The sequence below is a fragment of the Sceloporus occidentalis genome, unplaced genomic scaffold (assembly GCF_023333645.1).
Source record: "Sceloporus occidentalis isolate IW3139 unplaced genomic scaffold, rSceOcc1.0.p SCAF_35, whole genome shotgun sequence".
Lineage (NCBI taxonomy): Eukaryota > Metazoa > Chordata > Lepidosauria > Squamata > Phrynosomatidae > Sceloporus > Sceloporus occidentalis.
The window spans coordinates 8778971-8923149 of NW_028317015.1; the positions used below are offsets into that span (position 1 = coordinate 8778971).

Sequence of the window (144179 nt, forward strand, 5' to 3'; positions counted from 1 at the left end):
TGTATACATATATTTCTTGGTCTGTGTATACATATAGAAAATAGTTTGTATATTTATAGAATTATTGGAGGTTTTCATTGGGGAACTGATGTATGCATTCAATCTTTGCATTGCTTTCTGTGGGGATAAATCTATCAAGAGATGTATTTTTCATTGTGTCCCATACTTGGGAACTATCTATGTTTCACCTGGAGACTCTGAATGAAGCGCAGATGTACTGTGTGGCCGGGATACTAGTGATGTCCAGTTCATGAACAAATGATTCTTTTTAACCGATTCTTTTCAATGAACCGGATGAATCAGTTCAATAGACTGAATGATTCATTTGTAACCATCCAGTCTGTGAATCATTAACTGCACTGGTAATATGATCCTAGAGTGAGTCATCTACACAGCACACAGACTCAGGGATTAGATTACAGCTCAGCTCATCAGTTCACTGACTCACTGAATAGTTCAGAGCAACTCTGATTCATCAGTTCACTGAATCAAACACAATTATACTTTTAAAAATAAATACAGGATTAATCTTCACTGCCCCCAGGATCTAGATTCCATTTAGTTTGCTCCCTTTACCTCTAACTTAACCTTATTAAATTAATTAACGCCTCAGTCCTCAACATTAAATTAAACCTAAAGACAGCGTTACGGAATTTGATGGTGCTATATAAAACCATAAATAATAATAATTAACCGTAACCGTCCCTTAAATTAACCCCCACCTCCCCTAACTTTCAGCACCCCAAATATTAATCTTATACTTACTCTAAGTGTAGTTGCTGAGAAGTGTGGGCACATGTTACGTTGATATAGAAGGTTGCTGGAAAAATGCGGGGCCAATCATCAGTGTGACTGCATGGAGTGACTTGGAAGCAGTAAATGCTGTGAGTCACACTGAGTGAACCGATTAATCAGATCATGAAACGGTTCATTTCAATGAATCACTCAAAATGAACCGATTCACTTTACTGATCTGAACTTCCCAGAATTACGGGTTACCACTGAGAAACTCTGTGTCACAGGAAGGGTTTTGGCATGCCCCCATCATCAAGGAGAGTTCTCAAAGGACAGGCCTAACTCGTATGCACTGTGAATATGAAAGAATGAAGAAATAAGAATGCTAAAAAATATGCTTAGCTTCACCATATTTATGAAGGAATACTACCTAATATGTCAAAAGGCATTACTCTTAGTTCATAGACTTATCAAACAATAAATTAGATACTTTATTTGTACCACTCAATCATCACCATACAAATTTATTTTGTATCTATGAAAAAAGTAATATCATTGCATTCATTTAATCTTACAATTAGTTGTACAGCAGTGCCATCTGCTGACTACACCTGGCAATTACGGGTGGACACGTTTTCTAGTGTACATAATAGTAATGTGCAGTTCAAAAAATTAAATCAGTATAAAAGACTATAGCTAGTCTATATAAAAGACATCTCAACTTTTTCGGAAGTTAATAGCAGCTCCATGAAGCCCGCAAACTATAAATGACATCCCAGAAACTGATTTTTTTTTGAGAGAAAGCATGAGAGGGAGTTCAATTATGACCATCACACTCTCTCTCGTGCTCGCTCTCAAAAAAAAAAAATCTGTACTCAGGTCCTCCTCTGTGGTCTCTTTTGTGCTAATTATTTAGCACAAGAGAGACCAGGACATGTACTGTGCCACTCACTCTTTCTGGTTCTCCAAAGCCCATCTACCACAGAGGACCAGGGCACAGGACAAGTGCTTGTTCATACATGTCTGGTGGCTGGGGGGCGGCTTGGCACAGTGGCCAGTGAAGCCACCTCCTTGAGTGTCATGGTCTGGGCCTGCATGAGTGGCCCTGGGAAGCTACAGTTTATTGAGGGAACCATGAATGCCAACATGTACTGTGACATACTGAAGCAGAGCATGATCCCCTCCCTTCAGAGACTGGGCCGCAGGGCAGCATTCCAACATGATAACGACCCCAAACTCACCTCCAAGACGACCACTGCCTTGCTAAAGAAGCTGAGGGTAAAGGTGATGGACTGGCCAAGCATGTCTCCAGACCTAAACCCTATTTTGAATCTGTGGGGCATCCTCAAACGGAAGGTGGGGTGCGCAAGGTCTCTAACATCCACCAGCTCCTTGATGTCCTCATGGAGGAACGGAAACTATTGATGCTCTGTAAACTCCATGCCCAAGAGGGTTAAGGCAGTGGTGGAAAATAATGGAGGCCACACAAAATATTGACACTTTGGGCCTAATTTTGACATTTTCACTTAGGGGTGTACTCACTTTTGTTGCCAAGGTTTAGACATTAATGGCTGTGCGTTGAGTTATTTTGACGGGGACAGCAAATTTACACTGTTATACAGACTGTACACTCACTACTTTATACTAATATATATATATATATATATACACACATTTGTGTGAAAAAGAAGGTATACACAGCCTCAGATAAACAACAACACATGGCATATTACACCGTGTCATGATTTATTCAACATAAATAAAGCCAAAATGGAGAAGCCATCTGTGAAAAACTAAGTACATGCTTACTGCTTCCATAGGGGTTAAACTGTTAAGTAGCAGCTACTAATCAAAAGCCCTTGATTAGTTGATCATCAGCAATTGTGACCACCTATAACACCCAAAGTTTTAGCAGTTCACTGGTCTGGAGCATTCAGAACACAATGCAAAGCACCCCAAACACTTTAACGGTAGTGTATGTTTATATACACTGCCCCACTTTATCTTGATCCGCCCCTTCCCATCACACAAATCAGCTTCAGCCACCTTGACCATCTCAAACATTCTCAAATGTACACTTCACACTGACACAAATGCACAGATGCATACATACAACTATCAGCAAGAACCGACACACTACTCGCATCAATAAAAAAATTAGCACTTTTAAACAGGCAGGCTGCTTCAGGGGCAGCGGTGGGACAGTGTAACGGTGAGATGAAAGGATCCCAAGGGACTGGCACAGATGAACACAGGAGAAAAGCTGGCTAAGTGAACCAGCAAACAATGGGTATGACAGGACAAAATCAGCAGGCAGAAAACAAAGTCAGGCAAGCCGGGTAGAAGAGCCGAGAATCAGATGTCCGTGGAGCCAAATCAGGAACAAAACACAGACGAAAGAGCAATTCAAATGTATACACTGTCACCAACCAAGGGTAAATGGCTAGGAACAGATGGGGTTTAAATAGTGGACTTCCGGGGTCAGCTGAGGTCAAAATCGGCAAGTACGGGCAGCCTCCTGGCCTCAGTGACTTCACCGAAGCGACCGCAAGCTCCCGAGGTGTGACTGTGCCCCGCAATCAGTATGTTTGGGCTCTCCAGCCGGGTAGAAGGCTGCCTGTTGGCGTGGGACGCAGCTGCTAGGCAGGCAGGCTACTTCAGAGGCAGCAGTGGAACAGGCAGGCAGGCTGCTTCAGGAGCAACGGTGGGACAAGTAGGCTGTTTCAGAGGCAGAGGTGGCACAAGCAGGCTGTTCAGGGGCAGAGGCCAACCACGTTAATGTCTGCCTTAGTGTATAGTGATGGAAGTAATGCTGTACCAGACCTGTTCAGTAAATGTTATTTATTTAAACATATTTAATTTACTTATGTTAATTTTATTTTTTCAGATTTAAATTTTTTCCTAGTTGACATAAAGTTTGTGAAATAAATATTCTTACAAACATCACTTTTTTTTATGTGTGTGTGGGGTGCCACATACAGGATCCGCCCCTGGTGCCAAATACTGCTTGCGCTAGTAATGCTTATGCTTAGTGGTTATTGAGGTGTAAATTGGGTCCTGTGTTTCCCAATCCAGTTTTTCCTAGTCAACATAATTTGCCTTCGCCATCTCTCCTTGTATATTTGATTTCCTCTTCGCTGGGCATCTCATTCCTAAATATTCTCCAGGTCCTTTCATTTTCCAGTTTTAGACTTTAGCTTTTTTCCTCTGTAGCAGCTTTAATAATGCAGTATGAAACAGCATTTATAATAACCTGTAGCTTTATTAGCCCTTGTCCATTCTGAGCAGAATGAGGGAGAAGCTAAAGACAGCTCAATTTTTATTACTTAGTTAAAGCATAGCCCTTAGAATTTGGGCGGCCTTTCATTTTCCAGTTTTAGACTTTATCTTTTTTCCTCCATAGCAGCTTTAATAATGCCGTAATCAAGTCATCTATATTATAATTACCTGTCTGGGGTGTGCTCTTTCTGGTGAAATAGTTAACCTGTTTCAGGACTTTGTGAATTAAAAAGGTCACCCAAGTACAACCTAAACATGTGTTGGAGATGATAAGACTCCTCCATTGTAAAACTGTCAGTTTAAATGAGCACATCAAAGCATGCAGCTTTCAGAAAAACTGATTAAACTGATGTTATTAATATGAGACCTGTCACAACAGTTCAGAGTTGCTACTCAGTATGCTAGCGGGGGCAGAATACTCCCCTCAAAGCACAAATTACCTAATTTTATGTTAAAATATCTTTAGTGGAAATCCTGTCCTCATTTTCTTGTGTGATGTATCAATGATGTGACACAAAATTCAGGACCCACATTTACAATGTTTGCTTAGGGGGTGTCCATGCTTTTACACATTCTAGCAATTAATTACATATGGACAGTAACCACCATGCTAAAGCATTCATAGTTAAAGAAAACCACTGACATATATGCATCTCACTGACTTCACTTTGTGTGTTCCAGCGGCCAATAGGGTGGATGCATGCGTTCCACCATCCAAGTTGGCGGATGTGGAAATCAATTAAAGGGGAACAGGCACCTGTGTCCAGGTATCGCCATATCCCATAGGATTCTTCCTCCTATCCCCCTGGCAACGAAGGCATGCCTTGGATACCAGGAAGTATAAAAACCATTTGCACCATGCCTTCAGTGCTAGGTTATTGAGCCATTGTGCGTAGATATCCCAGTGTTATTATACCCGTTGCAAGTTCCTGGTTCCTGCTCCTGTTCCCGTTCCTGATCCCAAATTGTTCTATATGGCTTACTCAGTACCTGACTTCAGCTATCCTTTTTGATCTTGCTACCTGCTGCCAGCCTCGACCTCGGTTCTGTCCTTGACTATGGCTTGTCTGCTCCTCCTGTTGTGACACTTTCTGAACTACCTGAACCTCTTTTGGCTCCTTGCCATCGGGTTCCATCCTCAAACACCGCAAGGTTATCCTCCAGATGTAACAGGCATGTTTTTGTTTACTTTTAAGGATGTTGTTCCACTTTGACAAATTGATAATTTACTCTTGGGTATGTTAAGCAAATATCTGCTTAATGTCATTTTATTCCTTTCCCTGAAGGTTTATTCGCATTAAAACAACACAAAAAACTCTTGAAAAGATTTTCCATCACATGACAAGGTAGAAATGGACTTTCTAATGCTGCATTTAGCCACTAATGTGTTAAATTATGCAGAACTACAAAACAGTATAGGGGATGGAGGGAGTAAGGGAGAAATGAGTGCCCATCATGGCTCACCAAAGGCCAAAACAATCTACACACCTCCCAGCCAACATGGAACATTTATTTCACTGCATTAAGAGAAAATGTTGTGTTTTCTTAGGTCACACGAACAGGATCCAATCAGAGCATCTTCAAAGGATGCTAGATGTTCTGTCCTGAGTGCCATAAAATCCTACAGTGGTTACACAGAGGATGTAGCAACTAGCATCCTCATGTTATGATTTGAGAAATATTGTCCTTTTTCCATAGTAGAATCATGACATGAAGATGGTCAGTGTGCTGTACAGTGTGACCTCCAGAATGATACGAAACATGGCAGGAGGTGGTTAAACTGGGCCTAAGCAATAACAGGTGAACTGGCTGACAGGTAATAGGGAATGTTTGGTGCTTGTATGTTTGTAGTACAAGGGAGAACGTGATCACCTCATAGTTATTAACGTACAGGGCACTGTAACAACAGCCTTACATATTCAAATATCGAAACTTTGATGTCAAGCAGCACTCGACAGTACAGGTGCTGCAGTTCGAATCCATCCAATCTAGATACAGAAATGTTTGAACTCAGCATCTTATTTTACCACAAGTAGCAATATTTTGGTCTTCAAAAGGATAAATAAAGGTTGATAAACGTCCTTTTGAGGACCAAAATGTTGTCACTTGTGGTGAAATTAGGCACTACTACACAGTGCTGAGTAAAAACATTTATTTTGAGTACAAACTATGCTGCCAGGCCTTACGCCATTAGGACTGCATCAAAATGCCTGGGCTACACACTTCCCTACCGTTGTGACTCATGTAAGAATCGGAATCTTTCTTTGATAAAGAAAAAATAATTTCCTTTTATTTTTGTACGAGGAACTGTAACATCAGGATATTCCCACAAATTATTTTACTTTTTAATTTGTGTGAGATTTCTGTGTTTTATCCTTGTTTATGTACTGTTTGGCATGTAGTTTGTATGTCTCTTATCATTATTTTTGTAAAAAAAAAAAAAAAAAGCATTTAGATTAGATTAGATATAAATTAACCAATTCTGTCTGTCTGTGCTCTAATTTTAAACTCATAGCTTTTGGGGATAGCTGGTGTTACCTAAATCTAAGTTTTACCTTTTTGACTACATTTTGTAGAGTTTGAGCAGTTTCGAAGGTTACCTAAGGCTCCTTGGGTATTTCTAAAACCTGACACAGAAACTGGTGGTGGCAGCATATAAAGTAGTGGGGTTTGGTGTAGACTCTCTACTCCCTGCGGAGACAGGGTGAGGTCTTTCCATTGTTTTTTCCATTTATCCTTTCGTGCCCATGTTCCTCCTTAATGTCACAGTGAGAGACGACGGGCAGGTGGTGGAACTTCTATGATGCAGAGAGGCCGGGCCTAGTACACCAGCACAGCTTGTACCCCCTGATAGCGGTCCTGAATGTATTTTACCTCTGATCTCAACTAGACAAAGCATAGGGTGTTGAGGGGGGTATAGATAGGCTCTGTGTGACTAGATTATCTTCATGTGTGTATTTAATTAGCAGGTTATCATTGTACAAGATCTAAGTAAAAACTTAAACACAGATTTACAGTGCTAGTGCTGAATTTTAGAAGTAGGTTGTGGAGTATGCATCTCCACATGTAGGTCATTGCTGACCATGCTTGTAGTTTACATCTGTATGCCAAAAATAATTCCACCTTGATGGCAGATTTGGTCTGTATGCTTATTCCATGCATGGTTATATGTTTTAGCCTCCTAAACTTCTGTTGGGAGTTTGATTTATCTACTACCCTCTGTGTAAAGTAAAACTATCCAACTCTTCACCTCCACACTATTGCTCATTCTTCTTTCCTTAGTTCATGTTCTCTCTGCACTTGACACAGCCAACAAATGTATTGCAAACGATTTTGCTACATTTGTGAAGTCAGAAAATTTGGATCTATCTTTTCGCATATTCAAACACACCACTCAAAAAGATAAATACTGTATTGCTTTTTGTTTATAATTTTGATGACTTACACTTTGACTAATCAAGACAACAGTATTACTTTCAAATTACTAACATTAGTAAATAAAGCCATCATTCTGCTTTTGGATGGCTATAACAAATTTTTGTGTTAGAACTTAGTACATATACAGAGGTGGACTGAAGCAATGTGCTAGCAAGGAGGATGGAAGTTTAATATGGCAATCCAAAGAGTTCATTGAAGGTGAGATATCACTAAATAATTAAAAAGGTTTAAGGGATGGACAATGCATATTTACTTAACGTGAAAATTGATTGAAATACCTGCTACATTACCCAGCGCAAGTACAGTGCCGAATCACTGTTCCTGAGTAGAGGGTACTAATATCATTCTTCCCTAAACGTTCCTAGCTCTGATCAGTCTAGCATATGCACTGTAGATGCAAAGGTACATACAGCAAACCTGGAACAGGAACAATGATTCCAAGTGTAGGCTAACAGAAGTAGCAAAAGTAGCCATTGTGTTGGCAGGCATAAAAAGGTGCTAAATAGGAAAAATTGCACTTTTCTTCATGCTTATACTGAATATTGAAGTTCATATACTGGCCTCAGTATTTAACACGTATGTGGTATAAATGGATTCTCTGGTGACCCCTCATAGTTTCCTCGCATTTAAAATTATACATAAAGATTTTGTTTGCTCGATTAAACATTTAAGGGGAATAATCTGTATATTGTAAGTATGTGTGGTTACAATAATGTGTTGTCAAAATATTTTAGTGTGCTTCACTGACACGTAGCATTGCGTTAATTGGTTTGGTCCATAAAATCTCATACAAGACTTTTTAAGATTGAACTTCAACAATACAGACAAGCTTGGACACAGCTTGAACAGCAGCAAAAGACAACGAGCTGTGCCCCCCTGGGTTTTTTTTTTTATTATTTCTTAAGAAAGGCTTAATATAAAATAATTTTTTAAACTGTGTCTGACCTTCAGGCTTCATTGTGAACTAGAACTGGTATCTAATTCTATACATATTATTGTAAGGTACTTTCTATTGGCAGGTTTGCATAGCTATTAAATACGTGTAATAAGTGTCAAGCTATGCAATTTACATTAAAATGACGTGCCGCTATGTGTTTTCTCTTTTATATTTTTTAAAATTTTAAATTTACACAGCCTTTATCTCTTTCTGTAGTATGTATTGTTTTTTATTTTTCAGATGTGTATTATTCACACTGCTTACATGAAGACCATTTTTCCTAAAGGTATTTTGTTGTCCATTGTGTCCAGTTTATCCTGTATTTTACTTGGTTTGTGGAATATATTAAACACCATGTACCTGCTCCAAAACCCAATTTTTGAATGAGTTTCTGCCAGAAACATGAACTTTTACATCTTGCATTCTTAGATTGTTGAAAAATCGACCTTGCTTAAAAAACATTGAAAATCTCCTTTGTAGACCCTGCATTTAATTGTTCACACAATATTTGAGAAATATTGTCTGAAAACTCCATTCAAAGCAAGCCGGTTTCTGGCAATTCACTGCCCTTTAAGTAAGATTTGTTGGAAGTTGGGCTATGAGGAAAGAATGTGAATAAGTTCAGGAGTTATACTGGACCACTATAAGGTGAGGGGGTTTGGCGTGCAGGATCCATCAAGTGAATGGCTTCACACATATTGCTCTTTGGGACACACATATGGTGCCCGTGAGCCAGCTGGGGGGTAGCAGAAAGTTGATTCTGGTGTTGGTCGAGTGAGGGAGTCCTGTAGGAAGAATGAAAGGGGCACATAGCCGGGGTGTAACTGATCCAGATAGACATCCTCATGGAGGCAGCGGCCACTTAGGAACTCTCGGCATTCAGGTAATTCCGGGCAATGGTCTCCAAACATCTAAAGAAGATAAGAAAAGATTCTTAATGTATGCTTTCCACTTTTCCATGTATATTTTTTATGTGAAATGACTAAAGACCCAGAGTCTTCAAATGATGCCAAAAATATAATTATGTAGACCATAAGTTTGCTACATTCTGCAATTAGACCTATCTTCTTTTATAGTATAAGCTGTAGAGCACTGTTTCAGTCCCCGAATTTCATGATCCACAGTCACCTTTGTTGCTTAAATTTGTAATACTTGACAAAATATATTAAATATAAAAATATATATAAAAAATTTAGTTTGAGACAAGAATTCCATGTTTCCCCAATGAGGACCACATATCTAATGTGTGTCTAATATATACATGGATTACATTGATCGGATTTGCTGAACTACAAACGATGTATGTGGATAGAATATTAGTAAATTTCAAGTATCTGATATTTATTCTTGTTTAATTTTCTATTACACGTGGTGCCAATGACACATGTACGACAGAAATACACAAATGTGGCATGCTCAAAAATCATTGCATATCGACACTCATGCAACAGTATGAAAAACATAGAATTACAGATGTTAACATTTACAGTAAAATGCATGATTAGAGGTATGCCAAATTTTCACGTACACAAGGTGAATGCAGATGTGCACGTTTTGTGCTTTTGTCAGCACCACTGTCTCTTGACAATGGGTTGCAAGAGAATAAGGGAGACAAGTTTTGATATTATACCGGTACTTTAAATTCTACATGTCTGGATGGTCAAGGAGCAGAAGATAGATTTGTGCAGATGGAATTACATTGTTACATTGTTAAGTAGTCAATGTGAAGCACCACCACCATACACAACAATAAAAGGGAGCCGAGAACAAATAACAATGGGAGGACAAAGTTTGTGGAATGTGTAACTGCCTACACATAGTTACACTGCTCCTTCATTTTTCCTGTAGTAGAATGAATATATGAAAATGTTATTAAAAGAAAACTTTAAAAAAAAAAATGTTAGTAGAGACAATAGCGTACTGTAATCCCTATTTCTGGTTTATGTTATACAAATTGATGCATATGCTTCTTTTATTATTTGAGTTAGAAAATGGTCTTCTGTCTTATTCCCCCCTTTCCCATTTACTTCCCCTGAAGTACACTGTAATTGTATATACTACATATATACTACATGTATACTAGTGGAAGTAAAGACTTCCCGATGTTTCAATAGAATCAGTTAAGGAAGAAGGGACATGAGACAGAACTGTAATTTGATCATTATGCCTATCTTGCCTGTTTATGATTCCAATTGATTTGGAACTTCATATAGTTAACATATTTTAATCACCAGGCTTGATTTACCTGAAGAGGTGAACCAGGGAAAACAACCCTTTTTCAAGTAATTCTATTGCAAGTCTTAATGAACACTTTTTTATTAAATTAGGAATGAGAGTGTATGATTAATTTAAATTATTAGCAACATATGTCATTCTGAGCTGCAAATTAGTTTGCCTTAGAAGGAATTCTGCTTTATTCCTGCAAATAGGAATTAACAAAATGTATTTCAATAAGGGCACTTTCAATTTAGAGGTATAACATTCCATCAGACATAGACACAAGTGCTAAAATCCTAATAACTGCCTATGAAAACATATGTTACCCACAATATTGAAGGTGAATTGTATCACAATTCTAAAAAAAATAAGAACCAGAAGAAGAATTTAAAAGTAATTAGAGGCACAAATGATGGCTGATGAAAAAAGAAGCAAACTGTAAACTTGTGTACATAAAGTTCTCTAGGCAGATCTCCATAAATAATTACTCAGCATTTGGAGATATCCAATGTCCATATGTATATTTCCAGGATTAAAAAACAACCCATCACAATGTAGGCTAGAATCTGTCTGAGACACTCTGCATATCTTACTTTGATTTCTGGCTCCATTGTAGAAGGCAGACACACACATTCAGATGCTTGGACATTTACTGTGAGCTGAGTAGAATGGTACTATTAGGAGGAACAGAGAACAATATAAGATGAGAAGCTTGTAGACATACAGAGCTTGGGTTGCATATTATTGTGCACTTCGAAGAGCATTGTCGCTTTCCTTAGACAATGAGGATGTCTTCATATGAGAATATTCCTTTAAACAAATTAATTATTTAGAGTAAATCATCCCACAACTATCCATCATTTAACATCTCATAATGTTATGAATTGCTTAGGAATTGATTATACAAGACTACGTACTAAACTATTATTCTCATAGGATGCAGTAAAAAGAAATATTTCCGGAAAATAGGTTTTAAATGTAATTTAGTGTCTTTGAAAGTTATATATATTTTTTTTCAAGATGTACATTTGACTAATACAGGAGTAAAGCAGAATGACCAAATCAGTAATTCAACAAAATATAACCAAATCTCTGTTACAGAATTGGTGATATCCCCATTCACTACTTCTTAAGAGGTGCAATGCAGAAACCTCAGTGTAAAAAAAAAATCAATTCCCATGTTGAACTTGAAACTATTTTCCAATAATTTTAATTGGTGCTGTATTGTTACTTGCTACTAGATACATTTCATTCATTTTGTTTTACACTGTAAGTTTGTAAGTTTTGAGCTACGTTTTCTTTTCCAATAATGTATATTCCTTTTGAATATTCCATTTTAAACTCTAAGCACTTTTCTGCTCTTCTGTTTAGGGTAGTTTTTAGACTTGTGCATTCGTCTTCGGGCGAACATGAAAACGAACACGAAGAGTGCGTTTTCGTGTTCGTTCCGAAGACACGCCGAAGAGAAGACAGCGGCGGTAAAACGTAGGCGAAGACGAAGACACACACCACGAAGATCTTCGTGATTGTCTTCGTCTACCACTCTCCCCGGTCCCTTCCCCTTCTAACTTACCTTGGCATCGCGGCAGTTCACGGAAGTGGAAATCCGCAGGTTCGCCGTCACGGGTTACAGGGCAGTGCGAATGAGCCTATTGGTCGCCTACAGGGACCTCCTCTGGCATCAACCAATTTAACTGACATTTAACTGATAGAACAGGGAGACCAATGGTATCTGCCGGACAAGTTACGGCACCAGGAGTTTAACAGTCTGTACGAGCAACCCTATTGGTCGGCAGCAGGGGGCTCGTCTACCATCAACCATTGGCAGACGAGCCCCCTGCTGACGACCAATAGAGTTGCTCATACGGACATTTAAACTCCTGGTGCTGTAACTTGTCCGGCAACAAGTGCACTCTGTTGGTCGCTCATTCAGACTTTTAAAACCCCAATGCTGCAACTTACCCAGCAGATGCCACTGGTCTCCCTGTTCTATCAGTTAAATGTCCGTACAAGCGACTTTATTGGTCGTTCGTACGGACATTTAACTGATAGAACAGGGAGACCAATGGTATCTGCCGGACAAGTTACGGCGCCAGGAGTTTAACAGTCTGTACGAGCGACCCTATTGGTCGCCAGCAGGGGGTTGTCTGCCATCAACCATTGGCAGACGAGCCCCCTGCTGACGACCAATAGAGTTGCTCATATGGACATTTAAACTCCTAGCGCCAGAGCTGCTGCGGTACGCGTTAACCCCGTATTAACCCCTTAACCGGAAAAAACGAAGAAAAACCGGACACGAAGAATGTCCACGAATATTCGCCCGAAGAGAAGACAGGAACAGGCGAACATTCGCAGAATACGAAGATTTTTTTTCCCCACGAAGACGAGCACGAAGAGCCCCCTGGTGCCCAAGTTCACCATGATGTTCAAATGATATTCCGGTGCGTTGGACCCATTGTTTTCTAAAACAAGCCTCACATGTGACTCAATATTAAATGATGTTCTAACATTTAACTAGACTACATTGATTACACTGCTGTGAGCTATAATCCTGTTGGTGTGGTTAAATGTGTCCTTCACAAGTCCATCTTGACTGGTACTAATACATGTGTTTATCATAATAGCAGCTAGTATGACATTCTGCATTAAAAAACCAAACATAGTTAGGATTTACAGTTTTAGTCACATTCAGGGAGATCTGACACTTTCTGATCTGGGAAGTATGTAAAGCCCAGTACACTCACCACCATAACACACAAACACACAGTCACTCGCTTGGAGTTTGAACCTGTCTTAAGAGCATCTTGCACATGGTGCAAACTGCTGCACTGTTACTGCAGGGTCACATAATGTTGTTACATGGCTCCACTGACCTCTGCCTCAGTGAGAATTAGGACCTGTCCAGGGTGCAATTTTTCCTTGGGCCAACCTACACATTTGCTTTCCGTTACAGCTAAAGTTTCATTGCATTACAAAAAGCAAGTTCTTTCCTTTCAGAATGTTATGTCTCAATCTTTTACAAGCTTAATTTAGAATATGATGCCTCAGAGGCAAAACATTTGATATATTTAATTAATAATGCCAAATGTATACCAGGGTTTATACTGGAGAATTAAAACGGCCCTGACAGTTTAAGGCAAGCAATTGTACCTGTCGCTTGGTAGACTTTTTGGTGCTTTACAAATAATTCAATGTTTTTAGGTAATATGATTGCCTTTTTTCAATATTTTGTTTGTGTTGTGTTCAAAATGTGAATCCCATTGGACTCTGACAGCACCTATGGGGCTTTCCCTTAAAGGTCTGGCTCTCCCATATAGGCAACAAGGGTGTCTATGGCCCTAAGCAGATAGAAGGGCTTTGCGAATGGATTCTCTAGCATGTTAGCAAGCACGTGCATGTAGGAGAGGGGCACCCTACATGGCTCCTGTTGATTTAGTGTCTGTTAAGTGTCAAATTAAAGGAATATGGGGGTAAACCATCACTAGTAATTCTTAATAATATAAAGACTGATAATGCTGCCTGAAAATGCAAATATCCTGTTGTATTTCAATGTTCCAACTTGTGGCTAATTTGCATTGGCTGTGATCTTTTTTATTTGCTTTCAAGAGGTATACAATATATTTTACCAACATGTTAAATGTTGTCTATTTTCTCTATTCAAGTCTTTCCTGTTTAAGAATTCTTCTCAATATATCTGTTACATAGATGCTTTAGGAAAGCATTAAGAAAATAAAGTAAGAAACCTTAAGAGATTTACAACATTTTAAAAGCATAGTAGATATTTATTACATCTAACCAATTGTTTAGAGGCTTATTTCCCTCTCCTTTATGGTCGCCTTAGGAATTAGACTACTTTTAATTTATCTATAGATAAAAAAATAAATCTGTGGTCTGTGTTTTTCTGTTTACGCAAGTTTTCATTAATACTGCTATGTTATTGCTCGGTTTACCTTTAAACGCTGCCATATATTTCTTTAACACCCATATACCATATATATATCGGCGTACATTGTACTGTAACCTGTTTACTTTTGTATTCTTTATAATTTGTTTGTGTTTTAAATTGCATCGAGCATTAATTTGAATTATATTGTACTGCTTTACTATAAAATAATGAGAAGCATTTTTATAATGGCATTTTGCACGCTTAAACTTCCTTACAGCATTTCAACTATGAAAAATTATTATTGGACCTTACCCATAAACTAATGGTTTTCAGAGATTAGGAAGCAGATCATGTGATCACAGATCACATGCTCATCAGGACGTTTACGCAGCCATTTGGAATTTACGTAGAAGTGGTTTGGGAGGCCAGTGCATTTAGTTATCAAACAAACATACTTCCATGATACATACATACATCATAGCTACACTTCATTAAATGGCATTCATATCTGGGTAGCATATCTCCCTCTAAAACATATACTTTATACAAAACAGTTTAATTATTAAATAAGGGGTGTGAACGTTTAATTTAATAGGCTGACATCTGACCCATCACATTTACAAAAGTTTCAAAATATGAAACTCCAAGCACTTGAAAAGTAATACAGGTTACAAAAACATATTGCTGTCACACAAACCCAAGACTGACGCACACATGTTCTTTTCCTAATGCTCATTGGTACATGGAATGGACAAATCCCATCTTCAATAACTGGCAAGACACCTGTTGACCCTTCTTGCACCCAGAACTGTAAGATTTTGTGTTGAAAGTATTCATGTTCAAGCAGGAATCCCCCTAACTTGTCAGGGCTTTTTGATAAGGGGATATGGAAACCACTTTTGTTCACAATTCTGTTGGCTACATGTCATGCAACTACTTAATATTTCTACAGCCATCAAAACATATGTTTCTATGCAGATGCCTATGTACTATACGTAAGCACTACAGCAATTTCAATGAAAACATTTTTTTAGGATGACAAGAGGAGACAACATTTATCTGGAAATGTGTATGCATAAATTCACTTGAAAGCTAAATGGGGCATGCAAAAAAGAGGGCCATGCATGTTGAATGGACTGTCCAGGACATGTCCAGGGAATAACGGAACATAACCAGGATTAGTGAGGAGGAATGAAGTGGCGTTGCACTATTGTGCTGCCCACAGGTATATTCAGCTAGGGGTTACAGGGAGCAGAGTACCTTGAGGCCAGGCTGAGGGGAAGGGCCTAGGTTGCATGCGTTAGCGTAAGTGAGGCTGGATAGTTGCGTACTCGACAAGGTCTCCGCTGGCGTGGATGGAGCTCCCGATGTCGGGAGGTGACGCCAGGGCAGACGTGTCCAGCTCAGCGTACTGAACGTCTAGGTCCGTGTGACCAGAACTCTGCAGATCAGAGCATTAGAGACTGTGAGAGAGAGACAGTGAGAAGGGAAGGCAAGGCAAGGTGGGGATGGGTTTTTGGTAAGCAGACAAGGAAGTAAGTACAAGAGGGAACAGACAAGGCAATAACAGAGAGAAAAAGTATTATACAGGAATAACGGGATTTGGAGCAAATGGGGAAAACAACGAGAAAAATCAATACAGGGCAAATAATACAAAATAAAATACATTCACTGTAATAAGCTGCTGAGGTGCAAGTGAGCTGTTTTGTAAGTCAGTGGCTGTAGTTGTATGTGATTTTTATGAAGTTCCATGGATTATATTTACAAAGCAATGTTAAACTGTAATCAACTATTGATACTGCACATAAGTACAACTAATTATTTTGCAATGAAAATGGAATGCTATTACACGGGAGGCTGTGTTGTGTTTGATATTGGATGTAAAAATACAAATTAGTGTACTGTTAGAGAAGGTTTTGACTAACTAGATAAATCAGCATGTAGTTGCAGATGATTAAAGTCACTTGTTACCATAAAGTTTAATAATGAAACAATATCAGGATTTTAATCAGTGATTAATGAAAATACTGCTTAGCTGACTCTAATAAAACTAAGTAATACTGTAAATGCGGTTGCAATCACTCTAGCTGATGTTTGAAGCTAACTAGAAGACCTAATACAGACAATTCCCCTAAAGGTCATTGAGGATCTAACAATAACGTACTTGAAATTGACAATATCACTTAAATCCAGAACCATGATTAGGTCTCTTGATGCCTTGCGCTAAAGGTTCTGGAGCCAGGTGGCTCCAGCACACCCCTCACCTTGTGGTGCCTGGGGGCAACTGCACCTCTTGTCTAGAGATTACATGAACATATGAATGCTGATGAGAGTGGTGATTACACATTCTACAGGTACATTATTTTATTTGGTTGAGCAGATGTTACCTCAAGCTGGGTGTTGTAAACATCTGCTCATTAACCTACAAAATGTGTAGCCCACCCTGCAGGGACACTTGTTAAAGTTGGGGTCTCCTGATTTTTCATAACTCTCCAAAACAACTATGAGGGTGATTCGAAAGTGGTCAATATCCTAACAGTTTTATTATTCTAAAATACACATTTTAAGAGAATTAATAATATTTTCTTAAGTGTAAATTTTGTTAAATATTTCATCATGAAGAAAATATCAGGACTTGCAATTACCAAGCATGGTTCTGTTTGGCCTATGTATTGGCTGACTGGAAATAATTGGATATTGCTAAAAAAAAATCAGTGTTTTAAATTAGGATAGATTCCTCTTGGTCTTTATGTTTTTTTATTTGAACATTCTCAAGGTTATGTACACTTAATTAAAGTCATTTTATACCGATGATATGATTTCCTAAATACATTTTAAAGCGTACCTTCTGAGAAATATGCAATCAGTTGTCTTAATTTATGTCCTAGGCCGATCTCATTTTAAAGCCTCAAGCTAATTATTCAGTCCCTTGTTGCAGAGTACATGGATACTTAAAGTATTTTTTATCAAAGTTGAAAGTAATCTAGTATATGAAACTACTAAATGTTGTTGCCTATATTTCCTACATAATGGGAACTCAGAGTTGCATGCATAAGTCAAGGGATTGCAGTCATTGACTGATGATATAACACAAATTCAATTGCTCGAGAAAGTCGGCAGATAATGTGCACAGAAGCAGGATACACTGGGTCAGTGTATAAAAGGTAGTTTTTAATCCTTCAGTAAAATCCTTGGTGTGCCAAATGGTTACACAATTAAAAATAACTGACCGGGACAGTTGTGTTTGATCATGACTTTCTGTAAAGAACTTATTTTGTGCTATATTTTCCAGGTTTGCCCAAAGACCTGTTTGTGGGTGGAATCTATATATATATAAAGTAAGTGGAAACATGAAAATCCACAAGGCCAAGAAACAAAAACACGTGTTTGTCTTATTTGCTTGTCTTCATCCAAAATCCAGAGCATCAAACTTTGCAAGTTTTGGATTTAAAGCAATTTTGTTTTTGGAGCATTTATATTTAATTTGTTTTTTTAAACACTGTATATTTCAGTTTCCCATTGATGATCATTTCTATCTTATATGCTTGGACTGCTTGCTAATTTGTATCTAAACATGCTGTTTTCAGTTTTTATTTCATAAGCAACTCCAAATGCATCTTTCTGTGTTAATGTAAAGGGCTCTGCTGCCAGTATTTATAAATATTATTTGTTTCCTTGACTTTATTAACCCCTTCAGTCCCAGGGGTTTTTGGTACCTCAAATCCCAGAGCAATTTTGCCATTTTTGCGGTATGTCGGTTCAGCGAATATTCTCTTTCCCTGTGAATAGTGTACCCATGTAAACTATATATATTGTTTTTTTCAAGGAGAGATAGAGCTTTCTTTTAATACCATAGTTAGATGATTAGCTGAAAATTTAGGATGAGAAATTTATTAAAAACTAGAAATAAATTAGAAAAAACATTTAACTTTGTATAAATCTTCCCTCTGAATCCTCACAAAATTAGGTAAAGTGATGGAAAATCCTGAATTATCAATTCAAGTGTCCTGATTTCAGAAATACCTAATTTATATAGATTTTCCATACTTTCCCACCACTTATAGGAAACATACTATAAGGTGTACATTATTCGTATAATTTTTATGCTTATGGTTTATCGGGTTTGGGGGTTGTGAATGGGGGCAGGAGGATTATATTGTTTAGATATTGTGTTAGGGCAATGGGATGTAAGGGTTTTTCTTAATTTTTGTATTGTTTTTGTATTTTTTTATATATTTTTTAATTTAATTTTTTGTATATATATATATATTTTTTAAATAAAAATGGTTAGAGGTCCTCTTAGGGACCTCTTGAACATGTTATTAATGCCAGTGATGTCACAATGACATCACTTAGCTCACTTTATTGTTTTATTATTATTATTTATTGTATTATTTTAGTGATTTTTTTTTTTTAAATCAGTAATCATTTTTTTTCTTAGTTTCATTTTTGAAAATTGCCCCTGCACTGATCACTTTAATATATATTGTAAATACAACTGGATTAAAAAAACATTGAAATAATACCGTCATGCATATATCATTCCTGTCATAAACATGAAATACTGTAGCGATAAAACATTTTCATCTTTTTTGTTGGCTGTCAGACACTACCTTAAGCATCCCAGTTTACCAAATGCATATTCATCCATGCTAGAGCATCAGTATTTGTTAGCATTTAGGTTTGTAAATCTGTTATCGGTGAAATTTCCTTGGTGACCTAACCTGCAGTGGCTGTTTTAACATTTCTGCAGTATTTGTGTTTAGCTGTAATTTTCTTCTTTCTCATTTATGGTACCCACACAAACTAGGGCTTTCTTTACACACTATTTTTATCATATCATATAATGTATTATACAAAAACAAATATGGTGGAAAATAAAAAAAACTTTTTCTGACTTTTATTCGAAAACTCTTCTACTCATCTACTAAAGCTAATGAACAAAACTGCAAAATTGTAATATTTGTTACATGTTTTGAAATACCCAATCTTTTCATATTTTCTGCAAGTAGTGTTTTGCTATTTTATAAGGGTTTAAAATGCACCTTTTTTATTATTTACGTACTTTTTTACATTTTCTTAAATAGTTTCCATTATGATATCATGGCTACATAATTGGAGTTTTTATCATTTTTAAATTACAATTTTATTTATTCTTATTATTTTACTTTAGGAAAGCCGAGATCCGTGGCAAAAGTAGCTTATCTTATTAATTTGTTCCCAAATGGTTCAGGTAACATTTGATTGATTAGACAATCAGCTTCCTAATAATAAGAGAGATACCAAGTACATAAAATGGATGATTAAACATATATATTGTTATTTTTTTAAATCCCTAAAGATAGATAGATATAGTATAATATACTGAGCAATGTAGGCTTTAAGCTGAGTTAGCCCCAGATATCAAAAAGTAGCATTACCTTCATCAATTTAAACACTTTCTAAGTTTGAATGCTCTTTTTCATAGATTATACTCACATAAGTAAAAAGTTAGTGTAATAGCTTATTAGGAAAAGAAAAGTTTATAGTTTCCATTGGTACCAAACTAATAATGATGAATACACTTTCATTGATAATCTCTTTCTTGTCATGAAACTAGCATTGCTAAAATTATTTTGTACTGGCAGTTCAAGCCTCATATGACACAGCTGAAGGTCAAGGAAGATGGACAGGCAATGGGCCAAATAACGTTCTGGAAGAATTTTTTTTCTTTTTAGTGAAAATCCACATATTAAATGTGCCACATTTGGGAAGACATCAAGAAAATTGCGCACAAATAAATGACACTCTGTGGGTAGGTCATGGTAAGGTCATTCATGATGAAATTGTTCTGTGTGTCTCAGCAGTTGTTAAGCCATAGAGGAAAAATTGTGGGGTCCAAATGGGCTTGATGTCTACCTGTCTCTGGCATTTCATAAACTGAGAAAGCCATCTAATGCACTTGCTTTCATGTTGTCTTTGTCCTTGCACTTATGCAGAGTTTTCTTAACTGGCAGTTGAGTATGACTTAATTGTGTCTGGGATTTGATTTGGCCTGGCTTGAGTCAGTCCACTTTTTTAATCACCCTCTACTTTTACACAGCATAACAGATGTGTATTGAACAAATGACTTGGCCACTGTGTTTTCACTTTTGTTTTGGAACTAAACTGCTGCATAAGGAAATCTGCTCTCAGATTATTATCATTATCATGGTTGACCAAATAATGAACAAGTTAGATCTTCATACCTAAATTGAGATTTTCTTCCCAAAAAAGCCTTGAATGTTATTTGGTGTGGAGCTGATAATAATAATCACATTTTGCTGTATGCATTACCAGTATTTTACGCTAGATTATTACAACTGGACGGATGTAATTGCTGATACTCTGTATTTTCATATGAAAAGATTTGTGAAATGCCTGCATAGCCATTTTTAACTGGATTGGATATGCCTAAAAGTTTCTTGGAACTGTTTTATCATATAGTTTCAGTATAAATATTTAGGTAGATTTTCTTTGTAACAAAAAGTTATTTACGCTAATGTAGCACTGTGTGTTTTCTGAAAAATAAGGTACTAGATCACCTTTGGGCTGTTGTCAGTTAAATGGGCTTACGTTCCATGCATGCGCCTTGATTCTCTATTCAAAGCGTTAATGAGCACATTGCTGGGTTGCAGACTTTCACTAACGGGTACTAAGTTCTCATCCTGGCAGGACACAGGTAGCTGTGTGAGCACACTGTGGCCAGACTTGTTATTATATTTATGTCACGCATTCCTTATGCATATTTTCTTTGTTTAAAGTGGCAGGCCCCCAATTTATGATAGTATATATGAGAGTATTCCAATCTGTGCCACGGCTCTCGCTTCTCTTGTTAAACATCAGAGGTTGAAATAACCAAATTTTATTAATGAAATCATGTAAACACTTTAATAAATTTTTTTTTTAAGGTGCACTTAATATCTATGCCAATACGTGAATATCCATGCCATTGTTCCGACCTGGTACCAGGAGACAGGAAGAAGGGGTCTTAGGGGCTGTACCGGGCCCCCTAGAGGCATGGGCCCAGTTGCAGCTGCGACCACTGTGACCCCTATAGTTACGCTAGTGATCATGGAGCATCATGTGCTAGTTTATTCACTAAATTAGACCAAAAATAGTTTTTATATTTAAATGTAATTTGCAAACATGTACTAACACATTAAAAGGCCGCAACTGGATGCTTATCATACCAGTAGGCTCACCCTGTTGTAGTAGATTCACATTTTTTCCAAGTACTGTAATAATACATTGATACCTGGCTTATTCATTGCTCTGCAGAGTATATCTGAGTAAAATTCCCTGCAAAGCGGTTTACCTTCCTTCTTCCAGATTGGGTAGTACATTGGTTGGTCTAGACGGTTAATGTACAAGGTGCAAGAATGGTTTGCAGTAAGGTTCCACAGTTGGTATAATATAATTTGTAGTGTCCTTGTGTTTAAGAAGCATTGTACAATGCCATGATAGTATTTACTAGGATGTGACCCTAAGGTAGTACAAGCACTACATCAAACTATTCTCTGTTTTCAGCAAATCTGCCCAGGTGGATTGTGAAACTGCATGAGTGGAAATCAGGACTGGTGTGTTTGTATATAAAGTCACCATACAATGTATTGATAAGTTCCAGGAATGATCAACATTTTGTCTTGCAATATGCTGGATGTGCTTAGCCCTCTTCGGAAGTTATAACTGAGACAATATTGTCCTTGTCCAATAGCAGATAAAAAGATGATTGCTTTAACACCCACACTGACATTAGAAGCATATTGAACAATTTTTAGAAATGTTATTGCCTTTGGGAATAAGCTCTTCTAAAGAAATGCTTCATAAACTGTGATGACAAATTACTTGAATAACATAAAGCTTTTATTGCATGGCAAAGATTTGTGAATTGTGATTTAGAAAGTGTTAATATTATAATGTGATGTTAAGTTTGGTTTTGTGAATTTAGTGTGTTTCAGTGCAAATAAATAATGTTTTATGTGTATGTTTCTTTTCAGTGTGTTGGCATGAAATTTCATGTCAAGTATGACTTGCTTTCACACGGCAGAAATATAATGTAATGGAAATGGACAATATGGATACTTGTTTGATTTGACTGATATATCAACCAATCAACAAGTGAATGATTATATATATATATATATATATATACATATACATATATATATATAAATAAATCATACACATATCTTACCCTTTGTTCACAGTAGGGGGCATTGTCTGATGCCGACATATCATAATACGGAGTCTGTTGTATAGGCAGCGTAATTATTTCCTCCTCTGCTTTAACAGGATCCAAATGCACAACCTGAGGAAGCATTGACATACCACATACACATATACATATATATATTTATGTTATTATATAGTTGGTATGAGCCTTTTATGAGAACCTTAACTATTGACGATGAGATTTTTTCAATATCTTTTAAAGCAATCAAATCTTATAGTTTAATATTTCAAATACAGTAATAAAAAAACTATTTATTTTGCTTGCTGTGAACGTTATGATCGAGGGCTTTTGTCAATATTCACCCATCATAAGCAAAATGATTAGCTAGATACCATTCAAGATTCACTTGCACGAGCCATAGTTGTTCCAATGCTGCACTGATGAGATTTAGCGAGAGTAAGATTTTGAACCTTCTCCTGAAATCTTCCAAAGTAATTCCCAAATTGTTTCTTTAATTCTTTTGTTTAGTAACCTAAGGAAGGGCTATCGGTCAGAATAAAACATTGTGTGGATATATGGTTGTTGAATAAACATTTCCCATTTATGTAACAGGGATATGCATGTTGTTCCATTTTCCATTTGTACTGCTAGACTTGTTTTAAAGTGTTTTTTATGATGGTAATTGTCTTGTCTCTGTGTTTCATGAAACTGAGTTTTAGATTTGCTCTTCCTGGAATCATGGATTGCACAATTAAACATTTGAAAAAGAAGGATGTTGGCATCCAAAATAATCCACAATCCATTTTCTATTCATTAATCCAATCAATGTATGGGCTACAGGAGTTGGTCATCCGTGAGGTAATAATTAAAAATCCACTTAATAATTGATTGTATTCTTTGAAAACCAGAGGCCAAGGAAAATGAGAGTTGCACATAAGTAACTTTCAAACTGAAGTTAGGCAGTTGGCAAATATATAAGGTTACTTCTTTTTCTTAATAAGTACAGACTGATTGACGAACATGGATATTTTTAATTAATGAAACCTTGAGGTGTCACGGGTGGCTAATTTCTGCAATTGATCCCAAGAATATCATTGACCTCAGACAACATGTTGGTAGGTGTCAAAGAATTCTAGATATTGATCCATTGTCTACCCTTAATGGCATTTTAGGTGATAATCTGATTTAAAAAAGGTTTCAGCAAATCAGTAACTTAGAGTTGGAATTTGATGTACCAACAAACTTCCTGGAAACAAAATGTTGACAAGCATGTAAGCGCTGTACTTATGGATAGAATAGACATAGGTCTCGTCCAAAATGTCAAGAAAAACCATTGGTGGTAACGCAATTACAATGTCCATTGAAAGGTCATCCATGAATAAATGCTGCCAAATCTTTGAAGTATGACATTTTAAGACTTAGTGTATGTTTTCAAAGAAAACCACCAGACACCTATGTTCTATTATTTCCTTGGATCTGGTATGCAGGAACAGATGACTGTGAACTCCATCTACATGTCTTTCTTTCCATTCCTTGAATATATTAACAATTTGAACACACTCCTTCGGTGAGGGGCCAAGGTTCATTGCACTGAACTAACAACTCAAAGATGTCCTTTGTTTCATACACCTGTACCTTATCAAAATGCCCAACAATGCTGCGACAATATGAGATTTATTTATAAAAAAGTGATCAAATACTTATATTGGTTTGTCTATTCTGAAAGAGGGAATGAATGCTTTGATAGGAACCTATGAGAGCAGCAGACCAAGAATACTGTGGCTTTTTCCCCAAAGTGAAGTGACCTCAGAGTTGGAAAAATGACTTTACAACTCTATTGCTGATAATTAGAGAAGGCAAATAAAAGTAGATAGTGTGCTCCTTAGTGGATCCAAAAACATGTATACTTTAAATTTATATTATACATTTTGTTATTCTGTTGACTTTATCAGAGGTACCAATTCAGCTCTGTAGGTTGTTGTACGAAAGCAGTAAGGAGGATTAGACAGAGACTTCTTGATTGCAGCCATCTGAAATGGATCCTGAAAGTTAATTAGATATCCACTGGATATCATTATTAGAAAAGTTCATAGAATACACTATAATGTATAATATAATGCAAAAAAAGACAACAGTCCAACGTCAAGCCAACAAAAATATCATAAAAAAGTCCAGGTAAACAGAAGTAATCTTGGACATGTACTACTTGCATGTATGCCCCATTTCATATAATTTATTTGAATATATATATATATATATATATAATATATTTCCACCAACAATTTAGGCAATACTGTGTAGTTGGGGTTGAGGAATGTAAATGCAAATATAAGACCCTAGGTCTGCTACATCCAAAAAATAAAAATATGGTATGTTTGAAATCCTGATAAAACGATATACAGTATACATAAATACCTAATAGTTTGGTTATTTAATTAAACATTGGTTATTTACAAGTAAATAACCAATATATATATATATATATATATATATATATATACACATCTTTTAACTTCATGCGGAATATATTCTTAAATATTATATTTCAGTTACAGAACAATGTGCCATAAATACAATGCACAATTCTGTAAATAAATTGAAGAATTTGCTCACTCCACGCTTGAAGCGCCTCAACTCCGCACATGTCCACTGATTAGCCATACTGCAGTATCTTACAAGAACCCTGGAGGTAGCTCTCTTCTTGTGAGCCTCTTCATCTGCAGATTTTCAGCTTTTCACATCAGTTATTGTTAGCATTCTTCAACAGAAGGTTTTGAAAGTAAGATAATAAAAAATGGATAGGGCAAGGATAGGATAAACTTTCAAATAATGTTTTTTTTCGAGCAGCACCCAAGAAATAAAAGTGTAAATAAAGGAAATGGTAAAACCTTTTATTCCTTTAGTTCTGAAATAGAGACCGTGGTCATCCATGCCTTGTCCAATATCATGCTTATTTTAGTGAAACTATGGTTATTTACGCATAAACACAACAAAATTTAAAATCTAGTAATCTTATCTAGTAAATAAGCAAAACATTTCCCATTGCTGATAACCCTACAAAAGGGATTTTATTTTTTACTTTTTTTCATTTCCCAGTTCTGTCCTGTTACCAGGACAAGAATGGTAGACTAATGAAGGGCTCCTGTTTCTTCGTAGTAACCAAATGGTTGCTACAATATGCTTTAAGAATTATACTCACCATACATCAATGGGAGACCAAACATGCACTGGTTAGAGGTATTTGATGTTTTGCACTGCACATATGTGAAAAAAAACCCTAAAAACCGTTTACACTTGTTACAGTGTATTGGTATTATGGAGAAGTACTAAAATCCTCAGTTTCACAATGTCTGTTTTATTACATTGTATATGAAATCTGATACCTGAATGTCATGAGCTGTAAGGTGTGTCTTCATCTCGGGCTTCTTTTTTGGTGGTGGAACAGGTTTATGGGAGGGAGGAAGGTCTGTCCTAAAAAAAAAAAAAGAAAATCGACATTCCAATGTTATTTGGCAAATTAGATAATAACACACAAAAAAGAACTACTCAACAGACATATATTCATCAAATGCACTATTCTGGGTAGTTAACAGTGACAATTAACAATAATCATAAAATAAATATGGATATGTCTCGGGTGTCCATCACTGTCATAATCAGGCAGAGTATTAGGATTTCTATAATTAACATTTTACTATGCACTCAGCATGTTGCACTACTGAGTAATGTAATTGGTCTCATCTGTTGTTACAGCCCATGAGGACAGAGCTGGGTACCCTTAAGGTGAATATTGTAGTTATACGTAATTAGCGAAATTAATGTAATATATAAAGGTTCTGATTCCAATTAGATATGATTAATTTAGCAGCACTGTACAATGGTTTATGCAGATAATTTCTAGACTTGGGCACCAGGGGGCTCTTCGTGTTAGTCTTTGTGCGCGTCTTCGGGGGGAAAAAAATCTTCGTATTCCACGAATATTAGCCTGTTCCTGTCTTCTCTTCGGGCGAATATTCGTGGACATTCTTCGTGTTCGTTTTTTCTGGTTAAGGGGTTAATACGGGGTTAACGCGTACCGCAGCAGCTCTGGCGCCAGGAGTTTAAATGTCCGTATGAGCAACTCTATTGGTCGTCAGCAGGGGGCTCGTCTGCCAATGGTTGATGACAGACAAGCCTCCTGCTGCCGACCAATAGGGTTGCTCGTACAGACTGTTAAACTCCTGGTGCCGTAACTTGTCCGGCAGATACCATTGGTCTCCCTGTTCTATCATTTATTAACTGATAGAACAGGGAGACCAGTGGGATCTGCCGGGTAAGTTGCTGCGTTCGGGTTTTAAAAGTCTGTACGAGCGACTCTGTTGGTCGCTCGTACAGACTTTTAGGCTCCTGGTGCACTTGTTGCACCTTAAGGGGTTAAGGGGCCGTGCGAGTGAGCCTATTGGTCGCTTGCACGGCCCTTTAACCTACGGATTTCTGCTCCCGTTATCTAACACTGCATCGAAGGGGTTAACGGGAGCAGAAATCCATAGGTTCGCTGTCAGGGGTTACAAAGACCGTGCGAGTGAGCCTATTGGTCACCTGCAGGGTCTTCCTCTGGCATCAACCAATTGGTTGATGCCAGAGGAGTGTAACTGCGGGGTACTTACCTTCCGTCTGCCCGAACCGCCGTTCTTCTGAAACCCCTCGATGCCTGTAGCCCTCTTATAGGCACTACCCTTGTGCGTTCCAAGCCTCCGTTTCAAGCAGGGCGGTTAATGCATTTGGGGTTAGTACCTTGTGCGTGTTGGCTGTGCTTATTAAATACCTTGTGATTTTAGCTTCTGACCTTGGCTTGATTTTGACGTCCCTGTCTATCTCCTGTGTTTGACCCGGCTTGTTTTGATTATCCTGTCCTTGCCTACTCCTGACTTCGGCTCCATGTAACGACTACTCTTTTGCCTGCTGCAACCAGTATACTGCTCTGCTCCGGTACCGGTGGATGATACCAAGTTCCTGCACTCAGGGGTGTAACTAGACGCCTCAGTGCCCAGGTGCGAGAATCTGTAAAGGAACTCTTTCCAGGAACATCTCCCCCTTCAGGTCGCACATATCCACTGTCAGGCCTTATCGATATATATTAAGGACTGTCTGGAAAAGGGGTTCATACGCCCTTCCTCCTCCCCGGCAGGTGCAGGGTTCTTCTTTGTTAAAAAGAAAGATGGATCCCTTAGACCTTGCATAGACTATAGGGGGCTGAATAAAGTAACCGTGAAGAATAAATACCCATTGCCCCTCATCACAGAATTTTATGACCTCCTAGGACGCTAAGATCTTCACTAAACTAGATCTTCGGGGTGCATACAATTTAATCAGGATCAGAGAGGGACATGAGTGGAAAACCGCTTTTAACACCCGATTCGGTCATTATGAGTATCTGGTGATGCCTTTTGGACTTTGTAATGCTCCCGCGATATTCCAAAATTTCATCAACAACATTTTTCGTTTTTTAGACGATATCCTGATTTTCTCTGCCACCCTAGAAGACCATAGGAGACATGTTCGGCAGGTGTTGCAACGTTTAAGAGAAAATTTCCTGTATGCCAAAGCTGAGAAATGTGAGTTTGAACGCAGTCATCAGGGGCGTCGCCAGGGGGGGCCAGAGGGGGCCATGGCCCCCCCTACATTATGCTGTGCCCCCCAGTGTGCCCCCCCAATTGAAACGCTATACCATTGACCCGGTGTGCCGGAACACTAAGCTCCAATTGCAGCCGATGCGGCTGACAGTTTCAAAGCGGCTGTAAAACCGCCTCCGCTGGCTGCTTAATGGATTGCCGGCATGCCAATCACTGACTGAGGCTCTTCGTCCCGCCCCTTTGAAGGGGACGGGCTCTTACGGAACAGTTGCTTGTCACTGCCTGACAGGGAGAAGAGCATGAGGGAGAAGAGCAGTCTGCTGTGTTACAGTGGAAGAATGAAGGCCAGCAAAAAAAGTATTTTATTTTAAATAAATAGTGGAGGTGACAGAAGGAGGGACATTAACAAGGGGGTGCTGCATTGGGAAAATTAAATAATACAAAAAGATGGTGGCTGGGGACATAATTACACATCAGGGTGGTTAGAAGGATGTCACATATATCAATACACAAACGGGGGGGTTAATACACATGGGTCATTATATTAACCAGTACAAGGGGTTGGTGCATCAATACACAAGGGAGGGGGGCTGGCTGGGGGCATCAAATAAATTAATACACAAGGGAGGGGGCTGGCTAGGGACATCAAATAAATCAATACACAAGGGTGTATTGCAAAAATGCACAAAGGGGGGTGGCTGGGGGGGGCACAAATACACAAGGGTCAATACACACAAACAGCAAAGCAATGTGGAAGGCATTTTATATGGTTATCCCATCCTGATGTGGGGGTCCATGTGGCAGCAGAGCCTGTCCTGGGGTATGTGTTTGGGTGTCAGTGTGGCAGAGCCTGTCCTGATATGTGTTTGGTCATCTGTTCCCTGGCACTTTACTTGCTGTAGAGGGTTAAATAGAACTTTGTAATTTTTATTTATCCAGATTTTGTGGTCACTTCAGAGGACAAAACTTTCTAGGCCTAGAAATCAGAGGAAAAGTAAAGGTTTTGTGTTATTTCAATCTGAATATATTATTAAAAGTTAGATGTTGGTTCAGAGTTTGTGAAACTCAATTCTTGATTACAGTATACAGGACGCTATTCCCCTTTGGTTTCACAGGCCTTCACAGACCAAGTGGTACTCAGCTTAGTTATATGCAGCTGTATGCATTGTGTTATCTGTGATGAGGTTGTTCATTTGGTGACGCAGCGCTAAGATGGTTGTGATGCATTAATGGCTAAAAGTTTTGTTGAAGTTTCCATTATGTCTAATCTCCTTAATTTATTTGGGCCTTTTAACTTTTTTGATTTCTGGGATTTTAATAATGTGATAAAAAAGAATGATTTATAGTTGTTTGGATGTCAAATAGTGTGTCAAATTCTGTTGATCTGTATCTGCTATGTTTCCATACATTATTTATGTATACCTGCAAATACAGGTTGTTATTTTTTATCTCATTCAGTTGCGTGTGCTGTTTCCATGTGTTGTTTATTTGATTTATACCTGAACTACAGGGTGTAAGTAAAAGAGCGGTATGGTTTAGTGAATGAGGGGACAAAGGGACTCTGGGGATGATTACAGGGGAGAGGACCTCTCAATGTCACGGTGCAGTCAGAAGGAGGGAAGACTGCACTGACTCTCACTGTCTTCCCCTGATCTGCAGTCAGTGTGGCAAATATATTGGCAGCAGGGTCTAATATTAATATATATTGGCTGCAGGGGCTAATATATATATATATCGGAAGCTGGGACTAATATTTATATATATCGGCAGCAGGGGCTAATATTAATATATATTGGCTGCAGGGCCTATTATCAATAAATATTGGCCGCAGGGGCTAATATTTATATATATTGGCTGCAGGGACTAATAATATATATCGGCAGTAGGGGCTAATATTAATATATGTTGGCAGCAGGGTATAATTTCTATGTATATCGGCAGCAGGGTATAATATAAGTATGTATCCGCAGCAGGGGCTAATATTAATATATATCCGCAGCAGGGGTTAATATTAATATATATCGGAAGCAGGGTGTAATATTTCTATATATCTGCAGCAGGGTCTAATATTTATATATATCGTCAGCAGGGGCTAATATTAAAGAATGAAAAATAACTGTCACTTTAGCTGTTATTTTGAAATCATTTTAATCACAGTCTTTACTTCAAAGAGATAAGTGCATATTATGTAGTTAAAAATGCACGTCTAACGTGTGTGTGTGTATATATAGTGTATATGTACCGTTTTATAATTGGCCCCCTACTTTGGTCCCTGGCCCCCCCATGTGCCCCCCCTAAATATGAAAGCTGGAGACGCCACTGGCAGTCATATCAAGTTTCTAGGATATATAATATCCGACACCGGATTAGAGATGGATCCGGAGAAGGTCACAGCCATCAAGGAGTGGAAGAGGCCCACTGATCTCAAAGGAATTACATTTTTTAGGTTTTGCCAATTATTATCGCCGCTTCATTCTTAATTTCTCTCGCATGGTGTCTCCCATTACCGCTTTAACCCGTAAGGGGGCCACTCCCAACAATTGGCCTACCGAGGCTGTTGTGGCTTTTGAAAAGCTAAAGAGGGTCTTCCTATCTGCTCCAGTTCTTCACAGACCTGACACTTCCTTGCCCTTTATTCTCGAAGTGGATGCGTCGGAGACAGGTGCCGGTGCTATTCTGTCTCAAAGAGACTGCAAGACCAACAGAATACATCCTTGTTCGTTTTTTTCTAAAAAATTCTCTGATGCAGAGACTAATTATGATGTGGGAAATAGGGAATTGTTGCCCATCAAGATGGCTCTAGAAGAGTGGAGACATTTCCTGGAAGGGACGGAGACACCGATCACTATAATTAGTGACCATAAAAATTTACTTTATCTGGAAAAGGCTAAAAGACTCAATCCTCGCCAAGCACGCTGGGCCTTATTCTTTACTCGCTTTAATTTTATAATTACCTATCGCCCTGGATCAAAGAATATCAAGGCTGATGCTTTATCTAGACAATTTGAGGGTCCTAATACTGTTGTAAAAGATGAGACCATCATTCCGTCCCATCGTATTGTTGCCAACATATCTCGACTGCCGTTCTCCAAAGCATCTCTCGCTCTCAACGCTACCGACCCAAAGATCTGGCAGTTCCTCCTGGTCGTCTGTACGTACCCCCTATACATCGCAGCAAAGTGTTGTCATGGGCCCACAATTCCCCTATAGCTGGGCATCGCGGAATCCGTAATGTGCATTTTCTCCCACAACCACGTTTTTGGTGGCCCTCTATGCTAACTGACATTGAGGAATTCGTACAGTCCTGTGACGTTTGTGCAAGATACAAAGTACCCAGAAAGAGGCCCGCTGGCCTTCTCCAACCATTGCCAACCCCCACTCAGCCTTGGACACAACTAGCTATGGACTTCGTTACTGATTTACCACCTTCCGAAGGAAAGACTACGATCCTAGTAGTTGTTGATCTGTTCTCTAAGCAAGCCCATTTTATCGCGCTAGCCAAGTTACCCACTGCTGCGGAACTAGCAACAATAATTTTAAAAGAGATCTTTCGACTTCATGGGATTCCTCAAAGCATCACCTCTGACAGAGGTTCGCAATTTATCTCCAGATTTTGGAGGGCCGTGTGTTCCCACCTGGGCATTCGTCTACAATTTTCATCTGCCTATCATCCTGAAACTAATGGGCAAGTCGAACGGACTAATCAAGTGTTAAAACAATACCTTCGTGTCTACTTCACTAAGGATCAGTCCAATTGGGCATCATTACTTCACCTGGCTGAACTGTCTTACAATTCCTCATACCATGAAGTCCTCAAGACCTCTCCCTTCTGTGCGACCATGGGATTTGAACCTAACTTATGGCAACCCAACAGTTTCCCTTCTGACGTTCCAGCTGCCGACTCCCATCACAGATCTCTACAACAACATTGGAAAGAAGTTTCGGAGGCTATCTCTAAAGCCAAGCTACTTCAAAAACGGGCTGCGGATAAACGTCGTTCCGTAGGACCGCCAATATCACCTGGGGACTCGGTCTGGCTTTCTACACAGCATTTACATCTCAAACAGAACACAAAGACCTTAGGTCCCAAGCACGTTGGTCCTTTCAAAGTCCTGGCTAAAATAAATGACGTCTCTTACGCCCTGGAACTTCCATCCAACATGCGAATACACAACGTCTTCCACGTATCGCTATTGAAACCTGTTGTCCGTAATCGATTCTCTCGACGATTGTCCACTCTGAAACCCGTTTTGGTCCAAGGTCCTGATGAGTATGAGCTGGAGGCTATCATCGATTCGAGAATATTCTACAGACTACAATATCTCGTCCACTGGTTGGGATACGGACCAGAAGAACGATCTTGGATTGATGCTGCAGATGTCCATGCACCCCGTCTGTTTCGTGCTTTTCATCGCCATCATCCTACCAAACCAGCTCCTGGTCGCCAGCATGTCTCCCTTTTAAGGGGGGGTAGTGTAACTGCGGGGTACTTACCTTCCGTCTGCCCAAACCGCCGTTCTTCTGAAACCCCTCGACGCCTGTAGCCGCTGGCAGGTTTCCTGAACACAGACTGCATGGACTCTGGCTCTGTGTACATGCGCGCCACCGTGTGGCCTCTTATAGGCACTACCCTTGTGCGTTCCAAGCCTCTGTTTCATGCGGGGCGGGAAATGCAATTAGTATGTCTATTTAAACCTGGCTGTTGCACTAGCTCATTGCCTGTGATAGTGCCTTGTGCGTGTTGGCTGTGCTTATTAAATACCTTGTGATTTTGGCTTCTGACCTTGGCTTGATTTTGACGTCCCTGTCTATCTCCTGTGTTGGACAAAATAAGAATTATTTTTGTTAAAGGTAGTATGGATTTAACCCATCATTGTAGGAGCCCATACCATTCATCTCAAGATTGTAAGCTTGCGAGCAGGGCTCTCTCCACCTAATGTAACGGTTTGTCTCAGTCAATTCTAGTCTTGTCATACTACTTGAATATACAGTTGTGATTAAAAGTTTGCATATTCATATTCAACTGTAGATTATAACATACTGGCACAATCATAAAACAAAACATGGCAACAAATAAAAAAGTCTGCATAAGTGATTGAACAGTACTGATTGGCATTTTCAAGGCTTTGGATATCTTTTTATATCGTTTTCCATCTTTATAAAGTTCCATTGCCTTGTTACTCAGGTCTTTTGACAGTTCTTTTCTGCTTCCCATGGTTCAGTATTTAGCTTGCTCAGTGCATCCACGTGAGAGCTAACAAACTTATTGCCTATTTATACACAGACACTAATTGCTATTTAAAAAGCCACAGGTGTGGGAAATTAGCCTTTAATTGACGTTTTAACCTGTGTGTATCACCTTGTGTGTCTGTAACAAGGCCAAACATTCAAGGGTATGTACATTTTTGATCAGGGCAATTTGCATACCTGGGAACTTCTCAGCTCCAGCTACCCGGAGCCTTCCCTTGCGGGACGCGGCCAGGACTGTACACTGACATTGGTGGGCAGTCCCACTGACGGGGGAGTTCCCACTGATGTCGGGGGCGTTCCTGCTGATGGCAGCAGGAAACATCCCCATTTAAAGGAAAAAATGGGCGGGGAGTGGGGCATGTCAAGCAGCGCTCACCCTGCAATCTCCGGGTCAAACCCGGAGAGTTCCCAGGTATGGCCATTTGGGTGATATCTGTTATCATTAACAGTTATCATTTGCTCATCAGGAGTAAAACAACTATGTGATAATACATGTCTTTATATGATCACTAGCCTTAAATAAAAGACAGGGTTTTTTTGCACATGTCATATTGTCAAAATCAATGCCAACATTTCACAATTTCTGCCAGGGTATGTAAACTTTTGAGCACAACTGTATGTATTGTAATAAGTGCTGCCTAAGTTGTTGGCACTTTACAAATAAAAGATAATAATAATAATCTGTTATACAAAGTAGAACATCATATTCTTCACCATAACCTGAATGTTTGTACATCAAATAAAAATTGTGTCAGTATTCTCGATTAACACTCGTTGGCAGGAAAAGATTTTGAGCCTTTCTTGATGTACACTGTGATTAATTTTACATCTCAGGAACCGTATGCCTGTTTTTGTTTGCATCTAATTTCCTACATCAAACCCTGAATTCCTATTTAAATGCTGAGACACGATTCAAGACATGAATTTAAACAAGTTTCCAAGCACCCACAGTTGATTGACAGCACATGTTACATCAGATTGTTGATTTAGTTTGTTCTTTTTATTCAAATCATTGATTGCAGTCAGGTTTGTTTTAATACAGGTTACTGTATGTTTCTGCTTAAAGGGGAACTGCTGCCAATACAGCTTTTAGGCATTAGTAAATTCATTTATTAAAACTACCTATAGTTGTAAATTTTGTTAATCCTTGTAATCCAGGGCCAGCATTATTTAATCAGTTTTCAGCCCTGAAGTTCTCTAATTTCTGCCTGGTCCAAGACAAATAGCAACTTAACAATCGGGCCAAGATACCCGATTGTAGACATAAAAAAATACTGAGCAGTGAAAGTCTTGTCCAAAGAATACCGTTCACACCCTAAGGGCCAAAGGGTTTGTAAATCAGATGTCCATAGGTCCATTGATGACCTCCAAGTTTATGTTGATACACAATAACTATAAACAGAGTTTAGTCCATAACTACATACAAAGGGAATAGATAGAAATATAACTATGCACAGATAAAATAACCAGCATTACAGGATCTATTCTATACTATCTGGTAGCAAAAGATATGGAAGTTAAAAAGGTGCCAAAGAACCTGATGAGTTAAAATGAATTATCCCACATTTTTTACTTTTTTAGCGTTTTTTTTTTTATATATCATGTATAGTTGGTTAAAATCAGAAAATCTGTCACCAGTAACATGACCAGTCTCATATGAAACCTAATTGTACAATTTTCACCTTTGTAACATAAAAATATAGAAAGTGATGGCAGATAAGAAACATTGCCCCAGCTAGTCTGCCAACCTCTGAATACTTTCCTTAGTCCCTGGTGTTATCGTATATCTATGCTTATCCCTTGCTTGCTTAAACTCCTTCACTGGATTAACCTCTACCACTTCTGCTGGAAGGCTATTGCATTGATCCACTATGCTCTCAGTAAATACATATTTTCTAATATTACTTTTAAACCTTTGCCCCTCTAGCTTAAGACAGAGCTGTTTTTATTTTTTGTGCTCTTATATAGTTATATAATGGTTTTTTATACCATTGTTTTGCTTTTTCAAAACCATTTAAAGAAAATTTGGTCATATTGCCCCTATGTCCTATTTGAGACATCTTTCAAACTGGTCAGTTCAATTTACCCCATCAAACCATTGATTGAAAACTAGATACACTGGGGTATTTGAAAAGCTAGTATTTATTATTATTATTTTAAATGCAATTATATTAACCATTAAACAGATAATAAATTATAACAGTAGACAAATAACACAATATCCAAGATTATAACATTTTGTTAGCTGTTTCATTGGTATGCCCAAAACCTAACGTTTAACCCCTTAAGGACCAGGCTGTTTTTTTATTTTTTGTACCCTTCGTGACCAAGGCTGTTTTAACACTTTTGTGGTGCTCGTGTTTAGCCGTAATTTTCTCATCTTCCATTAAGTGTACCCACACAAGTCATATATTGTTTTTTTCAGGGCAAGAGTGGCATTCTTTAGAATCAATTTCATTGATCATCTTATTTCCTATGAAAAATGAAATGCTGAAAAATAAAAAAAATGCACTTTCGAATTTTTATTTGAACTCATCTACAAAAGCTAATGAAAAAACCTGCCAAATAGAATCTACCTTTTGTCCTGAGTTTATAAATACCCAATGTTTTAAATTTTTTTTTGCAAGTTATAGGGCAATAAGTACAAGTAGTGTTTTAGTATTTCAAAGCCATTTTTTCTAAATCTGGTGCAAATGCAATTTATCCCTCTCAAACCAGATCTACCCCGAGGTATTTTTAATGCTGGTGTTTTAACCCTTTCCCTGCACTAATTCTGCTACCACCCTTTGTCAAACTTTGTGGTAGTAATTTATTTTGTATTTTTTCATACAAATTGTACTTCAGGTATGAATTTACCACTCCTGATATACATCACTGTCAAACACCCCAATATGTGTTCAGCAACATCTCTTGAGTACAGTGATACCACCCATGCATGGGTTTGTCTGGTTGTTTGGGGGCTAAAAGGCCATATTTGGGAAGTGCGCTTTTTTTCATTTGGTTAGCCAGTGCCTAAGCCCTATTTGGGATCTTTGAACCCCATCAAACAATTCATTTTTTTTTAAGTAGACACCCCTTGGGTAATTGAAATGCTAGTATATGTCAGGATTTTTGTGAAGATACAGCACTAATTTTAAAACTTGCTCATAAAAATAAGCTTTATTTATTTTTTATTAAAGATATTTTTGGACTTTTTAGTTTTACATTTAGTTGGAACTGGATGGTTCCCCTGATGGTGACATAACTGCATAATTATTATTTTCAATTAATTTAAATTTTCCCAATGTTTCCAGTTTAGTGGCAAATCATTGTGTCATCAGCAAAAAGACACACAAATATTAAATAGAATGGGTCCAAGTACAGATCCCTGAGGTACCCCTTTGGTAACAAGACCTTGCTCCGAATATACTCCATTGACTACAACCCTCTGTTGTCTGTCACTCAGCAACTCCCTAATCCAACAACAGATTTTACAGTTTATTGATAAGTATTCTATGTGGGACACAGTCAAAAGCCTTACTGAAATCTTGATACGTAATGTTCACGTCACCTCCTTAATCAATTATTTTAATCAGCCAATAAAAAAATACATAATCCAAAAATAATAAATAAGATTAGTTTAGCATAATATTCCCAAAGTAAACCTATGTTGTTTTTGATCTTGAAACCCATGTGACTTTAGATGCTCAACAATCCTAGCTTCCATTAATTTCCCCACTGCCCTTCTTGCTAAGTTCCAATCTTCTCAGACTACTCTTTTTAACAATTATTGGTTAAATAAATCCGTTAATGGTTTTTGTAGTACACCACCAAGCTTTTTTAATAACTTGACGTGTATCCCATCAGGCCCCATCGACGTATTTGTCTTTACCTTAGAGAGCTGAAACAGAAAATTTTTGCTCAATAAACTCATATGTATCCTTCATTTGCATCTGTAAACAAACATATTCATTGAGACAATCAGATAGTCCTCTATTTCTCATTTATGTATCTAAAAATGTTTTACCTCCCTTTTTACTAACTGGGTTATTCATTCTTCTGTGCTTTGGCAGCGCTTATAACTTGCTTTGCCTCTTTCTGCCTAATCTTATAGATTGATCTTTCTCACTTTGCTAACTTTTTACTATTCTGGCCACTTCTGCCAAGTACCACACTGGTTTCTTCAATTTTTTGCTCTTATTAACAATCCTAAATACAATTTTCAGTTGCCTTTAATAATTCAACTTTTAAATAATTCAATTTCTCCTGGACTCCATTTAAATGGCCCCAGTCTGATTTTTTTTTAGATTTCTAGTTTCTAGTTTTCAGTTTACAAATGAAATAAATATCCTTGCCAACATTAACTTTTTTATGGGTGTCTTTAAAATGGAGGGGGGTGTCACATACAGTATCTGCCCCGGTGCCAAATACTCCCTAGGGTATGCCCCTAAGCACATAAATTAGCTTAAATGGTAATTGAAAGATAAAGTCTGCTGAGGTCTTTAATACAGTTATATATCTTGTTACCTGAAGGTGGCATTATTGCTAAATAAATGTGTGGACCAATCATAAATATGAATATATAAATAGTTTTGTTTGAAAAAACTAAAACAGTCTAAAACAAAATACAAATCCAAGCGACATATGTGCTGTGCCATAACAAAAATCAAAACTAATTATAATACAAAACAAAAGATCTTCAGTAAAAAGAGCATTAAAATCAGTAACAAATTTATTGTCATTTGCAAATGATAGCCTCTCAAAGAAAACAAAACACTCCATAAATTAACAAAACCTAGTTTTCTGTAACTATACAAAGCCATGCAAACTAAAGTGGACAAATATTGTCTGAGACTGAATAATAGATTACCACTATAATGTGTAAGTGAATGCAAAATCAGACACTTTCTTATTTAAAAAATCAGTCTTAACGCTAAAACAGCATTATGCTGATATGTCCTAACCTATGGGTCAAACAACCAAATCTATACCCTATACGTTAGCGGTGTAAGTATGTGAAGACAAGGAAGGCACATGTTCCAAAATTTCTTCTTCACCCTCATCTCCTATGGGATGAGGGTGGCCAAGGGGTGGTATCAGATGTCTAGTAGAGGAACAAACAGAAATGTTAAATGTAGTACATGTAAGGCTGCTATAGAAGACTGCTACTCAAATCACTAGGATCCTGACCTATTCCTGTTATTACACTTGGGATCACAAGGTGGATAACCAGGGCCGGCCCAAGACATAATGCCGCCTTGGGCGAAGTTTAAAATGCCGCCCCCCCGCCGCGGCCAGGGGTCATTATGTACCCTTCCTCTCCCTCCCTATTATCTACCCTACCCCCCCCTTTGTACGTCACTTATCTTGCAGCAGTCCTGCGGCGAGTCTCCCTGCTCTGCCACGGTGCACGCTGCTTTACTGCTATTATGTCATCTTCCGGCGCTCAGCATTACAAGCCAGCACCGAGACCGAGCTAGAGGGCACGCAGAGCAGAGAGAGGGGCGCCGAGCGGGTACTGACAACTTGGTAAGCGAAAACCACTCGGCGCCCCTCTCTCTCTCTTCCGCGTGGGGCGGCAAAGTGCCGCCTCTTCAAAAGTGCTGCCTGGAGCAATTGCCCCACTCTGCTCCATGGTAAGGCCAGCCCTGTGTATAACTTTAATTGTGCTTTAGTGTAGAAGCAAGAAGAAAAGCTGCCTGTTCTCCAGAAGTCTATATATGCATGGTACATGTTTATGACATCAGTGCCTGGTACCCTGCATCTCTAGCAAAATAAGAAGATCTCAATCTCTGAGCTTGTTGGATGATGGCAACTTTAAGTTTGAGAACATGTGATGGACATAATGCCTGTCATGGAAACCATGTTGATGTCCTTGTCAGGTCCCCAGGTAAAATGCACATGTTCCAATTTCGACCCCTCAACATCTGAAAAAACATGACATACCCATGCATGTGGCATATTGAAGTACTTATGGTGATGTTGCTGAATACAAAAGTTCTTTTTGCACTTGCACATATATGGGAAAGAAATCTACTGAAACACTGATTTCAAAAGAAACACAGATAAGCCATAACATTATGACTGCAGCCCCCTCGCCTCCCGTGCTAGGCTTCCCCAGAAACGCTAGCCATTGCCACGCAGAAAACTGAAAATAGGTGCGTTAACACAATGACCAACACACTGAAACCAATAAATAACATAAATTAACAAATAATTAACATTAACCATTTAATGCAACAAAAACCACCCCAAGCTTACCAGGTACCACATAGGGAAGGACATACCGGGATGCCCAAACCCAGACCTGAGGTTCCCAGCTCCTCCTGCCAGGAAACCTCCCACCACAAGTACAACCAAATGCTCTCCCTGCAGAATTAACCCCCTAGATACCTGGTAAGCTTCAGCACAACCCTGACAAAAACACATAATCCATAACAAGAGGTAAGGTGACAACAAAATGGCGCCTAACCTAGTGGCACCCACCTTAAATAGCCCTCCATTAACCCCCCGCCTTTTAAAAAAAATGCTGCCAAGGCCTAGCCCTGCTTGGCACCCAGTCAAGGGCCCACTCTAACCCATTCTAAGCCCCGTGGGCTTCATGACCACCTGCCTAATATTGTGTAGGTCCCTTTTTTGCTACCAAAACAGCCCTGAACCATCAAGGTATGGACTCCACTAGAATGTGTGCTGTGGTATCTGGCACCAAGACTTTGGCAGCAGATCCTGTAAGTTGTGAGGTGGGGTCTCCATGGATGCACCCTGGAGCTATGTCTTCTTCAGGTAAGCAACGCACACACACACGGCTAGCCATATAATGTAAAAGAAAACATGATTCATCAGACCAGTCCACCTTCTTCCATGGCTCCGTGGTCCAGTTCCTATTCTCACGTTCCCATTGTATGCTCTTTCGGCAGTGGACAGCGGTCAACATGGGCACCCTGACTTTTCTGCGGATACGCACCCCCATATGCAACAAACTGTACTAATACAATATATAAAAAATACAGTTGTAGTTAAAAAGCTGATTAATATCCACAGGAATTCTTCAAAGTAAGTATATATACTGGTAACAGATGACCTAATGAATTTCGCCTTGCGGCTTCATCAGAGGTATGTGAGATAAAACCTTAGTGGTCCCTCTGTGAGTATTGTCTGACATAAGTAATTTGATGTATCTAAGTAATGTCCACCTAGCTGGGGATCTATTATTAATAGACTTGCAGAATGCCTGTTCAAAAATCACTGGTCTGTGTTAGCCTCTCTCATTCCTTCAATCAGGGGAGATGGTGTGCGCTGAGGCAGGAAGCACTACACCAGGCCAGAATAATGCAGACCCACCCACAGAATGAGAGAAGTGTAGAAATGCTTCTCTTTCTCAATGAATCCGTCTGTGTTACCTGGCCTGGTGTACAACTTCTGCAACAGTGTAGAGCCTTGACGCACAGGGGATAGGGCGTGCGGCGAGGCTCTGCTACACCAGGCCAGGATAACACTGCAGAGTGCAGGGTGCAGGAACATGCAGACCACTGAAGAAGGCTGAAGAAAGAAGACGGGTGAAACAGAGAACAAGAAGTGGAGACATGGAGAAGGTAGGGAGACATAAACAGAGAGTGTGTGAGAAAGAGTGAGAGTGTGTGTAAGAGGGGAAAAAAACTATGAAATGCAAACAGAAATTCAGAGCCTCTGATATGAATTCAAATTCACAAGTAAAAACACCTAAAATGGGAATTAACATAGACCGCACGGTTCAACCTCTATTTGCAGAGACCTTTATTAGCTTTTCCCACCAAATAAAGTAAACAATTACTAACAAGTAACTAACAAGCAATCCTTTATTAAGGTCTTGGGTCTTTCCAAATTAACCAATCAACAGAGGGACAAAAACAACCAATCATGGGAGATACCAATCATTATTGGACACCCTTGGGGAAGGGATAGGGTGGCTCATGGGAGTATTGTCTCCCATCTCCTGGGAAGAAGAGGACCATTAGTGTGCGGCTGCCCGATATCTATCCTGTAACACCTCTTCCCCTGCTGGGTAACAATACTCACACTTCCCCTATCCATGTAAGGTAAAAATATGGCGGAGTCCGGTATGCAAGCCAGGGTCAGGGTATCCAGAAGAACAGCAAAGTCCGTTTAAACAAGCAGGGTCAGGGTATCCAGAAGATCAGCAAAGTCCGTTAAACAAGCAGGGTCAGGGTATCCAGAAGATCAGAAAAGTCCGTTTTAAACAAGCAGGGTCAGGCCAAAATAATAGTTAAACAATAGGAACAACCAGAGAGAGAAATATACCAAGTGCAGGAGCTGCTGGGTTTTAAATGTTCCCGGGGCTGGTGACGTCATCGGGAGCGCGGCCCCCACCCTCCTGAAGCAGAGAAAAAGGAGGCGGGGATCGAACGCGTCAGCTAGGTGCGGCGTGAACGCGGTCGAGGATGGACCCGCGTCTGTGCTGGCTGGATGCGGCGTGGACCGAGCCGCGTCTCTGCCGGCTGCACGCGGCGTGGGTGCTGCGGAGGACCGACCCGCGGATATTCCGGTAAGTGGCTGCGGGTCGGTCGTCCGCATGTTTGCTGACAGTTCCCCCTCCTAAGGCGGGATCTCCGGACACGCAAAAGTTTAGGACGATCAGGACGTCTGAAGTGAAAAGCACGAACCAATGCAGGAGCATGCACATCTCTCGCCGGTTCCCATGACCTATCCACTGCTTCATAGCCTTTCCAATGAATGAGATATTGTAATTGTCCTTTATGAATTCTGGAATCCAATACCTCCTCCACTTCATATTCTTCTGCGCCATCTAAAATAACAGGTTCCGGGGCGGTAATTTGTCGTCCTGAAAATCGATTTTCAACCCATGGTTTTAATAAAGATACGTGGAATACTGGGTGGATTTTCATGGCGTGTGGGAGACGTAACTTGATGGCTAATGGAGAGATAATTTTGCATATGAGATAAGGGCCCACAAATCTTGGTCCTAGTTTCCGCGTAGGCCCGGACACCTTGAGATGGGGCTGGAGATCGATGGGTGTCCGCATATTGTTTATAGCGTTGCTGAGCTTGTTTCAGCGTGTTGCGAATCACCATGTAGGTTTGCGTAAGGTTTCGTACGTGTTCTGTGACAGATGGAACAGTGTTGAGGATGGGAGCCCCTGGAAGCATAGAGGGATTATAACCATAACTGGCAAAAAATTTAGACATCTTAATGGAACTGTGAATATGATTGTTATAAGGAAACTCTGCAAGAGGGAGGAATTGAGCCCAATCATCCTGTAAGTAAGTGGAAAAGCAGCATAGATATTGTTCCAAGGTTTGATTGGTGCGTTCGGTTTGACCATTGCTTTGTGGGTGGAAGGCTGTAGAGAGACAGCGTTGAATGTGAAGTTCTTGGCAAAATGCTTTCCAAAATTTTGAGGTGAATTGAGTACCTCTGTCAGATACAATATTCTCTGGTAATCCGTGAAGCCTGAATATCTCCCGAGTGAATAGGGTGGCCGTCTCGACAGCAGAAGGAAGCCCGGTATAAGGAATAAAGTGTGCCATCTTGGAGAAACGGTCCACTACAACCATCAGGGTGGTAAATTTTTGAGAGGGAGGTAGGTCGGTAACAAAGTCCATAGAAATATCTCCCCAAGGTCTCTCTGGAACTGGAAGTGGTTGAAGAAGACCCGAAGGTCTAGAATGGATGTCTTTTGCCCTAGCACATGTAACGCAGGAGGATACATATGATTGGACGTCTTGCTCCAGGTCAGGCCACCAGAAGGAACTCTTATAAGGTCTTGGTTGACCCGATTACATCCATGCCCGGCAGCCGGGATATCATGATGAAGTTGAAGAATCTGTAGACGGGCTTCAGGTGGAACATATATCTTTTGATGGTGGTAGTAAAGACCGTGGTGCCGGGATAGAGTTGGTCGTGTGGGTATGTTGGAGGGAGAGGAGTAGTTACGTAGCACGTCCCAGATGGATTGAGTGGACGCCAAGAAGTGATAAGGTTGGAGAATGGTGTCAACATCACTGGTGGTAGTTAGGACCTCAACTGACAGGCGTGATAATGCGTCGGCCTTGCCATTGCGGGACCCAGGGCGATAGGTGATGTGGAGCTGGAAACGTGAAAAGAAGAGTGCCCATCTGGCCTGCCGGGGTTGCAGACGTCTTGCAGAACGCAGATATTCCAGATTTTTATGATCTGTAAATACAATGATGGGGTGAGGTGCCCCTTCAAGGAGATGTCTCCACTCCTCCAAGGCCAACTTAATGGCCAGTAATTCTCGCTCTCCCACATCATAATTTCGTTCAGGTGGCGTCAGTGTCCGGGAGAAGAATGCCACCGGGTGTAATTGACCATCACTCTCTTGGCGCTGAGACAAAATAGCTCCAACCGCTGTATCAGAAGCATCAACCTCCAACGTGTAGGGTTTGGAAGGTTCCAGAAGCGAAAGGATAGGAGCTGTGGTAAATTTTTTCTTTAACGTCTCAAATGCAGATTGCGCCGCTGGCGTCCATTGAAAAGTAGAGTGTTTGGAGGTAAGTGCAGTAATAGGCTGGATAATCTTAGAAAAGTCCCTAATGAATCTTCAGTAGAAGTTCGCAAATCCTACAAAGCGTTGGACCCCCTTGCGGTCAGAGGGTGGAGTCCATCGTAAAACAGCTGTCACCTTTTTAGGATCCATCTTGATACAATTAGGGGATAGTATAAACCCCAAAAATTGTACAGTAGAGGTCTCGAAGACGCATTTCTCTGCTTTGGCGTAGAACTGGTGTTGCCTGAGACGATTCAGCACCATCTTGACGTGTTCACGGTGAGCGGTAAGTGAGGAGGAATAAATGAGAATGTCGTCTAGGTAGATAATGATGAATTTATCCAAGATGTCCCGAAAAATATCATTTATGAAATATTGAAATGTAGCAGGGGCATTACATAGTCCGAATGGCATGACCAAATATTCAAAATGACCGTATCTGGATCGGAAGGCCGTTTTCCATTCATCCCCGCTGCGTATTCGTACGAGATTATAGGCCCCCCGTAGATCAAGTTTTGTGAATACCTGGGCCGTGCGGGCATGATTCATGAGTTCGGAGATTAATGGAAGAGGGTAGCGATTTTTAACAGTTATGTTATTTAACCCTCTGTAGTCGATGCACGGGCGTAATTCTCCATCCTTCTTTTTGACAAAAAAGATGCCAGCACCAGCAGGGGAGGTAGAAGGCCGGATAAAGCCTTTGGCCAAATTCTCGTCAATATAGTCTTTGAGGGTGGCAAGTTCTGGTTCTGAGAGAGGAAATATTCTTCCAAAAGGAATGGACGCACCAGGGAGGAGCTCAATGGGACAATCATATGAGCGATGCGGGGGCAACCTCTCAGCTTTTTATTTTCAAATACATCCAAAAATTGATGATACGCCGGAGGAATGGCGGCGGCCAAGGAATAATCAGTGCTCAGCTACAATGCTGAAGGTAATAAACATTTATTGGTGCAAAATGATGATGAAAAGGTCAATGTCCCGGTCTCCCAATTAATAACAGGATTGTGACTTCGGAGCCAAGGGAGGCCCAGGATGATAGGAAAAGTGGGGGCTGGAACGATGTCAAATTGGAGCAGTACGTGATGCTTGTCACCGATGGAAACGATTAATGGGATATTCTCTTGCGTAATCGGTCCCGACTTGAGGGGGCTGCCGTCGACCAGCTGGATATAAATAGGGCTTGATCTCCGTTGTGTAGGAATTGCCCAGGACTTAGCTAGCTCCACGTCCAAGAAGCATCCACTTGCTCCGGAATCAATCATTGCAGAGAGGAGGATAGGCTTTTTAGTCCACTGCAAGGAAAGAGAGATTGATAAATGCGGTGTGCAAACGTGGGGTGAAATAAGTCTTTTCTGTGTGAGAATATTCTTACCATCATAGTGACGGTGGTGGTTACTGCAGTTGTTAACCTTATGTCCCGGTTTACCGCAATACAGGCACAAATTATGTGATCTGCGTCTGGATTTCTCTTCAGGTGTCAAACGGCCTTTCACAAGCCCAATCTGCATAGGTTCCTCGGTAGGAGTGGGTGCTCGTAAAGGCGGATACGGTACTGGGAAGCGGTTGAAACCTGAAGTAAAGGACGTGGGACCCCGTTCTGCTTTTCTTTCCCTCAGGCGGCGGTCAATTTGGGTCGCCAAGTGGGTAAGGTCGTCCAAGGAGTTGGGAATACCGACTCGTGCCAGCTCATCTTTAAGGGCGTCCGATAAGCCCAGACGAAATTGATCGAGTAATGCCGATTCGTTCCACGTGGTCTCTAGAGAAATGCGGCGGAATTCCGTGATATATTCTTCTACCGGGCGGCGCCCTTGTTTGAGGGCCCGTAGATTAGTGGTAGCGGTGGAGACTCTAAACGGATCTTCGTACATAGAATCCAGTGCATGACGAAACGTGGCCCAAGAATCCAGGACTGGACTCTGGGTATGCAGTAAATGGTGAGCACATAGTTGGGGTTCTTCCTGGAGGAGAGAAATGACCGTATGAATCCTGACGTAATCAGAGACGTATGTACGTGGTTTCAGGTTGAACAGTATCTGGCAGGATGTAATAAAGGTACGGTATCTTTTCCTGTCTCCTGCAAACTTGTCCGGGAGGACCACTTGAGGTTCTAACGCCGTGGCCCCTTCCTGGGATAATGAAAGAGGCGGAGGGGCCACAATAGGTGGACTCCCTGAAGCTGCAGGCGTTGTCTGAAGCTGTTGGAGCTGTTGATGAAGCTGGATATGGCTCGACTGAAGGTCTTGGACAGACTGAGTTAATGAAGACACCTGCTGGGTGAGAGTGGACATGGCGTCCACTAAGCTTGCGGGCTCCATGTGTGACTTGGTATAATGTAAGGTAAAAATATGGCGGAGTCCGGTATGCAAGCCAGGGTCAGGGTATCCAGAAGAACAGCAAAGTCCGTTTAAACAAGCAGGGTCAGGGTATCCAGAAGATCAGCAAAGTCCGTTAAACAAGCAGGGTCAGGGTATCCAGAAGATCAGCAAAGTCAGTTTAAACAAGCAGGGTCAGGCCAAAATAATAGTTAAACAATAGGAACAACCAGAGAGAGAAATATACCAGGAGCTGCTGGGTTTTAAATGTTCCCGGGCTGGTGACGTCATCGGGAGCACGCGTGACCCCCACCCTCCTGAAGCAGAGAAAAAGGAGGCGGGGATCGCGCGCGTCGGCTAGGTGCGGCGTGAATGCGGTCGATGATGGACCCGCGTCTGTGCCGGCTGGATGCGGCGTGGGCCGAGCCGCGTCTCTGCCGGCTGGACGCGGCGTGGGTGCTGCGGAGGACCGACCCGCGGACATTCCGGTGAGTGGCTGCGGGTCGGTCGTCCGCATGGTTGCTGACAATCCATCACAATGCCCAATGTACAGCAGCCAGATCTTCACAACCTTGGAAGGGATCTAATAATGTTGTAAATAATGCTTTACATCCATATTCAAAATGCCTGTGACGTCAAATGTTGCAATTATTATTATTATCTTTTATTTATATAGCACCAACTATTTATGCTTCTTACAATACATATATTCAAGCGGTTTCACAAAACTAGAATTGACAAAGACAAACCCATATATATATACCGTATTTGCAAGATTATAAAACGACCCTGATTATAAGACGACCCCCCAAAATCTGAATATTAATTTAGGAAAAAAAGAAAAAGTCTGATTATAAAACGACCCTATAGGAAAAAAGTTTTACTAGTAAATAATAATTCATGTCTATTTTTTTGTTTGTTTTTAATTTCCTTTTATTTACCAACCTGCCCCCAGTTATGCTCATCTGCCGCCAGTTATGCACATCTGCCCCCAGGCATGCCTTATACCCTCCTATATGCCTCGAGCAAATACGGTATATATATATATATTAGGTGGAGAGGGCCCTGCTCTCAAGCTTACAATTGTGAGGGAATAGGGTGAGGACAAACATAAGGCACAGAGAAAAGGTAAAAGGTAGTGTGGGGCTTGTATCAGTCACAGGGAAATTCTAGTAACTAAGATGGTGAGGCTTCTCTGAAGAAGTGGGTTTTGAGATTTTTCTTGAATGTTGGGAGGGAGGGTGAAAGCTGAAGATTCGGTGGAAGTAAAATCTTGTAGACGGGAAGAGGTGATATGTGAGGAGGAACGCTTTAGCCCCTGGGAAAAACGAGTAGGTGAGTATTTTTTCATGAGGGCAGAAATGTATGGAGGAGCAGTGTTATGGAGGGCCTTATATGTTAGTACACGTATTTTAAATTTAATTATAAAGGTAATAGGGAGCCAGTAGAGGAATTCACAGAGTGGGGAAGCAGAAGAAGAACGGCGTACAAGGACGATAAGCATAGCAGTAGCATTTAGTAAAGACTGCAGAGGAGACTGTGAGGGCATACAAGTTGAATGTACAGTTTTTAGTGCCAATATGTCGTATTGCACCTTAATGTTATTGCCAGTTTTACATGTGGTCAAGTTTAATGTTGTTGTTAATTTACACCCTCCCTATTGTATTAGCGCTACGGAATCTTATTGTGCTCTATAAATAAAATGTAATTTAATAAATAAAATAAACATCAAATCAAACGATAAGAATGGTCAAATGATGATAAACTATCATCTAGTAGGATAGCATCATAAAATAATTTTCACTGAAAAAAAGACAATTATGACTTTAGTGGAATGAAAAGCCTTTGGTAGACAATCCCACCTGTCGATCCTCAATAAGTATACACACTGTCAGATAAATCATTGTAATACACCTGGTCCAGAAAGATGTTTTTGAGATGCAAGCTGTTTTTAGTGACTTTGGTTAATTGCTTTCTATAGTGACTCAGGGTATAATTTATCAATCTGTTTTTTCAACTATTGGTGTAGTAAAATATATTTTTTTCAAGAAAGACCTGTTGCTTACGTACTGTAGCTATGAGCACCACTGATTGCATTAATATAAGCTTTCTAAGTTAGCCTGTGTTGTTACTTTACTTTTATAAAGATATACAGAATGACTTTTATAAATTCTACAGTATGCTTAAGAACTTAGGCACTATTAGGAATCGCTATTTTTGTGGAATATGTGGACACATTTCTTGAACACACTGATCATACTTTGTTGTTCAAAGGGGAGATATACTTTAATGTGGAGGCAGAAATACTTAGAAGCAATTAAAAAGATTGCTTTCATTGTGTGTAGGAAAATTGATCTAAGGGCTGAGGGTTCACATGTCCCCAGGTCTCTCAGGACAGCTGGGCAACACAATTAATTGTTTATTCTTCATTTTATGACAATGACCATTAAATCATTTTCTTCCTTTTGAGGGCAGAGTATATTTTATGGAGTGTAGTAACATGTGATATCAAGCTGATCAGGGTCTTGTCTTCTTGGAATAGGAACTTGAAAGGATAAGAGGTGATCGATGGCAAATGGTTCCTGTGAAGGAAGTGGGTGAATGTAGGGAATGATGGTAATATGCATTGGAAGACACAAAAGGTGAAAATGAAGAGGTGTTAAGAAGGGGAGCATACCTAAAATTGCAGACAGGTAAAAGTAGGGATAGGATGAGAGAGCATAGGAATTTAAAAAAAAACCCATAAAGACAAGGGTTTATTAAAATACTGTAGGTTCATATACCTACCTACACCAGGAGAATAGTGCACATCTTAAGGAGTTTAGCAAAGCCACCAACATAACATGAAAAAACTGGTGAGCCTGTGTGACTAATTCACTATACCCAGACATTATTCTGGAAAATTGGTCAGACGAATAAACCTTAAAAAAAGACTTTATCTCTACCATCTTATAGTTTGTGGAATAGCTCATTCGATGCTTTAAACTCATGGACAGTTTCAATAAACATCAGTTTTGTTGCGTATGCATTATAAGCTTCATACATATATTTATACGTTATAAGGATGCAGAAAGGTGATGAGTCCACATTATACTGAATCATAAGATTGTGTCCGATCTTTCCTTTATTCCTATGTTTCTTTTTTAGTTGATAGTAGCTGCAAAGCTTTACAATGTACAATTCATCTACTGCAGTTTGACAGACATTTTAGATGACTTTCATGTGTTTGATGAAGAATAATATTTTCGCTGGAAATATTTGTTATGCAGCCATTTAGTGTGTGTTACAAAATAATTGTATGTGAATGTGTAGTTCTGCATAGGTATGTAGTTTTGTACAGTTCCGAGTCAGACTACTTGTGTGCCATGTGTGCATTTTGTAAAGACTGTTAATGAAGGACTGACATGCATGATGTACCCACAGTGGTGAATGTAGGTATCCAGGTCTACAACATCACGTTTTTGTGTCATGTTGTGGAATCACCTGATAGCTGTTCTTCTGCTAGGTGCATTTGAGCAGGTGTAGATATTATACAGTTGAACACTTACATGTCGCTGTCTGTGTTGGATCGTTGTTTTTGCTTCTTCCTGCGCACCAGGAAAGTGCTCACTGATGCTGTGATTATGAGTAGCGCCGCCACAACACCCCCGATGATCCCCAGCAAGCTTCCAGATGGGCCTTGGCGCAGTGGCTTATCTGTAACAAGCAGCAGGGAGCACATATTGTGAAGTATCAAGGCTCTCAAATAATGATGTAAAATGCCATTAATTAGAAGGAAATGTGAAAAAAATACTTTTAAAGTGGATTGTTCAAGAGTAAAATGAACTGGCAACAATCTATAACCACATATACATTCTCAAATGTTTTTTAACAAGATTGAAAGTGTATGTTGGTGCTTTTATAATATCAGAGAAACAAAAACTATGTCTAGAGTACCTCTGGGCATGTCTCCTTTTAAAACAGTTTTATATTCACTAAAAAGCATTCATCATAGAAATACTTCATACACATTGTAGAACTGAACAGCTGGCAAACACTTGCCCTTTTCCCACTTGGAAAGATAAGCTGTGTACATCAACCTGATACTCCCTTTTACTTTTTCTACTGCAGTTTTACTAGAGAATACCTATGTCTCATAAACTAAGTTCACATACCGGTATATAGCTCCACCATGTATTCTCTATACTCATATTTTGCACATTGGATAGCTTTATTGTTTGCTATTATACTATAATCATGCCGCTCCTTTTAAATCCAGGAATCCTTCTATGTGGATTTAAATATTGAAAAAAATTGGACCCCAGGTAACCATTTCCTTGGGTCCCGCTCCACGCTCCCTAGCGTGCAATCACTCCCTCCAGTACCACACAAACAAAATTTTTGCCACACTGACCGTAGATTAGGGGAAGAGTCAGTTCAGTCTACCCTCTTTTTGACCCTACTGTGACATTGAGAGGTCCCCACAGTCCCTTTGTCCCCTTATTCACTAAACCACACCTCTCCATGTAGTTGAAGTATAAATTAAATAAACACATGGAAACAGCACTGCATGTATTGATCAACTTGATAAGACATACAAAGCCTGTATTTGCAGGTATACATAAAAAAATGTATGGAAACATAGCATAGCAGATATGGACCAACAGAATAGCACAAAAACCCAGCTTTGCAGGTATAGATCAATTGGAATTCACATAAAAACACAGCATTAAAAGGTATAGATAAAACCCCCTAAATTACAGGCATTAGATCACAGGTTGCACAACCCAAAGCCAGCCCTGGCGTCCACATTGCCAACATAGAACCTGACCAGCACCCAAATTACACACATAGAACTTGCCATCTTTGTCCCCAAACAGCCCAGCATGAGTCAACTTTGCCCCCAAACAGCACACCTGTGCCATCTTTGTCCCATAACCATCTTGGTCCCCAAGGCTTAAACACCCTGCTTGTGCCATCTTTGCTTTTGCACAAATCAATTGTACATCTATGATACACACAAACACTTTTACAGTCACTCACTTTCACTAATTCACACAATCACTTATTCTTCCACTCTTTCACACAAATTATTTACACATATTCATTAATGCATTCTTACAAATTCATAAATTTTCTTACCCATTCGCTGTCACCCGCTCCCGTGGATCCGCTGTCCCCCGTCGTCCTGCGTCCGTCCGTCCGGCTCCCGGCTCGCCGCTACAATTACCTCGTGGCGAGGTCAGGAGGAAGCGTCGACCGGGTGTTCGGCATTGCGGTCGTGCTCCCCCTGCTGGACACGCGCGTTACTGCAGCTAGGTTTAGCTGCAGCTGCCGCGTTTTGGCAGGTAGGGGGCGCGTGTGACGTCAGCGTTGGGGGCGTGGTGGCTACCAGCGCCAAATTTAAAAATCCGGAAGCTCTGTTACCGGTACCCTGGTGTGGTCTTTTGCTGGTTACCTGTCTAGTGCGTTCTATGAGTTATCTGACCCTTTGGCTTGTCCTGACTACCCTCTGCTCTGCGATTTGGCTGTGTTTGTTCCTCTACGTGTTTGACCTGGATGGTCTGCATACCCGTCTTGGATCTGACCCACCTTCTGGCTGACTACCCGTCCTGTGTATGACCTGGATCGTCTGACTACCCGCTTTGGATCTGACCCACCTTCTGGCTGACTACCCGTCCCGTGTATGACCCCTGGCTCGTCTGACTCTGCGTTTGTTTTGCTCTCCTCCTACACTATTTCGGTGGAGATCTCTCCAGCTGTACCCAGAGACTATCTACCTCTCCATATCTACCTACTCCAGGGCCTCCTCACTGTTGGGATCATCGAATACCTGGGGGTTGCGCCTCTGCGCACTCCTCCAGGAGAAGAACTTCCGCGGTGAGTGCTCTGGCTTGTGGTAGACGTGACATTCGCACAATTCATCCACACATGAATTTATACTCACTCATTCACACAATTCATCCACACATTAATTCATACTGTCACTCATTCACAAAATTCATGCACATAATAATTTGTTCATAGTCAATCATTCTCACAATGCATCAATTCATTCTCTCACTCATTTTCACACGTTATTTATTTCAATATAGGTTAATTTAATATCTACCCCCCTTCTCACTATCTACCCTCTCCCTCTTCCCCCATTTGTAGTTCACTTACCTTGCAGAAGTCCTGCAGTGGGAGCGCGATGCCTCTGTCCCGCTGCTTTTTTTTACATCATATTCCGGCGCTCAGCATAAAATGCCGGCACCACGACCAAGACACTTAAGACAGAAGCCTCGCGGAGGAGAGTGAGGGGTGCCGAGTGGTTGCTGAAAACCTATTCCTGAGCGACCGCTTGGCGCCCCTCACTCCTCCCTGTCAATCAGTGCTTCCTCGCAACGGCTGGACAAAAAAAAGGACAACGTTTCAATTGGCCCCCTCTGCCCCCCACCCCCGCCGACGCCACTGTACTTATAACACCAAAGGATCGAATTTATGTTTTGGCTTTGTCTACGTCTTCTTCTATGAGCTTAAAATGAGGTTCCTTCAACTGTTTTTGCTTCTCTTGCCTTTGCCAGAAGTCTTACTACTTAGCAGAGTGGTAATCTTAGGTATTTATTCCTATTTCTAATATTTTGGAAAACTGTTCTTGCAATAATCAATTAGTGAATAAAAAAAAAAATATTTTGCTGTTTTTTATTAAAAAAATATAGTCAATAAATTAAAGTAGTCTTTAGTCCTTTTGACTGGCGTACAAAAGGTATGAATACACTAGGAATGGATAGAACAAATTAGGAGAAGCCGTAGGGGGGTCCTGTGGAGCTTAATGTCTAAGTAGTGGTTAGGAGTAGTCAAATATATACAATCAGGGGGAGGAAGTGCCCAATCAGTATAACTATACCCCTGTGGTTACAGCAGCTGTTGTAGGAGTTGAAACACACTTACTATGGATGGATTGGGCTAAGAGGGCGTATAGACAGTGGCGTATTTAGCTAGAATGGCAAATCTAGGACCGCTAACCTCCCCACCGCAATGAACCCCCCCACCACCACCAGTATCCCACTACTAAATAGGCCAGTTCCAAGGGAAGAACTTTTATCTCCCATACTGGCCCATTTACACCACAGACCATGACTTGGCACAGCCTTCAAATGCCGCTTTTAAAGGCGCTTTGCTGCCTTAAGTCACAGAGCCCCAGGATATGACTTCATATCCCGGCACTCTACAGTGAAGATGACGGCTATGGAGGGGGCGACCAGGGCTGCTTCTGAGGTAAACACATCACTGCATATAGGTATATGGTGGAATATTAGATATGAAATATGGGATGGGAATGGTTGAAGGTAAGAAGCAGGATGTTGAAGGGCTATTTTACAGGAAGGAAAGGGACATGTGCTAGTATGGCGCTGAATAGGGTTCTGGAGGAAAGAAAGTGTATTCTTCTATTTATATTTGCAGAGCCGTAGCTAGCTCCTTTTGCGCCCGTGGCAAGAATGGAAAATTGTGCCCCCCAGCTATTTTTTTTACAGAGGTTATTTTATTTACACTGCCCTTACGCACTGACACTGCCTTTACACACACCTACCCGTAAACACACATATACACATACACTGCTCTTACACAACCCTGCCTTTACACACACACCACCTTACAAACATACAAATACATACACTGCTTACACACACACACACTGCCCATACAAATACACTGCCCATACACACACCAGCTTACAAACACACACATATATACACATAGACTACCCTTACACACTGCCTTTACACACACACCTGCCCATTAACACGCATATACACATACACTGCCCTTACACACACCTGCCCATACACACACCTACCCGTAAACACACATATACACTGCCCTCACACTCCCCTGCCTTTACACACACATATATACACAAACACACAAATACCTACACTGCTCTTACACACACACACTGCCCATACAAACACACATATACAGAACCCTTACGTCCATTTCTCCCCATTTCTCTTACTTTTCTCATCTTCCATCATCTTCTATCTTCCAACCTCTCATGGGAGAGCGAGGTCTGTGACTTCAGGCTTCTGCTTTAGTGGTCCCTCATCACTATGTGCCGACTATTGATGCAGAGCGTGACGTCATATCCCAGCGCTCTGCGTAATTTGACGGCACGTAGTGATTGAGGAGCAGGAAGCCGAGGTCTGAAGTGACAGACCTCGTGCTCCCTAATGTTTGGCCAATTAGAGGGGCATTGTGATCTCCCCAACCAGCCCTACTCATCGGGAGCGCACTGCCCACAGGGGCGCCCGATAAGCAGGACTGGTTGGGAAGAGCACAATCATGCAGCTGCCTCAGCACTCCCTTGAAGACCAGCCCAGGGGAGATGGCCTCTCTGCTCGCCCCCTCCCCTATAGATATGTTACTGTTTTTTTTAGGGGCCCCTAGAATGCTGGACAACATTAATGTTGGGCTGGTTAGAGAGATCCGTGATCTCCCCAACCAATCCTGGAGGCTGCCGCTGCTGATCAGGCGGCTGTGCCCCTTCGCAGCTGCGCCCGAGGCGAGTGCCTCTCTCGCCTCACCCTTCCTACGGCCCTGTATATTTGTATGTGTTCTAGATCTGTCACCTTAGTCAAATCTAGACTGACACTTTGGGTAATGAAACTCTATGGAATATTGGACTTCATTAGCATTGCCATAATGAATCAGCTCAGTGTGGTGTTTGCAAAGGGAACGTCAGCCCAAAAGATCATATGAATGACAACAATGGAAGCCTTCATGGATGTATATGATTACCTTATTTCATGATTACCATAGCCATAAATGTAAAGTAGCAAAAGTTCATAATGATGGTAGTGTTTGTATATATTCAATTATTTCTTTTAACCCCTTAATGACAAAGCCCATTCATGCACGGACTCAAAATGCATTGTTTTCAATGGGTTTTGGGACCGGCCATTGTCCTTAAGGGGTTAAGTACACATGAATGTAGAGCCCCTACCTCTTATGACGGGAGACTATATGTAACAATTTCCATAATTATGCAGTACACAAAAATGTACAAAACCTGATCCGAGTATTCATAATGACACATATTCCCCTAATTGTCTTCCATTAGTAATTATTCTTCCATTTGCTATTACAAATTATAAGTATAAAAAAAATATACCACCACCTTTGCATTTTGTATCTCCTAAACCTAATACCTGTTTCTACATCAACAATTTCACTATGGCGAGCGTGTAATGGTAGCATAACAAGATGCAGATCAAATAATGACAATACTTTTGTGGTAATATGCCAATGTCTGTCTTTTGGTTGAGCAGTTATAGGGCAGATAGTACCTCCCCCGGGTTAGCCCCCCATATTAAGAATTTTAACAAAAGATCATTCCATTTGTTAGATCAACTGTTTTTTGTTAGATCTACTCTAAAATATGCAATATTAACAATCTTTTTCAGGGGGGGCTAACCCGTAGCCAGCCCCCTCAACAAAAAATCTCAACAAACTGTTATTGATTATGAGATCAGGTTTGATCAGACAAAACTTGTGTTAGAGCTAATCTAATTACCAAGATATTGCATGTTTAATGAGGGGGGCTGTCTCCCCTCAATTGAAATTTTGACTTTTTTTATTGATTTTGGTAGATATTCGTTAGATCTGGTAAGATCAAGTGTTTTTTCCGTTAGATCTATCACGCTGGAGGCGGTGCTCACAATCCTATTTTGTGTGTGGGGGATGGGAATACCTACAAGTTGGCACCCTCTCAACTAATGTACAAATCAAGGCTTTACTAAGAATGAGGAACATTTCATTCTAATTTAGCTAATAAGTGGCTTATAAGGGAAATTCTAATTATTTGCAACTATATAGTTTCAATTGTGACACTCATGCCATACTATCAATTAAATAAAAAAAGTCTAAATTCAGATTTGTGTAAACTAGAAATGTATTAACCTTTGTAGCTCCAACACAAATATAGCTTGTTAAATGTACCCAACCCCCTTCAAAGCACCAAGTGAAAAAAAAATATTTCCCCCAAGAATGCAGAACATCTGTTCACCAAAACTGATGGTCTTTGTTAAAGTCTTTTCATAGGTCACTACATGAAAATATTTTGCAGTTGTTGGTACACATCAGGGGTGCAAATTTATGTAGGGTACAAATTTCTGTAAGTTGAGTTATGTGATAATTGAAATTAAATTACTTGGAGGAATTGATAAGGGGTGCTACAATTATTTCTTACTGGAAAGATAGAAAGAAAGGTGTTATTTTAGAAAACATGTCATGCCGTTGGCAGGATACCTTTCTGTATGAGTGATTGAGCATGTAACGAAGAACAGGAACAGCGTAGGATAGATTAGCATCGGTTGCCTGAGACCAGCACCATGCAAATAGGGAACAGGAGGCAATATTGTAAGGTACTGTAACAGTAATGTGTATTACATGGCTTCTCAATTTACTTATAAATAATACAACCAAGACATCTTTGCTGTAGCAAGTGTTTTTTTGATGTGTCTTTAGTCTGTTCAGCACCCACAATATTCAGTCGTGCCATTGGGGAAGAATACATTGGGAGTGAACAAACAAGCTTTGTGTACACATGCAATGTAGTCTTTGTGATGTTAATAGTAATGACTAAAACCAATATATGATGTTTTTAATATGAAATCTAACAAAACATATATTTGCTGGTTATATTGTGAGGAGTAACTGGATAAAAGTAGAGGTTTTACTTTAGTGGATAACAGAACTATCAAGTATACCAATACAGTCACTTAACTATAGAGAATAAAGTGAAAGATAGTACCGTATTTGCTCGATTATAAGACAAGGTTTTTTCAGAGGTCTGACTATAAGACTAAGATCCAGATCCCCCACAGTGCTGCATGGGGACATGGATCCTCCTCTCTGGCAGCCAGTGGACGTTCGCATGATGCGCACAGACAACCTCCGCTGCTACCCGACGCTTCCTCCGGGGGAAGAGCACTGGCGAGACGTGACCTTCTGGTGCTCAGTCATAGAAGCCCCGGGTAGCAGCAGAGGTTGTCTGCACACATCACGCAGACATCCACCGGCTGCCCCCCACTTGACACAAGGGAGTCTGAAGCACGGGGGACATGTTTACGGATGCATCAGTAAGTAGGGGGGGGGCATTTAGGGGGCATAAGGCATATCTGGGGGGCAGAGTGGTAAATAGGGGGTATACTGCCTATCTGGGGGGCAGAGTGGCATATAGGGGGTGTAAGGCATATCGGGGGTAGAGTGGCATATAGGGGGTATAAGGCATATCTGGGGGCAGAGTAGCAAGCTGTGGGGCAGATGTGCATAATTGGGGGGCAGGTTGGGAAATAAATGGAAATAAAAACAAAAAATGGATTTTTCTCAATCATAGTTTTTATTAAATATGAAATAGTTTACATGTGAATTCATATTTACTAGTAAAACTTTTTTCCTAAATTAGTATTCTGGGGGGGGGGGGGGTCTTCTTATAATCTAGCAAATACGGTACTTCCCGTTTTTAAGCAGAACAAGTTTACAGGCAAAATAGATAATGTCCCCATGCCTTCTACAGTCCAGCTTGCAATACACACTTAGACATAGCACATGTGATCATCTAACATTTGTAAACAGCATTTGATAGGTGTGTGCAGATTTCCTGCTTTGTTGTATGTACATATTGGTAATTTAAGCATATTTATTTATATGCATGTTATAATGTGCTTCTCTTTTTGTATTCTTTGTGTATGCTTTGGATTAAGAAACTTTCCTACCACACTCGTGCTCAATAATAGTGTCCAGAGAGAGTTTTACAGTGAGTATAAAGTGTCTTTGATTCAGCTCCATGGTAAGCAGTATACCATTAGCATAAGACAATACTATATAGTCTGAAACAATCTCCAATATTTATAGGGGAACTCCAAATAAAAAACCCCCTAATTGTTAACTCAGCATAAAATATGGTGCTGTATATAGTAATATCCAGGATAATTTAAGATGATCCACATCAGTGGTTTGTCTATAAATGCCCTCAAACATGAGTATAACCCAACAAAAGTACAGTTAGTGAGAAGGTACAAAATTGTGAGGACTGATCTAATCAACCTTGCCGCAATGCACACTGACCACAGTAAGGTCCATAGTAAAAACAGAAGGTTTCCATGCAAGAACTCCAAGACGTACGCTGCTACTGACCCAAAAGCACAAGAAAAATCGGCTCCAGTACATTCAAAATCATATACCGTATTTTTCGCTCTATAAGACGCACCTGCTGATAAGACGCACCTAGATTTTAGAGGAGAAAAAAAAGGAAAAAATATTTTGAGCTAAAAAATGGGCTATAAAAAAAGGACATCATCCTCCCGTCATGCCTGCACAGAAAAAAGCTGGTCAGACATGATGGGAAGTGTAGTTGGACTACAAGCGCCGTACTGCGCATGCGCCGGCGCCATACGTGACACGGCGCTTGCGTCAAATCCCCCCGTCCTCTCCATCCAGTCCGCCCTTAGCCGTCGCAACGGACCAGAGAAGAGGAGAGGCGGCGACAGAGGCGGCGGTCTCCAGATGAAGACCTCCCCTGGACGGCGAAGCGAGACAGAGACTGTCCGGGACACTTTTGGTGAGTACCGTATTGGCTCGGATATAGGCCGCCCCCGTATATAGGCCGCACCCTAAAAGTTTGGTGCTTTTTTAAAGAAAAAGTTTTTTTCTTTAAAAAAGCACCAAAAAACATACTGCCACTCTGCCCCCCCCGCCCCCCGAGATATGCTACCACTGTCCTCCCTCCCCGAGATACGCTGCCACTGTCCTCCCTCCCCGAGATACGCTGCCACTGTCCTCCCTCCCCGAGATACGCTGCCACTGTCCTCCCTCCCCGAGATACGCTGCCACTGTCCTCCCTCCCCGAGATACGCTGCCACTGTCCCCCCCTCCCCAACTTACCGGAGCAGACTCCCGGGTGTCTTGCGGGGCCGGCGGGGGACATCTACGCAATGCAACTTCCGGTGCGGCACATCCGGCACCGGAAGTTGTATTGCGTAGACGTCCCCCGCCGACCCCGCAAGACACCCGGGAGTCTGCTCCGGTAAGTCCGCGGGGGGTGCAGAGGTAAAACGCATCCGCACGATGCGCTTAGACAACCTCCCGTGCCGGCACCCCCCCCCCCCCGTGGGAAGTGCTGGCAGGGGAGGCTGTCTGAGCGTATCGGGGAGTAGGATGCAGGTCCCCTGCACCGCTGCGGGGGATCTGTATCCTAACCCCGCTGCCTGCCCGGCGCCCGGGACTGCATGTCCCGGGCGTCGGGCGCTAGACCCCGAATATAGGCCGCACCCCCACTTTAAAGTCTTAAAGTGGGGGAAAAAAGTGCGGCCTATATTCGAGCCAATACGGTATATCGTTGCCCCCCCCCCCCCTCCCTGCATCTTCGCTCCATAAGACGCGGCTGATTTTTCATCCTACTTTGGGAGGAAAAAAACTGCGTCTTATGGAGCGAAAAATACGGTACATTTTTGTATTCTGTTCTGTGGAGAGATGAAACAAAACTGGAAATATTTGACCCGATGGATCACTGGTATGAACACTTTGCCTACAGTTAAGCGTGGTGGTGGCTCTGTGATGTACTAGGGCTGCTTTGCATCCTCTGGCACTGAAAACCTGCAGTGTCCGGAAGCCAAGATGGATTCATCAGTGGCATCGCCGGGGGGGGGGGGGTAGAGGGGGCCATGGCCTTAAACCTCTTGGGCATGGAGTCCACCAGAGTTTCACAGGTTGCGGCAGCGATCCCGGGGGAAATATGGGTCCTGAGAGTCTCCTGTCCAAAAAGTGACACGATCCGCTGTGGGGACCCTAAGCGGGAGCAGTTCTAAGTCCCATCGCCAGGAATCTACAGGCGGCTCCCTCTCTGCACCACCCCTGGTCCACACCCCACATCCGGGGGCCAACTCCGCAAAAGAGTGCTCCGGTGGAGTCGATGGAGTCCAGGTTATGAGGGGTTAAAGTCCGTGGGCAGGGCATGTGAAACGTGGGCAGGGCATGTGAAACATGGACAGGGCAATACATGAGGGGGAACAAGGAGCACAACTTTAATTGCAACATACACTGGGAAATACATGAGGGGGAACAGGAATCACTAACAATAACTACTATAAACGGCATTAACCCATAGTTTGCTGACAGGTGATCCTAACATGAATGGATAACTGCATGCATGTTATGTTAATTTGTTACTATAAAACTGAATAATAATGCTCCCTTAGGCCTGACCCAGGCCATTGTACCAGCCACCCCAAGCATTTAGCTGGGTGGCCAGGGTCCACTAAGCTGAGTTCCAGGATGTGATGTACTGTGTCCCTGCTATGCCTCTTAAGTTGGCACAGTGCCATTAATTAAATAAAGAAAAGAGCAATACTAAGACAAAATAGTCTATAACCCAAAGGAAAAAAGAAAATATAAATAAAATAGGCTGCTTAACAAGTGAGTGTGGCAACTATTTTTCTTCACTATAAGAAAAGAACAATAACAAGAATAAACCTAGAGTGCCACCAGTAAAATAAATAATCTCAATACATGTCAAAACATCACAATATACTTAATAATATAAATATGTGATTGCTTAAAAAAAGTTTTTCCTTCCAGGATAAGGGCATTTTTCTTAGGGTATGTGAGCAGTGCCAGCTAAGGATGCTATGGAGGCACTGCTGTCTAGGTCTGTGGCACAAGACCTAGGTTTTCTAGGCCATAAAACACCAATACATTAAATATTTTCTATGATATAGAAGGATATTTTAGTTAAAAGGTTCACTTGAACCAGGTTGTTTTGACTAGCAACCAGTTAAGCTTAATAGTTTGTAAATTATTCTCATATTGCTAATACATGTGTTTTTTTCATTAATCTAGTTAGTTTTACAAATAGTGCAAGATTCAAGACTCTGATCTTTCAACACAGAAGAGAGCATGAAATCAATTATTAAAATAGTTCAACAGCTGCTGGACTGTGTCAACAATAAATCAATGATCTGCTGATTAATGTGTTTGATTTCATTTTTAAAGTCCACATACAATTACTTTAATTTCTGGCTGCCATACCTTATTCAATAGATGACAATTCATCTGTTTACAAAAAAATATATATTGGGTTCTCCAGTGTATAAAAGTACCTGGGCCAAATATGAAGTTATCTCAATCACTCAATCATCTTAACTCAATGGAGATGTTGATAGCATACACCATCAGTTTAACAGCTGGTATTTATCTTATGTGCTGTCACTCTGATATGCCTTGTGACACGAGAGTGGTTTCTCATCAACACTCTCCATAACTGAAGCACCAGATGTGAGGAAGTGTCATGTCCCAGGGAACTGGATCTTTTCTAGCAATCACTGAATAAATGTAATTGTTTAGCTCAAAGAAGTTGCTTAGACCTACACCACAACTAGATGGCTAGGTTATAAGTGTATAGCTTCACTTCAGTGAAATTGTAAGTTTTAGTGAAAGGTGCCACAGTACCTTTTATTCAATGGTAAGCAGTATAGTATACTAGCTTCAGATATGACATTTAATACATTTTTCAGCAAACACAAATCCTAACTGTGGTCTTTAGCTTACTTGACATAGCTTGCTATCATATTAGCAGTGAATACTCCTCTAAAAGTGGTAGCTTTGTACAGGTTCTTGTGCATGACAAAGTACCAAGCTTTCTTAGAACTGAAATCAATTTGGAGATAATTAACAAAGCACTGACTACTCTACATAGTCATACCAGGGAATTTTGTTGGTGTGACCTGGAGGCTCTAGATGATCTCTGCTTCCCTGGGACTCTGGGTTATTTTCTTTGGTCTCCCAGCAGTAAAGCAATGTGAGCTTCCCACTACTTTACAACCCATCTACTTAAACTAACTGGGGCTAACACTGTCCCTGTGTGTAGCAGGCCCTGACAACCCATGAACAAAGCAGCTACCTCAGAGGAAGGGAAGCTCAAGATAGCCTACTATGGTGTCAAAGGAACCAGAGGTCTTTAACCAGGATCCATGGCCATCATGTTTATGTCCTTCTCAGGAATGATCCTATAAAGCACCCGGTCTTTAAAAGTAGAAAGCAATATAGGTCCAGTGCATGGTAGTGCTTTCAGTTTTTCCCATTAATTAGACACCTACTGAGAGTACTTAACCATTCATTTATTAGGGATAATACTAAATCTTTTATACACACCAGGGCAATGGGAAGGTGATTAAACAATGGCAATAGGGGAGCCCCTGCACTCTTCATATTATTCAAAGAAGATTGGTACAAGTAACCAGGCCCAACCTTTATTATTTGCTCCTGACTGAGCAACTCTGTGGCTGATGGTATGTTGCTTTAGTTTCTTGGGCCTCTTCCTGCTTGAATGATCCATCAGCATTCCATTTGCTGCAGAAATGAGTCTATTGAAACAATGTTCCAGTTCCCTAATATGCTTCTTGAAATGGTGCATGTTCTACACAGTTCATGATCATGGAGAAGCCATTGGGCTAAGGTAGTAGCGGTGTTAGGAGGTCACAGGAGATGAGAAGAAAGTCACAGTAGTATAATATTTGGCTGGCACCGTGTGGTAAAGAGTTAAAGAATGGGTAATCACATTTTTCGGGGACTTTAGCAATTAGTCCCACAATACTTGCATGGGCGACAGTGGTGGCTGGAGGGTAATTCCAATGGGGGTTCACAATATATACTTTTTATAAAATTAACTGTACATTTACTACTTAATGTACAGGTTAAAATACATTTTCCTAAATTAACCCTAAAGGCCCCATCAACCATAACTGCCCCTAAATTAACCCTAAACACCCCATCAACCATAACTGCTCCTAAATTAACCCTAAACACCCCATCAACCATAACTGCTCCTAAATTAACCCTAAACACCCCATGAACCATAACTGCTCCTAAATTAACCCTAAAAACCCCATCAACCATAACTGGACCTAAATTGACCCTAAACACCCCATTAACCATAACTGGACCTAAATTGACCCTAAACACCCCATTAACCATAACTGCCCCTAAATTAACCCCCACCTCCCCAAACTTTCAGCAGCCCGAATATTAATTTTATACAAAGAACCAGAGGTCACCCTCTGAGACTGGAAGAGCACAGGTTTCATAGACGACAAAGGAAGGGATCCTTTACAGTGAGGACAATAAAGGTATGGAATTCACTTCCAGGGGAGGTGGTGTTATCCAATACATTAGATACCTTCAAAAGGGGCCTCGATATTTTCTTAGAAAGGCATGACATACACGGATATAAATAGAATAACATTAATATTTAAGAGCTTCTTGATCCAAGGAGAAATCCGATTGCCTCTTGGAGAATTCGAAGTAGCTTAATTAGGGGTTTTTTTTGCCTTCTTTTGGATCAAGAATAGGAAGGTTAGGTAGAAGGGTTGAACTTGATGGACTTAGGTCTTTTTTAACCTTACCAGGAAAGGGGCGGGGCCAATCAGAGTGACTGCAGGGATTGCAGTCAGATACTGGGGAGGGCAGGGAGACTCCGGGCTGGGCCGGCAGTTTGTTGGCTGGGAGCTGACGGCTGGGAGCTCCTCCTCCTGTTCACACAGCTTTTACTGTGCGAACAGAGATCAAATGGGCTGCTCAGCCGGCGCTTTAGCAAGAACGGCAGCAATTGAGCCAAATAGGATCCTTCTGCCTACTGCACATGCGATAGGAAGAGGCATAGGCAGGCTACATCAGGGGACAGGAGGTTTCATGGCACGTGAACCCCAGAATGCAAACGGAAAAAAAAAATTACAAAATTCATCAAAAATCCATTTTAATCTAATTTAGATTAAAATGGATTTTTAATAATTTTGCAATTTTTTTTTCCTTTTTGCACTTGGGGGTTCACGTGCGCATGTGCTCCTATGGAGGAGCCTCCACTGAGGGGCGATACAATCCTCGCCTGGGGATATCTTTAAAAAAACATATTTATTTTCAGCTTTCTGGTTAAAAAACATTAAAAGGTCAGTAAAAATATAAAATTAGCACATACGTGTTTCAACTACACGTTTCACCTACTAAATAGGCTTCCTCAGAGTGTCTCTCTGAGGAAGCCTATTTAGTAGGTGAAACGCGTATGTGCTAATTTTATATTTTTACTGACCTTTTAATGGCTTTTAACCAGAAAGCTGAAAATAAATAAGTTTTTTAAAAAAACCATTCTTTTCTGCTCCTGGTATCCTTCTAATGTTTTAAACACGCAAGTTCCAACATCTGACCTGCGACCACTATATCCTTGGTGGGGATCATTCCACCTACGCCAGAAGGTGTGAGCAATCCATTTATTGCTCACCATATTGTGAGTACATAGTGAACAGTTTTTTGTTTTATTCATTTTACATATATAGAAAGCACTATGTTTATTTGTTTAAATTTTCATGTGCACCTCATCCTGTGAACGAAAAAAAGAACGACACAGGACTGCTGTTAAAGATATCCCCAGGCGAGGATTATATCGCCCATGCAAGTATTGTGGGACTAATTGCTAAAGTCCCCGAAAAATGTGAGTACCTATTCTTTAACTCTTTACCACACTGTGCCAGCCACATATTATACTACTGTGACTTCCTTCTCGTCTATGCGCAACCACTATCCCCTGTGACCTCAAAGTTATTTATCAAGCCAAGAAGAGGAAACCTTGGCGAGTTGGATGCTGCTATTTGTAGGACTTGAGTTTCACCAAAGTGCATTTTAGGACGTTTTATTGCTGTCCATGTGTACTTACGGACATTTTACTGTTCTTAGCGCTTTTACCTTCTTATTTTTTTACTAGCGGTGTTAGGCCCAGGATCCTCTGCCTGTATCTAGGGCACCACAACAATACAAAGATTTATGAAGAAATCCTTCAAGCCAAGAGTCCCTCAAATACAGTCCATGTACCCACAAATGCCACTGTGGATCCTTTCACCTGAGTTTGCTGCTGCTGAGGAAGCATTAATGCCTTGTGACCTTCTCTCTTGGACTACGGCTGAGGGTAAGAATCGTTTGCCTTGCACCTCTCTGTCTCAGGCACCCGCTTTGGATTAGGTTCTTCTAAACCCGCATCTGATCTGTGATACCTGTAATTGCTCTTGGAGACATAGTATTTTGTACCAGAACAATAGGAAAGGTATTTAACAAATTTAAAGGGGCTCATAGATGAACTGTCCCCTCTCTCCAATAGAAGAAGCATCTACCTTCTCTGTTGTCCTATGGGGTTCCCATCCTGGAACACCCCTTCCCCTACTGGACAACAGCACTCCCACTCCAAAAATGCCTCCCCTATACATCATAATGCCCAATGTACAGTATCCAAATCTACACAACACTAAAAGAGATCCAGTAAATACCGTATTTGCTCGATTATAAAATGACCCCAAAAATCTGAATATTACCGTATTGGCTCGGATATAGGCCGCACTTTTTTCCCCCACTTTAAGTCTTTAAAGTGGGGGTGCGGCCTATATTCGGGGTCTAGCGCCCGACGCCCGGGACATGCAGTCCCGGGCGCCGGGCAGGCAGCGGGGTTAGGATACAGATCCCCCGCAGTGGTGCAGGGGACCTGCATCCTACTCCCCGATACGCTCAGACAGCCTCCCCTGCCAGCACTTCCCACGGGGGGGGGGGTGCCGGCACGGGAGGTTGTCTAAGACAACCGCACGATGCGTTTTACCTCTGGCCCCCCGCCTGACTTACCGGAGCAGACTCCCGGGTGTCTTGCGGGGCCGGCGGGGGACATCTACGCAATACGCGTATACAACTTCCGGTGCCGGCACATCCGGCACCGGAAGTTGTGTACGCGTATTGCGTAGATGTCCCCCGCCGGCCTCGCAAGACACCCGGGAGTCAGCTCCGGTAAGTCGGGGGGCAGAGGAGGACAGTGGCAGCATATCTCGGGGAGGGAGGAGGACAGTGGCAGCATATCTCGGGGGGGGGGACAGTGGTAGCATATCTCGGGGAGGGAGGACAGTGACAGCATATCTCGGGGGGGGGGGCAGAGTGGCAGCATGTTTTTTTGGTGCTTTTTTAAAGAAAAAAACTTTTTCTTTAACCCCTTAAGGACCGGGCTCATTTTTCGTTTTGTACCCTGTGGGACCGAGGCTGTTTTGACACTTTTGTGGTGCTTGTGTTCAGCTGTAATTTTCTCCTCACCCATTTAGTGTACCCACATAAGTTATATATTGTTTTTTTCAGGACAAGATGGGCTTTCTTCAGATATCATTATTTTGATCGTATCATCTTATTTACTATAAAAAAAATCTTTTACTCACCTAAAAAAGCAAGTAAAAAAACTAGCTAAATAGATTCTACTACTTGTCCTGAGTTTAGAAATACCCAATGTTTTTTTGCTGTTTTTTGTAAGTTATAGGGCAATAAGTACAAGCAGCGTTTTATGATTTCCAAATCTTTTTTAACAAATCTGGTCAGTCTGCCTCCATCTCCTCTTTGGAACATCTTTGAAGCCGGTTAACTCAATTTAACCCATTCAAACCATATATTTTTGAAAACTAGACACCCCAGGGTATTCCAAATGCTGTTATTTTAACCCTTTCCATGCACCAATTATAGAACTACACTTTGTCAAACTTTGTAATAGTAATTATTTTTATTTTTTTTCACACAAATTGTACTTTAGTTATAGATATACAGGTCCTGGTATATGCCACTGTCAAACAACACGCCAATGTGTGTTCAGGAACATCTCCTGAGTGCAGTGATACCCGACATGCATGGGTTTGTCGGGTTGTTTCAGATTTAAAATGCCACATTTGGGAAGTGCGCTTTTTTTCTCCATTTTGGTCAGTCTGTACCTATGCCCTATCTTTGAGCTAGGCCACTCCAATTTACCCCATCAGCCATTTTTTTTATATATTAGACACCCCTTGGGTATTTGAAGTGCTTTTATTTTAACTCTTTGTTGAGATTTTTGAGAAATTTTAGCACTTGCTCAAAATAATAAACTTTATTTTTTAATTTTATTTTATTTTTTTTATACTTTTTTTATATTTTTTTTTACACATTTTGTAGGTACTGGATGGTTCATCTAGTGACATCACTGCATAATTATTTTTAAATGTTAGCACATTTTTTTTTAATTTTTTTTTCCATTTTTTATTTATTTTATTTTTTTTGAATATTTTACTAATCACATAGTGATTAGAAAGCTGGGCTCCATTGACTTGCATGGTTGAATGCAGTACCTGTATTCAACCAGCAAGTGGAGCCAGTTCTCTAGAGGGTCTGGAGACCCTCTAGCGAACTTTTTCGTCTTTATTGTTTTATTTCCCGGGCCGCCGCCCACCCAGAGGTAAGTGTTTGGTGTCGCTGGATGCCTCCTGATCGAGGCAGTCCAGCGACACCTAAACGCTTTTAAAACGGGCGTCCGCCGCCATACAATGTATGGCGGCTGTTGACGCCCCGGGGAGGGGCCAGACATGGCCCCCGATGCCGATCTCGGCCTTGCTGAATGCCTCGACATCGAGGCATTGCAGCAAGGCCGTTTAAGCGAAGAAAGTGATCCTTGATCACTTTCTAAGCTTATTTAATTTTTTGACGGTTCAGGACCGTCAAAGGTCATTTAGTGACCTTCTTGTTATGACGGTCCTGAACCGGCAAAGGTCGCGAAGGGGTTAAAAAAGCACCAAACTTTTAGGGTGCGGCCTATATACGGGGGCGGCCTATATCCGAGCCTAATTTAGGAAAAAAAAGAAAAAGCCTGAATATAAGACGACCCTATAGGAATTTTTTTTTACCAGTAAATGTTAATTCATGTAAAATATGTAAACTATTTTTTTTTAATAAAAGCTATGATTGAGAAAAATGTAATTCCTTTTATTTTCCAACTTGCCCCCCAGTTATGCACATCTGCCCCCAGGCTTGTCACTCTGCCCAATAAATGCCTTAAACCTCCTATATGCCACTGTGCCCCATGATATGCCTTTTAACCCTCTAAATGCCACTGTGCCCCATGATATGCCTTTTAACCCTCTATATGCCACTGTGCCCCATGATATGCCTTTTGACCCCCTATGTGCCACTCTGCCTCCAGAAATGCCTTATACCCATATATGCCACTCTGGCATTAAGGGGGTTGAAAGGCATTTCATAGAGCACTCTGCCTACAGAAATGCCTTATGCCCCCCATTTAACACACCCCCCCAAAAAACCTAAAAACTTACCGGTGCTTCTGACTCCCGGTGTGTTGTCCAGGAAGCGTGTAGACGTCTACGCAATTCGCGTAGGCAACTTCTGCTTTAGCCGGAAGGAGGTGTGGTTAGCAGCGGGGGTTGTCTGAATCCATCACACAGACCTTCCCCGACTGACAGAGAGAATTCCCTGGTGAGGGGAACTCTGATCTTTGACAGCCAGGGAAGGTCTTTGCGATGGACGCAGACAACCCTCGCTGCTAACCGGAAGGAGGTGCGGTTAGCAGCGGGGGTTGTCTGCGTCCATCGCGCAGACCTTCCCCGGCTGTCAGAGAGAATTCCCTGGTGAGGGGAACTCTAATCTCTGACAGCCGGGGAAGGTCTGCGCGATGGACGCAGACAATCCCCGCTGCTAACCGCACCGCCTTCCGGCTGCAGCGGAAGCTGTCTACGCAAATCACGTTGACGTCTACATGCTGCCCCGGCTACACACCGGGGACTCAGAAGCACCGGTAAGTTGGGGGTGGGGGGGTTTGGGGAGGGGAGACAGGAGGATCCAGGACCCCTGCAGCGTTGCGGGGGACCTGGATGTTAGTCTCATAGTCAGACCTATTTGAGGTCTGATTATAAGATGACCCCGATTATAAGACGAGGGGTATTTTTCAGAGCATTTGCTCTGAAAAAAACCCTTGTCTTATAATCGAACAAATATGGTACTGCTTTAGCTCTTGTTAGTCTAAATACCGTATTGGCTCGGATATAAGCCGCCCCCGTATGTAGGCCGCACCCTAAAAGTTTGGTGCTTTTTTAAAGAACGTTTTTTTCTTTAAAAAAGCACCAAAAAAACATGCTGCCACTCTGTCTCCCCCCCGAGATATGCTGCCACTCTCCCCCCCCGAGATATGCTGCCACTGTCCTCCCCCCGAGATATGCTGCCACTGTCCTCCTCCTCCTCCCCCCCAGATATGCTGCCACTGTCCTCCTCCTCCTCCACCCCAGATATGCTGCCACTGTCCTCCTCCTCCTCCCCCCCCGAGATATGCTGCCACTGTCCTCCTCCTCCTCCCCCCGAGATATGCTGCCACTGTCCCCCCCCCCCCCCCGAGATATGCTGCCACTGTCCCCCCCGAGATATGCTGCCACTCTGCCCCCCCCTCGACTTACCAGAGCAGACTCCCGGGTGTCATCACGGGGGACATCTACGCAATACGCGTATACAAGTTCCGGTGCCGGCACTCAGCGGATGTGCCGGCACCGGAAGTTGTATACGCGTATTGCGTAGATGTCCCCCGCCGGCCCCGCAAGACACCCGGGAGTCTGCTCTGGTAAGTCTCAGGGGGAGAGGTAAAACGCATCGTGCGGACGGTCACCGTGGAAAGTGCTGGCGGGGGAAGCTGTCTGAGCGTATCGGAGAGTAGGATGCAGGTCCCCTGCACCGCTGCGGGGGATCTGTATCCTAACCCCGCTGCCTGCCCAGCGCCCAGGACTGCATGTCCCGAGCGTCGGGCGCTAGACCCCGAATATAGGCCGCACCCCCACTTTAAAGACTTAAAGTGGGGGGGAAAAGTGCGCCTATATTCGAGCCAATACGGTACATCTAGAGCTGGATTTCCTATGAGGAAGAGAAGTGCCTGTCATCTTAATTCAACACCAGCAACCCAGCTCAACCTTTATTGTATGCGGCAGCCTGTTGTAGATCCTGGGATACCTCTTCCCATGCTGTGCACCACTACTCCAATTTTGCCTCCTCTGTCACACCTGGGAAGTTCCCAGGCTTGTACGTAGTCAAGAAATATATTGACCCCTGCTGGAATGTATGGATTCCTTTGTATTTTTATTTTGTTTATTGTTCTCTTGATTTTTATAGGATCAGCTGTAAGTTTTTAGGGACCTTTGTTAAAATGTATATTTTGCCACATTGTATCAGTGACATGTTCTGGCCTAGGTCTGGGAGAGTTACAGCCCGTCTTTTGCAAAACAGGGAGCATATCATTACATTACATTTAGTTATAAAGTGCCGGTAGATTCCGCAGCGCTGTTACAGCCAATAGAACAATTTCACATACAAAAACAGCTACGATAACAAACTGGTAGAAACAGGGCTGGCCCGACAATGGAGCCGAGTGGGGCAACTGCTCCAGACGGCACTTTTGAAGGGGCGGCACTTTGAAGGGGCGGCCCCAAGCCCTTTTTTTTTTTTTTTAAAGCGTAAGAGAGAGAGAGGGGCGCCGAGTGGTTTTCACTTACCAAGTTGTCGGTACCTGCTCGGCACCCCTCTCTCCTCTGCGAGCCCTCTAGCTCGGTCTCGGTGCCGGCTTGTAATGCTGAGCGCCGGAAGATGACGTTATTTCCGGCGCTCAGCATTACAAGCCGGCACCGAGACGGAGCAGGGAGACTCGCCGCAGGACTGCTGAAAGGTAAGTACAAGGGGGGGGAAGGGTAGATAATGGGGGGGGCGACATTTTAAACTTCGCCCCAGGCGGCATTTTGTCTTGGGCCGGCCCTGGGTATAAAAGGAGAAGAGGGCCCTGCTCTTGCGAGCTTACAATCTAGTCGGTGGTTGAGGGGGAAGTGGGACAATAGGAGAGGACTGCTTGGATTGGGATGTGTTGATCTGGTTCCAATGATGTGTTGTAGCTGCTTTCTGCAGTGGTACCTGGTATGTCATTTCCCTCCAGTTTAATTCCAGTGTAACTCTTAAATAGCCATTTATAAGGAGGCCACTGGGGAAGAGGCCACAGCAGCTACATTTCCAAGCAACCTTGTTTCCAAGTGAGGCCAGGGAATACATAGGGCTTCCTCACAAGTGGTCAGGTAAGGTGATTGCATACAGGAGGCAGATGTTTCACACCTTGGCAAACAAATGCAATTAAGCTAGACTAGAGGGCACCAAATGTAACCCTTTTAAAGCAGCAGGGTATGGAGACAGGCAGGGTACAGACATACCAGGTAGAAAACAGGGGTAACAGCAGGAGATGAGGGGTTCAAATGAAATATGGGATATTCATACCAGGTGGAAAATAGGGGTAACAGCAGGAGATGAGGGGTTCAAATGAAATATGGGATATTCATACCAGGTAGAAAACAGGGGTAACAGCAGGAGATGAGGGGTTCAAATTAAATATGATAATATAAAAAACTCTATTATGCTTTAGTAAAGATCAGTATAAAAATACTTATGCTAATATTCTGTGACAAATGTCACTTTTCGGGATCTAAGCATGGTTCTCTGGGGCAATAAGACTCAGGAACACAGATTTGCATCAAACTTTGTTATTTATTTGCAAGTTCACAAACATAACACCACAAATTGAAGCCACCTCTGGCTATACTTTGCTGGTCCAGACTAACTAGCAAAGTAACTATATCTCCCTGCGAGACCCAGCTAAGCCAGACTCTGAAAGTGGAAACCTCCCCCAGACAACAGACACACAATTCCAGGCAGGTAATGCCACACTTGGCTCAGGGGTTGTCTTCAGGGCCTCTCCTTCCCCTGAGATAACTGGGGAACTATAATGCCCTGCACCTGATGCAGGCTTTCTAGGAATCCCATTCATACTAATTATTCTAAAAATATAATTTAGGCATGATTACCTTTTTATAAAAAAATGTTCTGTGACAGACATTTTAATTTTGTTAGAGAGTTCAGCCGGGATAACCAAACACTATAACAACATATATTAAAACATTTTTGAATATATTTTTGATATAGGATTTAAACATGAAAAACAAATTCATGGCTGAAAGTTTTCACAAATTTACCAAAAATGTGTGTGCATGCTCCAAGACTTTTTGACACAATTTACATTTGTATCAAAGTAAATTTTTATCAAATGTTAGGGAGAAATTTATTATGCACAGAAAAGCAAATAGTATGCTCACTCCCTAACACACTAACAACTCACTCCCCCCGTCCTGATTTTCAAAACACAAGCACCTGCCTCACTTTTGTGGGCATTGGGGAGCAGGGGCTGGTTGGGAAGATAGGTGACTATTTGGCTAAAGGTGGGACAGACCTTGCCACCTTCCAGGACTGTTCATGTCCCTTCTCACCTCTTGCCACACCCCTAACAAATGTAATCTGATATGGATGTTGGAAAGTTGGGTGCAATGTCACTTTAACACCATACGGTAACACACTTACTCTTGCACTATACACTTAGACACATACTCACTTACTTACTTTAACACCATATACTCTTACTTAATTTGCACAAAGCCTACCTTCAGAACAGCTGCTATGTTGTGTTCTGTAGTGGTACCAGTTCCTCTCCCTTAGCTGGCTAGATCCCTATTGCTCCGGAGGTCCTAAAGTAGCATTGTAATGATAGCTCTTTTGCAAACAGGGTAAACCCACTTTTCCACTAGGAGAACTGATTTAACTGATGAAAAAAAAAGTACACCCTCTTTGAATTCTATGGTTTTACATATGAGCACACAATAACAAATATGTGTTCCTTAGCAGGTCTAAAAATTTGGTAAATACAACCTCAGATGAACAACATGAGATATAAGACTGTCATGATTTATTCAACAAAAATAAAGCCAAAATGGAGAAGCCATGTGTGAAAAAAATACAAGGGGTTTGGTTTATATTGACCAATAGAGTGTAAATGGAACACAACAAACAACCAATAGGCACACATCACTAGTAACTAATAAGATGGGATGTTTTGAATGCACAAATAATCCTCACTGAATACAGGGAACCCACGCGGGCAGCTGGGCTTAACCTTTATCGGAGAAGACTGCCCTGCTTTTCCTTTATAGTTTCACTATGAAGGGGGAAGGTTGTTGGTTATTTCTGCTATCTATCCTTTCTTCTCTTCGTATTTTTCACTAGTAACTAGTACCCATAATTATATTATAAAGAGAAATTCAACCAGCAAATGAATAAAGCATGATGAACTGGTCAAAAGAGACGTTATTGCAACTAACCCCTTTGTGACCGATGATGTACCACGTTAGTCATTAAAAATGTTTTTAATATAAAGTTTTTCAGATAATATTGTGTAGTCAGTGTGGTGTAGGTTAGTTGGTGTGGAATTAGACAGGGTTAGGTAGAGGTTAAAAAATGAAAAAAAAACGTTAAAATTATATTTAAATAAAGGGTTTTCAAATCAGGGCAACATAAAGAATATATTTTGGTATTTTTTCCCCATTTATAATAGCAGTGAATAATTATATACCTGTAAAACAGTAAATACATTTTTTAAATATGGTTTTAAAAAAAAGCCCTACCTGTTCTGAAACAAAAAATATATACCTGTAATTTATATGGGTTCACTAAATGAGAAAGAGGGAAAACAGTCGAAGTAAGACATAGTAAAAACAACAAAATACTCTGGTCCTATAGGGTAAAATAGCTCTGGGGTTAAACTGGATTGTAAAACACCCACCTTTGGTCTGTTGCAGTGAATTGGTGCCAAAAGATGGGTCTTGTACATTAGGTAATAAAGTTCACTTCTGAATATAAACCTCAGGAAAACAAAAACACAGAACATGTAATTAAGTTAAGGTGTCTGGCCTGTACAAATACTATTACAGTAAGAGCTATATCCCAGAAGTTCAGTTGCCCCCATTTTTTTGCCCTGGTGGAAAAGCATGTGGGGCACGCTTTTTGTTGAGGTTAACTGGAGGGAAAGCTTAGAACTGATATCTTCCATTAGGGAAAGTTAGCCTTTATTATAAATTTACTCCAGCCACCCACTAGCTTCACCTGCCTGCTGACTCGGACTACTGACTAATGAGCCTATCGCAAGTAGGTTAAATCTATTTGAAATTCCATTTAGCTGCTACAGTGAAGCTTGTACTTGATTTTTATTTTATTTTTTGGGGATTTGTTATTTGGCATATTCATTGTTTTTATACCCATTTGGGTAGTTGTCGTGGTCTTCAGGCCCACAACCCGCATGACCGGATCCTACCTTCCTCGGGGTCCCAAGTGAGTGTCCTCTCCTCGCCCACTCCTCCTTGGGCCCACTGGAACAACACGTGAATTGTCAAGAGAGGTTGCATAAGAACTCAGTGACTTCACTATACCCATACCAGTGAACTTCTTGACTCCAGCTAGCCAGAATCTTCCCTTGCGGGACATGGCCAGTGATGTCAGCGGGCAGTACCGCTCATGTCGGTGGGCGGTCCTGTTGATGTTGGAGGTGTTCCTGCTGATGTCAGCGGGAGACCCCCCCCATTTAAAGGACAAACTGGCGAGGAGTGGGTCGTGTCAAGACCCCGCTCCCGCGACCTGGAGGATTCAGGTGTTGACCAGGTATGACTATACCATACAAAAGAACAACTCTAGTGAGCTTCTACTGAAGGAAAAACATGGCAGGGGCCTGTGCAATGCATCATTATCTCAATGAGATTTCTTCAAGGTGAACTCACACATTGAATTATGCATTATGCAGTGATAGCTGAGACCTTCTTGCTGGAGAAACTTGCTATGGTCCCTTCATAATGAATAGTGAAGTGGGGGAGTTGAAGACAACTCTCCCTTTAGAGAATAAGCTTTGCTTTTCAGAGCTGATTTCTGAGCTGCACCTGTCTGTGTTGTTAGGACTCCTATAGAACATGGCCCAGATCAGGAAAAAACGTAATCTACATATACAGCTACTTTATGGTCTATTCGCTAAATGAGTTTACAGCAGAACTTAATATTTAGAAGGGCTTCTGTAGGAAGGATTGAATTACATGGCTAAATCAGTAAAGAGTGTTTTAACAAATCACTCATATTACATTTCCATGCCAAGTTACATCTTGTAAGAGAAGCGTATTGGGGTGTGCCCTTTATAATATACAGAGATATCTGGGAGGTGGGTCTGTGTCCATTGTTGCCAGTTGCCTAATGTCTTGAAAATGGCCTGCAAAGAACTTTTTGATAGTTGCAGCAAAGATATCTCTCCTTCTCAGGAGGGAGAGTTAAAGGGAGAGAGAGAGAAGGGGGGGGGGGGATGCAATATCCATATACAGACTCTTGGCAGTACCATGTAGAGCTCAGTGACTTTCAATGTGGCATTGCCCAACGTCATTGTCTGTAGGCACTAGGGTTCTTGTGGCAGAATGGAAGGAAACCCCTACAGTCTAACATCTAGTGGAAAGGCTTCCCAGAAGACCAGAGGCAGCAGAAGGGAAACAAACTGCTTTGACCATGTAGTGCTAAGCCAAATGTGTTTATGAATATTGGTACTTGCACAAGCTTAAAAGTCAAATGACAGATCAACTGACTGATGGTAAGGGTCCTACAATAACTCCCTTTTAACCTGTGTTAAAGGTCTCAGTAAGACCAATCCTTATAGACAAACCTCCAATGAAACCCTCTACAATCAAAGTGTCTTTCCATTGAAATGGTTGGGGGGCGCATGGGAAAGTGTACGATTGTTATGTTTTGTGTGGGGTTTTTTTTTCTCTCAAAGCACTCCAAAGCGCTTGGGATATAATGAAATGTGAAGAAACCCATTATATTTTTTTAGAGTAGTAGCCCAGAATCCAATGCAGTATTGGTGTGAAAGAGATCTATCATCGACACCAACATGAATTTTAGTAAAACCATAATTATGTTGAAACACAGCCTCCAGGTGTGTACTGTAATTGTATGGTTTTATACTAACTGCAATTTGTATATGCAACTGTTTTTGGCTATTATATTCTTTTGATCATCATATCAATGTAGCTGAATTCTCAATACTTTTGTCCAGACTTTATTCATTAAAAGCATTTGAAAGCTTACTATGAAGTTCTGCTAAATAGCAGGCAGTGATATCACTAATTTGGTTCTTCTTCTTCTTCTTGGAAAATGCCTTAGTCTATTGATCTCTAGGTGTGCGTGCACAACCACCAATTAGATATAATCAGAGAGAACCTGGGTGTATGATGATGAAGAGGTTCATGGTTTGCTCTTAATGAGATTAAATGTGTCAATTTATTCAGGGACACTAGATTGATAAAATGCTTAAACTTAACAACAGGGAAAAAAGGCATGTATATCTGATATAACCCTTTAAACACAAGGGTTTATTCAATGATATTTAGAGGTAATTTTCTCAGAAAAAAGAAAAAAAACATGTCAAGATTCAGTGCCCCCCATGAACACATCGTGATGTTGTGAACAGCATTGTATTCATAAATCTTTTTTTCCTGTCCCTCGTGTATTGTGGTAGATTCTGTTATCCTTCTGTACCAAGACCAACCTCTACACATTTTCTTTAGAGACTACTGGTGCCCCAGGCAGCTGCCTGATGTGCCTGGCAGAAGCCTCAGATATCATACGATTCAAAGTTTAATTTAAGTTTTAGCTATATCAAAATTGTACAATATGCATTGTAAAAACTGTGTCCCAGAGAAAAGCTGTACAAAGAAACAAAATCTGCGTGTCGTTCCGCAAAATAAAACAGACTCCAAAGACCTCTAAAGAAGACCAAGTACAAACAAAAAATAACAATTCAAAAATATCCACCAATAAGGGTTTCATATGACATATATGGCTATGTCTCACATGAAAAGAATTCCCACACCACAAATATGTCGATCCATATCAACTGTGTAACAGCAACAAATTGCATTATTTCTGGTTAAAATATAATATCTCACAGTGGGACAACACTATGCTTCAATGTCTTAGTATAACAACAGGTGGATTTCACTAAATAGATTTGTGTTTCTGGTGTTCATAATTGTGTACTTGTGTAAGGGTAGAGAGTGCTTTCCACATACAGCGGCAAGAAAAAGTAAGTAACCCCTTTGGAATTACCAGCATTTATGTATAAATTTGTCTTAAAAACTCAGAGTAACAACTAAAGGCTTGAAAGAATCATTGGAACTGGATAACATCTCTGTCTACCATACGCAAAACATATAACAGGCATGGAGTCCATGGCACTATGGAGGAAGCTGCTGCTCTCCAAAAAAAACATTGCTACACACTAGAGCACCTTAACACTCCACAATACTAGGAAAATGTTTTGTGAACTGATGAAACTAAGGTTGAATTGTTCGCTACGAAAACGCAGCACTACGCATGGCCTCGGGGCCTGGACAGCGTGCCATCAACAAAATAACAATGAATTCCCAAGTTTATCAAGGTATCATACAGGATAATGCCAGCTGAAGCTCAGTAGACATTGGGTGATGCAGCAAGACAATGACCCTAAACATTGAAGTAACTGTATTACAGTATGGCTTAAAGAAAACCCATTAGAGAGGCTGTGGAAGGCCCCAAGTGAGCCATTCACATCAGACATCCTAAGAATATGGCTGAGCTTAAGCAACTCTGTAAGGGGGAATAAAGGAAGTGCTTGTTTGAGGTTATTGCTGCCAAAGGAGTTTAGACCAGTTATTAAATCCAGGGGTTCACTTATTTTTTCCTCTAGCACTGTTAATTGGTGTGTTAAATAATGACATGAAAGATTATCATTGTTTGTGTGTTATTAGCTTAAGTACATTGTGTTTGTCTATACTTGTGACTTACATGTAGATGAGATTGCATTTTATGAATGAATGCCGTAAACCAGCTATTTCCAAAGGGTTAATTTACTTTTTCTTACCCCTGTATATATGAACCTATACCTTAGAGAACATATTTGGAATGATTACTCACTTTGCTTGACAGTCCCTGTCAGCAAACTCTCACCTGTCAACGGAAACAGCTTGTATATATTTCTCTAAACTCTCTGCAGTTTATACTTTTTAGTTAGTATTGTTTTTTCCATATTTGATTTAATAAAGCATGACGCTATTTCGGATGTGGAGTAGAAACTATACAGCTACTTTACCTTCCTGTTGATACCTCATTTGTTTTTAACCTGTAAGTTGCTGTCGTGTACGAGCAACAATACGAATACTGTAGCAAGTACTTAAAATGGTCGCTCCTAACAGAATATACATAAGACCTTTGCGTGTGTGTATAAGCCTGATTTATGTAATTAAGACATAACCCATCTATGTGTGTCTAGGCTGGAGCAACATAGGAGAGATATTGCATTTCCATATCTGCCAAGAAAACATGCCTGGCTTGTAGTAGTATGTGAACATTTTCAGTAGCCCACAATGCTCTTGTACAAGTAGACCTAAACTATTTTTGTTGTTTCTGAACCTATTAGTAAACCAGTGCATGCTTTCTTTTAGTTGCAGGTAATTATCTGCCACTAGCATCAGATCTTTCATGCTACATCACAAGTATATGAAGAAGTGTTAATAAGTGTCCTCTCTGATTTTCCGAGCTATAATAATCTGTTCCCTCTCTTTTTATCTTCTTCCTTTGAACCAATGATGTCACCTCCAATATAACTGTCTTATAATTACAAGAACATGCCTATCAGTCACACATAGCACTAAAGAGACCAGAATTTCAAGAATAAATGTTGTCTCTTAAGTATGTAATGGAGTCTTCTAGCCGCCCTGGCACCCCCTTAATTTCACTCCCAGTGCTTTGAACATTGCGTTAATTACGTGTTTTTTTTTTTATAATTGTGCATTTGTTACAACTATCCTCTTCTCCTAAATCCTTTTTTAATCCCACGGAGTTCTTATGCAAAAAAAATCCCTGTTCAGGAAGCCATACATTGGAGGCCGTGATGCATAGAACGGGGAGAAAGAAGGGGGGACATTTTTTGCTGGCTGAATACACAAGGGTTTAATGTACCAACAGCTGTTGGCATTCACTAGAAATTATGCAGCTGGAGACGTGTGGCTACATGTAACCCTTTACTTCCCATCTTTATCGTACTAGAAGTATTTGTCGTTTTTAGGGACAAGTCCTGTCAATAAAAGCAATATAATAGAACAATAGAACAATTAATGTATAACTCATAGGGAGACCTTGGAAATATTGTGATTTCACCTCAGTAATCAATGTTGCTTTTTTTTTTTTTTTTGCCTTCGCTTTTGACTTATGTCAAAACTGCGATATTAAAGATCTATAGCCTAATATTTCTGTCCGCGCATATTGGTTTTACATATCAGCTTGGTATTTTCTGTTAGCATTAGGCATGCAGCTGTGTACACAGATGTCGTGCTTCTTAGCATTGTCCATGCCTTTTTTCTCTAGAGCCTCTGTGTAAAACAAACAAGCCTTTGCTGCTCAGTTATTGTTATGTTACGGATGATGATACCTTAGGTTTGAAACACTAGTACTTAAAATGCCCAATCTGTAGCTTAAATCCTTTAATAGCCATTCCATCTTGTAGCGCCTTAACGCTTTCTAAAGGTTTACTGGTTTAAGAATCATCGAAAGCATCCATGACCGGACTTCGGTGTCTGTGAGAAGACATTGATTCCTACGTGATATACTAAAAAGTCTGCCACAACTCCCTTTGCTGCATACCTGGAATGTATAATTTAGATTTATTATTTAAAAGCATCACTTCAAGGTTTTGCTGTAGTTGAGACACAACCTATAACTTTCAATGAAGCTCTGAGTCAGTTAGTGAGTCAGATATAGAAGCCAATTAACAACCCCTCCTACTCTGAAACTAGCTGCTAGTACCATTCACAGACTAGTATACCATTGGAACACTAACCATATCGACTTAATATAACCCGATATGTCAGGCACAAGTTTTATGGATTACATTAGAACCGATAATTCCTATTGATAAAGGTAATATGGATTTCTACGGGCTTAGAATTTTATATATCCAAACCTTATATTTGTATGTATAGAAACAACATTAATACCACTGATCTGACTGGTCCAGGGAGCTTGTGGAATTATTTGCTGAAAGAGCACATACCTACATCGGCTGAAAGAGCACATACCTCCATTAGCGCTCCGGCATTGCCTTTTTATACTCTGAAACCGAGCATCGCTATCTGGCTCTTTATGGTAGGCAAGCATTCCCACCCCAGCGACACACCCAACCGAGGTGCCCTGGCTTTAGACACATGAAATGATGGGGGTATTAAACAGAAGAAATTAACTTATATATTTCTATATTTATTGTTCTTAAACTAATTAAACTAGTTACTGATAACCACATCCTATCAAATGTTTGCCATTTGAAATACTGGGTGGTATGACAGATTAATCCCCGAACATCCTGCATTATTAATTTCAACAGTTGTCATGGAGACATTTACCATAAAATACAATTTTACTATTTTAATATTTAAAAAGGTACTAGTCATGATCAATAACGTGCTGTGAACTGTAATCTAATCCATGTCTGTGTGTCTATGGACACAAAGTAATTGCTTGAATGCAAATAGATATATCAAGGGACAAATGTGATTACACAGCAGCTCAAATGTGTGAAATGAGTGTCAATATATGCCTTATCTAGTTAGCGGTTATTTGAAACAATCCATACAGTACTCAAGATTCATGCCATTCTAATGAAGCCATAACATAGTAATTCCATTCTGGATTTTGCACTGGACTTCTACTTGTTATGCATGATATCTGACAATTGCAGTTTTGCATTTGAAATATAAAGTCCAGAAGAGTTGAAGCAAGATGCTTCAATAACTTTTTAAAAAAAATAATCATGTCATATTTTGGGATAAGCTGTAACAAAAAACACGTTTCCTTATCTCCACTGAAGGTCTTGCTATATAGAGAAGCCTCACATGTATAATCATCTGCGAAGCCTCCAATGGAGGAAATCTTGCATACAGACAGTTGAGTACAGATTTATTTGGCAGCATGCAACAACAACTGTGACGTCATATGCCACCTATACATAACAAAAATATACAAAAACCACACATATGTACATTTATAGTATTATATAAACAAGGGAATCTGAGCTCACATTGACTCAACGTCCCACATTTTTTAGCCAGAATAATGAAATGGTTATCATCATATTGTATATCAAGAATTTGTTTCTCCATGTTATGTCTACTTAACGCTTGTTGTGCACTGTGATCTACATGGGCATACAGTCCATATGTATATGCAACCAGGGGCGGGCTGGGCCGGGGGGCAGGGGGGCAATTGCCCCCCAGGCTGCCCGAAATCTAATCTAAACGGCCGCTGGGTGCTGATGCCGCTGGCCGGCGCTACTTTAATACTTTTTTTTTTTTAAATTGAATATGGCAAGCCGGATCGGCTATTAAATGGAAAAAAAAATATTAAAGCAGTGCCGGCTGGCGGCATCAGCACCCAGCGGCCGTATGCGATGGCCACCAAGTGATGGGAGCAGCGTGAGGGGTGAAAGCTCCGCCCCCTCGCACTCACCTTTCACCCCTCACGCTGCTCCATCACTATGCGGCCATCAGTTTGTTGGAAATCGAATCTAAACGGCCGCTGGGTGCTAATGCTGCTGGCCGGCGCTACTTTAATACTTTATTTAATTATTTTTAATATGGCAAGCCGATCCGGCATATTAAATAAATAAAAAAAAGGATTAAAGTAGCTCCGGCCGGTGGCATCAGCAACCAGCGGCCGTTTAGATAAGTTTTCCAGCAGCCTGATGGCCGCATAGTGATGGGAGCAGCATGAGGGGTGAAAGGTGAGTGCGAGGGGGCGGAGCCACTTCACTTGACTTGCCCCCCAGGCCTTAGGCTGCCAGCCCTCCCCTGTATGCAACATAGATACTGGGTAAAGTTACTTATACGGAGAGGAGGTGTCTGTGAAAATGAAAGGGACAGTACTTTTTTTTTCTGGGCATAAGTGACCCAGACATCACTTGCCTTACAGGTGCCCTTCCGTCACAATGAAACAAGCATTTTATCTTTTGTTTACTATACCAGTCGCTACTTGCTGGAGAGAAGTGCAATGTGTGCTTCCCAATGCATCCTTCTCTGATAGTAACTATGCTTGCCAATGAAACTTACATGTAAGACAGGCTAGAATAATACCAAGGAGCTCTGCATGGCGTTTCATACTCACTAGAGAAAAGAGAGGGTATAGATTATATGTATATTCACCGCATATGTATAAACATTGCAAAAAATTGTGAAAATCTTATTTTGGTTTGAGAACTGTTCATAATTATTAAAGAAATGTTATGTTTTGGGAATAACGCAATACTCTAACATTATATTAAATATTTGTTTGGGTTATTGTCTTTTCCCAAGTTACATTTTTAAAATGTAGTAATGCCACAAAAAAAGGTATTCAGTAAAGCAACTGATTTCTTCAAGAATTCTCTATGTTACAGCTTAATCGGATGTAAAAAAAAACAAAAAAAAAAAAACAGCCTCCAGGGCAACAAAAAATAGGAAACATACTTTCAAAACAAGAAAAGAATGGAATATAATAAGAAATTCAGTAAATGGACATGACAAGATCAGAGGCAGTTGTGTAGTCTTGTCTAGGTTAACTAGGCATAGGGCAGCACTTCCACGGTGACGGCAGCCCCTTTGCCATATAACTGGGTGCCTGATTGCCCTATTGAGCAATCAGACTCCCCGGGACCCTACTTATCCTTAGGCCGGTTGGGGAGACCCCCCTTATAACCAGTCCAAATACACTATGGAGTACTATATGTCATATACGATACAGCACCCTATCTCGTCACTCAGCATGGTAGATGGAGGTTGCAGTCGTGGTGGTAGGGGACAGCAGGGGTGCTGCACTGGGTCAGGCCTAGGACAGCATCCAACTAAGATACATTTCTGGAGAGAACTGAAAGCAAGACTTGACTTCTCCCAATGACAAAAAAAAACATGGAGGAGTTTATTAAATGTCACACTTTTTTTTTTTTAGTTCTTTATTTAAAAAAACATCACATTTTGCACAGTATCCATTAAATATATACAAGACCCAAATTACAGTCCTCCCAAGTCCCAAAGCTGGACAGTCAGCCTCTCAACAGAACAAACAACACAGAAGAAAAACAAAAATCGAGAAACACAGAATTCTGAGTGCCATTAAGAAATTACATCACAATATACCAGAATATTCTGCAGGCCCTCTCTCCACTCCAAATAAAACTAAAACAGGAAGGAGGGAGATGCTCCCAAAACACATTGAGCTGAGAGGTATTCTCTCATCAGGGAGGAGATATTTTACAGACATACGGCCTGTATGTACACATTACGTATACGTGAAGCCCCAAGAACTGAATAGGACAATCATACCTGTACACTGGGGCAACATAATAAACACTTTGACATTAATGTATCAATAGTACTTATGGCCTACAATTCGCAATATTTGTGAGTACACCAGACCATTTTATATGGCGTAATTCATAAAATAAGTCACTGTATTCATCAAGCTTTACTTAATTGTGACATGAGGTAATGTGCAAACACATAGCCAGTGGCTGTATCAGGGTTCCTATTTGTATCATTACAGTAGGGTGAGCACGTCAGCCATGTTTTCCAGGACACAATTTTTATATGGTACATATTGCTGACCAACCAAGATAAGTGTTGCCCGGTAGTAAGAGGGATGTATATGCCACTAATTGGCTCCCTTCCATGAATCTATACATCCCACATATGACAGGACAGCACTTTATCTGGGTTGGTCAGCAATATGTAAAAATTATAGGTGGTCACCCTACATTACAGCCCTGAGATTTGTAACTATAATCTAATGTGGAATCATAGGGAGGATGTATATTCTGCATGAGACATGTTTAAATTAAGTGGTTGCATTTTCCCTTAGCAAGACGTATTAAGAGACAGTAAATGGAACAGTAAGAAATTATTACAAATGGGAGTTATTGTGTCAAAAGGCAGATATAACCGGTTTTAAATATTGGCTATATGCATGATCAATTACAACCATAAAACAGTTGATAGAGAACGACTGCAAAAATTTCAGATTACCCTAAAATTTAGTATGTGCTATTCTGGCGAACAAATAGCAGTTTTGATATGGTGGGGGTAACAAATCCTGCCTGAAACAGCACTATTTGAAGGCATTGGATATTGATGAAGAGTGGAATCCTATTACACTGAGCTATAAACAACTTGCCTGCATTCATATCTATATACACTATATGGACAAAAGTATTGGGACACCTGACCATTACGCCAACAGGTACTTTTATAACACTGCATTCTAAATACACAGACATTAATATTTAGCGGGTTCCCCCTTTGTAGCTATAACAGCTTCTACTCTTTTGGGAAGGCTTTCACAAGACATTTTGGACAATGGTATGCTTCCAACTTTGTGGGATCAGTTTGGGGAAGGCCCTTTTCTATTCCAGCATGACTGTGCCCAGGTACACAACGCAAGGTCCATAAAGACATGGTTGGATGAGTTTGGTGTGAAAGAACTTGACTGGCCCCTGATCCCTGACCTCAATCCCAATGAACACCTTTGGGACAAACTAGAACAGATTGTGACCCAGACCTTCTCATCTAATATCAGTCCCTGACCTCACAAACACTCTACTGGATGAATGGGCTAAAATGCCCACAGAAACACTCCAAAATCTTGCGGAACCCCTTCCCAGAAGAATGTCCCAATACTTTTTTCCATATAGTGTAGGTTTCCTTGAGCTTCTCATTGTATGGGTTTCAAACATGTCTTTAAATGTTTCTATCGCCGTCTGTTGTGTTTAAAATAGGAGTTTGCAGGACAGTTACAATTTGAGACTGCAACTCTGCTATACATTATACAGGACAGAGCAGGATTTTATTGCAGAACAAAATCATGTGGGATAGCCCTTCATAATGTATAATTAACAAGATGAACATTTTAGTCAAACCTTAAACGTTCAGGGAAGGATCTAGGCTTTCCTACTTGGTGATTAAAAGTAATTAATGAACATTGCCAGTGGGTAACACCTGATCTCTCTCTCTATCCTAATATATCATAGGTATGAAATGTAATTCCAACTAACAGATTTCTTTACATTTAGTTACCATGTAATTTGGGAGGCCTATGCTTCTTTTCTCCAATGGCTAACTTTTCTATATATGAATATGGTGATGGAATTCAGAAGATATGTTCCCATTCAGATATAACAAAATAGATCTATTTAATAGAAATAAAAATCAAATAGAAATTTAAAATGAATACCCAATGTTTTTGCCAATAAAGGTTTGCCATTTTTACATAACATTCTGATACAGATATCATTTGTGTTTTTAGTTAATTCACCATTAAAGCCATTTCTTGGGATAAAAATAGTCTACTTTAAGGCACCAGTTGTAAGCTGCAGCTAACTTTGCTTATCCAGGAAATCCTTTTTGTATGTTACAACCTTGTCCATTATGAAGTACTTAATCACCCAGCATCAACAGTTGGCCTTCATTCGGGAAACCAATTGCATTATTGACAGACGATGGGTGTTGATTTAATGCAGAACTTTCAATCTCATACGGTTTACAAAAGGTCTTTACAAGAAAAATAGCTTCCAGTTCATTGAAGGATTGCGAATTCAGTTAGATTTTTAACTTACATTTCCTATTTATTTTAAAAATGTATAACTTCATTGAGGCATCTCCCAACAATTCAGTCAGATGATCTACAATATTCTTTGTTAATGATATTAATCCCATTTACTCTCAAAAGCCATAGGGCTGCAAACTACATTAATCACCCCTCTGTCACACAAATATATAACATATAACACCTGAATATATTTACATGTGGGTGGAATTTTCTATTACCCTGTAAACCTTGCGGCACTCTTAACATACTGGAAAAAAAGTGTTCTATTACCTTATGGCACTGGCAGCAACAGGTTATGTTGAATAAACTTTTATACTAAACTATGTGTTTATTTTATTGTGTTTCAGAAATTTAAATTACAACTACCCTCTTTGTTAAAATTTGGAGAAAGGGCAGCCAAAATTTTTTCACAAATGCTAAATAAAGCTTGCAAGTGAGGTAGTCATGTCTTCCAATGTTTTACTGCTGGTCAGAGGTATATTTATCTGCGGTGCTTGCTTAGGCCTGACCCAGGACAACACCCCCAGTCACCTCCTCCACTGCCGCTTCATTGCGGAGCACCAGGATATGACATCATTGCCCAGTGTTCCATGTCTTAAATGCATGCACGGCCTTTTATTGCAGTCTATGGAGGATGTGCCGATTTCTTCCATAGCATACATGGATCGGTTAAGGAACTCTCCTTAATAGCCAGCTCGCTGAGTAGCAGCACAGCAGGGGGGGGTTTGAGCATCTTAGAGAGCGATCTGGCTGCTGGTTTTGTGGCAGGGGAACTGCCGCCTCAGACCTACATTGTTGCTGCTGGTACCTATTTATACTGTTTCATATTGATCTCTATGGATGGATTTGCCCCTGTTGCCAAAACAAGAAAATTCTAGCGGCCAGGATCTCTATAGATTTTTTGGACCTTGGGCTGCTATGAATTAAGATTTCTATGGACTGCATAGCGTTCAATTTGAGTGGTCAGAATTAGAGACTCTGTGCTCAGTACATCTGCAGACTTTCAATATCTGCCAGCAGCTTATCTACAAATGTTTGTCTTTGCAAAGTGCAATATAACTGAGCTGCACAAATATGCCACTCACATTATTAATAGTGGCATTCCTATAACTTAACATGGTACATATTACCATATATTTTAAATTTCAATGGAAGAGGCTGCTTAAAGAACCCATTTGAAGACATGTAAATACATTGATCTGTACCCTCACTGCTCTGTATGATCAATAACTGTACTCTCACTGGTCCAAGCGAGCAGACACAGCATCTTCACAAAGATATGCTATGTGTATAAGAATATAGATGCTTTGATAGCATACACAATTTATTATGGTTATAAACACATGATTTAATAATGAAGACCTTTAAATCCAGATAAAAAGAACTGATTATACGGAAATATCCTTTGAAATAGGTCACAAGGTCTGAGACTGCAGATGCGTGGTGAAGGAACCATCTCTGTAACCAGAATAAAAATGTGTGAATTGACCCCTCATTATAAGCACATACATTGCACAAGTATGTTTTATCTAATGGTACGGCTACACTGCCTGCATAGACGTATTGGCAGATATTTATAAACAGCAATTGTGATGCAATGTTTCTTACTGCTATAGCTACCAATTGAATGTACCTGCTGATTGGACTGGCCCATCAGAACCATAATATACCACAATATATCTGGAAGTGCACTGTACAGATGCGTGACAATCGAGGCATGGTATGTGCGACTGACTAGATGGGCAAAATCAGAGTGAATCAGTTGATGAACCATAATGCTTATCTGTTAACATATACTCGCCTTGTGTATTTCAGGGCATCTCATTTTTTGCTTTTGCATTGTCCTTTCAAAATAAAAAGCACTATAAGAACTATAAATTGGCCTGCCTCTGGGCAGATTAGTCAAACAAGAAAGTGTCTTTCTTAAAGCAGTAAAAAGATGACATGCTTGTGGGTGTTTCCAAGTAGGTTGACTGGTTTCAGCAGAACTTCAAATAGTTTGCTCCAGCAGATTGGCTGAGGACAAAGTTTGCGTAGAGAGACTCAAGACCACAAGGACACACGAGCGACCAGCTATTTGCTGATGTCAACTGGCCTTACCAGTATGGTCTTTTGGCATGTCTATTTTTCTCTGATGGAGCTTCAACAGACATTGAGAAGTACTATTCAGCACATAGTCCTTGTTCAAAAAAATTCATTGTAATCCAAACAGGAAAACTAAAGATATGCACAAAATACAAAAAAACCCACAAACCTTAAAGAAGCCATATATCCAACTGTCAGCTACCCAATACCATGCAGGATCAGGATGATACTGAGGAGGTTGAGATGCCTCATTTTAGTCCCTGGAATAAACCAAGATTCTCAAAATATATATATAAAAAAAAATATTCAGGAAAAAAAAAAAAAAGTACCCCAATTATACTCAGCACAATGAATTCCAGTGTCTTGGTTAGGGAATAAAGGAAGGCATTGGCTTGTGTGACATATAGACAATGAGTGCTAAGAAGGCTGATATGATCTGTTTTTGAGAATGGTCGGCCCTTTTTTGCTCATTAATCACCCACTTTGTGTATGTATATGTATGTATGTATGTATGTATGTATGTATGTATGTATGTATGTATGTATATATATATATATATTATATATACACATATATAAACATAGGAAGTACCATTTTTTGCTCTCAGGGGTGTCAGGAATATAAATCCAACAATTCTAATGTGCCTCCTGGACAGCTGTGAGATGTCTGTTGGAGAATTCTGCTGGTGTTTAAGTGTACTTGTGTTTTGTTGTGTCTTTTGTTGTGATTTTGGGAATGTAGTTTATGTGAGTCAGTATGACTGCCATCCATTTTTTTGTCAAAATGTTGCTGTATTTCTTACACATCAGTAGAATGTGAACATTGTGTCTCATTGGAGGTGTGCCATAAAAATGTAATTTTGCCAGTTTCACTGTTCTATGAGGAAAGCTGCTTTGTATGTGCATGAGAATTTGCTTGTGTAATAGTGTAAATGCTATATACCTGTATATCCTGTCATATACTAATGCACCTCAACCAATCACAATATCATTGTGCATACAAAAATCTACATTACTTGGACCTTAATGTAACATGTTGTACACTGTATCAATGTGGATTTTGGGCATTCAGGTATCTGCATTACTTATAGGTCACAATGACCTTGCAGTTCTGAGGCATAAAAAAGATAGATTATATTTATATATACATATATCAAGAAACAAGACAAAGCACTGATCCTGTAATCAACTCTTTAACCCTCAGTCTCTGGCTTTTAACCTGCTGATGGGATGAGACATATGTATGCATCCAGCAACACGTCCTTGTTTTTTGGCATACACCTCTCACACGTACCATTCCTTCTTGGAAATGAAGGAACCATCATTTTGGGGGACCAGACTGTCTGGCAGATCTTCTGGCTCATACTGGTACCCTAGAGTTCTGTCCTCGCTATAACCACGCCTTTCTCCCTCTTCCACAGTAAAGTAGGGGCGCTTAGATTCATCATCATACTTTGGACCCAACTTGCGCACATCATCTTCCTCCTCCTCCTCCTCATAGCTGCTGCCCACTGGGCCGGGCTTCTTTTCATCATCGGAGTCATCTGGGTACTGAAGGCTCTGAGCCATAGGTGGATGCTGTGCCACTCCAGCTTTGCTGTACCCATTTCCATATATATGTTTCTTAGTGTTGTAGTCTCCTTTGAAGGTATGATGCCTTCGTCTTAGGACCACAAACAGGAATATCGATACTGCCAGGACAAGCAGGACTCCACCCACTGCACCGCCAATGATTGCCGTTGATAATATGGATGACTCGCTCCGTTTCTGACCCGGTGTAGGAGTTGGGGTGAAAGGGAATTCTGGGTAGGAAAAGACAAGGAAAGGGACAACATCAGGCTTTGGCTACATGCTATAACCCAAAAGCAGAGACGCAAGTGCAGCTGTTTCAATTATTTATTTCATCCACAATTTCTGTAAATAGGAGTTTACCAGCAATGTTAGTCCTAACCATTCTGAATAGTGAATGATGTGCCCTATATCAACTTAAGTTACAGTATTAAACAGTGAATATTTTTTTTTTACTGTAGCGTTATGGACATCACCTAGTGGCTTCAAGGTTGTGCAAACAAGAGCCCTTTTTTATGAGTAGGCCTTGCAAGAATCACAAAAAGTATCTCTTGTTAGGTTAACCATCACCTTCAGTATACCTGATGTTTTCCCATCACATTTGTCCAAACTATTTTCATCAATTTCTCCCATACTCTTAATTTATTTTTTCAGTTGCATAATATGATAAAAAGGTGTAAAGCAAAATTTTGTCTAGTCACAATGGAAGAACTTGAGTTGCTTCATCAATTAATCAAATCTAAGAATTTGTTAATTTTGTAACCATTTCTCAAACCTTTATTAATTGCGTCCCTGCTTGGGTGGGGAGAGGTAGAAGGGAAAATAAAAGGGAAATAATATGGACTGGAGGAAGGCAGGAAAGGAAGTGAATGTGTCCATTGAAATTCCGGAGACTTCTGGTCAAATATTTAGTACAACCTTAAATGATGAGAAGCGGCTCATGCCACCATTCATGGAGAAGGTGATGCACAGACCACTAGTGACCAGTAGACAATCAGGAGAGCTCCAAGCAAACAAAATAAGCTAGACAGCTTTCAGATCAACAGACACTTGCTAAGGATATATCCAGAGCTCAGGTAGACTTATAGAATGGTTACTTTTTCAGTCAGCAAGCAAAAAAGTCATAGTATTAGCATAATCCAACTAAAGTATCCAAACTACCATGAAGACAATGTGAAATAATAAAGCCCATTACATGACAGCCATACATGTTTTTTCATTAAATTCACTACAGATAATGGGACACTTCATTCAGCATAATAGAGAGAGTGTATGATCAGTGCTACAATATTTAACTCATGTTATATCAAGCACATAAATAATACCTTCTTGCTCTAGAATAGTGGTTCTTAGGAAAGAAAAAAAAACCTGGTCATTTGTGCACCTATATTTCTGTTCTTATGGCTGCATTTGATTGGATTCTCATGTTTCATCCTCTAACGTTTACACAATCCATGAACAATACTGTCCAGAATAGTGGGCACAAAGGAAAAATATCTAGAGTATTAAGGTCAAATTTGCAAACTGCCATATTTTTATTTTATCTTCTCACTTCAGAGCAATTTGTATTAATTTCTATGTAAAGTAAAAAAAAAATGAGCAGCAATCTAAATGGATTTAATTAGCAGGACATGAAAACTGTGTAACATTCAATGTAGCCGTCATTAAACTGATTCTTTTGTGATTCATGGCATACACCTAATTAACGCCTTACTCAGGGACAGATCTCCCACTGGAAGTCAGCATCCATAATAAAAATAAAAAAAATTAAAACAAAAAATCTAAGATACGTAGAAAACAGGTGGGGAATGTGGACATAACCAAGTAGAGAATCGAACTGGAAACCAAAATACATTTCACTGTGTAAAAATATTATGTACAGAGCAATCATAAATGAACCATGCCATAAACTATTTACTTCATGTGGTTAAACATGATTTTTTTTTTCTTTTTAATAACTCATGAGTATCAATATATTCTATTAAGTAACCAGTATTCTGTTTAACCAAGGCTTAAATTTAATTGACTTTCTTTTTAGTTTATTGGAATTTATAAACTCTCTAAAGATAACAAGCCAGTCCGGTGCAAAATGATGAATATGGGGCACTAGACAAAACCTTTTTCTGTAGTGTAAAGAGCCAAGATCTAGATGTTTGCCCCACGTTTTCTTTGTTTTAGGTAGAATTGCAATCTGTCTCCCCTAGGCAATATACGGAGAAAATACGTAAAACAACAATTGGCAAACAGGACCCAGATATAATCAGATAAGTAAACAGCCAACTAGAAGGGATGAGTATGATATGAATATAGCAATAATTTCTATAAACATTATTAAATGATTTTGCTGTATGCAAACATTTCCATGGATTTTTTTTTCTTTATTGTGCCCTTTAAAGCTGCTTACCATACTGCACCTAACACACACTTCCCGCACTGTGCCAGCTTCACATATAAGGTACTGTGTGCAAACTGAGTGGAATGTACACAAGGGAGGACGGGGTAAGTTTAACACTCCCTTGGGGGCTTCTGCCTCTGACTGGCTGCCTCTCCCTGCAATTCCTTATATAAAAGTCTTTGTTTATGGCATGTGCAGGCTTGCGAGCTTCCCTAATTGTAACAAAGGCTGAGAACGATCTGTGTGTTACCGTCAATGCCTTCATTTCCTGGAACAGACCACAGATCCATGCCTAAGGGCACGGACCAAATTTACTCTATTGTTCTGTGCAAACGCATAGGTGTGGGGCAGCTGTGATACAACTGTGTAGGCAGCACTTATTCAGAGCTGCTGCAGTGTCTGCAGGTTAACAAAGGGAACAATTTCTACACCGTGAAACAGCCACAGAACCTGTACTTTAATTTGAGTACTTTGCATTAAACAAGAGATGTCTGCATTGTAAGCGGTCCAACATTTTGCTTTTTCTACTGTGAAATGTGCATACCAAGAATGCTTAACAGCCATTTCAATTTATGTACTTTTATTAGTAGCTAGCATACTATATTTAACTTTGCCAAAATTACCACTTCTGCACTGAAATAGTATGGATGTCCTGTAAACAGACAACCCAATCCTGGGGAGATACGGACAAGAGAAAAAAAAAAAGTCATACAGATGTAGACCTTAGCCACACACCCATAAAAATATATATATTTATATAATCATGAAGATAATGGTCAAATATATTTTGAAAAATGGAGGAATTATCCAAAACATCAGATTCGCCACTTTCACTGCATTTTACCCTATTGATTTATATAGCGCTATCATATTAGAGTGCTGTACAATAGAATCTAAAGTAATTTATAAAAGCCTCTCCCTTCCACATTCAATATCAATGCCCTACTCTTTTCAACCTTTATCTTTACCCTGAGGAACTCCTATGGTAAGTTTCTCTCTCTCTCTCTCGCTTATACATACAATGTGTACAAATTACAAGAGGAAATATTGAAACAAAACATTGCTCATTTACTTGTGCAACAGAAGTACACCAAATCTATTGCTGGTTTAAGCCTCCCTGAAGTAAAGAAAAATATAGATAAGAAACAGAAGGTGTAGAATCCTGACATGTATGGTATATTTTGTTTTCCTAGCTACATCTATGACTTGAGACAAAATGTTGTATTTCGGTTATGTTTCTTCGCGTTAAACTGTGTTGTGCTACGCTATGACAGATTGTACACCATATGTGTTGCATCTATTTTGACACAACCTTGAAAAACAAAAATTTTAATAAAAATATCAAGTCACAAAAAAGGTGTGGAAATGTTAGTATGTGTATGCCAGTTTAAATTCGAGAATTTATGGAGGCGTATTTACCATTTGCCATGATGAAGTCTACTTGTTTCTTACCTGTCACATTAACTTCCACCTGGCCAGTATGACTGCCGATAGTATTTCTTGCTTCGCAGATGTAGATTCCTGAGAGGCTGTACGTTACTGGGCCTCGGAAATATAGAGTGCTGTTCTTCACCTCAGCACTGTCAGGAAGTGAACCATTTGCCCTACAAGAAGAATGACACACATAAGGTACCCCCACATGTATGAGGAATAAGGTGTGTGTGTGTATTATATATATTTAGCTTTAATGCTAAGCACAATTCGTAAAATAACTAATACTGAATTCATACAAAGATGAACTTCAATGGCTGAAAAAACCTTAGTTAACCTTTATGATAAACAGAAAAATCATATTGCCATAAATATAATTAGCATGTTAATTACAATGATTCTCGTGAATGATGCAATACAATATTCACTACTTGTAGTTAATTATTTTGTTCCATTATTTTTAATTGTATTAAAATGTGCAGATTATGTATTTATTTTAACTAATTAATGATTTCATGATGGCTAGGAGGCACTGCACCATTATTTGACACTCACATCCTCCAATGGAATGAAGAAGGATGAGGGTTAGCATCTGCTTTGCAGGTCAGTTTCACTTCGGCACGCTTCACATACCAATTCCCATCAAAGCCTTCAATCGAAACTTGGGGCTCATCTAGGAGGAAACGGGGAAAAAAAAAGTGTTTTGTGTTAAATGTGATTTGTAGTTTGATCTTCATTTAATGAAAGCACGTTCTCCATTCAATTCATTTCGCTGTACACAATACAAAATGCTAAAACAAAGTAGGGTTAGCTTATGGATCTCACAATGCTGCTCTCACATCAATACTTAGGTTTTGGTACAATTAGGGTTGCATAATTGTAGTTTTTCACTCATCAGTAAAAAAGTGGAGTGAGATGACCCAAAACACGATAGTGTTCAGGTTTCCACCCAAGGTATTTAACATTGTATAGTCACTAAAATCTCAAGGCCACTTTTGGAGGTAAACTCTGTAGGATTCCCCAGAAAACAGGTGCGAGTGCAATACTTACATAGCACATTGAGAGTGGTGGTCTCCGTTTGCCTGTCCATCAGGTAGTTAATGACACATGTCAGCGGCTGTCTGTGGGCCTCTCGGGTTGGAACCAATCTGTAGCGGCTGATCACCGTCACAGTGCCATTTTCATTTTTTATCTCCTGAAATTCTGCCTCTCCATTCAGCTTGGTCTCCCAGCTCAAACTGCTTGGGGGCTTCCCATTTGCTGAAGTGCAGGTTGCAACGACTACCTTCTCCTTTGATCTAGGAACTGCAACCAATTGTTTTGAAGTCCCTTCCATCTGATTGGTTGGTTTGGCTATGGTTTAAGAAAAAAATAATAAAACGATTGGTTTATAATTTAACAAACCACATTCAAATGATTACTATGTAAATACATCTACTCTTTAAAGGTTGTCAGTGATCCCTACTTTGGTTTATAGAGAAAAAAGAAACTGATCAATACATTCCTACGCAGCACAAAGAAGGTAGATTTTTAACCAATAGGTGGGAGTGTTACTAAACAGTTAAATGCTTGAAGGATGTTCGTGCAAAGATATGAATCTATATATGATATCTATGAACATATCAGATTGTAAGCTCGAAAGAGCGGGGATCTCTTCTCCTTTTGTATCAGTTTGTTATCTTGTGTGACTTTAAATTATTCAACTGATTGTCACAGCGCTACAGAATCTGCTGGCGCTATATAAATAAACGTAATGTAAGTACTCCCCTACCCATGCCCCCGGCTATTTGAGAAGCTATTACCTGGAAGCTTCTTAGAGATCAGAACACAGCACCGATTGAGTCACCCCTGAGGCAGGGTGTGAGGTAATCACGAAAAAATGTATGCCACAAATGGATGCAAGCCATGTATTGTTGGAAAAATACTCTGGATTCAAATACAGCACTTCTGATGTCCCCCCCAGGCTAGTACCACCACTTACTGTCCAAAGTTGAGCTAGGAAAGGGCCACGGAGAACATTGGAGGTACTGCCTGTGAATCGCACGGAGGCAATAACCGGCTCTAAGCACACCCTTGCAAGTTTCCCTGCTCTTCTCTATGTAAGCCTACTTAGCAGACATTGCTATGTTCCCTGCTGATATAAATATGCCACACACAAGGAGTTACAAATAAAAAAAATGAATATCAGGAAATGAATGAAGCATGGAAAGAAATCTGAATTACAATATCAAGCGCAAAGAGGATGAAAAGGGAACAGTGAAGACAGAGCTAATCTCAGGCAAAGTAAACAATACACAGATGGAAAGTTTGGACTGTGTCCCTGACTATGGCAGAAACCTTGGAAGGGACATGTCAGTGCAAAGGACACTGAATCATAGGAATGTGCTTTGAATCTGGAAAACAGCTTTTCCAAACTGCATTCTTTTACAGGATATGCTAGAGACAGGCATAGATACTGAGATTCTGTTATACATGCATACACGGTGAACTGTTAAATGCATTTGAAATTCAATTTATGTAATGTTCTCACAGGTAAAACTGGAATATATATATATTTTTTTTATTATTATTATTTTTTTTTTTTTAACTAGCATAGGTGGCAATTTTACATTTGTAATATGCCATCCAAGTAATGGGACTCCCCATTAATGTATGTGTCATGACGTGTCATTTTGAGCTCAGTTACCTTTTCACCACTTCTATAAAAAGCCCTCTTACTCCTCAAGCTAATTTCATTTTACATTTTTGGCAGTTTGAATACTTCAAAATCAGACTTATTTTGACAGTTCTCTATGGGGTTTATTGACTAAAGAGGTAGTCTGGGGGAGTTGTAGTATAACTTCCCATCAAGAAGGGTCAGCCTCAGTGGCTTTGTGTTGCTAGAATAGTCCCGTGTAAAATTATTGAAATCACTGAAACTTGATGAAAATCTCCGGCTCAGCCGTTCCTTTGAAGATAATTACCACAGATAGCCCTTTATAATGTAGTTAATTTGGGAGTTTGAAACTACAGCTCCTCTGCAAACTTCCTTCCCAACTCACGTTTTAGAGAATAAACCCAGTACGTGATCATCTCTGTCCACATGGGCATAGAATTGCTTGCGTGTAATTTTGATTTCAGTCACCTTTTTACTACTGCTTCGACCAGCGAGACAGTGGTGATTATCATATTTGTGAAACAAAGCACACACTGTTACATTGTTTAACACAAGACATAATTATGAATGCAGGATGGAGTAAAAGAATGTAAGAGGAAGTGAAATAATTGGGAATTATTTTTTATGGAGGAAAGCAAGTCGGAACAGAAGTGAAGCTGGGTGTTATTTATACGTCTCACCCCTCCTTTCGATGAAGCCGTGATTGAAGTGTTGAGAACCACATTTCAGGGACACATCTCTATATGTTCCCCCTGCACTGCTCCCATTTGGTGCACGGTTTGTGTGTTTCCGGGAGAGTATTGGTGCTTTCTGCTGTGTATACATCTTTCTCAGAGAAAAGTTGGGCAAAGTATGTTGTTATACAGAGGTGACTTGATATTGTGTGGCAGGGCTAAGATGGGTAGTGCCCTCACAATTTTGTTACAAGCCAAAGAAAGGAATGGCAGTGTCTGAGGCCAAAAATGCCTAGGTGTCAATCTAGTGTCATAGACTGCCCCTCTTTCATGGTCAGTCGCTAGTAATAAAATTATATTATACCTCCATTGTATTTATTATGTAACCTGAACTACAAAAATATGTCCACAATTATTAATTTAATAATTATTAGGGAATGATTGCAAGGATAATGGACCGCTATTATAAATACCAGTAGGTTACAATGGAAAATGAAACACGTCCTAGCCAGGATGTTTATTTCCTATTTTCTAATACGCTTAGAAAGGCTATGATAAGAAATTTAGAGAATTTGTATGGTTGGAAAATAGAGGAAAATTGCTCTGGTGATAAAAAAATAAGAAAAAATTGGCTAAGAAAAAAAACCAAACAGAAGTCGGATGTGGAACCAGGTGAGAAAATGGTAACATGACAAAGTCCTTCACTGTCTTCATGCAATCCTTACACAAATAATGAAGCAGGGATCAAGGCACAAACCGAAACTGTGCTGGTGCTAGACGGACTTGGGTACTGCCTGTTAGTCACACTTGCAATACCAGAATCGTAACTGCTTCAGTTCTTTATTATATATAATTTCAGGAGGTTTATGGTGGTCACAAAACTTTGACAACTTTTATGTATGAAGCAATGGTAACATTACTGCAGGTCACCTTGCTTTGCTCGAACACAAAAGATACTGTGGATTGTCAGCAACCCCTTCCAATTAGCGGCAAACATCAGGAATAACTAAGATTAGTTATAATGGAATTGTCACATAAAAAATAAAGACATTTCTGCATTAAAAAGTTACTCTGAATATATAGTTTTATGTCCCACCCCAACATATATTTACTTCCATACACTACTTGTTCTTAAAATTAGTCACCAAGACTCCTCTTCCAAAGATTCAGTTGCTCGGTTTTGCATATTTTCAAAGAAGAGTCATGAAAACACGAACTTTATAATAAAAACAAAAAAGATGGCAGTAAAAACACCTGTGTGTTTTTAATGTTCTGTGATGCTGAATCATGCAGCATTCACCTCCAAAACCCTGTTAAGAGATGACCGGAGGAGAAGCGATCAATGCCTGCATGCGATGTCACAAGGCGGGACACTTTGACTAGGTCACCGCACAAGAGTGCTTGTGCTTAGATGAGGGCTGGCAATGGTCATAGTGGATAAATTGTCTCTGTGCTGCCATGAATTAAAAGACACTAAGCCACTAGGGTGACTTTCTGGGATACTTTCTCATTTGGACAGGGCTAGAATGTGTCATCGGCCAAATGTGTTTTGGGCTATATTATTATACAGGGAAGGGCTGTCCCCTAGACTGTTCTTATTTGAACATTGTGGGACACTACTAGATTTTCCCCCCATTTTAGTGTCTAAGTTTTCGATGGTGTTTTGGGCAATTTTAGGGTTGGGTAGGGAGGCTGGGTTTAGCCTCTTGGCTGGAAGCTCCCAGCCCTTCACTGTTATTTACTACTCTTGTGTGATCCCCTCCGCCCCACTCAACCCTTGTGCGATTTACACCCTTCCCTGTTTGTGCTCCTATACTTTGGTCATATATATAATCCGACTGAAGGGTCCAGTTAGACAGTGATGCTAGCAGGGTTTTTTAAATTCTTATAGCAAAATAAGTTTCATATAAAGGCTATCTGCAAGTCTCTATACTATCTATCCATTGAATTCATCACTATTTTATAAAATCTGAATTACAATATCAAGCGCAAAGAGGATGCCCACAGCATCACTAAAATCACATCCATTAACTTAAAACAAATTAATATCATAAAATCTATTGAGCCACTTAAAAAGTAACAGTTGCATGTATTATATATCTAAATATAGACATTTAGAGTAACATTCAGGTGTTATATTTAGTTTGAGCCGGTTACTTTTGTAGAAAAAATATATTTAGCTCCATGATATTCAGCAGCACTTGGCAGCAAATGAATAACATGTTTGCAAAACATTCTATGGTTCTTAAAACTACAAAATCTTTAAAAATATTTCACAAACCACAGCGTGGCCTGGCTATCAAATACTAAACGTATTGCTTAGAAGTAGAAAAGCATGGGCTTCAAGTTGAAACAAGCCATCTAACCGTTAATCATGCCTTGTTTGTTTTTCCATTTTGTCCAGTTTCACACATTTGTCTAAACTTGTTTAAAGTATGAAAGAATTTATGCATTTCACACATTGCCTGAAGCAATCATGTATGTCAAACACATAACATATATATAAAAAAACAAAAAAAAAAAAACACCAAAAATTGACAGATCAGAGCCACTCAGCCACCGCCTCATTTGGTATATATCGTAAAGAAAAAAGCATTCTTACCTAGTACTGTAAGGTTAAGTTGACTCTCCTTGTTTCCAGCGGGAAACGTTGCAAATTCACAGATGTATGCGCCTTCATCCTCTAACTGCAGACGATTCAGCTGGATAGTACCATCTCGAAATGATGGATTCTGGAAGTCAACTCGGCCCTTATAAGGAGGGAGGATGGATACCCCCATGGCAGGATTGTAAATAGCCACATTCTGTTTAGATCCATTGGTGGACTTTTGCCACGTGACCTGAGTGATCTTTACACTGGGTAGAGGATTGATGAAACTACAGTGAAGGATGACATCAGAACCAATGTATCCCGAAATCGAGTCATTTACCAGGACTGTCTGAGAATATACACCTGAAAGAAGGAAAACATACTGTGAGTCCATACAGTTAGGACAGTGTGAGAGAAACCTTTAAACTGGGAATACATTAATATCAATGCTAAAGCATGACAGAAAAAAACAGAACACAAATATTTCAACCTATAGTAGCCCAATCGTTAACAAGCGTATACATCGAAAGACGTCTCATTTCTCTGTACTTTGAGATAGAGCCCTGAGTGGGACCGTTTTTTTAAAAATCCCGCTCCTGCTGATTTTGTGACCATTACCGCCCGTTCCATGTGTGTGGCCCGCTCCCGCACGCCCCCTAACCTGAACTGCTGATTTTCCACACACTCCCACAAGGCTGCCTTGGCGTTGCTCCCTCACAGCGTCTCTTCTCTTGTTCCGCCCAGGAACCCAGCAGAGTCACGTGAATTTACGTCACTTGCCGTGACTCCGCTGGGTTCCTGGGTGGAACAAGAGAGGATAAACGATGTGAGAGAGCAACGCAAAGGCAGCCTTGCAGGAATGCGTGGGATTACTGGGACCCGCAGGTACATTGTCTGACCGCCCGCTCCCACCTGCAACACCCGAAAAACCTCCCACAAGATTTTTGGCGGGACTCGCATCCCAATGTGGTCCTCTACTTTGAGACTAAACTCTGCTTATAGTGGGACAGTAGGTTCACATTTCCTGTACGCAGCAATCATAATCCTGCAATGCAACCCATTTGTATTTTGGGATAATTGTGTGGGAGGATGTGTATGGGCCCACCCTCTGCTCATTTGTAAGCACACACACTATATACCTAAAATACTTATTGTTTTATATAGCTCCATCATATTCCGCACCACCATACAATGGGTAAACAAGACAACAAGTAGTGAAAAACATAATTTGACTTACAGAAACAAGAGGTAAGGAGGGCCTGCTCAAACTTACAATCTAAATAATTTTAAGACTTGGTTAATTTAGATTTCATGTTTTTTTTTTTAAATATTTAAAGACATTTCACATGTAATCACTTCAGAGATGTAGATAGAATACACCGTTTTTATACTGTACTCCTTATGGCATTAAGGAATTATTATTTCATAACACTACTCCTGTAAGTTCCCAAGAACGAATAAAACGGCATTTAAAAAAAACAAAAAAAAACCCTGGCAAAGATAGAGTATGAACATAGCTTGTTATAATGCTGAATGACATTTTCACAGCATTGGAATTGGGTACTGGGCACAAAAGCAGCTGTTGTTAATTAGTATGTACCGTCAACATAGGCCATGCCAGATAGTTTTGCAATGGGGTGGAATGTACTCAACTGCTAATGTTGTTGGCTTAGTAGACACAGGGTGGACCTTCGGGGTGCTGAACTCGTTCTTCTCACAAAATGAAAATTTGGCAGCAAAGTCGTATTGAGCATGTATTCTTAATGAACACGTTGTTTATATAAAGTAACACAATGATATATCTGGCCTACAGTTAACCAATGGAAATGATTAATAATGCAATGTAACATATCACTTTGTGTATCTGGTAAAGGTGCAACATGGGCCATTTTAGATTTCTTGTGTCAGGTAATACCTGAACTAACTTAACACTGAGCTAAATTTTCATTCAAAAACAAATAAAAAACTGAACCCAGCGCTGTATTAGCAAGATGAACAGTGCTTCTTCCAACATCTAGCCATGCTAATGTGATCTGTATTTTAAATATTAAACGGAGAGAGAGAAAACCTTTGCAAGTCAGCTCATGCATGTACACAGGCCTGACTGGATTTCCTGCACAAATTAAAAAAAAGAAAAAAACATTAGGAAGATAAAAGCCAACCCAACCCATTTTAGTCGAGTTTGGGAAAGTGGACCATGGCTCAGCACAAAGCTAATCCAGCCTATCAGGCAGAGAAAGACTGTAGCGCTGGAAATGAAGGGTCCTCACATGTGCCCAGAAAACACAAAGATGGAAAGCAGAAGGTTTAGCTTAGGCATGGACTTCTCCACCCCAACGCTAGCTTGTCCAGCTCTAGCATCAAAAAAAAATTACATATATAGTATAAAAGTTTAGTTGGTGGGATAAAACGTTTATCTCTATTTTTTATGCTGATTAATCATGACTTTAGAAAACAAAATAAAAAAACAGAGCCTATGGCTTAACTTTAAATTTTATATTAGCAAAATGAGAAAAACACTGGTTTATTAATTCATTGATTTCGACTATAATGTGTATTTCAGTTCTTATTTATCCAAGAAGAAATTGCCATCTCTAATCCTTGTTGATCAGCATTGGTCAATGCCGCTTCCCAACACACAGTATCTGTCATATCAAAAAAATATCAGGCTTTCTACACCAAGGTGTTAGGTCGCTCCCTCAGGCAATAGTGAACCTAAAAGCACTGTCCCAAGCTTCAGAAAAAAGGCAAGATAAACAGAGGTATTGGAGGTTTGTCTCAGCCTTAAATTAGCCAGACTTAGAGTTTAGTCAGAGCATCTTTGATCAATCTACAGCCTGATTAGAGGGGCCATAAAACTACTTGACACACGCCAGATCCATGAAGGTGTCAAACGGTAGCAGAAATAAGTCAGTTGCAGTAATTCAGTGTTTGTGAAAGAATTCATAAGGTTATAAATGAACCTGTCACTACTGAGGCCATCGAGCACGGCATTAAACAGACATATCAGTTTGACCTCAGGCTGCAGACGAAACCCATCAGCACCAAAAGTCACATTCTGGATGCTGAGCCCAGGCTGACAGAAATGCTTTCCAACAGGTGTATCTATTTTATTTTCTGATTGATAATATGTCTGTGGGAATTAAACTGTTTGTGTAATGCTTGGCCGGTTTTATCCACATAGATTGCTGTTGGGCATGTCGGACACAATGAGGTACACCACGTTGGATGATTTGCACTTAAAGCCATTGATTTTGTGGTACAAGTGTGAGTCTGGTATTAATATTTTCTCTGTGCTGTGGATGTGTGCGCAGGCCTCATCTCTTTTGTTGGCAGGGAGAGGTACCATTTAAAGCACCGCTATTACCGCTTATTTGATTTGCATATCACATATATGTGGGCAGGGCCGGCCCGACAATGGAGCCGAGTGGGGCAACCGCTCCAGGCGGCACTTTTGAAGGGGCGGCACTTTGCCGCCCCAAGCCTTTTTTTTTTTTTTTTAAAGCGAAAGAGAGAGAAAGGGGCGCCGAGTGGTTTTCGCTTACCAAGCTGTCAGTACCCGCTCGGCGCCCCTCTCTCCCTCCTCTGCGGCGAGTCTTCCTGTTCGGTCTCGGTGCCGGCTTGTAATGCTGAGTGCCGGAAGATTTCCGGCGCTCAGCATTACAAGCCGGCACCGAGATCGAACAGGGAGAATCGCCGCAGGTCTGCTGAAAGGTAAGTACAGGGGGGGGGGGGGGGGAGAGGAAGGGTAGATAAGGGGGGGGGGCGGCAGGGACGGAGGGAGAGGAAGGGTAGATAAGGGGGGGGCACGGCATTTTAAAATTCGCCCCAGGCGGCATTTTGCCTTGGGCCGGCCCTGTATGTGGGCTTGGGAGAAACACTAACGTTAGAGTTTGTCCAGATTTTTATTCTCCATACTTATAATTTTACATATTACACTATATTCTTTTTGTCTAATTTTGTTTAATATTTGGATTTGGCTATTCATCTGATCGATTTATCCTTGGATAATTTCTATCCGTTTGGGTATTACCGTATTTGCTCGATTATAAGACGAGGTTTTTTTCAGAGCAAATGCTCTGAAAAATACCCCTCGTCTTCTAATCGGGGTCGTCTTCTAATCAGACCTCAAATAGAGGTCTGATTATGAGACTAAGATCCAGATCCCCCACACCGCTGCAGGGGACCTGGATCCTCCTGTCTCCCCCCCCCCCCCACACACACACACACTTACCGGTGCTTCCTGCTGTATTGCCGGGGCAGCGGGTTGACGTCTACGCGATCCGCGTAGACAACGTCCGCTGCAGCCGGAAGGAGGTGTGGTTAGCAGCGGGGGTTGTCTGAGTCCGTCACGGATACCGGTATCCGCGACGGATGCAGACAAACCTCCGCTGCCAACTCCACCTCCTTCCGGCTGCAGCGGAAGGAGACGTCAACCCGCTGCCCCGGCAATACAGCAGGAAATTGGAAGCACCGGTAAATGTGTGTGTGTGTGTGTTAAATGGGGGCATAGGGCATTTCTGGAATGCCTTATACCCCTATATGCCACTCTGGGGTTAAAAGGCATATTATGGGGCAGAGTGGCATAAAGGGAGGTATAAGGCATTTCAGGAGGCAGAGTGCTCTATACAATGCCTTTTAACTCCCTTAATGCCACTATGCCTCCTGGAATGCCTTATACCTCCCTATATGCCACTCTGCCCCATAATATGCATTTTAACCCCCTAAATGCCAGAATGGGATATAGGGGTATAAGGCATTTCTGGAGGCAGAGTGGCACATAGGGGGTCAAAAGGCATATCATGGGGCACAGTGGCATATAGAGGGTTAAAAGGCATATCATGGGCCACAGTGCCATATTGGTGTGGCAAGCCTGGGGGCAGATCTGCGTAACTGGAGGACAGGTTGGAAAATACAAGGAAATAAAAACAAAAAAAATATTTTTCTCAATCATTGCTTTTATTTAAAAAATAGTTTACATGAATTAACATTTACTGGTAAAACTTTTTTCCTTTAGGGTCGTCTTATATTCAGGCTTTTTTTCCTAAGTTAATATTCAGATTTTGGGGGGTCGTCTTATAATCGAGCAAATACGGTATATTTTATTTGTACGTCACACTTATTGGTGTGTTGGGCATGGTCACCAGTGTTTTGGTTTATGTTTAAGGTACCATTAAACTTTTCTTAGTATATAGGATCATGGAAATAACATAGGTATTCATTAACATAATGTTGTGAAAGCACTGCTATACTCCGAGTGAAGAGGGTGGAATATCCAGGAAAGTGCAAGGTATGAGACAGACTAAAGCTGCAAATGTTAAAGACCTATTATGGCATCCTTCCTATTATTATGAACATTACTATTTACTTAATGCCAGAATAGGGAATCAAGGAAAAGAGACCAGACCATTGTGGGGACGTAAAGCCATGCAATAAAGAGAGAAAAGTAAAATAAATTCAAGGTGAAAAACTTATCACCAACACCTTACATGATCAAGGTTAATTTTAACACTTATTTATAGAATGTATTTTCCTATAGGTCTAATACTGTACATCATATTAAGATATGTATTGTTGATGGAAAGTTCTCTATGCACCTGGGTTTGAGATTCACGTCACCTTGGTACATTTGTATCAGTTACCTTTCAGCGACATGTCAATCTAGTTAGCAGGAAGCTTCATGGGTTCTTTATACTAATGATCTTCAGCTGTCAAAAAACTCAATAATCCCACCTGAGCCAGTTATCAGCAAACCAAACCTTTCTATATTTAAACATTAAAATAACAAAAAAGGTACGTAAGATTAAAAATATGTAATTATGAATCAAAAGTTCTAGTAGACACGTGATGGCACACTAATTTGCAGGGTTCTATTTTCATAACAGTTCCTGTCGATTAATAATTTGAAGGGATAACCTGATAAGCAGGGAAAAATGAAAGTATTCACTACTTTTGTCATGCCAATAGAATATATCGACCTTGAATGTCAGAGCACACATCCACTCAAGGAGTATGTAGCACAGGATACTTCTTCCAATGCACACTGAAAGATCAGAGTTACTTACGAGAACTGTTAGTTATTAGGGAACTATCGCACTCTAGAATATTTTTATATAGAATAAAATTATTGTTTTCTGATTACAGTAATAGATATCTCCTGGCATTCTAAAAACTACAGGCTTTCAGTAGACTGAATATGTGGCAATCATAGCGAGAGCCTAAATAAAAGAGTGGGAGAGTGAGTGGGTGAAAGTACCAACAAAATTCAAACAAAAATCGGAAGCTCTGTTTCATTTTTCATTTATTTTGTTGGTGGTCCCCTCCTCATTTTCAGGTATTCTTACAAGTTGCCAAAATCTGCCTTTTTTTAAATTACAATTCAGACAAATTTGAATGCACAAGTCTAATAAGAACCGCTCACCTATCTAATCTGTGTGAACCATAATACACATTATACTCCGTTCTACACATTATACTCCGTTCTACATATTAACTTTATGCACATCCCGGCTGTTCTTGAATCTCACTGGGGTTAATTGACTAAAGCGAGTTGTCAGGAAAGTTTGCAGGAGAGAGTTTTGGTTTCCTACTCTCAAACTTCACTATTCATTATTAAGTGACAACACTCAAGTTTTCCCAGCGAGAAATGCTGAGATTTAGAAGAAATAATTACACATGTACGGGCCCAACCAAGTTCTTCCTACAGCAGAACCACAACTTTCCTGTCAAATCTGCCTTTTGTGAATAGCTAACTTAAATAGTGACACACCTCTTACAATAGAGGTCTATTAACAAGAGTTGTCGGTTCAACTCCCTCACTTGTATATTCATTATGAAAAGTTTGATTCTAGCACATAAAGTGCTTGACTGGCCCTGTGAAATGTATAGTTAAACCTTAGATTTATTCAGTCTCCTCACTGAATTATGCATTAAACAGGGGTAGCTCAGGCCTTCATAATGAATTGCGAAGTCAGAGTGTTGTAACCATCACTATCCTGTAAACACTCCAGCCAACTTTCCCTTTTCCAGATGTATATATACCATAAAGGGTTAATCTGTTTGTAACCTAAAACAACATTAATACCACCTTAAAACCATTATATGTAAAAGAAAGATACATGAACATAAGCAAACATTAGCTAAGCGAGTCACTAATCTGTCTGTTGGTTTGCTAAATCAGCCTAGATGAATATTAAATACTACCTATGATGGCCAGAACTGAGGTTGTTTTTTTTTGGGGGGGGGGGGTAACTAGAGGGTTAAGTTTCTCCAAACTCCGTCCATGCATTTACAATATACAATTCTAAATAAGCCACTTTTATTATTTGCATTAAAGCGCATATGATAGATGAAGAGTCCCTTTAATAGAAAAGTTAAAAGCCAGAAGGTGGGGTTCAAACGTCTGGACTGTAGGGATAGACCAGTCCATATATTTTGTCTGGATTGAGGTCTTGGGTGTTTCAGGATCCTGTGTTTACAGATCACACACTCAACAATTATTCGGTTTTATTTATGTTTTAAATATTGTTAAACAAAAGCCAACTGGAAAATCTGGTTCTGTGTCTGTAGAAAGCAGTTAGGGTTGAGGGAGGGGTGGGAGAGTAAGTAAAATGCACAGAGAGATGAGGATGAGACAGAATAGAGAGAAAGAGAAATATAGATGTGGATTTTTTAGTATAGGATGGTGTAAAAGGAAGGAACGGGTTAACTAAACGCCACATTATGTCTATATTTTCATGCAAGATTCTTGCAACAGTGCCTAGTCACCTGTGGCTACAGAAAAGAAGCTCCCTTTATCATCAGCCAGCTTACGGTCAACTGATATGAGACGCTAGTACATTAACAGAATCACAAGTCACCCATATCTACATTATTAAGTCCCATTTGGAACAGATCAATAAGACTCTATGTTTAGTATAATAACCTCTGCAGGTGCTGAGGTGTGCGCCACCGAGTGCGGTGTGGCAGAACAATAGTTGTCTACAACAGGACACAAAGAGCAGGTGTTCGAAAGATGTCAGTTACAGTGAGCACACCTATAGGCGGTATCACTGACCGTCCCTTCCCTGGACTATGTTCCCGGCAGCATCTTTGTCTTTACATCCTGCTTTACATACTAAAATAAGGTCAACCCAAATGGCCGGTTTCACTCCATGTATGTACATTATTTGTGTATGAGGTTTAGTGATGCGTTCTGCGCTTAACCTTGGAGAGATACTAAATAATTCAACAGTATTATTAGCAATTGGAAATAGCAGTAAAAAAAGAAATATGAAAGTAGTGGCTGTATCAGTTTCGTAAGTAAATTATGTAGCATTTTCTTCCTGTATTATTGTGAGCCTCCAAGCATTTAGAAATAAATTTTCTTTGCATGTTTACAAATGATTGCAGCTGATCTAGAATACAAGGAGCTGCATGTATATTTTATAGAGAAACTGTATTCGTCCAACAGTGACAAGAAAAATGTTGTAAAATGGATTACTCAAACATCTGATACAAGAAAAACCTTATATTTCCATATAGTTTCTAGGGTGGTGCCGCCAAGGCCCAAATCTGCCTCTTGGGTGTATGCATTGTAATCCCTAATGCAGCCGATACAAATCATTGGCCGTGTATACAAGGGTGTGTTTAAAAGGTTACATTTATATTATGTGTTTTGAAGCCATAACTTTGAACGACATACATTGAGCAAATATAAAATATATCCTGGGTATTACTTTTAATTTCTAGTAACAATCATGTTTCTATAGTATGTTTATTCTTATGCAATGTATATCATGGCTACTTCTATAGTTTTTTTCCGCCAAAACTGTTCAAGGATGAAATTGTGACTTGTCTACCATATGATCTAGGTATCTGAATACCGAGCATCCCATCAGATGAAGGTACTTGCTTCAATCACAATTCTGTACTATTGGAGAAACAGCTGAAGGAAAGAGCAGCCAGAACAATGGTTATGAATGAAGCCATTGCACTACAATTCCTACAATAATTTGTTATAAATCACATTTCCAGTGTATTTAGCATTCATACAATATCCTACCATAAAACATATCCTTTTAGAGATAAATTACTACCTTCCTAGGGCAGTGTGTGCCTTAGAATCCATATTCCTTGGCTTCTGATTTATACCACAACGCTTTAAATGTTATTCGGATCTCCAGCAAGTGATCTGATTATTAGGTACTACCTAGGAATTTAGCAATACTTTTTATGTTATATAGGAAATCAATATAAATACATTTGTTAAACATTTTTTACAGGATGCTAAATGTGCCATAATGCTTATGTCATACTGTTTCCATAACATATACCTTATTTCCGTTTCATCACACTTTAGATGTGAAGTGTGCGTTTTTCGTTGTTCAGACCGAATACCGAACATATGAACACGGCGACGGCAAAACGTATAGGAAGACACAACACAATGAATCTTCTTTCCCCATGTAGCCTACCTTACCTAAGCAGCATGGCAGGGGTTAACAGGAGAGGAAATCCATATTTTCGCCATTAGGAGTTAAAGGGCCATGAAAGCGACTCTATTGGCTGATGCTAGAGGAGGCCCCTGCCGGTGACCAATAAAGTCGTTCTTATGGCCCTCCAACCCCTGACAGCGAACCTACGGATTTCCGCTCCCATTAACCCCTGCAATCCTGCGTAGATAACGGGAGTGGAAATCCGTAGGTTCGCAGTCAGGGGTTAAAGACCTTTAACTCTTGGAACGGGGACTGTAGCACCACATGGACAGGTTGTTACTCTGTGTAAACATACACTATGGATACTGGGGCAAAAAACTAACCTCGACCTATCCACATTTGTCTGACCAGCAGTGCTTTTATAAGTTCTTTTATTGAACCATATTGTTTAGAATTGTAAATTTGCTCGCCGTTTTTAAGAGATGGAAAGACTCTAAAAATTAGGCTGGGATTTAACTGCCACCTCAATGTGAAGCGTCATACAGATAGAAATGAACTGAAACCTGTATTTTAGGGATGGGGTGATTTATGAGCAATTTGAAAAACTGATAGAATTAACCACTACATCCAAAGAGGTGTTACGGAGTCTGAAACAGAAATATATATGAAGACCGGTTATTCCATTCATGCACATCATAATGCCCAAAAGTGTGAGTGTCATATGCTTAAACTTCTTTCACAACTCATTCTCAATGGATCACTTTTTGCTGTGTATTCAAAGTGTTTGTTTTAAAAAAAAAAAAAAAAAAAATACTCCTTGCATCAGTTCTGTATGTATATGTGTATGTGTATGTGTGTATATATTATATATATAAAAAATACTAGAAAATCCTTTTGGAAATTATATACACCTTCTATGTTAAACATCGGTCTTTTGTGAGTAACACTGCACATTAGTCATATTTGGTAGCTTCACCCACATTCTCATCATGGTGGGGGGTAAAGGCATAATGGGAGATCTAACATCACATCATGAAGAAAGTAAGGGGAGGGGGGTTATACAGTCTGATGCCTCCAGGCCTGAGAGAGGAGACCAGGGAACGCTTGTAAATTAAGGGCAGGGCTGCTGGGCGGGTTTCAACGCGTCCTGAGAACTTCACGTACACATACAATGAAACTTGCTGTACCATGTTTTCCCAACACATTAACTCAGGATGGGGAGGGGGTCGGGTGATTCACTGTGTCTCTCACATCCTGCTCCTTATACGTGAACAATATATTACTTTGATTTAAATACTGAAAGCTCCTCAGAGCTGTCCATCTCTCAAAAAATTTACGTGTATAGAGAAAAGGTCATGATCTCACCCTAATACGGGTACAGAGAGGAAGCGCAATTTCACAGGAAGGGCCATATAAGGTGGGAAACTCGAGAAGAGAAAGTTGTGGTGGTATCGACCACCTAGCCCAGCACAAGGGTGTCCAACCTGCGGCCCTCCAGCTGCTGCAGGACTACATCTCCCATAATGCTCTTTCAGCTAAGGTGCTGGCAGAGCATTATGGGAGATGTAGTCCTGCAGCAGCTAGAGGGCCGCAGGTTGGACACCCTTGACCTAGCGCCATAAAAATTATCTTACTTAGCACATTAACAAGTAATTCTGTTATTTGTGGCATCTATATGTATCTCATACAAAACAAGCAAACCAATTTGTGACTCACAAAGAGGAGCAAAGCAAATAAGTCCAGTATGCCCTTCCATGAACTCACAGGACAAAATCTACTGGCTACGTTTGTACATAGTAATAATAATAATAATGATTGTCTGAGGAAGGGACAGCAACTTGGTCTTCAAATCTTGCGGGGTGTAGGGTTGCTAAACAAATGTTGAACTTTCTGATGTGGACATATTCCTCATAATTACATTAACAATGTGGAAATGTTCACTAAGTAAACATTTGAGACTTACATTTTACGATGGGACGGCTTAGGTAATGTTGATTTTTCATCTGTCCCGGGCTTTGCATGCGTTACAAAATGAACCACTTGGGCTCAAACACCAGGCACTCAATAAACCATTAAAATGTACCCAGATTTAATTTTAAAATTCTGGTCATCTTAATACAAGGCCCCCAGAAGGCAGGCTATGTGAGAAAGAAAGAAAGAAAGAAAGAAAGAAAGAGGATGCCCCCCCCCCCAACTAGGAAAACATGGCTGCTTTGCAAGTATTTGCATTCAGGGCTTGCTTATAAGTAGGTAGTCACATAATCTGAATAATTCTCATTTCATAGAAAATGATGTAGAGATATAAGCTTTTGAGACTTCATTGGTTCTTCAAATCCAGTTCTTCATATTGTAACATTGAAAGTTTTTACCTTCAAAATCAAGAACATCTTCTCTAGACTCAATAGGACTACATTAACTTTCAATTTGTTTATAGCTGGTCAGCCAAGTATCTCATAGAAGCTTCTAGTACCACAAAGGAATAATTAAAGTTTAAACCCCTCTCTGCTCCACATCTTAAGAAGTGTTAGCCATGTCTCAACATATCAGCAATCAAACTGCATTGGGGATAGTGGTGGTTCTTAGCCATAAGTCTTTGAAAGTATTATATTATGGGGTATGACTAAAGCATGCTTGCTATGTTCAGAACCACTTTCAGAGTTACTTCAAAGCATCAAACCTGTTTGATCCGTGGTCTCTTTGATATTCGGATTTATCCCTTGTGATCACTCCACTAGTCTATGATACTGTAATTTTAGTTTTAACACCCCTCAACCCAAAGGATCCCAGGCCCCCACACATCAGTAATGCTTTTCAGGAGTCTCGATACTGCTCGTGCACCGCTAAGTGTCCCTTTACGAGCTGTTGGCACTATGCGATACACTGATATGTACACATGTATAAAACTGCTGTAGGGGCAAAATTAGGGGAGAGACCACCAAAAATGCAATTGCCCTAAAATGTATAAACTCTTGTGACAAAAGGGTTTGCAATACCCATGCAAAAAATAAATAAAAAATAAAAAATCAAGAGGAAAAAAAGTAACTGCTTACAATAATGCCATAAAAGGCAGTGAATAGTTATAAAACTATTTTTGGGGTTTTTACCCCACATCCTATGTTGCGGTATCACATCTCTATGTATAAAGGGTAGCGGGTATGTTTATAACTGCCATTATGTTGCAGCGGTTTTAGGCACTGCACCCATTGTGCATTTGTGGCACCTTTATAGATATCCCCAATTGTGCAAATTTCAGGGGTTGTTCAGCAACATCTCACTGGAAGCTTTTACTGCACAATACAAGCATATACACATGCCATGTTGGCAACAAGGATACATAATTGCTGTATTTCTATGTATCAATAGGGGAAGAAAAGAAAAAAAAAAAAAAAAAAAAAATCGGTTTTGTCAGACTCTTCCTCTCTCCCAGGCTCCTCCAGGTCTCTTGTTGTAACCTGTCTAGAGAAACCTGTCCTCATGTGGGGGGAGAAGAAAGGTGTGTGAGATGAGGGAGGAACTAGAATGTGTCTGAGCCTGTGCCTAAAATCTAAACAGCTTTTGCGAAACACATGAATGCTGGTATATTGTAAAATATGTAGCCTATGTACTGCACTGGGGCAATAGATTTGTATCTATATACAGCCAAATTGAACAATTGCCTCTTTATGGAGCAGGATATAACATGATATCAGCTAAGAATCAGGATGTATGAAAACCAAGTTCTGCTTTTAAGGAAAATTAGTTTGAAATATATCAGTTACAGAACTATACTTTTTCTTTTTACTATAGCAGTAGAATATCGTGTTGGAGAGCTACACCTCAAAATCGCTGTACAGAAAAAAAACAAAACGTTTTTTATATAAAGCTCCACATTTATGGAACTAAGCCTTAGTAAAAGTAAGTTAGAATAAATAGCTAGAAGGTTTGCATGCATATTATTAGGATAAATTAGATAGATTTCCTGATGCGGCTGCTTTGTACCAACTGCAATTTCAGATGTCACCACACAGGGCATCATTCATACAGATTCTCTTAATTCAGGGGTGTCCAAGTTTTTTCTGCAGCGGGCCACTTCATCAGAATTGTATACGTGCGAGGGCCGCACTCATTTTTCACTGTGAGAAAATATAGCCTTTAATAAAATATGCAGATTAAAATAAAGTAAATAACACAAAACCTGGTTGGCTGGGCATGATAGGAGTGTGATTGCTGTCAACAATCATATATAAATTAATGGTTATTGTATTTTTTTTGGACAAAAAAAAAATCAACAATATGACTTGGCATGATAGGAGTGTGATTGCTAACAGCAAACACACTCTTTTTATACCAGGCAACCAGTAAATGCTAGAACCTAGGCATGATGGGACTGTGACTGCTGTTAGCAGATTTCTGTTAGCTGTTAGCAATCACACTCCTATCATCCCAAGTCAGCCAGGACATGCTGGTACAGGGTGGCTGTAAGTGATGTGCAGACCCCATACTGCTGGCAGCATCAATACACAAGGGGGCAGCTAGCCAGGTTTCAGCATGTACTGGCTGACTTGGCATGATAGGAGTGTGATTGCTAACAGCAATCACAGTCCCATCATGCCTAGATTCCAGCACTTACAAATCCATGCTATCACACACACAAACTCATTCACAGATTCATTCCCTCAATCAGGCATACTCATTCAAACACCCACCCCCCTTACCCGCACTACAGCTCTCGATGCCGCTCACAGACTTCAGCAGGGGGCGTGGTCTCCCGCTTCCTCTGTGCAGGACAATAAGACCTCCCACAAGTAAGCAGCAGGGCTCTTGTGATCCTGGCTGCCGATCTCACGCGGGCCGCACCTCGAGGTCCCGCGGGCCGCACCTCGAGGTCCCGCGGGCCGCACCTCGAGGTCCCGCGGGCCGCATGTTGGACGCCCCTGTCTTAATTCGTTAATCAGACTATGCAGAAATATCTCTGTATGTGTGTAGTATTTTACGGGGCTGCAGGACTCCTTTATGTTACGTTACTAAAACTAGTTAATATAAAATGTAATCTCAGCAATGTTTAAAATGACCAGTAATAGCTGAGTAATACAAAATAAGATGCCGTTGATCAATCAAAACCAACTATGCTTACTAGTTAAAGCACCTGTCAAAAATCCATGTTAATGTAGGGCATAACAATGATAAAAATGGGGCAAAATAATGTGTTATATCTTTATTATACCTTAAAATCTAGACCTACATGGGTGAAAAATAACCCCCATTTCATAATATGTACACAAATGTATCAGTTAAAATGTCTTGAAGATAATTATTTTCATTGAATGGTTAATAGCTGATTTCAGCAGCTTTTACGTTTTTTTAGTCAATATTCTTCATTAAGAGCAGCACTGCATAGTTTGTAACACACAGGTGCACCGTTAATCTTCACAATTCGACAACTGCTGTTTTGTTTTAAGCAATTAGACCACCAATGTTAACTGGCGAGATGGAGGAAAACATTAATTAGCGAGTTATGTTCAGATTAATCAGCACCTGTAAAAAATTGTAATGTATTCTTTTTATCAAAGCAACAACAAAAAAAATACTGAAAGGGGTGGAGAATATATTTCCCCCTAGGGAAATAATAAAGCATGTTGCAACTCATTTTCGCAAATGTGGGAAATTTATGATGCTATATCCCTGGGATTTAATTAATGGTTCTTTCAGATGGTTTGTACGTAAATTGTCAAGTACTGGCAGATGAAACTTCAAGCAAAAATACTGCCTTGACCCAAAAAAAAATAAAAAACACTTAAATAAAAACAAAATAATCACATGTAGAGCAGACAGCATAGACATTAACTAATGTATTTTCTGTGCTTTTTTTTTTTGCCTTTTTTTTATGTAGCCCTTGCAGTCTCTTTCCTACTGCTGAAAAGCAATAGATATTGTACAGGGCAGCACCTGTATTCGTTGCAGTAAAGCATACCTTGCAAAGAAGGGGTGATAACAGACTATCCAAAAGATTAAGTATATTTAAACTATGCTATTTGTCATCACCAAATGGAAAAATAATGGGAATGCCTTATTTTTTCCCCAAGACACCTGCACTATTACACAGAGTGGCAAAAAAGAAAATACATTGCCCAGGGACGCATTTAGAAAAGTAAATAAGGGCTGGTACTTTTTTTTTTTTTTAATATATAGTTCTGGAGCACTAGAGGGGACACTGGTCCTATCCTCGAGTTATCAACTAATCACAGTATAATTAGGCTGGGAGTTGGATTTGAGTCCACTAGGGCAGGGCAAATCTGTAACTTCAATGGAAATTCCTGAATCCTTCTGTGGGAAAATGTCCTTGATAACCCCATTTAATCATGCCTAAAACATCCATTAGTTAAATACCCCATGACTGATAAGGTACTCCTGTAAAATAAGGTTTAAGCTCACATCATCTTAGCAGATGCTAAGCTTCCTGCACTAAGCAGAATCAAACCGCTTTGGGAAAATAAGGCTCAAAAGGTTTTGTCTGCGTCGAAGACGTGTCAAATATACTTAAAGTCAATGCTAGATCTCACAACGAAGAGACCTGAGGAAACAGCCATTGCAAATGTCATATTCCTCTTGACCGCTCCTTGTAGACCAAAATCCATCCAAATTCCAATGTCCATCTTTTATAATAGCTAATTGCATAATATTGCCAATAATAATTAGCAGATAGTTTTCTAAATTAAAGTAAACCTTTACTTGTGAACGCCAATATGGTACTTCAGAAAATGTATTAATTATAGATAATTATCAGGAACTAACATAGACTGATGCACATCTGTTACATTAAGGACCGAGTTGGGCTAAAAGTGCTACCTTCGGAAAACCTCATGATTTCTCCTCTCACAACCTTCGAAAGTGGGCAGAAACTGCAAATACCCACTCATTGCACACACCTCCATGACACTGTGTCATATGACCTAAACATTGCGACACGTCCATGACAAGACTGGGATTTTGTTCCATCGAAAGTGCTACTTTTTAATATATATATTATATTTTTGCCACCCTCCACATGACATGTTATATATATATATATATTATACCAATGACTAAACATATGTGATAAACCATGCAAATGTTAAAAGTAGCACCAAATTTTCTCCACCCACAGACATACACTCTTTGGTTCTTAGGGTTTGTGGGAATTTTTGCCAAATCATCCAGTACAGCATTTGAACAAATTCGAAAGACGCTCAGCAATAGGTTAAAACGAGTGCAATTTTATTAAATGTGAGAAGATGTTTCAACCCGCTCAGGGTTTTTTTTTTTTTGTTTGTTTTTTTAATCAAGCCATACGTTTATGGGGATCTGCTGGCGTCCCGCTCATGCAATAAGGACCCTACATCATTGGTGGGGTCTGCCCTCTTTGCCTCCAATAGAGCATTTGGGGCATCAGGCACGGATGTTGGACGAGAAAACCTGGCTCGCAATTCCATTACAAAGGTGTTCGATGGGGTTGAGGTTGGGGCTCGGTGCAGGCCAGCCAAGTTCCTCCAAACTCATCCAACCTTGTTTTTATGGACTTTGCGTTGTGCACTGGGACACAGTCATGCTGGAATAGAAAAGGGCTTTCCCCAAACTGTTCCCACAAAGTTGGAAGCATAGCATTGTCCAAAATATCTTAACTGGAAGTAAGGGGCCAACCCCTGAAACACAGCGCCAAACCATTATCCCTCCTCTACCAAACATTACAGTTGGCATAATCCAACAAAACCAGACACGCCCATCAGACTGCCAAAGAGAGAAGCGTGACTCGTCACTCCAAAGAACACGTTTCCTCTGCTCCAGAGTCCAGTGGTGACTTGGCATTGTACTTGATGTGAGGCCTGCATCCAGCTGGCTATGAAATCCCATTCCATGAAGCTTCCGTTGTACAGTTTTTAATGCCAGTGGAAGTTTGGAACGCTTCAGCTTTGGAATCGACAGAGTGTTCGCAGCTTTTATGCACTAAGCACTCGGTGACCCTACTCTGACTTTCCGTGGTATTCCCTTCGTGGCTGAGTTGCTGCTGTTCCTAAAAGCTTCCACTTTCCAATAATCCCACATACAGTTGATTGTGGAATATCTATCAGAGATTCAATTTCAGGAACTGACTTTTTCATAAGGTGGCATCCTATTACAGTACCACACATGAATTCACTGAGCTCTTCGGAACAACCCGTTTCTTCACAAATGTTTGTAAATGCAGACTGCATGGCTAGGTAATTGATTTAAACATCTGTGGCAATGGGTCTGATTGAAACATCTGAATTCAATAATTAAAATAAATAAATCAAAAGTTCCAACACTTTTGTCCATATCACGTGTATATATTATATTTTTTGTCTGTATAAATGAAAGTTAACAAAATGTGGCAATTAAGTCAATTTTTACTTATAGTATGTTCTGTCATTGAATTGTCCTGATTTTACTTTCATTATGATGCTTAGTAGATATCTATTTACTTTATCTATCATTATGTGTGCTTGGTATTCCTTATACTGCTTATTTAATTAACACAAACCAACTTCTGACCACTTCTTTGACAGCCCACCCTCTCTGATTAAGAACAAATACCGTATTGGCTCGAATATAGGTCGCACTTCCCCCCCCCCTTTAAGTCTTTAAAGTGGGGGTGCGGCCTATATTCGGGGTATAGTGCCCTGTCCCGGGCGCCGGGCAGGCAGCGGGGTTAGGATACAGATCCCCCGCAGCGGTGCAGGGGACCTGCATCCTACTCTCCGATACGCTCAGACAGCCTCCCCTGCCAGCACTTTCCCCGGGGGGGTTTTGGCACGGGAGGTTGTCTAAGCGCATCGTGCGGATGGTCACCGGCTGCGGAGGTTGTTTACCCGCATCGCCGCAGCCGGTGACCGTCCGCACGACGCGTTTTACCTCTGCCCCCAAGATGTGCCGGTGATGTGCCGGCACCGGAAGTTGTATACGCGTATTGCGTAGATGTCCCCCGCCGGCCCCGCAAGACATCCGGGAGTCTGCTCTGGTAAGTCGGGGGTGGCAGAGTGGCAGCATATCTCGGGGGGGGGGGGGACAGTGGCATCATATCTCGGGGGGGGGGGAGACAGAGTGGCAGCATGTTTTTTTGGTGCTTTTTTAAAGAAAAAAACTTTTTCTTTAAAAAAGCATCAAACTTTTAGGGTGCAGCCTATATACGGGGGCAGCCTATATCCGAGCCAATACGGTATGTTTTGTTTAAATCTTTTTTTTTTTTTTTTTTTGTAAATCAAAGTTTATTGTTTTAAAACAAGTATACAACACAAAAGGGAAAAATGAGGGAACAAAAAAGAGAAGGGGGGGGGAGGGGTACAGTTCTGACCAAACCCACAAAAAATCACAAAAAGAAATAAAAAAAAAAAAAAAAAAAAAAAAAGGTTTTTACACCATACAACAGGGTAATGCATAACACAATGTGTAGCGCAATGACAGGAAACATGACAGCACAGCACCCAAGGATGATGCAAAAGAAAGCTACTCGGAGAGGAAGAAGGAGAACATCAACCAAACAGCAGCCGAGAGGAGGGATCCGCTAGAAACTGGGACCAGTAAAACCAGGTACGACAGTGCCGCTCATTAAGACTATCAGATCTGGCCACCAGCTCTTCCATCTCACGAACATGCTCAACCCGGATCACCCACTCCCGTATAGAGGGCGGAGACGACTCACCCCAGTGAAGGGGAATAAGAGCTTTAGCTTCGTTCAGCAGGTGTCGAATCACAGAACGCCGATACACAGACACGGGTTGAGAAGTAAAATGCAGCAAATAGTTAGCAGGGGCGAACGGAGGCGGGGAATCCGTGAAACGGGGAAGGAGACCACGGATGGTATCCCAGAAGGGGGCAAGAAGAGGACACTCCCACCAGATATGGAGCACCGTCCCCAGCGCTCGCCCACACCTCCAACACATATTAGAGCTCTCTGGGAACATAGCATGTAACCGTACCGGCGTGCGATACCATCTCGATAAGAATTTAAAGGACATCTCCTGGGACCTAGAGCTGAGGGAACAGCCGTGCGTCAAAGCAAATATCTCACCCCATTGCCCCGCAGTAAGCGAGAGAGCGAGTTCCGATTCCCATTTACCCACGTACCCTGGCAGCGAGGAATCATCAACACATAACAGCAGCTGGTACAACAGAGAAATGCCGTGGGGAGGCAGGACATCCCTAGAGTGCAAAGCCTCAAAGGGGGTGAGGTCCCTAACAAGGTGATGCTTCTGCGGAATGGACGCAACAACCCTTCAGCTGCAGGTACTGGAGAACTTGAAGAGACGTAGGGGTAACCCCAGGGAGAAGCTCAGATAAGGGCCGAAGGTCATGTCCCTGCAAAAATGAACCCAACGCGGGAGATTCATGCGACGGGGACCCCAAAAAAAGACCCCCAGAGACACCCGGAGGGAAGTCTGGATTACCACGAAGAGGAGTCATGGGGGAGGGGTAAGTCAGCGTCCGACCCTTGCGAGAAACAGCATGCAACACTCGCAAAGTGGCCAACACAAAGGGATTGCCCTCTACCTGCCGCCGAGCCACCCATGGAGCCAACCAGGTAAGCGCTTGGATCGGCACCAGACAAGAGCTCGCCTCCAAGGGCACCCACAACTTATGGGAAGGGCGGTACGACCATTCCAAAGACCGCAAGAGATGGCAAGCAAAGTAATAAGTACGGATACAAGGCAACCCCAGACCACCCTGCACCTTAGGCCTCTGCAATAACGTCATGGCCAATCTAGGGGATTTACCAGCCCAAATAAAGGACAGGAACAACGAGCGCACTAACGAAAAAAAAGTCTTCGGGAGAACTATAGGCAAGGCCTGTAAAAGATACAATATGCGGGGAAGAACGTTCATTTTAAGGGCATTAACCCTGCCAACCCAAGAAATAACTAAGGAGCCCCATATGCGAAGGTCCTTGCGAATCGCGTCCAGCAGCGGAGGAAAATTAAACCGATACAGGAGAGAGAGGTCAGCAGTCAGCCAGACCCCCAAGTGTCGCAAAGCCTGAGCGCACCACCGGAATGGGAAGGAGGAGGACAGAGAGTCCACCTCCACCCTAGGTACGGAAATGTTCAGGATCTCAGATTTAGCTAAATTAATTTTCAAATTGGAGAGACTACCATAGAGCCGAAATTCCTCGAGGAGCACGGGAAGCGAGATGCGGGGAGTCCTAAGTGTAAATAACATGTCGTCCGCGAAAGCCACAGTCTTATGCTGCATACCACCACATACAATCCCTGAAATATCCGGGTTAACACGCACCGCCTCTAAAAAGGGTTCCAGGGAAAGGACAAAGAGCAGCGGGGAAAGCGGGCAACCCTGCCTAGTGCCATTGGAGATGGGGAATGACGGGGAGAGAGCTCCATTAATACGAACCCTGGCCGAAGGCCGAGAGTACAGAGCCGAAACCCAACCCAACATGTGAGGACCAAGACCAACTTCCCGAAGCACCGCAAGGATAAACGTCCAGTCAAGCCGGTCAAAGGCCTTCTCAGCATCTGTAGAAAGCAAAATAGACCGGGCCCCCGAACGCTGAGCTAGGTGGATGAGATTCATCGCTCGGATAGTCCCATCCCTACACTCCCTACCAGGTACAAAGCCCGATTGATCAGGATGGATCAAAGCCGGGAGAAATCTACCCAATCGCAAAGCCAATATTTTGGAGAACAGTTTCACATCTACATTCAAAAGGGAGATAGGCCTATAGCTACCGCACAGATCAGCGTCCTTCCCCTCCTTCGGAATCACAGCTATCGTGGCCGCCAAAGTATGGGGATGAAAGCATTCCCCCTTCAAAATAGAATTAAACACAGAGACCAAATGGGGACCCAAAATATCAAAAAAATGTTTATAATAGGCCAAAGAAAGACCATCTGGACCCGGACATTTCCCGGATTTAGAAAGCTTGATCGCCCTAGACAATTCATCCAGAGAGATCGGCACCTCCAACTGCGCCGAGTCCAAATTGGACAGACGACGGGGTAAGTAACGGGATAGATAATTTGCAATAGCCAATCGACGAGCTTCCGCATCACCAGAGGAATCTTGCGTAGGGGAGCGGTTGTAGAGGGTAGAATAGAAGGCTACAAATTCGTGCGCAATTTCGGACGGGAGGTATCGCAAGACACCCCCCGCGGAGCGAATCCTGGAAATGTAAGAGAGTTGCCTCCTCTTACGCAAAGCGCGAGCTAAGTATTTCCCCGGCTTATTCCCATGTTCATAGAAGAGGGCCCTAAGACGAACGAAAGATCTCTGAGCCTGGGCATTAAGAATAGCAGCGAGCTCCGCACGGAGCGCAAGCAGACGCGCAAAGTCCGCAGCTAACAATGTGTCCTTATGTATCCTCTCCAACCCCTCTATCTGCAAATAGAGATCGCTAAGTGTTTGAGCATGGGCCCGTTTCCTGGCAGCCCCCAACTTAATAAGCCGACCGCGGACAACGCATTTATGAGCTTCCCAAATCGTAGGAAGAGGCAAATCGGGAGTCACATTGGTCAAAAAATACTCGCGCAAGGACTCGGCAGTGTCCTCCAAGGCAAGGGCGTCAGTGAGCAGAGACTCATTCAGTCTCCAAGAGCTCTGGGTAGGACGTGACAGGGGAGATTTCAGCGTCAAGGACAGGGGGGCATGGTCAGACCACGTAATGGGACCATAGGCGGCAGCAAGCAGAAGAGGAAGGGAATAGTGAGTAACAAATAAACAGTCAATGCGGGAATACCTGTCGTGCGGAACAGAGTAAAAACTGAAATCCTTATCAGAAGGGTGAAGAGCCCTCCAACAATCCACCAGCTGCTCAGATGTGAGCAAAGAATGGATACGCTTCAAAACATGAGAGGGGGTCTGAGACACCCCCGCGGACGTATCCAAACGAGGCGATAGAGCAACATTAAGATCCCCACCAAAAATCAAAATACCTTCCTGAAAGCAGCGCAAGGCCCGAAATGTCCGAGAAAGCCACAAGTGTTGTCGAGTGTTTGGAACATAGACATTGGCAAACGTGTACCAGGTATCAGCCACTCTCCCCTTCACAAAGAGGTATCTACCCTCCGAATCCGCTAAATGGGTGACATCAGTAAGCGGGACATGAGTAGAAAACAAAATAGCGACCCCTTTCGATTTACATTGTGGGTTGTTACTGAAATAGGCAATGGGGTAATCTCGCGACCGCAGATTAGGATGAGACCCGACCCGAAAATGAGTCTCCTGAATAAACGCAACAGAGGCACGCTGACGCTTTAAATCCCTAAGCAGAATAGAACGCTTCTCAGGGACATTAAGCCCCTTAGCATTGATCGAGAGTACAACTAGATTGGTAGGTCGAGAAGACATAATAAAGGGCAAACGCACTGGTAGGGAGAGTAGCCCCTGAAGCACCCCCAAGAGAAATAGAGAAGGAAACAGGGAGAGCAAGAGGAAAAAAAAAACACAAAAAGAGGGTGGGGAAGAGAAGGGGGGGGGGGAAGGAGAGACAAACACAGGAAAAAGAAGACAAAAACAAGAGAAACAGGGGGGGGAAGGGACACAGCAAACAGACAACCAGACAAAGAAACAAACAAACAAGGAAGGGGAGGGAGGGAGAGACAGACACCAAAGAGGAAGACAGAGACAAGGAAAGGGAAGAAGTACAACTAAACAAACAGAGAAACAAAGAAACAGGGAGGAGGGGGAAAACAAACCCCCACCCTCCAGAAAAATACCCAGGGCGTCAGCTGGAAGAGGAAACACTGGAAGTCCCAGAACAGCAGAACCACAGTGTTCCACCAGCACGCAACGACGCCTACGGTACGGGGCGGAAGGACGGCCGAAGAAGAATCCGCCAAAAAACAAAAACTAAAACTAAAACTAAACCCTTAATCAAAGAGAACAGAAGACCAATCGCCGGTCCCCGGCATATAAGATAGCATAATACACAATCCACATCTCCAGCGAACACCCCCTAAAAAACAAACGCAGAGGGAAAAACGAAGTGTGTAATAACCCAGGAGCGAGCAGGCGTAAACCGGCACATGCGCTCAAACGAAGCACCGCAGAGGGTGAAATGGCAGGACCGAGAACTCAGCGCAAAGAAAAGTAAACATAACAGAACACCCCCCCACCCGCCCCCCACCCAAAAGTGCCGAAACCCCCCCACCCCCACAGCCCGAAAACAAATGCCCATAACCCACACAGAAATACCCGACATAGCATCTCCGGGCCTAGGGGGACACACAGCAAAGAGAGCCCCAAAACAGCGATCGCAGTGTAATCACCGCAAACATAAGCCCCAGGCCCGGAAAAGAAAAAAGGGGAAAACAAACACATTCCCCCAAAAAACATAAACCGGAGCAGACCGGCACGACGACCAAAAGAAAAAAAAAGGGGAAGGGGGGGGTAATAGCCATTGCCCGAAACAGGAGAGCGTCCGCGAGGCAGGCTGGAGGGACCAGGCCGCTCGAATCAAAGTCTCCAGTCAAGGGGGGGGGGGCGAGGAAGGATCCAGAAACCAAGATCAGCGGCAGGCGGAGGATCGGTCCATGCCGCGATGACCGGGAGGCACACCTACGCAGGCAAGAGCAGCAAACATGGTGCTCACTCCTCAGGATCCGTAGCCTCCAGAGCACGAACCGGCAGCCGTCCGGAACGGGGAGCATGACCCGACAACCTCTCATCCCGACGTGAAGAGTCCGCAGCGGCACCACCAGGACCACGATCCTCCGGGATAGCAGGTAAGTTCCAATCTGGAAGCCGTAGTGAAGGCAGACGAAGAGCGCTGAGGAATGCCGGCAACTCACGATGAAAGCGGAGCGCATGAACAGATCCACCAGAGCGCACATTCAGGCTAAAGGGATATCCCCAATGATAAGGAATGCCACGGCTCCTTAGCTCGGTGGTAAGCGGTCGCAGCACCCTACGATTGTGTAGTGTGATATCGGAGAGGTCCTGGAACAGGGTGACCGTAGAGCCGCGATAAGTCCAGGAGCCCACCTCTCGTGCACGCCGCATGATCTGCTCCTTCAGATGGAAATCGGTCACACAGCAAATGATATCCCGCGGTGGCGCCGTCGGGGAACCCCTAGGACGCAGGGCCCTGTGGGCACGATCTAGAGAGATCACAGCATCGGGAGGTCGTCCCAAGAGGTCGTTGAAGAGGCGAACTACCAAACCTCCAACATCCTCAGGAGCGTGCGTAGTCTCCTCAGGAAGGCCCCGGATACGCACATTATGGCGTCGGCCTCTATTGTCGAGGTCCTCCAGTCTCCTCCGATACTCGGCCAGATAGTAGGCATGGCGGGAAGACGCGGACTCTAAAGCAGACGTTCGCTGAGCCTGCTGCGGGGCGTCCGCCTCCCGGAGCGCAAGACGACGGTCCAAGCCCTCCAGGTCAGCCCGAAGGCCCGCCACGGCCTCAGTCACCGTGTGCTTCAGCTCCGTCAGCAACGTGCTGAAGTCCGCCCTCCACGGAGCCGAGGAAAAGAGCTGGCGAACATCCGCCGAACAGGTAAGTACAGCAGGCGTGCCCGCAGCCATATCATCCTGTCTGTCCTCGGAATCACGGGAACCCTCAGGCGAAGTCTCCACGTGGTCGCCAGGCGCCTGTGAGGCCAGCACCGCCGGGGTGCGAAAATACTCGCGGAGAGAGGCCGCCGAGGCCATGGCAGGCTCCCCAGGCCCCGATGGAGTGGAGGATTGTCTTCTATTCCGCACCATGGTAGCAAATGATAGCGAAAAGAGCTAATAATACCGGGGAACCGACGGAGCTCAGCTCTCAAGCAGCCATCTTCCCCAACGGCCGGCCACGCCCCCCCTTGTTTAAATCTTTTAACTTGATAAAGAGAATTGAAATATTGATTTTTTTTAATAACAATTTATGGAAAGAAATGGCATTTTGCATTTTTTATATGATGAAATATATTGATAGAACTTTAGAGATATTTTCTATGCATATGTTCCAGTGTGTATATATGCATTTATACTAACTATTTAAACCACTTTTTGCAAATGGAATATATATATATATATACATACATACATACACACACTGTATTTGCTCGATTATAAGACAAGGTTTTTTCCAGAGCAAATGCGCTGAAAAATACCCCTCGTCTTATAATCGAGGTCGTCTTATAATCAGACCTCATTCTGCTGGGGCCAGGCTCCTTACCAGGCTTTGGTCACGAGCAGCATCTCTGCTATTAGCAGCAGGAGAACAGGGAGCTAGTACAGTCCTCACATAACTCTACCTCCCCCCTCCTTCCTCTGGGGGCGGGGCCAGAGAAGTTGCTCGCACAGCCGGGCCCCTGCAGAAGTCTGCGAGTGGGAGATCTGCAGTTCAGGTAAGGGGGTGGGGGAGGGTTTTTGAGCAAGTATGTGTGATAAGTGGAATGAATGAGTATTTAAATGTTTGTGAATGAGTGTGTGTGTGTGTGTGATAGCATGGATGTGTAAGGGGGGGGGTGGGTGGTGGTAGCATGGCATAGGGAGGCTGTAATCACACTACTATCATCCCCAGGTTCCAGCATGTACTGGCTGCCTTGGCTTGATAGGAGTGTGATTGCTGTTAGCAGTTTATATATATATATATATATATATATATATATATATATATATATATATATATATATATATATATATATATATATATATATATATATATATATACACACACACCTCCAGAAATGCATTTTAACCCCCTATATGCCACTCAGCCCCATGATATGCGTTTTAACCAAGAGTGGCATATAGGGGTATGAGGCATATCATGGAGCAGAGGGGCATATAGGGGGTTAAAAGGCATATCATGGGGCACAGTGGCATATAGGAGGGTATAAGACATTTCTGGAGGCAGAGTGGCATATAGAGGGTTAAAAGGCACATCATGGGGCAGAGTGGCAAATAGGGGGGTATAAGGCATTTCTGGGGGCAGAGTGGCAAGCTTGGGGGCAGATGTGCATAACTGGGGGGGGCAGGTTGGCAAATAAAAGGAAGTAAAAATATATATTTTTCTCAATCATAGCTTTTATTAAATATGAAAATTAGTTTACATGAATTAATTTTTACTAGTAAAACTTTTTTCCTATAGGGTAGTCTTATATTCAGGCTTTGTTTTTTCCCTAAATTAATATTTTGATTTTGGGGGTCATCTTATAATCAGGGTTGTCTTATAATCGAGCAAATAAGAGATATATATATATATATATATATATATATATATTTGAAAAACATACTGCCTGGATATGCCTGAAGCATTGCTAACTGCATTTTACCATGATCAACAAATCTCACTTCAAACCAAGCCACTAGCATTCTAATTGCGCACAGAATTTGTACGTAGGCCTCCTGCCATCATACAATTCAAGAGTACAATTCTGAATACTTTAATAATTACTTACTATAATGAAGAGAAACTGATTTTCTTTCTTTTTTTTTTTTTGCCTCTGAACAAAATATGATGCCAGGGAACTAATTGAAATTCCATCAACAAGGCGAGGGGACAAAAATTGAAAGGCAGAAAGAACACTAAAGGTTAAGAGAGCACTGGAGAGGCAGGTCATGACTACAGCTGAAAACATCAACACAGATCCCACAGCTACAAAGCTATAAGGTGGCTTCATATCACATAAATTACATTTAGGATTCCACTAATAATGCAATCCATATAGTGCAATATTAAAAATACAAAACATTCAACAGGGTGAATCAATCCCCCTGACCAAGAAATAATAAAGTAGAAACATCTTCAAGAAGACAATGCAGAATGCAAATTAAATTGCAATTACTTCTTAATGAATCATTTTTTCATGCAAACACTGGCACTCCAGCTGCTATGAATGATGCATTCATGATGATTTAGAACAAAAGTAGGTGAAGTATAAAATGGATAAACTGCACTCAACTAGCAAGAGATAGATATGAAGAGGTTGGGCCAAAATGGAAGTTGTGTGCTATGAGGCTTTCTTGCAGGGTTCATCAAACTTTTTTCTGTGACCCAGTCCCACCTACACATGTAAGACCTACGCAGAAACATACAATCACCAGACAGGACTCAGTAATTGCCATTTCATAACACAATGCTGGGTTGTGTTGGGTGATCCCAAAGTTTGAAGAACCCAGTTCTACAGCAATGGATATTGCAGAAATTTGTAGATACTTAAGACTCTGCAAATGTTTCACTGGGGTTTATTCACTAAAGCAGAAGTTGGAATTTCAGCTCACCTCCATTATGCTTTATGAGGAGCAGACCACAATGAGCTTCTCCTTCAAGGGAGGACTGAACTGGCTGTGCTTAAATGCATACTTAAATCAGTGAGATTGTTTAACCAAATATACTAAGCAACACCTAGGGCCAGCTCTGCATTTCTTGCAGGGTTGACAGTCAAGATTTCTGCAGACTCTCACGAAAACGTTTACTTTAGTGAATAAGCATCTCTGACTTTGGTGGACTGAGTGTTTGTGACATAGGTGATGTCTATTTAATAATTGCTATATATCTAACAAGGTTGCCTTGGACAACAAATAAAAGTGATAGCTTATACGCATTTACCGTATTTGCTCGATTATAAGATGAGGTTTTTCCCCAGAGCAAATGCTCTGAAAAATACCCCTCCTCTTATAATCGAGGTCGTCTTCTAATCAGACCTCAGAAAAAATGTCTGCTGGAGCCATGCAGCTTACCGGGCTTTGGTCGCGAGCAGCGTCTCTGCTATTAGCAGCAGGAGAACAGGAAGCTAGCACAGTCCTCACATAACTCTACCTCCCCCCTCCTTCCTCTGGGGGCGGGGCCAGAGAAGTTGCTCGCACAGCCGGCCCCTGCTGAAGTCTGCGAGTGGGAGATCTGCAGTTCAGATAAGGGGGTGGTGGAGGTTTTTTTAGCAATTATGTGTGATTAATGGAATGAATGAGTATTTAAATGTTTGTGAATGAGTGTGTGTGATAGCATGGATGTGTAAGGGGGTGGGGGTGGTAGCATGGCATAGGGAGGCTGTAATCAAACTACTATCATCCCCAGGTTCCAGCATGTACTGTCTGCCTTGGCTTGATAGGAGTGTGATTGCTGTTATATATACCTCCAGAAATGCCTTTTAACCCCCTATATGCCACTCAGCCCCATGATATGCCTTTTAACCCCCTATATGCCAGAGTGGCATATAGGGGTATAAGGCATATCATGGGGCACAGTGGCATATAGGAGGGTATAAGACATTTCTGGAGGCAGAGTGGCATATAGAGGGTTAAAAGGCACATCATGGGGCAGAGTGGCAAATAGGGGGGTATAAGGCATTTCTGGGGGCAAAGTGGCAAGCCTGGGGGCAGATGTGCATAACTGGGGGGGCAGGTTGGCAAATAAAAGGAAATAAAAAAAATATATATTTTTCTCAATCATAGCTTTTATTAAATATGAAAAAATAGTTAACATGAATTAATATTTACTAGTAAAAAACTTTTTTCCTATAGGGTAGTCTTATATTCAGGCTTTTTGTTTTTTCCTAAATTAATATTCAGATTTTGGGGGGGGTCGTCTTATAATCGAGCAAATACGGTATATCCAGTAGGTTTTCTCCTCATACTATGCAATGAGAGCTGTGAACATATTTTTTTTTCCTTTGGTACTGCTATGTGAGCATGCATGAGCAACTATTTACACGCTATGGCAGATAATTAAGGCTAACTCATTTTTCTATAGAGAAAGCTTTTTCCTGTTCATGCTCTAATGCCCACATGATAGTTTTTTCATAATAGACCCCTTTTGCAAGGTACCTACCTTATTTATACACTATGAAACTAATAGATTTTAAAATGGGAAAGATTAATATAATGTATTTGTGTGCTGCTGAAAGGCCATTCTAGGGCTAGATTCTATTACCGGATTAAACATTTATCACTGTTTTGTTTCCCAATTTTTTTCCTTATATTGCAGGCTGTTTGAGAATTGGTATGCAATTACCGGGGATAAATATTATATCTATATATCTATGGTAGCACAGTCTGGCCCATAAAGTCTAATTTTCAGTATTAATGTTTTGTCCGCATTGGTCAGACTGAAAATCCCATTCCATTTTGATTGTTTAATGGGCCATGCCTTCCGTGTACAGTTTAGATCACTGAGCCACAATCATGTCCTAAGTTTACAATTTTATTTAAACATTCACAATTTAATATGTAAACCCCAAAAGGAACAGGTAATTCCAGCTATGCTAAAAAGCATGCACAGATGCATGAATACTTCAATACATATACTTTCCCAATTCCCTTAAACAAAGATGTCCTTCTATTGCAATGCCTGGTACTTGGCATTATGTGAAAAAAAGTGGAAAACAGTTGAAAGAAATGAAAATCAGAGAAATTGATGGATAACGAGAGTACATAACAGCTGGACTGTTGGATTAAAACAGCTGCTGAGCTCCCAGTAGGAATTATCTAGTGTCCTATTCTTGTGCCGTAAGCACAAAGAAATGAAGGAGGCCTGAAAGAACAAAACCTACAAGCTCAGCTTTTTAAACTGAGAAAAAAAAAATCTGACCTGTAAAAACATGACGAGGCAGGAAACGTGGAAGATCAGATGAGAAAGAATTTGAGGTAAAGGGTACAACCTTGATATTGAGAAGAAAACCAAAAGTAGGTATTTTAAAATGTAAGATATTGCGACCTTATGAACAAATGGGTAGAAAACCCCTGACTGCACTCCTGTTCCTTTCAACACTTCAACAAAGGAAAAGGCCAGGAAGTGCGGGACTTTACTGAGACTTGTGTGTAACCTACCGATATTTCTTAAAGAACCAGAGTAAGTGAAGAGGCATTTCAAAAGAAGGAATGGAAGATTTTCTGCTGGAAGAGAGGGATTTGGATTCTTACATACTAGAACAAGCAGTGGTTGAAATTTAAAAAGAACACGCAAACTAAAAACAGTTTTTGATCACTACATTGCTGTGCATTTAATGCAATAATGTTAGCCCCTTACATTGTTCAAAATGTTTATTTTGGCATGATTCTGTTTGAGGTACCTCAAAGTGGGAGACAGAATTAAAAATTGATGCAAAAAATTCAACTTTCATGTTTTGAAGCATTACCAAAGAATAAATGTCATAAGTCCATATATGTAGTTTTTGTGAGATACTGGTTAAGTAACTTACATGCTATTCCGCAGACCATTGTTATTTTGATAACGAAGCGCAACAAAATAACACTGGAGTTTTCACCATTAAACTAAGTGTAAAAAAAAATTTTATGAGAGGCAGAAAAGGAAGGAAGGAAATGTTGGCATATAGATAGAGGCTGGCTGAATGCTCAGGGCTGCAATTTGCTTCCTGTCCTTTGCTCTACCATGAGGTCAGATCTATCTGAAACTGTTGTACAAACTTGGCAGGAGCAGATATTGTGACATAATGCATGAAGTAGCCACGGGGGTTGAAATACAGGTGAGTCAGAGTGAGGTAATCCGAGCAGCAGCCAAAAAAAAGTGTCCTTGCCTTAAACTGCCATTTGTATGTGCCTGACACAGGGCCGCCATCTTACTTTAGCTCTTCGAGCTTCAAGCACTTGTGTCTCAGCCTCGTACTCCAGCTTCGGTATTTCCTGGTGCTTTTCACATACATGTCCAAGGTGCCGCCACAATATAAGCAGCATTCATTGGTTTATGGAGCCCCTATCCATGGAAGGTGTGTAATAAATCTCACATCACCATAATTTGGTTCTAAAAGTGTTGATGTCCAAAACTGGGAAAATAAATACAAATGTAAGGCTTCTTTTTTGTTAACTCCATGTAATGAAGTTTAATGATTTAATTAAATAAATGTATATTAGAAGCCCACCTTTTATGCAAACATCTAAACCTTCTTTTCCTTTGCAACTTTATTTAAACTACTGATTGAGAGTAGGGAGAAAATGGGATATAAATCGCCAATCTTCGAGCCAAGAAAATGATTTGATACGTTCGCTTTACCAACTTCTGACAACTTCTCAGAGGTAAAATACCCTTTTACTTAAAGAAAAATCTCCAAACAAGAATTCCAAGCTATCATTTTTGATAAATTTGGTTCACAAAGGATAACATTTCTTGAGATGAGATGCTGCTTGCATTTCATAGCATGATTATGCAGGATTGCTCTATGTCTGATTGTATTTCCTTTCTGCTGTCTGCAGACAGGTAAATAAATGATCAGGAAATGATCTATAATATCTATTCTAGAATAATTGTATGACAAATGTTCTTGTTTTGATGCAACAGAGTACATATATATATAGAACAATATGCTCATTTATCCCTTCCCCTTATGCTAAATGTTCAATTTTCTTGCATTTCTTTCTGTTACAAAATCCAATTACACAATGTTTTCTTATTTAGTTTATAATTGTACATACACGTTAACTACCTATCCTTTTCTTTCCCCAGCCTTTGATTTGAGCCAAACGAACCACAAGGTATCAATCAATCTTGCAACCACATGGAGTAATGAAGAATGCTAAAATTAGGGAAAGGAAAGTAACAATGGAAAGAAGTTTGCTTGATGTACCAATTTGTCTCTGAAAAGCCAATTTTCTTCTTCATGAAGACATCATCGCTACAGGGGATCAATAATGTAATACATTCCGTACTGCATCAGTTAACTGATCTGATAAGATCCTTCTATTCTTGGAACACATTTTGGAAAAAATACCAATGTTTTACAGTAGGAATTGCAAATTCAGTAGTAAAAAACACAGTTGTATGTAAATAATGACTTGTATGAAGCAGACTATGCTAAGTGTGGATATATTTACGCACAGGACAAAGCATGTTATTGAGATTTTATCGTACGTGGACCATTTCAAACCTTTCATTAATAGTCAATGTGCATCTCAACATCACAAGTAAAAAGGACCTCTTGGTCACACAAGCACTTTACGAGCCCCAGGCAGCCGCAAGAAGTAGCATGAGGTAAAATGGAAAGCAACAAAAACCCTTAAAAGAAAATCTATTTTTATTGATGGTTCTGGTTCCTTTAAATGCAGCGACACTTACACCGAGCAGTTTTTCTACTCACGGTTTCCAGATGTTATAATTTAAGAGGGAACACAAGCCCTAAGATAGGTGTATGCAGTAAAGAGTTAAAGTAAGTGGGCATTTAAGAGTCATACAAACTGAATTTAGTGTACACACAACATCAGCATAACTATATTTGTGCACGGCAAACAGATATATAGATTAATGTCCATATATGCCTTTGTAAATGCATGCATGTTTATGAAGTTCACATTCGGTGTAACGTTCACATGCCACATAGCCAAGAGGTGAAGTAAAGTCACAAGTCATTTGATAAACAAATATACCTTATCAATCTTTGGAATGTACACGCTGTGTCAGCCCTCGGCTTTGACGGTCCCACCACTGCGCACTAGCAGCAAACCCCTCCCCGGTCACATAGCAAGGCCGACTGAATTATACATTATGTCCCAGAGCACGACCGGCTCACTACAATGCAATGCTGACTGGGCATTTCCAATAACAAACCCCAGCACTCCATCATAACTGGGGTCACAGCAACTGTAAAACTACTGGAAGCAATTGCAAGCCATTTAACTATATCAGATGATATTGGTAACGTGTATACAAGTGTATATGTATATAACTGGAGCTCCCTATGCTCCGCAGCCTTTACCAGGTGGAGACTTTAGAAGCTGAAATATGATGTCACCATCCAGTGTCTTCTGTCTGTGTGTCGCAACACACACAAGAAATCCAGTACTTGGACTAGGGGCTCTTGGGGTTTACCTGCAACTGTGCGCTCTGTGACTCCAACAACCTACACTTATTCCATGTTGCATTTAAGCTCATTAGTTACCATACCTGGGAGATTCATCAATGTGCTGATACTGAACGATAATGAATTATTTTAAAGATTCTACTGTAGCGACTTGGTTATTGTGGAATGCAAATAGTTCTAATAATGGTCTTTATTAAAACTATAACCCAGGGGCGTCCAACATGCGGCCCGCGGGACCTTAAGATGCGGCCCGCGTGAGATCGGCAGCCAGGATCACAAGAGCCCTGCTGCTTACTTGTGGGAGGTCTTATTGTCCTGCACAGAGGAAGCGGGTGTGTGTGTGATAGCATGGATGTGTAAGTGCTGGAATCTAGGCATGATGGGACTGTGATTGCTGTTAGCAATCACACTCCTATCATGCCAAGTCAGCCAGTACATGCTGAAACCTGGCTAGCTGCCCCCTTGTGTATTGATGCTGCCAGCAGTATGGGGTCTGCACATCACTTACAGCCACCCTGTACCAGCATGTCCTGGCTGACTTGGGATGGTAGGAGTGTGATTGCTAACAGCAATCTTCTAACAGCAGTCACAGTCCCATCATGCCTAGGTTCTAGCATTTACTGGTTGCCTGGTATAAAAAGAGTGTGTTTGCTATCATGCCAAGTCATATTGTGGTGTTACTTTTAACAAGTGTGGTTAACGCACTAAAATTGGACAAAAAAATACAATAACCATTAATTTATATATGATTGTTGACAGCAATCACACTCCTATCATGCCCAGCCAACCAGGTTTTGTGTCGTTTACTTTATTTTAATCTGCATATTTTATTAAAGGCTATATTTTCTCACAGTGAAAAATGAGTGCAGCCCTCGCATGTATACAATTCTGATGAAGTGGCCCACTGCAGAAAAAACTTGGACACCCCTGCTATAACCCGATCAATGTAAATATATTACTGCACCTGTATTCAAGAAGGGTTTTAATTGTGATATGTCAAGGAGAAAAATATCAGCTGGGATGCTGAGAATGAATTGATAATAGAATATAATGGAATCCTGTTTGATCCCAAGTTTCTGGGTTTTTACCGTGTTCCCAGTGATGCCTATTATATCTATGTATATTTTATAGCACCATAGGTGTCAATTTTCTGTATGTTGATATATTTTGTTATTTTATTGTTCTGCATGCTGTGAATTTTCTCTGCTTTGTGTGACACCGCTTTCTGTTATGTGACATATTAAAATCAATCTACATTTTATTACGGTTTGTACAAGGTAACAAATCACTTACTGAAAGTATTTCTTCTAATTGTTTGCCAAGAGACTCAAATTATGCATTGGTTTACTCAAGATTTTATACCACTGTGTTTTGCCTACAAGGAATGAGCATTTTGTAATGCAAATGAATCCCAGTCACACAAGAGGCTATTTAATAGCGACCCAGAACTCAATGAGCTTGAATTAAAACAGAACCGTTGATCCAGCTATGTATATTCATAGCACTAAATGCAAAAATTGGTCATCAGTTTAACATTACATCATTTTAAGGTATGTTGGGTCCTGACTTAGAGAGCAGCAAGTATATTGCAAAGAAAAAGAATGAAACAGAAAGAAACTGCCAATCTGCATCTGTCCACGCTGTAAAGGACTGCAGTGTGCCGCCGTAAACAAAAGATGAATATTATTTATTACTGTGACACGTTGTACTAGAGCGATAGAGAGCACAGTGTCATGGGGGACTCCTGATCTCAGAACACACAGGACGTTTAAAATCAGCTCCATGAGAAGCAAATCACTTTCCAACTAATTTGTTCCTTGACATACTATCTTAGACACCTAAGACCTTTTTTAAAACCAGAATTTATAATAATTCTTATGTCCTGCACATCACAAACAATGTTCTGTGCTCTATTTAGATGATGGTTCCACTTCAAAAGCATCATTGCCAATTATACAGGGTGGAGGTTTGGGAGGGGTATGATGATCTACACTAAAACGGAGCAAGCTATTTTAGAATAACATTAAAAAATGTCTTTTTTTAAATTTAGTATACAGCACCTTCATTATGGTAGCTTCTCAAAATTCTTGTTTTAATATATCCTATGCTGCGTCCCGAGAAGACACCTATATACTAACAGCCACCATTGCCGCTGTTTAGTAGGTTTTTAATATGATTGGTTTCTTTTTACAGCAAATCTAGAAACTAGTATGGTCGGAATAAGGAGAGAAAATTGCTGCTTGCGGATGTATGACCACAAATTGATTTAACACATTCATTGCCACACTGGATTGCCTTCCTAGGAAACAATAACACAAGCGGTGATGAGATTATATGACTGTATTGAGGATGCCTCCTTGAAAGATTTAACACTGAAATACATAGACCCTCCATTTAAGATGGCTTCCAGCGGGCATGTTATTTCCGTTGTGGCACAGTGATACATGTCCTCAGTCTCATTAGTTAATGCCAGTTGTTCAAAAAAGTCCATATAGTTCACATCCTAGAATTCCAGGGAAAAGCCTCTTGTTCCTAGTATCCTCTTTCTATGAAAAACAAGCTATGTATCTCGTTAAATCCGTTGGAAAATGATAGCCATGAGATCATCTACTTGCTGTGAAGCGTTGGCTTTGCTAACATGGTACCTCCCTGTTTGTTGCTTATAAATTGTATTACCCGTCCTTCAATATCTGTTTGCACAGCAGGCCATAACAATTACATTAATTGTATTTCTGGAACAATTGATCATACAAAGATATTGGCAGAACATCCACACTGAATTGAAGCAGTCAATCCTTCTTAAAGAGGAACACCCACACATACCGTGAAATCCCTTTATTGTTCAATGGATGTAAGGAATATGTATGTAGTATTTGTTGCAGAAAGTTGCGTGAACGAAATTAAAAATTTTCATTTTCAAAGAGGGCGCTCACCTACCCTTGATCCTTTGCTATGGGAGAAGAGAATTCTTATGAGCGGGATTGACGTTGAACGTTACTCACATCAGCTCAGGCTTGTACTGTTACCTGTGATTTTATATTAAACTATTTTGATGGTGTTAAATTTACAACTCTTTCTAAAATGGATATAGCCATAGCATTTTAAGCATAGCCTTTTTTTTTTTGTATATGGGTACTATTTTGCTTTATATGTTAGTTAATCTGAAGAAGAGGCTTCTTGAGGTCCTGGAAGCTTTTGTAACGTACATCTTTTTCTATGCTGGTCCAATAAAATCCATGAACTTCAACTAAACACTCCATGCCCTCACAGCAAACACTTAAATGAGATAACCTTACCCACACTATACAGAGTTCAATAGATACATACAGGTTGGCTGAAGTCTTGTCTGACACAGATGGGTTGAAAATGCTGCAAGTTAACTGAACCCGTACAGCTTTTAAGCAGACCCAAATGAAGCAGAAATAGGTAAAGAGATATGGCTGTGTATATCTACATACGGCACTTGGCATTGAATGTGGCATGGGTACAGGTACCAGATGACCCTGCTTGGTGAGCTGGAGAAAAGAATGTTAATGGTATTAAGAAAAGCCTCAGTAACAGAAGTGCCCAGTCAGATCTAAATATTATAGTAAGTCGGTACAGGCCCTGCCAAGTCCCCAAAGGGCCAGTCACCTACCTTTACAAACAGCATACATAATTGAACACATTCATAAGCCCAATATATTTGATTGAGCAAACATGGTCAAAAGAGAAAACTGCAAAAGCGGTCATGGTGTTTTACAACTAGATGTAAAGGGTTATTTATACTACTTCCATATGAATGGGGATGTTTTAATGGCGTTTCTAGTGTTTACACCACGTCTGAAAGGACCCCGGCCCCATAGACATTGCAGATATGCAATTCTAACGACAAGCTTAGTCACAAATATACCTCAATGTTTCAGTTTGAAGGACAACCACACCATAGGGGTGTCTTACTGTGTCATCAAGGGGCTTACACATGCCGTTTTTCGGATTTCTATTGTTCAGCTCTGAGCAATGATATGTATCATCTTAAAACCTATTGTGTGTTCTTTTTTCAAGGACAAGTAGACACCCATGTCTCATTATGTCTTCAAAATGGAAGTTACAAGTCCGACGGTTATACCCACTTATTGTATAAGTGTCAATGCTAAGAAGTGGCAAGGTATATTGGAACAGTATAAACAAAACTGCTTACTAACCCAGTGTATGTTAGTAATAGGGGATAGCAAAGTCCAATAAGCGAGTCAGATGAAACGTATGGATTTGTTTGCTGTGTTTTGTTGTTTTAACTCCATTTCTGATCCAGAATGGTTTCAAAAGGCATGCATTTGTCTTTAGCTGATTAAAGGTGATGCAAGGTGAGGCACAAGTCTGAAAAGGACTGAAAGCATGATTTTGCATATGAAAGCAAATTACACAAAGTCCCGCTAATTAGCAAAAACTAAAACAAGCAGATAGATAAAATGGATGCCTTAAAGGCAAACAATCATGTAAGACCAGACAGCATTAGGTCTAAGCGGTCATTCTTTCTACAATATGTCTGTATGTATAGCAAATATTCTGAAATGTACATTTACTAAACGCAGTACATATATCGACTAATTGAATGCCAGAGGAGTGTTGCAGAGAACACCAAAAGAACCTTTGTGTGTACATTCTTATTTATTGCGCACTCATATTTATATCACTCTATACAGTACAACAACTGGAAGGTGCAATAAGTGCCATCTAATTATTAGTAACATAGTCCACTGATATTTTGATTGGGGTATAATAAGTATGAATACATTAGCAAAGGCGGTCACTGCCCCATGGAGTTTACAATCTACAATATTGTTTCATTTAAATGAATTATAGTATTTATGAGTGCTATGCTGCTGGGAAACCTTTGTGGTCATGCCCCTGCACTCTTAAGTTTTTTATTCTTCTACAAAAATCGTGCATTGCCAGACTTGGCAGAAATTTTCCATAGAATTTGCCTTTGTGGAACGCGACACCGCAGATCCAATAATGCCACTTTGTTCACCGTATCCTATCCCCTGGCACGGTCTTTTGAGACTTGTATACAAGCGTACTGCGTCTGTAAATGCAAGATCTGATAATGGGCAACGATATCAGTGACTCCGCACATTATACCTGTCACCACATCCCTCTGTTTACAGATATACACGGTCTTTCAGCGTGTCTAGCGCCTGAAGATATATACGCCCTCTTGCCACATCTATCCGTAGAAGACGTATACCATAAACTGTAGTGCGGGTGTGAGTCCCAGACACTCTAATCCCCATCACTAACAACTCACAAGCTCCATCTGCCTAATCCCGGCATCTATGTAAGCCCAACATGTTTCAGTGTTGTTTTGTATGCAACGGAAATGTTGTGATTTTGTAACGGCACGGTTTGTTTATCAATCCGCGGGATCTAGCTGTGAAATGAGTGTTGTTACTTTGTGTATAAATGGATTGTTACACGCCATGAATGTGCCTGTGTGTAGAACAGCATGCTGTCTGTATAACAGAAAGGCACGTTACAAACAGAAGCAGTAAATATTCTTATAAGCCAAAGCGTTTGATTCAAGTGCCAGCGAAATATATCTATACCACAGCTCTGACCTGTTTTGACTTGATGTGAAAGCTGAATCAATATAGTCAATGGATAGTTTGTTACTCTGAATCCCTGGGCTAAGTTTTCCTATACGAGATGGCAATATAGTCGAACAATAAACAGCAATTGGGTTGCTTACCTCATCATAAACACAACAAATATTGAAAATTATGCACATTTAAAAGCCAACAGCTGTTAAAACAGACTGATCCTTTTATGCATAAAAAACTGAAAATCTACTAAAAAAAAATAAAAAATTTGGATATTCAAACCAATGCTCGGTCTAATATATGCAAGTTATCCATCCACTTTCTCAGCAGTATGATTTGCCGGATTCTCTGAACAAGTTCTATAACATAATGAACAGAAAAATTAGTCTTGTTTGTTTTCAACTCTCTGAGGTGTGAAAGAAATTACCGAACTCTTCACAACAGTTAAAGGAGTAATTACATTTAGCAGGTGGCATGCTGCATCAAGAATAATCCCGACATCCATACGGAGTACTGGAAGCTAGACGCAGCAATTTTTTTCATAAAAACAAAAACGTAGTTTTTTTTGAGGGGACCAAACAACTGCTGTTTGACATGATCTTTGTATTACATGATCATTTTCCCTTTGTTTTTAACCCAGAGACCAGACACTGGGTAACCGTAGCAGAGAACCGCAGCGTAGACGCAGACATTCAGCCCTCCTGCCACGGAGGAGGAGGGAAGAGAAAGAGAAAGGAGAAAGACGTGTTGTTGGACTTGTCAAGGGAATTAAATGAGGGAGTTTACCAGCCATTACTGATAGGACATGTTTGTCATGACAACTGCCAAAATTTCTACATCCTAGGCAGAAACATGCAGGATACGTGTGTGTTCAGAACGCACCTATTGTTGCATTTTATGACAGTGAGAGAGTATAGAGAGCTTTATGAGCTACTGAAAACACATACTGGAGAGCATAACGAGCAAAAAAATAAAATAAACGTTTAAAAAAGATGTTACCGACTGGTGTACTCACTGCTGATACATTCAAGGAAGCTATAAGAAGTTATAATGCGATATGTAACTAAAGAAGTGAGCCATGTATTTATGTCTGGTGCATTGGATAAACAAATCCATATCGCATAAACTCTCCTTATCTTCCCCTAGAGGTCACTCTGCCCATTCCATTCATCCTGGATGCCCCTAGGCTTCGCTGACCTTTGTGTCACTTAATAGACTGGCTACTAATCTATGTGTTTGCCACGGTAAGTGTATCCATAGAGGCTAACAGAAAAGGTTCAAACGTGTGAAGTGAATGAAAGTCGCTGTGACATTTGTGCATGCACTGCTTCAATGCAGGGGAGCTCAGGAGTATACTATTTACTGTCACATAAATTAAAATGTCAGGGCACAAGCTACAGGTAGACCGGGACTTATTTGTTATCTGACTTGCTGTTAGATAACTTAAAGCTAGGATTTAAAGTCACAATTTATGTATATTCAACAACATACACACACATATATATATATATATATATATATATATATATATATATATATATATATATACACACACACACACACACACACACAACACTATGGCATGGGCATGACATCCAAAATGTTTTCTCAAATATGCGATGATGCTGTCCTATTATGCCACATTTTTGTGTGCTCCATCATTAATAGAACGATCTGATTAAAACCGATAGGGGTGTGAGTGATGGGACTGAGCCTGGCACCCTAATGTTGTTCGAGGTCATGGTGGATTTTGTAACATGGACGATGATTCAGGAAAATGTTCGAATGGGAGATGGAGGGAGGTTAACTAGAATATTCCTTATATACCAGGAGCATAGTAAATAATCCAAAAGCAGTGTGCTGCATAGAGATACAGAGTCCGGGTCTACTGCATTTTTAGGTTAGAATCATAATTTCCTGAGAAATATTACTTATAAGACATAATACACATTCCGCAGTACGATACAAGGAGAATTAAACATTTAAGGGTTAACCGATCAGATATTTCACAATAGAGGCAGAGGTTAGCTTTGGGGGGAATTAAAGAAAAAATTATCCTATAGACATTTCAATTGAGGTGAAGATTTAGGAGAAACTGAAGTTAAATGTCTGGTAGAGAATGTATGGCCAGGGATAAAACAAGAAGATAGTTCTGATCTGCCAGATTGTGCCTCCGTCTCAACTATTTTAATGTTTTTTTTCTTTCAATCAACAAATATTATGTTACTCAACAAGAAATGCATTTCATGCTCTGGTAGCACATACCTACATATTGTATGTTAGTGTGCTGATGTGTCAAAGCAGCGTCTTTAACGTCAATATATTCATTGTCACGCCACAGAATTTAAAGACTGTAAAAATCAACCCATACATTTTAGGGCATCTCAACCTAACCCTCTCTTGACATTTCACACGTTCCTAAAGTGTATAACCTATCCCTATGTTAGAATTTCACTACGGCAATCTAAACCATCCCTCCCAAAGCACTATAGCATCTTAACCTTACACCTCGCCATAGAATTTCTAACATTCTATGTTCCAGCACTTTGCAAGCCTCGGCAGTCTCCCTGTACTGTCACCGCTCTCTTATGGCATCCCAGCAAATTGGATTCCAAACTCATCCATATGCGCTAGAATTTAGAGGCTAGCTTTAACCTACCAATCTAACGCACTCGGCCAGTTTCCTTTTAACTATAATTGAATTATCAGTAAGGATGGTGTTGATTTTGAAATGCTCGCCCTACTGCTGGCGCAGACTTGCCGAAGGGCAGTGTATAATGTAATCACCCCTTTGTAGCACTCCTAGTTACAGTGTATAGGATATATATATATATATATATATATATATATATATATTATCATGCAGCACTTCTCGCAGTACACGCATTCAAAGTGTATGACAAAACTGGCAGACTAAGACATCCGATACATTAAGTAAAACAGGCCCTGATCAGAAGCTTACAATCTAGAGGATAACTTAACACCCTTGCATATTAGATGGTATGTGATATATTGGCTATAAGATCTATTGCCTGTCTGTCCTTCAATTACTATAAAGAGTTTTTATAGCGCAGGGGGCGTTTCTCCTTTCATTAAGATCTGTCACTTCTTCTTTATGGTTAAATTGCTTTCATCTAAATCCCTTTGTTCTTCACTTTTTAGGGTGGAACTAAAGTTTGCTGCAAGGTTGCACATCAAAGCATTTTGGGCGCCACACAGCAAAACTACATAATCTTCATCATGCTCTCAAACTGTACATACTGCATGACCCAGCAGCAAGATGTATATGTCCTCTCTCCTGCCCTTTATGTTACAGTCAGGGAAGGGGGGTTCTCATTCTTGCCATTGGCTGCCACTTCCTAATTCACCCTCCCTTCTCCCTCTAGGGCTACTCACAAAGATCTTACATCTTTGCCTCCAGATTTAATTTCCAGTCCACAGAACAGGCAATCATGTGCCCCTTAATTAGCCCATGGCAAATCCTGTTACTCCAACACATCATCACAGGGATGGCTTCCTATCATCATAGTTCATACACTCAAACTTCCCTTAAAATCCCAGGCACATCCAACATTTTACATGAACCAGGGAATGGCTATGAATCCATTGGCTCCTTTAATTTACACTTTTGGATATAGGTAAAGAAAAAAAAAATCTGTCATTTTACTTTTAATCAACAGGTGGTCCCCCCCCCCCCCCCCCACACATCTTACAAGGGGGCCAGCAGCAATGAATGGGTGTAGGGACCTTCTATATGAAGCATCTATCCTTCTGATGGATGCTGGACCATCTACCCTGTGTATGCGACTCCCAAATTCCCTAACAACATAACTAATGCTATTTACATCGGTTTCCCTAATATATATATATATATATATATATATATATATATATATATATATATAACGCAGATAATAGACTGCATGCCAATGAAAGTATTTTGCCTCAAACCATGAATTTGGAAATATGTCCTTAATATGATAAATGCTGTCATGTGAATTCCATTCCCGCTGCATCTCCGCCGTTCTATCGCCATGACTCACATCAGGAGTGTTTCGGTGTCTACAGGGGGTACTGATCACCGCACCCCACGATGGGACCCCCAAATCGGGCTGGAGCAACCCCATTCAGTAAGCAAGCACCTTCCTGTAAGCCCACCCTCCCGATAGCAGCAAAACTAATTAGGAACTCGCAAGGTGACATATTTACCCCTCAAACACCCAAACAGCCCACATCACCCTCCGAAGGATCTCACCTTGGAAGACTGAAATCACCAGGCTGATGGTTAGGGGCCAACAGGGATAGCCGCGGCAGCAGGATCCCCTCCGGCTGGGAGCCATAATCCACGGGATAAGCATCAAATCCACGCAAGAGAAGCTGGAGCGACTTTCTGGCACTGGCTTCCCGATCTGGGGGACAAGTCACGGGAAAGCAGAGACACACAGATCCCCGAACATGTGCAGCAAGCAGGGGGTCCCGCAGATGAGAAAAACCGGGGTTCAGTTTAATAAAGCATCACCCCCTTCCCTGGAAGATCGCGCACTGTATAGAGTGCAGCCTAATCCTCAGATTATAGAACCACAATTAGTGAGCGTGGATACTGAGTTAGCCACTCGTGTTTTTTCAGTTGCCGGCTAGCCTGCGCCTGTGGTCCCCGACTGAGTTGGATTGCCGCTCCTGTTCGCGGATCCTACGCGCCCTCCCTGCTTATTCTTTACGAGTTAACGGCAGTCGGGGGCTCGGAGCTGCTCTGTTGGCCACTTCAGGCTCTTTTTCACAGTCACTGTTCTCGCCCGCTAGTCCCTCTGTGTCTCCTGCCTCCTCTCCCCTCCCCCTCTCCCCGTATGATGTCAGTGATTGGAAAGCGGGAGGGCAGGGCTTGGGAGGCAATCTCTCACGGTTTTAACCCTTTCGTTAACTATCCCCGCGGGGAAGCGCTGAATACTGGCTCGGTGCCTGTAAGGGTTAATGCGCCGCACCCGTAAGTTTCTGTGATTCTTGTCACCTGAACAAAAACTAACCAACTGACCCTATTACAGCCCTCAATGAAGTTTGTTTGCGTGAGTTATGTGACACTTAAACGGTTAAAGTATACAGCCCTCCCCATGCAGTTCCCGTCGAACAATACGAATATTTTCTCTGTTCGAACTTGCCCTCCCGCAGCTCCGGATTTCGGAATGTGTTCGCCGAGTGCCCCGTATTTTCTCAAGGAAGGGTCTGAGGCGCACCGTGTTCAAACACGTCTCAGATACCGACTGTAAATGTATTCCATGTCTCTGTCCCCTGCTTCACTCCACATTGTTTTATATTCTGTAGTCTCATCCGTACACACCAATGTCAACTTTCAGAAATGTCTCTCTTGTCTCTTCTCCTCTCGCACCCTCTTGCTCTCTCCTCCTTTGTTTCTTCCCCTCTCTTCTTTCTTTTTTCCCACCAAGTTGTGCCTCTCATGCAGTTTGCTGCTGGACACCTCCATGGCCCAGCGGATTACTTTTAATGAACAATCCCTCGCCCAGCGCACGCGATTGCTTTACCTGCCACAGCGATATTATTCTTTCCTTTATCTTCTGTTATATGATGGATGCCATTCCCTGGAGCTGGGGACAGTAACATTTCATTTACATGACATTTACACGGAGGAGCATTGCAGCTCTGCAGAGTGTTTCTCATAGAAATATTATATAGAGCGCAGGGGTTCTGCCATCACAAATTATGCACCCCATCACATGCTAGACCCCTTATGTTATATACAACCCAGCCATCACCCCCTTTTCAATACTGCCCCATCACACACCGGACCCCTTATTTTATATTCAACCCAGCCATCACCCCTATCCAATACCTCCCCATCACACGCCGGATCCCTTATGTTATATACAACCCAGCCATCACCCCTTGTCCAATACTGCCCCATCACACGCTGGATCCCTTATGTTATATACAACCCACCCATCACCCCCTGTCCAATACTGCCCCATCACACGCTGGATCCCTTATGTTATATACAACCCAGCCATTACCCTCTGTCCAAAACTGCCCCATCACATGCCAGATACCTTATGTTATATACAACCCAGCCACCACCCCCTGTCCAATACTGCCCCATCACACACTGGATCCCTTATGTTATATACAACCCAGCCATCACCCCCTGTCCAATACTGCCCTATCACACACTGGATCCCTTATGTTATATACAACCCAGCCATCACCCCTTGTCCAATACAGTCCCATCACACGCCAGATCCCTTATGTTATATAAAACCCAGCCATCACC

General features: G+C 40.9%; 1 protein-coding gene across 1 annotated transcript; it reads right to left on the reverse strand.

Annotated features, from left to right (window-relative positions):
- Positions 1–9078: 9078 nt before the first annotated feature.
- LOC149298076 (nectin-1-like) lies at positions 9079–104845 on the reverse strand. Its single transcript, XM_089487924.1, has 9 exons — positions 104833–104845; positions 99203–99553; positions 94321–94623; positions 93826–93943; positions 93292–93473; positions 49917–50064; positions 26070–26157; positions 22708–22821; positions 9079–9300 (listed from the first exon to the last, which is right to left on the reverse strand). Exons 1-9 carry the CDS (start codon positions 104843–104845, stop codon positions 9079–9081), a joined length of 1539 nt encoding a protein of 512 aa, XP_089344050.1.
- Positions 104846–144179: the final 39334 nt, after the last annotated feature.

Excerpts from the sequence above, each read along its gene's own strand:
- LOC149298076 (XM_089487924.1), bottom strand. Across the intron at positions 26,158-49,916 it reads TCCAACACAGACAGCGACAT|GACAGACCTTCCTCCCTCCC; the intron begins GTAAGTGTTCAA and ends TTTTTTTTTTAG. Across the intron at positions 22,822-26,069 it reads TTACAGCTCATGACATTCAG|GTTGTGCATTTGGATCCTGT; the intron begins GTATCAGATTTC and ends ATGCTTCCTCAG.